The sequence below is a fragment of the Oryx dammah genome, unplaced genomic scaffold (genome assembly GCF_014754425.2).
Source record: "Oryx dammah isolate SB20612 unplaced genomic scaffold, SCBI_Odam_1.1 HiC_scaffold_23, whole genome shotgun sequence".
NCBI classification, from domain to species: Eukaryota; Metazoa; Chordata; class Mammalia; order Artiodactyla; family Bovidae; genus Oryx; species Oryx dammah.
In genome coordinates this window covers 86,949,705-87,093,883 of record NW_024070207.1, presented here as the reverse complement: position 1 = coordinate 87,093,883, position 144,179 = coordinate 86,949,705, and the positions used below count along the sequence as shown (strand labels likewise).

At 40.0% G+C, this 144,179-nt stretch overlaps 1 protein-coding gene and 1 long non-coding RNA gene across 4 annotated transcripts; both read right to left on the bottom strand.

Annotated features, from left to right (window-relative positions):
- Nucleotides 1–2,792: 2,792 nt before the first annotated feature.
- Nucleotides 2,793–14,365, bottom strand: LOC120882211. Its single transcript, XR_005725442.1, has 3 exons — nt 14,355–14,365; nt 4,906–4,910; nt 2,793–2,883 (listed from the first exon to the last, which is right to left on the bottom strand). It is a non-coding gene; the product is annotated as an uncharacterized LOC120882211 (long non-coding RNA).
- Nucleotides 14,366–51,363: 36,998 nt separating this feature from the next.
- Nucleotides 51,364–127,959, bottom strand: ZC4H2 (zinc finger C4H2-type containing). Of its 3 annotated transcripts, none has more exons than XM_040266111.1 (5): nt 127,785–127,959; nt 77,466–77,637; nt 75,458–75,630; nt 74,475–74,637; nt 51,364–52,809 (listed from the first exon to the last, which is right to left on the bottom strand). In XM_040266111.1, the coding sequence occupies exons 1-5, from the start codon at nt 127,835–127,837 to the stop codon at nt 52,696–52,698; spliced, it is 675 nt and encodes a 224-aa protein (XP_040122045.1). In that variant the 5' UTR covers nt 127,838–127,959; the 3' UTR covers nt 51,364–52,695. The 3 variants fall into 3 exon arrangements, with proteins under 3 accessions (XP_040122045.1, XP_040122046.1, XP_040122047.1); XM_040266112.1 differs by lacking the exon at nt 127,785–127,959 and adding an exon at nt 82,112–82,228 and having other exon boundaries at nt 52,488–52,809; XM_040266113.1 differs by lacking the exon at nt 74,475–74,637 and having other exon boundaries at nt 52,677–52,809; nt 127,785–127,934.
- Between the last annotated feature and the right edge of the window lie 16,220 nt (nt 127,960–144,179).

Below are 144,179 nucleotides of genomic sequence, written 5' to 3'. Positions count from 1 at the left end.
AGAAGAGGATGACAGAGGATGAGATGGTTGGATGGCATCACTGACTCAACGGGCATGAATTTGAGTAAACTCTGGGAGTTGGTGATGGACAGGGAGGCCTGGTGTGCTGCAGCCCAAGGGGTTGCAAAGAGTCAGACACGACTGAGTGACTGAAATAAACTGAACTGATGTCGAGGTATGTTCCCTCCATGCCCACTTTCTGTAGAGTTTTTATAATAAATGAATGCTGAATTTTGTCAAAATCTTTTTCTGCCTCCATTGAGATGATCATATGTCTTCTATTCTTCCATTTGTTAATGTGATATATCACATTGATTGATTTGTGGATGTTGAAAAATCCTTGCGTCACTTGGATGAATCCCCCTTGATCATGGTATATGATCTTTTTAATGTATTGTTGGATACAGATTGCTAGTATTTTGTTGAAGGTTTTTGTGTCTATGTTCATCAGTATATTGGCCTGCAATTTTCTTTTTTTGTGGTACCTTTGTCTGGTTTTGGTATCTGGGTGATGTTGGCCTCATAAAATGAGTATCAAAGTTTTCCTTCCCCTGCAATTTTTTGGAACAGTTTCAGAAGGATTGGAGTTAACTCTTCTCTAAATGTTTAATAAAATTTGCCTGTGAAGCCATCAGGTTGAGGACTTTTGTTTGTTGGGAAGTTTTCAATCAGTTTCAATTTCAGTGCTTGTGATTGATCTGGTCATATTTTCTATTTCTTCCTGGTCCAGTCTAGGGAGACTGTACCTTTCTAAGAATTTGTCCATTTCTTCCAGATTGCCCATTAATGTCCAACAGTGGCATACAACTGTTCACAGTAGTCTCTTATGATCTTTTCTATTTCTATGGTGTCCATTGTAACTTCCCCTTTTTCATTTCTAATTTTATTGATTTGAGTCCTCTCCCTTTTTATCTTGATGAATCTGGCTAAAGGTTTATCAATTACGTCTACCTTTTCAAAGAAGCAGCTTTTACTTTCTTTGATCTTTGTGTTTGCTTTTTGTCTCTATTTCATCTCTTTCTGCTCTGACCTCTATGATTTCTTTCCATCTACTAACTTTAGGTTTGTTTGTTCTTCTTTCTCTAGTATTTTAAAGTGTAAGGTTAGGTTGTTTATTTGAGGGTTTTCTTGTTTCTTGAGGTAAGATTGTATTGCTATGTACTTCCCTCTTAGAACTTCTTTTGCTGCATCCATTAAGTTTTCAACCATTGTGGTCTTGTTTTCATTTGTCTGTAGGTATTCTTTAATTTCCTCTTTGACTTCTTTAGTGATCCATTTGTTGTTTTGTAGCATATTGTTTAGCCACATGTTTATGTTTTTTTAGAGTTTTTTCTTGTAATTTATTTATAATCTCATAGCGTTGTGATCAGAAAAGATGCTTGATATGATTTCAGTTCTCTTAAATTTACCAAGGTTCACCCAGCACGTGGTTAATCCTGGAGAATGTTCCGAGTGCACTTGAGAAGATTGTGTAGTCTGCTGCTTTTGAATGGAATATTCTATAAATATCAATTAAGACCAATTATTCTAAATTGTCATTTAAGGCCTTGTTTCCTTATTAATTTTCTGTTTGGATGATCTGTCCATTGATGAAAGTGCAGTGTTAAAGTCCACTACTATTTTTTTGTTACTGTCAGTTTCTCTGTTTATGGTTGTTAGTATTTGCCTTATATATTGAGGTGCTCATATGTTGAGTGCATATATATTTATAGTTGTTATATCTTCTTGGATTGAACCCTTGATCATTATGTAGTACCTTTCTTTGTCTCTTATAATACTCTTTGTTTTAAAGTCTATTTTGTCTCATAGGAGTATTGCTACTCCAGCTTTCTTTTGATTTCCATTTGCATGGAATATCTTCTCCCATCCCCTTACTTTCAGTCTATAAGTATCCCTAGGTCTGATGTGGGTCTCCTGTAGAAAGTATATATATTGGTCTTGTTTTTGTATCCACCCAGATGACAGAGGATGAGCTAGTTGGATGAAATCACTGACTCGATGGACATGAGATTGAGCAAGCTCTGGGAGTTGGTGATGGACAGGGAAGCCTGGCATGCTGCAGTCCATGGGATCACAAAGAGTTGGACATGACTGAGTGACTGAACTGACGGAGCCAGTCTATGTCTTTTGGTTGATGCATTAAGTCCATTTACATTTAAAATAATTATCTATGTGTATTATCCTATTACCATTTATTTAATTGTACTGGATTTATTTATTTATTTATTTGTAGTTCTCTTCCTTTTCTTGTGTTTCCTGCCTAGAGAATTCCTTTAGCATTTGTTGTACAGCTGGATTGTTGGTGCTGAATTCTCTTAACTTTTGCTTGTCTGTAAAGCTTTTGATTTCTCCATCAAATCTGAAGGAAAGTTTTGCTGGGTAGAGTATTCTTGGCTGGTGGTTCTTCACTTTTATTCCCTTCTGGCTTGTAGAGTTTCTGTTGAGAAGTCAGCTGATAACCTTATAGGAGTTCCCTTGTATATTATTTGTCATTTTTCCCTTGTTGCTTTTAATATTTTATCTTTGTTTTTAATTTTTGTCAGTTGGGTTACTATGTGCCTCTGTGTGTTGCTCCTTGAGTTTATTGTGCCTAGGACTCTCTTTGCTTCTTGGACTTGGTTGACTATTTCCTTTCCCATTTTAGGGAATTTTTCAGCTATTATTTCTTACAATATTTTCTTGGGTCCTTTCTCTCTCTCTCCTCTTTCTGGGACCCCTATAATGCGAATGTTGGTGTGTTTAATGTTGTCCCAGAGGTCTCTTAGGCTGTCTTCATTTTTTTCATTCTTGTATCTATATTCTGTTCAGTGACAGCAATTTCCACCATTCTATCCTTCAGGACACTTATCTGTTCTTCCGCCTCAGTTATTCTGCTATTGATTCCTTCTAAGTATATTGTTCATCTCTGTTTGTTCTTTAGTTCTTCTAGCTGTTTGGTAAACATTTCTTGCATCTTCTCAATCTTTACCTCTATTATTTTTCTGAGATCCTGGATCATGTTCACTATCATTATTTTGAAATATTTTTCTGGAAGGTTGCCTGTCTCTACTTCATTTGGTTGTTTTGAGGTTTTATCATGTCCCTTCATCTGGGACAAAATCCTCTGCTTTTTTATCATGATTAACATTCTGTGATGTGGTTTTGGTTCTACCCACTGTGGGATTGTGGTTCTTTTTTCTTCTGTCTGCCTCCTGGGGGATGAGGTTGTATAAATTTAAGAGGCTTGTATAAACTTCCTGATGGGAGGGACTGGTGGTGGGAAAAACTGAGTCTTGCTCTGGTAGGCAGATCTGTGCTCAATAAAGCTTTAATCCAATTATCTGCTGATGGGTGCAGTTGAGCTCCCTCCTTGTTAGTTGTTTGGCCTGAGGCGACCCTGCATGCTGTCTATGGGTTCTGTGGTAGGGTTAAACGGTGACCTCCAAGAGGACTTATGCCAAAGGGCCCTTTCCAGGACTGCTGCTGCCAGTGCCCCAGTCCCAATGGTGAGCCACTGTCGACCCACACCTCCACAGGAGACCCTCCAACACTAGCAGGTAGGTCTGGCTCAGTCTCCTGTTGGGTCACTGGGTTTCACCTGGGTTTTGGCAAACACAGGATTTTGTTTGTGTCCTCCAAGACTGGAGTCTCTGTTTCCTCCAGTCCTGTGGAAGTCCTGTAATCAAATCCCACTAGCTTTCAAAGACAGGTTCCCTAGGGATTCCCAGTCCCTTTGCCTGATCCCCAGGCTGGGAAGACTGACATGAGGCTCAGAACCTTCACAACAGTGGGAGAACTTTTTTGGTATTATTATTCTTCAGATTGTGGCTCACCCATCCGGTGGATGTGGAATATAATTTTATTGTGTTTGCACCCCTCCTACCATCTCACTGTGGCTTCTTCTTTGTCTTTGGCCATGGGGTATCTTTTTTGGTGAGTTCCGGCATCCATCTGTTGATGGTTGTTCAACAGCTATTTGTGATTTTGGTGCTCTTGCAGGAGGAGATGAGCACACATCCTTCTATTCTACCATCTTGAAACACAAGCCCAGTAGACAATTTTTATAGTCTTAAGACAAGGAAAATTCCTTCTGGAAGTTTGGCATCAGGTAATTGGTTAGGGTGCTATGCTGCTATTGCTAAGTCATTTCAGTCATGTCTGACTCTGTGCGACCCCATAGACTGCAGCCCACCAGGCTCCCCAGTCCCTGGGATTCTCCAGGCAAGAACAATGAAGTGGGTTGCCATTTTCTTCTCCAGTGCATGAAAGTGAAAAGTGAAAGTGATGTCGCTCAGTTGTGTCCGACTCTTAGTGACCCTATGGACTGCAGCCTACCAGGCTCCTCCATCCATGGGATTTTCCAGGCAAGAGTACTGGAGTGCGGTGCCATTGCCTTCTCTGTAGGGTGCTATAGGGTGAGTAATAGGATGGGTATTTTTACCTAATATTGGACCAGGGAGCTGGCTGATTTAGATCAGGGTGGGGAGGGGAGCTCATGGCAACAGTTGCTGTGGTGCTCAGTCAGATCCGGGGCTTCCCTGGTGGCTCAGACGGTAAAGCATCTGCCTGCAATGCAGGAGACCTGGGTTCGATTCCTGGGTCAGGAAGATTCCGCTGGAGAAGGAAATGGCAATCCACTCCAGTACTCTTGCCTGGAAAATCCCATAGACGGAAGAGTCTGATAGGCTACAGTCCATGGGGTCCCAAAGAGTCAGACATGACTGAGCGACTTCACTTCACCTTCACTTTCAGTCAGTTCCAGAGATGACCTTGGTGTGTGGCTCCTCACCTGTGACCTTGGTACAAGGCCTTGCTCTTGTGACCTTGGTATAGGCCTCCACAAGTATCCTGCTTTTCCACATCCTGAGTTTCCTTGGGGCTTACCATAGGGAGTGACTGCAATCTGATGGCTGCTAGATGGCAGACTTTTCCTTTCTGAGTTTTCCCAGGCTCACCAGCTCATGATGGAGGGTGGCAATCATTGATGACTGTGACATCCTTGTCAACTGATATATTAAAGAAATATTCCGTTTATCATCTTCATATACAGATTGGGAAAGTTAAAGAAAGATAGTGAGTGGCAGATCTAGGTTACAGAAACAAGAGGTTTAATCCTAGAGCTCTAGTCTTCTTAACTATTGTACATACTGCCTCTCAGTATAAGGCAAGAGAGTGTTTTGGACTTGAGAGTTCATACCCCATGTAAAAGTCATCATGTTACTATTTTCTTTTAATGATGCTGGCAAAACAATCATAACTTGAAGCCATACAAATAACTATCACCAGTTTGCAACCCATTCTTTATCCTCCTTAACATATTCTGCCTGAAGTAACTCACACCAGGATAAATCCTGAGGCCAGGTTTTTCTTGGATGAATATCACCACCTACTAGCCCACTACTTTCCATTTAAGTTTCAGCCAGTCAGGGGATGCAGCAACCATAACTTTATCCTACTTGTCACTTTCACGTGGCCATTAGGAGTATAAAGTTTAAGCTCTGAATTTCTCTCTCCTCAAGAGAGTTACTGGCACCAAGTCTGTGGCAGGAAGATCTAATGTCTAATGGGGTTCCACGCATTATAAAGATCTGCTGTTCAGTTTCCTGTGACTAAACAAGCTCTAATACTGCAGGCCAGTAATAAAAATAGTCACATTTCTGCGTGTGGTCTGTGTTTTTCTTCCTCCTCCTCCTCACTACTTCCTTTAGTGTAACACCCTAGAACGTTGCAAGACTGAATTCGCTTTCCTCTGCTCTTTCCCACAAAACACCCTCCATAAAACAGGGCTTAATTCCCCTTTTTACCTGGTCCCCAAAGAGACAGAGATATAAGCACCTTCCTTCTTGGAAAGCTATTTGAGGAGAAAGCATTCTGTTCTTTTCACAGATCAAAAGTGACCCAAAGTTTGGGTGATTAAATGAAGAGCAAGCCAAACAACCCCTCAGTTTTGGAAATCTTCTCTGAGTCTCTGGTTCAGTTTAGAAAACAGGACTCTGAGGATTTCCTGCCTCAAGCAGCTCTTAGATTCTGTTTTAGTTTTGAATTGTAGTTGTGCTTAATTTAGTCAGAGCCCCTGATTCAACTTGAGACAAAGGCACTAAGTAGCTATAAGGAAAGTGAAGTCGCTCAGTCATGTCCAACTCTTTGCAACCCTGTGGACTGTAGCCCTCCAGGCTCCTCTGTCCATGGGATTTTCCAGGCAAAAATACTGGAGTGGGTTGCCATTTCCTTCTCCAGGGGATTTTCCTGACCCAGGGATCGAACCCACGTCTCCTGCATTGCAGGCAGACGCTTTAAACTCTGAGCCACCAGGGAAGCCCTGAAGTAGCTATGGAGTAGGCTATATACCTGAAGACTAAGGAGCAAACGGAAAGGCTAAGCTTAGAAGGTGAAAGCCCTGTGCAGGGTAAGACCTGGAGTCAAAACTGGCCATCGTCCAGAATTCATTCAACATACTCTACTTATATTCCATCAGTCTCCTATACTCACTTTTATTGATTCATTTTTTAACTCAATTTAGGTCAATAGCACTTATGTGATTTGGCTTCCCACTACTTCTTTGACCTTGTCTCCTAATACTGTCCTTCTTTTATGTTCTTATTTCAGGACATTTGCACATGCTGTTTCTATAATATAAAGCACTCTTTCTCCAGATATCCCTTTCTTGAGATTAAAAAAAAAATAAGAAAGTGTCTACCTTTCTTATTTTTCTTAAGATTTTTAATAAAATGTCACCTTTTCTCTGAGGTTTTCCCTGTCTATCCTATTCTTGTAACTCTATCCTTCTTACCATGCTTTACTTTAAAAATACCACTTATTACTAACATAGGATATACTTCTTTATTTATCTTCTGTATTGCATAATAGAATATAAGTACTGTGAGGATACAGATGTTTGATTGTTATTATTGTTATATCCCCAGTAAAACTAGCACAGTGCCTGGGACATAAAAGGTTCTCAATAAATATTTGTTGAAAGAGTAAATGAACAAATATTCACAAGGGACTAATATGCTGAAGATCCTGTGTTAGGCTATACTAAGAAGAGAGAGGGTGTTGGATATAGAGTCAAATCCACTCACATGTAACTCTCCTGAGGTAGAATGTGGTAGTTACTATAATGAGGGTCTATGGTCCACAATGCAATGTGAAGAGTGAAAGAACTTAACATAGAATGGAATAATTTCAGAACAATTTGGGAGAAGGTGAGACCTGAACTGTGTTTATGGAGTTGTGCAGAACTGTCAAAGGTGAGAAAAAGCAAAGGGAAGGGAATTTCAGGTATTGAGGACAGCTTGAACAAAAGCACAGAGAAGAAACAAGTGGCAGAAATGTTTGGATGGACAAGAGAAGTTTGTCTAGGGTGGCTGGCTGGAAATTATGGTGTATCAAAGTCAGTGGGAGAGGCAGATTAGGTTCAGGGTAGGAGACCTTTCGTTCTTTAGGGCAACTATGAAAACTAAGAAGCACCTGACAGAAATGAATAGCATTCACTTATGAAAGCAAGATGCAAGCATATTGGATTAACTTTATCTCAAAAAGAAACATGAACGTTCACTCAGAAAAGTCACTACAGGGGCACTAGTAGACTGAAAAATATACAGAATATTTTTCAGGCTCTTATATTGCTCTGAACCTACCTGCAAGCCTGATTTTAGATGTCCCCAAAAGTTTCACACTCAATTGTCACAGCTGGGACAAATTATTGCCATCAAAGACATCTGTTCTTTGTCAAATGGCTATCATCCAGGTAGTCTGAAAGAATTGCATGCTATGTATAAAAAATCATTTACACATCACTTAAAAAAAACCTCCCAAGCCCCTATTGCTGCTTCTAAGTGCTCTTACAATGTTGGCTATTTAGTGCACTCTACTCCATACTCATCATTGTTATTGTCATCATTCTCTACTTCTGAAAAAGTAAATTCTTAGAAAAGTACACCTTTCCAAACTGAAGCGAGAGAAAGATAAAATATAAACAGACCAATCAGAAGCATGGAACTCTAAACTATGATCAAAAACCTCCCAACAGAACTCCAGGGCCAGATCTGTCCATGTTGTTGCAAATGGCAAGATTTTATTTTTTTATGGCCAAGTAATATTCCATTATGTATGTATGTATGTGTGTGTGTATATATGTATGTATATACTATATCTCCATCTGTGTGCTTTTTAAACTTATTTTTTAATTGAAGGATAATTGCTTTACAGAATTTTGTTGCTTTCTGTAAAATATCAACAAAAATCAGCCATGTACGCTCCCTCCTAAACTTCCTTCCCAGCTCCCTCCCCACCCCACCTTTCTAAATTGTTACAGAACCCCTGTAATTCTATGTCTGGTTCTAACTGTTGCTTCTTGATTTGCATACAGTTTCCTCAGGGGGCAGATAAGGTGGTCTGATATTCCCATCTATTTAGAAAATTTCCACAGTTTGTTAACAATGAAATGATGATGAAAGCATAGCAACTAAAATTGAAACTTGTATAATATCATATAAGAAATGAATCTTCAGTCTAGGTTTGATGCAGGATACAGGATGCTTGGGGTTGGTGCACTGGGATAACCCAGAGGGATGGTATGGGGAGGGAGGTGGGAGGGGGGTTCAGGAGTGGGAACTTATGTACACCCATGGTGGATTCATGTTGATGTATGGCAAAACCAATACAGTATTGTAAAGTAAAAAAAAAAAAAAGTTATGGCATGCAGGAAAAGTGGTGCTAAGAGGGAAGTTTATAGCAATATGAGCCTACCTCAAGAAACAAGAGAAACATCAAATAAACAACCTATCCCCACACCTATAGCAACTACAAAGAAGAACAAACCCCCCACAAAGTTAGTAGAGGGAAAGAAATCATAAAGATTGGAGAAGAAATAAATGAAAAAAAGAAAGAGGACAAGAACAAAGATCAATAAAAGCAAAAGCTGGTTTTTTAAGAAGATAAACAAAATTGTCAAACCATTAGCCAGACTCATTAAGAAATAAGAGAAGACTCAAATCAATAAAATTAAAAATGAAAAAGGAAAAATTACATCAGACAATGCAGAAACACCAAGGATCATAAATGACTACTACAAGCAACTATATGCAAATAAAATGAACAACCCTGAAGAAGTAGATAAATTCTTAGAAAAGTACAACTTTCCGAACTGAACCGACAGAAATATAAAATATGAACAGGCCAATCAGAAGCATGGAAATCGAAACTGTAACCAAAAATCTCCCAACAGAACCCCAGGGACAGACAGCTTCACAGGTGAATTCTACCAAAAGTTTATAGAAGAGCAAAGTCCTATTCTGCTCAAAGTCTTCCAGAAAATCAAAGAGGAATGAAAAATCCCTAACTCATTCTATGGGGCCAGCATCACCCTGTTATTAAAACCAGACAAAATGCCATACACACAAAAAAGAAAATAACAAGCCAATATCACTGATGGATGTAAATCTAAAATTCCTCAACAAAATTCTAGTAAACAGAATCCAACACCACATTAAAAGATTCTTACACCATGATCAAGTGGGGTTTATCCCAGAGATGCAAGTATTTTTCAGTATAGGCCAATCAATCAATGTCATACATTATATTAATAAACTGAAAGGCAAAAAATATATGATCATCTCAATGGTGCAGAGAAAGCTTTTGAAAAAATCCAATACCTATTTATGATACAAACTCTTCAGAAAGCAGTTATAGAAGAAATGTATCTCAACATAATAAAGGCCATATGTGACAAACCAGAGCAAACATTATTCTCAGTGGTGACAATCTGAAAGCATTTCCTCTAAGATCAGGAACCAGAGAAGGGTGTCTACTTTCATGACTATTATTCAACATAGTATTTGATGCCCTAGCAATAGCAATCAGAGAAGAAAAAGAAATGAAAGGAATCCAGATTGGAAAAGAAGAAATAAAACTCTCAGTGTTTGTAGATGGCATGATACTATACATAGAAAACCCTTAATATGACACCAGAGAATTATTAGAGGTAATCAATGAAGTCACAGGATATAAAATTAATACCGAGAAATTGCTTGCCTTCCCATACACTAACAATGAAAATTCAGAAAAAAAATTTAGGAAACAACCCCATTAACCACTGCAACAAAAAGAATAAAATACCTATGAATAAACCTACCTAAAGGGAAGAAAGACTTGTATATAGAAAAGTATGACACACTGATGAAAAAAATTAAAGATCACACAAACAGATGGAGAGATATACCACGTTCTTGGATTTGGAGAATTAATATTATGAAAGTGACTATTTTTACCCAAAGCAATCTACCAATACAATGCAATCTCCATCAAACTGTAATACCAACAGTACATTTTGCAGAGCTAGAACAAAAAGTTTCACAATTTGTATGGAAACACAGATCATAAATAGCCAAAGAAATCATGAGAAAGAAAAAACAGAGCATGAGGAATCAATGATCCTATACTATACTACAAAGCTACAGTCATTAAGATGGTATGGTACTGGCACAAAAACAGAAATATAGACCAAGGGAACAAGACAGAAAGCCCAGAAGTAAACCTACACGCCTATAGGCACCTTATCTTTGACAAAGGAGGCAAGAATACACAAAGGAGAAAAGACAGTCTCTTCCATAAGTGGTGCTGGGAAAACTGAAGAGCTACATGTAAAAGAATGAAGCTGGAATATTTCATAATACCATATAGGAAAAGTAAACTCAAAATGTATTACAGACTTAAACCTAAGGCCAGAAACTATAAAGCTCTTAAAGGAAAACAAAGGCAGTATACTCCTTGACATAAATCACGGCAAGATTCTCTATGACCCACCTCCTAGAATAATGGAAATAAAAACAAAAATTAACAAATGGGAACTAATTAGATTTGAAAGCCTTTACACATCAAAGGAGACTATAAACAAGATGAAAAGACAACTCTCTGAATAGGAGAAAATATTTGCAAATGAAGCAACTGACAAAGGATTAATCACCAAAATATATGAGCAGCACATGCAGCTCAATATCAGAAAAACAAACAACCCAATTAAAAAATGGACCTAAACAGAAGACCTAAACAGACATTTCTGATAACACTATAATGGCAAAAACTGAAAAGGAGCTAAAGAGCCTCTTGATGAGGGTGAAACAGGAGAGTGAAAAGGCTGGCTTAAAACTCTTTAGTAAAAAAATAAGATTATGGAATCTGGTCCCATAACTTCGTTGGAAATAAAAAGGTAAAAAGTGGAAGCAGTGACAGATTTTATTTTCTTGGGCTCCAAAATAACTGTGGATGGTGACTGCAGCCATGAAATTAAGAGGCTTGTTCCTTGGAAGGAAAAATATGACAAACCTAGACAGTTCATTAAGAAGCAGACATCACTGCTAACAAAAATCCATATAGTCAATGCTATTGTTTTTCCAATAGGCATGTACAGATGTGAGAGTTGGACCATAAAGAAGGCTAAGCGCCAAAGAATTGATGGTTTCAAATTGTGGTGCTGGAGAAGAATCTTGAGAGTCCCTTGGACTGGGAATAATTCAAACCAGGCAATTCTAAAGGAAATAAACACTGAACAAGCATTGGAAGGACTGATGTTGAAGCTGAAGCTCCAATTCTTTGGCCACTTGATGCAAAGAGCCAACTCACTGGAAAAGACCCTAATGCTGGGAAAGATTGAGGGCAGGAGGAGAAGGGGGAAACAGAGGATGAGATGGTTAGATGGCATCATTGACTCAATGGACATGAATTGGAGCAAATTCTGGGAGATAGTGGAGGACAGAGGAGCCTAGCATGCTACAGTTCATGGGGTCTCAAAGATTCAGATATGACTTAGAGACTGAACAACAAGCATATATTTACATATCTATTAACAAATAAATGACTATAGAAGTGCAGACTTAAATTGAAGAGAGTAGGGAAAACCACTAGGCCTTTCAGGTATGATCTAAATCAGTGGTCATAATGGGTGGTTGCACATACAGTATGAATGGGTGGTATATTTTTGCTCATATACTATTGACAAAAATTTAGTTCCAGAGTCACATTTGGCTGAGAGACTAGGAAATATGATCTTTCATTGAATGACCATGTGCTTAGATAAAATTTCCACCTTTGTGGAAGAAGGAAAGAACAGTCTATAAAATGGAGAAAACTTTGAGAATAAACTTAGATGCCTTTATAGTTATTAGGGCATAGACTTGGATTACTGTGATAGTGAATGGTTTGCATTGGAAACGAACAGAGATCATTCTGTCGTTTTTGAGATTGCATCCAAGTACTGCACTTTGGACTCTTTTGTTGACTATGATGGCTACTCCCTTTCTTCTAAGGGATTCCTGCCCACAGTAGTAGATATAATGGTCATCTGAGTTAAATTCACCTATTCCAGTCCATTTTAGTTCGCTGATTCCTAGAATGTCGACGTTCACCCTTGCCATCTCTTGTTTGACCACTTCCAGTTTGCCTTGATTCATGGACCTATCATTCCACGTTCCTGTGCAATATTGCTTGTTACAGCATCGAACCTTGCTTCTGTCACCAGTCACATCCACAGCTGGGTATTGTGTTTGCTTTGGCTCCATCCCTTCATTCTTTTTGGAGTTATTTCTCCACTGATCTCCAGTAGCATATTGGGCACCTACCGACTTGGGGAGTTCCTCTTTCAGTACCCTATCATTTTGTCTTTTCATACTGTTCATGGGGTTCTCAAGGCAAGAATACTGAAGTGGTTTGCCATTCCCTTCTCCAGTGGACCACATTCTGTGAGGCCTCTCCACCATGACCCACCCATCTTGGGTGGCCGCACAGGACATGGCTTAGTTTCATTGAGTTAGACAAGGCTGTGGTCCTAGTGTGATTAGATTGACTCATTTTCTGTGATTATGGTTTCAGTGTGTCTGCCCTCTGAAGCCCTCTTGCAACACCTACCATCTTACTTGGGTTTCTCCTACCTTGGATGTGGGGTATCTCTTCACGCTGCTCCAGCAAAGGGCAGCCACTGCTCCTTACCTTCAATGAGGGGTATCTCCTCACCACTGCCCCTCCTGACCTTGAATGTGGAGTAGCTCCTTTAGACCCTCCTGTGCCCATGCAGCCTCCGCTCCTTGGATGTGGGGTTGCTCCTCTTGGCTGCCACCCCTGACCTCGGGCATGGGGTAGCTCCTTCTGGCCACTGCCCCTGGCCTCGGGGGGTGGGCTAGCTCCTCTTGGCCACTGCCTCTGACCTCGAACATGGGGTAACTCCTCCCGGCCACTGCCCCTGACCTCGGACGTGGGGTAGCTCCATTTGGCTGCACCATCACAGCTGCCCACACTTGTGTGACATTGCAGCTGCCCATGCTTATGCAGATGACACCACCCTTATGGCAGAAAGTGAAGAGGAACTAAAAAGCCTCTTGATGAGACTGAAAGAGGAGAGTGAAAAAGTTGGCTTAAAGCTCAACATTCAGAAAACGAAGATCATGACATCTGGTCCCATCACTTCATGGGAAATAGATGGGGAAACAGTGGAAACAGTGTCACACTTTATTTGGGGGGCTCCAAAATCACTGCAGATGGTGACTGCAGCCATGAAATTAAAAGACGCTTACTCCTTGGAAGAAAAGTTATGACCAACCTAGGTAGCATATTGAAAAGCAGAGACATTACTTTGCCAACAAAGGTCTGTCTAGTCAAGGCTATGTTTTTTCCTGTGGTCATGTATGGATGTGAGAGTTGGACTGTGAAGAAAGCTGAGCACTGAAGAATTGATGCTTTTGTACTGTGGTGTTGGAGAAGACTCTTGAGAGTCCCTTGGACTGCAAGGAGATCCAACCAGTCCATTTGGAAGGAGATCAGCCCTGGGATTTCTTTGGAAGGAATGATGCTTAAGCTGACACTCCAGTACTTTGGCCACCTCATGCGAAGAGTTGACTCACTGGAAAAGACTCTGATGCTGGGAGGGATTGGGGGCAGGAGGAGAAGGGGACGACAGAGGATGAGATGGCTGGATGGCATCACCAACTTGATGGATGTGAATTTGAGTGAACTCTGGGAGTTGGTGATGGACATGGAGGCCTGGCGTGCTGCGATTCATGAGGTTGCAGAGACACAATTGAGTGACTGAACTGAACTGAACTGATAGTATTTATTCTCCACTTCTTACTTACCAAACCTTATTTTATTCATGTAACCACTCTTCTCCCACATATCTCATATACCTTAGGCAAAGCTGATCCTATCTCTAACTTTAGGAGTAGCCTGATTATTATTCTCATTCCCCTCAAGCCAATAATCAGCTCAAGACTGACAATTTGAGCAAATGATGCTAAAAAAGTTTTGTTGGAATCTTCTAAGTGAAGTTCTTACTCATTCTTCTGGGATAAATTTTATAATCAACTTTCCATTTTTTCCCTCTGAACACTGTAGTATTTGTTTGTGAAGCCCAGACCTAATGTAGTAATTTTGCCTAAAGATAAAGCAAAAATACAAAAGAGGGTAAAACTGACAGAATTACAAAGGAGTGAAGATAGAGCCACTAGATTAAGTCAACCCTGAAGAATTTCTCTATTTCATTACATGAATAAAGTTTGGTTTTATTTTCTTGCAACCAAAACATCCTAATTGATAAAATGGCCAAGGTCTTAATAAGGATTCAAGTTCTCTTCTTCTGTGCCTACATTTTGTCTGAGCCAAATCTGGATTGCTCCTCCAGATTTCTATGCTGTCCTATGGTGGGGCTGAACCTATTATACAAAGATCCTTAAAATGAGTGAGCCATACAAAGCATGTACATACTTTTCATATAAGTTCCTGATGAATCAAAGTTAAGAGCCATGCACCTCTTTAGGAACAGGGGCTGTTTATCATAAAGGCATTGGGCCACTATCCAATGAAACACCACCTCTTATGATAATTATAGAAGGTATGCCTTTAAAGGTCAGCTTGTGATTATTTGCCTTTTGTTATTGGGATGAAAATAAAGCAAGTGTGAATATGCATATTGGAAATTTTCCCTTGCAGATATTTTTCTACCCTTGAAAAACACAAGCAAAGATTGTACTAATGGCTAGGAAGTGTAATTTTTTTTTGTAAATTAAATTATTTATTTTAATTGGAGGCTAATTACTTTACAATATTGTAGTGATTTTTGCCATACATTGACATGAATCAGCCATGAGTGTACATGTGTCCCTCATCATGAACCCCTCTTCCACCTCCCTCCCCATCCCATCCCTCAGGGTCATCCCAGTGCACCTGAACTGAGCGCCTTGTCTCATGCATTGAACCTGGACTGGTGATCTATTTCACATATGGTAATAAACATGTTTCAATGCTATTTCTCAAATCATCCCACTCTTGCCATCTCCCACAGAGTCCAAAAGTCTATTCTTTACATCTGTGTCTCTTTTACTGTCTCGCATATAGGATCATCATTACCATCTTTCTAAATTTCATAAGTATGTGTTAATATACTGTATTGGTGTTTTTCTTTCTGATTTACTTCACTATGTAAAATAGGCTCCAGATTCATCCACCTCATTAGAACTGATTCAAATGCATACTTTTTAATAGCTGGGTAATATTCCATTTTGTATATGTACCAGTGCATTCTTATCCAATCATCTGCCGATAGATATCTAGGCTGCTTTCATGTCCTAGCTTTTGTAAACCATGCTGCAATGAACATTAAGGTACACGTGTCTCTTTCAATTCTGGTTTCCTCAGTGTGTATGGCCAGCAGTGGGATTGTTGGGTCATATGGCAGTTCTACTTCCAGTTTTTTTTAGAGGAATTTCCACATTGTTCTCCAAAGCAGCTGTTCGAGTTTGCATTCCCACCAACAGTGTAAGAGGGTTTCCTTTTCTTTGCACCCTCTCCATCATTTATTGTTTGTAGACTTTTGGATAGTAGCCATTCTGACCAGTGTGAGATGGTACCTCATTGAGGATTTCATTTGCATTTCTCTAATAATGAGTGATGTTGAGCATCTTCTCATGTGTTTGTTAGCCATCTGTATGTCTTCTTTGGAGAAATGTCTCTTTAGTCCTTTGGCCCATTTTTTGATTAGGTTGTTTATTTTTCTAGAATTGAGCTGCATGAGCTGCTTGTATATTCTTGAGGTTAATTCCTTGTCAGTTGCTTCATTTGCTACTATTTTTCCCATTTTGAAGACTGTCTTTTCACCTTGCTTAGAGTTGAAAGGTTGTTGTTGAATCACGACGCCAGGATTCTTGGCCCCCAGAGGAGAAGAATTCAATCTGGGGCCAGAGACGAGGCTTGATCGCTCAGAGCTTTTGTGTAATAAAGTTTTATTAAAGTATAAAGGAGATAGAGAAAGCTTCTGACATAGGCATCAGAAGGGGGTAGAAAGAGTACCCGCTTGTTAGTGTTAGCAATGAAGTTATATACTCTCCAGTAAATCCAAAGAATGTCTGGAGGTTGTAAAGACCTCACCAGACCTACTCCCATAATTTACATTTTAAGATAACAGAATTAGCCAGAAGGTTTAATGCAGAGACTGTCCTCAGGCAGAATACATTGTTGTTATATAATCCTTGTAAAGAGCAGGTCTACTCCCATAATTTACAGAATTAGCCAGAAGGTTTAATCCAGAGACTGTCCTCAGGCATAATACATTGTTGTTATATAATCCTAAGGAATGTAGAGGAGGAAAAAAGTTTGTCCTTTCTACCTCCTTGAGAATTCCAGACCCCTCTCTCCTTGGGGACCCCTAGACTTCTTATCAACCTGCCTAGGAAATGACTCTCTCAGAGTTTCCTCCATTGTGCAAAAGCTTTTAAGTTTAATTAGGTCCCATTTGTTTATTTTTGCTTTTATTTCCATTACTCTGGAAGGTGGGTCGTAGAGGATCCTGCTGTGATTTATGTTGGAGAGTGTTTTGCCTATGTTCTCCTCTAGGAGTTTTATAGTTTCTGGTCTTAAATTTAGACCTTTAATCCATTTTGAGTTTATTTTTGTGTATGGTGTTAGAAAGTGTTCTAATTTCATTCTTTTACAAGTGATTGACCAGTTTTCCCAGCACCACTTGTTAAAGAGATTGTCTTTTCTCTATTGTATATTTTTGCCTCCCTTGTCAAAGATAAGGTGTCAATAGGTGCATGGATTTATCTCTGGGCTTTCTACTTTGTACTTTCTACTTTGATCTATATATTTGTCTTTGTGCCAGTACCATACTGTCTTGATGACAGTAGCTTTGTAGTATAGTCTGAAGTCAGGCAGATTGATTCCTCCAGTTCCATTCTTCTTTCTCAAGATTGCTTTGGCTATTCAAGGTTTATCGTATTTTCATACAAATTGTGAAATTATTTGTTCTAGTTCTCTGAAAATTATTGTTGGTAGCTTGACAAGGATTTCATTCAATCTATAGATTGCTTTGGGGTAGTATACTCTTTTTCATTATATTGATTTTTCCAATCCATGAACATGGTATATAGTGTCCTCTTTGATTTCTGTTATCAATGTTTTATAGTTTTCTGTATATATAGATTTTTTGTTTCTTTAGGTAGATTTATTCCTAAGTATTTATTCTTTTCATTGCAATGGTGAATGGGATTATTTCCTTAATTTCTCTTTCTGTTTTCTCATTGTTAGTGTATAGGAATGCAAAGGATTTCTCTGTGTTAATTTTACATCCTGCAACTTTATTATATTCATTAATTAGCTCTAGCAATTCTCTGGTGGAGTCTGTAAGGTTTTCTATGTAGAGGATCATGTCATCTGCAAACAGTGAGAATTTTACTTCTTTTCCAATCTGGATTATTTTTATTCCTTTTTCTTCTCTGATTGCTGTGGCTAAAACTTCCAAAACTATGTTGAATATAGTGGTGATAGTGGGCACCCTTGCCTTGTTCCTGACTTTAGGGGAAATGCTTTCAATTATTCACAATTGAGGAAAATGTTTGATGTGGGTTTATCATAAATGGCTTTTATTATGTTGAGATATGTTCCTCCTATTCCTGCTATCTAGAGAGTTTTTTTAATCATAAATGGATGTTGAACTGTGTCAAAGACTTTCATTGCCTCTATTGAGATAATCATATGGTTTTTATCTTTCAATTTGTTAATGTGGTGTGTTACATTGATTGACTTGCAAATATTGAAGAATCCTTGCATCCCAGGGATGAAGCCCACTTGGTCATGATGTATGATCATTTTAATATGTTGTTGGTTCCTGTTTGCTAGATTTTTGTTTAGGATTTTTGCGTCTATGTTCATCAGTGATATTGGCCTGTAGTTTTCTTTTCTTGTGGCATCTTTGTCTGGTTTTGGTATCAGGGTGATCATGGCCTCATAGAATGAGTTTGGAAGTTTACCTTCCTCTGCAAATTTCTGGGAGAGTTTGAGTAGGATAGGTGTTTGCTCTTCTCTAAATTTTTGGTAGAGTTCAGCTGTGAAGCCATCTGATCCTTGGCTTTTGTTTGTTGGAATATTTATCACAATTTCAATTTCTGTGCATGTGTAGAGTCTGTTAAGATTTCTATTTCTTCCTGGCTCACTTTGGGAAGGTTACACATTTCTAAGAATTCGTCCCTTACTTCCAAGTTGTCTGTTTTATTGGCATATAGTTGCTGATAGCAGTCTGTTATAATCCTTTGTATCTCTGTGTTATCTGTTGTGATTTCTCCATTTTCATTTCTAATTTTTTTGATTTGATTTTGCTCTTTTTTTATTCGTGATGAATCTGGCTAATGGTTTGTCTATTTTATTTATCTTCTCAAAGAACCAGCTTTTAGTTTTGTTGATGTTTACTATAGTCTCCCTTCTTTCTTTTTCATTTACTTCTGCCCTATTTTTTTATGGTTTCTTTCCTTCTACTAACCCTGGGGTTCTTCATTTATTCTTCTTCTAGTAGTTTTAGGTGTAAAGTTAGCTTATTTATTTGATTTTTGTCTTGTTTTTGAGGAAAGTTGTATTGCTATGAACCTTCTCCTTAGCACTGTTTTTACGGAATCCCATAGGTTTTGGGCTATCGTGTTTTCATTTTCATTCATTTCTATGCATATTTTGATTTCTTTTTGATTTCTTCTGTGATTTGTTGGTTATTTAGAAGCATGTTGTTTAGCCTCCATATGTTGGAATTTTTAATAGTTTTTTTTTCCCCTGTAGTTGCCATCTAATCTTACTGCACTCTGATCTGAAGAGATGCATGAAATGATTTCAATTTTTTTGAATTTACCAAGGCTAGATTTATGGCCCAGATGTGATCTATCCTGGAGAGGATTCCATGTGCCCTTGAGAAAGAGGTGTAATTCATTGTTTTGGGGTGAAATGTCCTATAGATATCAGTTAAGTCTTACTGGTCCTTTGTATCATTTCAAGTTTCTTTTTCCTTGCTAATTTTCTGTTTAGTTGATCTATTCATAGATGTGTGTGAGGAATTAAAGTCTCCCACTGTTATTGTGTTACTGTTAATTTCCCCTTTCATACTTCTTAGCCTTTGCCTTACATATAGCAGTGCTCCTATATTGGGTGCATATATATTTATAATTGCTATATCTTCTTTTTGGCTTGATGTTTTGGTTATTATTTAGTGTACTTTTTGTCTTTTAAAGGACTTTATTTCAAAGTCTATTTTATCTGTTATGAGTATTACTACTCCTGCTTTCCTTTGGTCTCCATTTGCTGGAAATATATTTTTCCATCCCTTCACTTTCAGTCTGTATGTGTCCCTTGTTTTGAGGTGGGTCTCTAGTAGACAGCATATATAGGGGTCTTGTTTGTATCCATTTAGCCACTCTTTGTCTTTTGGTTGGGGCATTCAACCCATTTACATTTCAGGTAATTATTGATAAGTATGATCCCGTTGCCATTTACTTTTTTGTTTTGGATTCAAGTTTATACACCTTTTCTGTGTTTCCTGTCTAGAGAAGATCCTTTAGGATTTGTTGAAGAGCTGGTTTGGTGGTGCTGAATTCTCTCAGCTTTTGCTTGTCTGTAAAGCTTTTGATTTCTCCATCATATTTGAATGAGATCCTTGCTGGGTACAGTAATCTGGGTTGTAGGTTTTTCTCTTTCATCACTTCAAGTATGTCTTGCCTTTCCCTTCTGGCCTGAAGAGTTTCTATTGAAAGATCAGCTATTATCTGTATGGAACCCCCTGGTGCATTATTTGTTGCTTTCCCTTCCTAATTTCAATACTTGCTGTTTGTGTTTGATCTTTGTTAATTTGATTAATAAGTGTCTTGGGATGTTTTGCTTTGGGTTTATCCTGTTTGGGACTCTGGGTTTCTTGGACTTAGGCGACTATTTCCTTCCCCATTTTATGTAAGTTTTCCACTATTATCTCCTGAAGTATTTTCACATGGCCTTTCTTTTTGTCTTCTTCTGGGCTTCTATGATTTGAATGTTGGGACGTTTAACATTGTCCCAGAAGTCTCTGAGGTTGTCCTCATTTCATTTAATTCTTTTTTCTTTTTTCCTCTCCACTTCATTTATTTCCACCATTCTATCTTCCACCTCACTTATCGTATCTTCTGCCTTAGTTATTCTACTGTTGGTTCCTTCGAGAGTGCTTTTGATCTCAGTTATTGCATTATTCATTATTGATTGACTCTTTTTTATTTATTCTTGATCCTTGTTAAACATTTCTTACATCACCTCAATCCTTGTCTCTATTCTATTTAGCTGTAACTCCATTTTGTTTTCAAGATTTTGGATCATTTTCACTATCACTATTCTGAATTTTTTTCAGGTAGACTCCCTATCTCCTCCTCTTTTGTTTGGTTTGATGGGAATTTATCATGTTCCTTTACCTGACGAATATTTATGTGCCTTTTTTGTTTTGTTTAGATTGCTGTGTTTTGGGTGGTCTTTCTGTATACTGGAATTTTGTGGTTCCTCTTTATTAAGGAGGTTACTCCCTGTGGTTGGGGTTCAACTAGTGGCTTGTCAAGGTTTCATGGTTAGGGAAGCTTGAGTCAGTGTTCTGGTGTGTGGAGCTTGATCTCTTCTCTCTGGAACACAGTGAATTGTCCAATAGTGAGTTTTGAGCTGTCTATGGGTTTGGTGTGACTTTGGGAAGCCTGTATTTTAATGCTTAGGGCTATGTTACTGCATTGCTGGAGAATTAGCATGGTATGTCTTGCTCTGGAACTTGTTGGCTCTTGGGTGGAACTTGGTTTCAGTGTAGGCATAGAGGCTTTTGGATGAGCACTTGTCAATTAATGTTCCCCAGAGTCAGGAGTTTTCTGGTTTTCTCATGTTTTGGATTTAAGCCTCCTGTCACTGGCTGTCAGTATTATTCTAATAATAGCTTCAAGACTTGTCCATCCATACAGCACAGATGATAAAACATCTATGTTAATGGTGAAAAGATTCTCCACAGTGATGGACACCCAGAGAGAGTCACAGAGTTACATCAAAACAGAAGTGGGAGGAGGGAGATAGAGGTGGCCAGGAGCAGAAGAGGGGGAATCAAAAGGGGAGAGAGCAATCTAGCCAGTAATCAATTCCCTATGTGCTCTCCACAGACTGAAACACACAGAGAGCTTCACAGAGTTACATGGAGAAGAGAAGAAGGAGGAGGGAGGTAGAAGTGACCAGGAGGAGAAGAGAGGGAATCAAAAGGGGAGAGACCAATCTAGCTAGCAGTCAGTTCCGTAAGTGTTCTCCAGAGCCCAGAACACCCAGAGCGATTCACAGAGTTAAGTAAAGAAGAGAAAGGAGAGGGAGGAGATAGAGGTGACCTGGGGGAGAAAAGGGAGAACCAAAAGGGAGAGAGCAATCAAGCCAGTAATCACACCCATGTACAGAAATGGGTACTGAAGATTAGATTCCTAAAGGTAAAAAAATGATAAGAAATACCAAAAATCAAAAATTAAAAATCTAGAGTAGAGGCTCAGTTCAGTTCAGTTCAGTTGCTCAGTCATGTCTGACTCTTCACGACCCCGTGGACCACGGCACACCAGGCCTCGCTGTCCATCACCAACTCCCGAAGACTACTCAAACTCATCCCCATTGAGTTGGTGATGCCATCCAAACAGCTCATCCTCCATCGTCCCCTTCTCTTCCTCCCTTCCGTCTTTCCCAGCATCAGCATCTTTTCAAATGAGTCAACTCTTCACATCAGGTAGCCAAAGTATTGGAGTTTCAGCTTCAACATCAGTCTTTCCAATGAACACTCAGGACCGATTTCATTTAGGATGGACTGGTTGGGTCTCCTTGCAACCCAAGGGACTCTCAAGAGTCTTTTCCAACACCATAGTTCAAAAGCACCAATTCTTCAGCGCTCAGCTTTCTTTATAGTGCTACTCTCACATCTATGCATGACCACCAGAGAAACCATAGCCTTGATGAGATGGACCATTGTTGTAATGTCTCTGCTTTTTAATATGCTGTCTAGGTTGATCATAACTTTCCTTCCAAGGAGTAAGCATCTTTTAATTTCACGGCTGCAATCACCATCTGCAGTGATTTTGGAGGCCCCCTCCCAAAATAAAGTCAGCCATTGGTTCCACTGTTTCCCCATCTATTTGCCATGAAATGATGAGACCAGAGTAGAAGTTAGACTCTGGAAAATACAATATTAAAAATACAAAACAAAATCAATCACAAAAATTTATATATATTTATATATGAAATTTGCTTTAAAATAGGGTCTTTTTTGCAAGGTAATAGTAGGTTATAAAAATGAAAATTAAAGGTGTAATAAAGAACTTAAAAATGTAAAAAAATAAACAATTTAATAATGGTAATAGTAAACGTACATCTAGGAATTTCTCTGGAACTGTTGAGGGAAGTGTGGGGCCAGTTCAATTTCAGATAGTTCCTTGTTCCAGCTTATACTTCTTCTCAAGGTCTATAGGCCCCTTCCAATGCTTAGTCAATGATAACTACAGGGTTTTAATCTGTTGCTCCTGTCACTTCTAGAGTAGTTCCCTCTTTTTTTGTTCATTGTGGCTTTCTCTGTTTGCAAGTCTTGTCAGTGTCTAATTTATACCCTGACACAAGGGAGCGAAGGTGGTCACTTATTTAGGCTCACTTGTTCAGTTGTGCTGTGGGGAGTGAGGAACACTGCAAACAAATATCACTGGTGTGTGTGGGGAGTGCTCGCAGTGTATGGACCACATTGGGTTTGCTCCAGCTCGTGGCATATGTGCTTTCCCAGTCTATACTACTCAGGCTCCAGGTTGCTCTGCAGGGGACCTGTCCACAGTGTGCCCTGGGTTTCATGCTCTTCCCCGGTCTAAGCTGCTCAGTTTGTTTCTTGGGTACTCCACAAAGGCACAGACTCGGTTGGGCATGCGTTTTGTGCCCTTCCCAGGTCCAAGCAGCTCAGGTGACCAGGTGTTTGCTGAGCACACTGTCCTAGGTGGGCTGTGCATCTTAATCACCTCCTTGGTCCCAGCCGCTGGGTTTCCTGGGTGTGCCACAAGAGCACCATCTCAGGTTTGCCGTGTGTCTCCTCTGGGGAGCTGATCTCAGGCTGCAACCTTCCTGGCAGATGTATACCATCCAGGATCCCAGGAAGACTTGGTTAGCAATGGGAGCCTGCTCACAGTTTGGTTGAGGATGTCGTCTCTGGAGCCAAGATTGCCTCTTGCTTTCAGGCTCTGGATGTCGCCTGCCTGCCTCTCTGCTTCTGGCAGGGGGATGGGCCAGTCCACAGCTGGCTACCTCTCCTTTGGTATTTGCTAAATCCTTTGTTCTGTGAGTGGGTTAGGCTGTTGCTTAGGTTAGAGCTTTTCATGGGAAAGTTCTCTCTCTCTCTCTCTCTCTCTCTCTTTTTTCTCTCTCTGGCTATCCCACAGTTTGGGTTGCTATCTCATGTTAGCTCCCTCAGATTGTCCTCAGGGCATGCAGGCCTGGTCCTTACCTTAAGCATGCAACTTGCACCTCCCTGTTTAGCCCCCACTCACTGGTGGCTGACATGAGCATCTGGGCTACTTCTCTGCTGGGAGTTGCAGTTAGGTGCGTAATATGTGTTTTTTCCTTCCCCCCTCCAGGTTTGCCCTATGAGATTTCAAAACTCCCCACAGATCTGCCAGTGAGAGGTTTCCTGATGTTTGGAAACTTCTCCTCCTTCACTACTCGCTCCCTGGGATGGGTCTCTATCCTTAACTTTTTTGTCTCTCTTTTTGTCTTTTATATTTTGTCCTACCTCCTTTCAAAGAGAATGGGCTGCTTTTCTGGGTGCTTGGTGTCCTCTGCCAGCGTTCAGAAGTTGTTTTGTGGAAGTTGCTCATCATTCAAATGATCTTTTGATGAATTTGTGGGGGAGAAATTGGTCTCCCCATTCTATTCCTCCACTATCTTCTCTTTTCCCCCTGGAAGTATTTTTGTTTTTGTTTTTTGCTCAGTATGAAACATGACTCAAATGATAACTTTGTACTGGGCAGCAAGACTCATCTAGACCTAGTTCTAATTTTCATTTATTAATCTAGTCTCCCTAGGTCAGAAAAAGTAAGTAAGCCAACATTGAGTCAATGATAAATAATAATTAATTCCTCTTGTCTTTTTCCTGGGTCTTAAGAGGGCGAGTCTTTTGAAATTGGATACAAAAGGGAGCAAAAACAATGAAAAAGGAGAGGAAGGGAAAAAAAGAAACTATGAAAAGGCAGTAGAGACTAGTCCCTGACTCTGGTGTCTCTACATTTTGAGCAAGATACCAGAGAGAGTCTAGTTTTGCTCTGATGAACAAGATCTGGGGTGGAGTTAAAATGCTTTAAAATGACCTGGAGACAGATTGGAGTGATGCCTTGAGACTCAGTCTCACTTCCTTGGCTATTTATAGGATAGGTAACGTGAAGGTCTATATCTGAGCTCTGGTCCAAAAGCAGGCATTAATACCAGACCAGTCACAGGCCACTTGTTCTGAGATGAAGAATGCTCAGATCCCTGGACAATTTGAATAATTTCTCCCCTTTTCTTTTTTTAAGCACATGGTTTTAAATGGGGCTTGGGAGACTCAAGACATGCAGGTTCAATCCCTGTGTCAGGAAAATCCCCTGGAGGAGGTAATGGAAACACACTCCAGTATTCTTGCACAGAAAATTCTATGGGCAGAGGAGCATGGTGGGCTACTGCTCATGGGGGTTATAAAGAGTCAGACTGTGCGACTGAGCACACACACACACACACACACACACACACACACACACACACACGTACAGTCTTTAAATGGGGCTTAATTGAGCTGTAGCTTGTGGATGGACAAGGAATAAATTAAAGGAAGAATATAAATTACTAAAGTCAGCCAATCTCAGTGAATTCTATAAATTTATAATCTGATTACCAAAGCTTGGAGCATCTGTAAACTCAGCCAACGTCAGATGCAGGACTTCCTAAGATTCTATGAGACACTTTTAATTAAGTCTTGCCCTTCAGTCCTGACTTTGATTTATCTATTATGCAATAAATTCACCAAGCTTACAGTCAAGCTCTGTACTAAAACCTTAGGTTAGAGAAATGAACTAGCTATAGCTATTATTATCTCTAATTTACAGACAAGGAAATAAGATCAGAAGGAATCACTTCTCTATCTCCACTCTCTTCTGCCAACACTCCATTCTGCCCACCTACCCCTTTTCACCATGATCCAGCCACACTGGCCTCCTTTTAGTTTCTCTAACAGCCTAACCCTCTTCTCATCCCAAGGCCTTTGTACTAACTGTTATTCTTCCTGAAATGCTCTTCTCCTGCTTCTCTGAGTAATTGGCTTCTTCTTTAAAAAATTCCTTCTTCAGGTTTCAGCTGAGAAAGTTTCCCTGACCACTCTGCTAGGTAGCCACTCCTTTTCCAGTTTTTACTCTCTAATATGTCATCCCATTCATTCCCTCAGAACATAACTTAACACAAGTATTATTTTTATTATTTATTCATATGCTTCATGTTTATCATGTGTCTTCTCCCTTGCCTGTCCCTCGTCACTACAATGTCAGCTCCTTATGGGTTAATTTTTGTCTTGTTCCATCCTCAGCAACAAGGACAGAATTTGTTATGAAGTGGGTACTTAACAGTATCTGTTGATTAATGGGCTGAAATGTGGTAAAACTGTGGGGTTTTTTATTTAATTAGCCTTAGCACAGTACCTGACACTTTAGTAGGTGCCCAGTTAATGTTTGTTGAATGGATGAGGGAATGAATTAATAAACTTGCCCAAGGATGATCAGTTACTAAGAGGACAAGTTAGAATTCTCTGAATCTTATAAACCTTGCACTCTTTACACTCTATTCCCTCCTCTCCAATTCCTCCAGTATCTTCTTTGCCTATTGATTTGAGTTAACAGTCTTTCTGCCAGCTGTGAAGCCTCTGTTTTCCTATCAAACAGTATGTGATTAGTATCACGAATCAGTAGTCACAAGTATATGTGTCAATCATTAAAGATAGCAAAGACCAACCTCCAACAAAGGAGACAGATAGTAATGCAGCCGCCATCACCCTCTCCCCCAACACACACAATAGGTAAGGCAGCTTATGACTTCAGGTCAGGAGTTACGTTGATAAAGAGGCCAGACCCAGAGAGCCACCTCTTTTGTTTCCTAATTCATAAGGCCTCCACCAACAGAGGGAGAACTCAAAAGAAAGGCACACCCTCATTCAGTGTCACCAAGCCTCTGGTTGTTTTTTTGGGAAATTGAAGACATGAGTGGCTGGTGGACTCCTGTTCACCTTTATCCAGTTGTTTGGTTTTAATCAGTGAACACTTAGAATTGACAGTATTAATAACAACCTTTCAAATCCACCCACAGTCTCTTACACATATCTGGCAAATGTTTAAGTGGTAACATACCTATTATGTCAGTTAAAAACCTCTGAATGTCGCCTATTTCCCTACCCAACTGCAGCTACTGCTAGGGAAAGAATTAACTTCTTTGATGGAGAAATCCTAACTCTGGTTACCAATATGCTGACAAAAGTCTTACTGGCATGTATTTTGATACTTTAAAAATTTAAATCTACCAGTCTACCTTCTTTTTCCTACCTTGAAATCATCTTGATTGTGGTGGATACCTTCAGGAAAATAAGGCATTTTTACCGCTGCCTCCACTCCACTCTCCAGCTTGCCAGCAGCCACAGGTATTTTGTTTTCCACAAGGATGTCCAGCCTCTGAGGATTTCGCAGCCACTCAGATAGAGACCAACTTTTGTTCCTTCTCAAGATCTTTCTATAACAGTTTTTCCATTCAAAGGCAATCAAGTGGAACCAAAAACCATATTTAAAAGACAGAATTACTTGGTTGAAATGAGTGACAGCCTTGGGTACTACCTTCTTAGTCATCACCTTCATCTTGAGGGCTAGACTTGAGGACACAATAGAACCATCTGGGGACTCTCAGAGCAGTTTAAAAACAATCACCTGATGTGAGTACAGAAGAATGTCAGATTCAGCATCGTTGGCTTTGAAGATGGAGGACGGGGGCCATAAACCAAGAATTATGGGCAGTCATAGAAGCTGGAAAGGACAAGGAAATGGATTATACCCTAGAGCCTCCAGAAAACAAACAAAACAAAACACAACAAAACAAAACTCTGCCAACACTTTTGTTTTGCCCCAGGGATACCCGTGTTGAACCTTTGATTTACAGAACCATAAGATAATAAATTTGTATTGTTTTAACCCATCAAGTTTGTAGTAATTTGTTAAAACAGAGAATTGAAAACCAATTCCTTCTCTTACTCTTTTTTCTCTTTTTCTATTTATTTCTTGGTGAAACTACATTTATCCTACCAAATCTCCTACATTCTGAATTTAGTTGATTTCATTCCTGTGGTGTCATTTAACACATTCCTCTATCACTTGTATATCCTGTAATCTGGTAATTACATTTAGAGACTTGATCAGATTCACATTCAACTCATCAGTGTAGCTACTTCATAAGCATTGAGTGTCCTCCTTTCTCAGATGATTTGAGGCATTCAATCCATGGACCAGCATTTGGAAACCATAGATCTTGTCTGACTTCTAGGAATATTGAAGCCCAGAGAGAAGATGGAACCCACACAAGATCACATAGGAAGTTAGGGGCAGAGATGAGACTATAATTCTGATTTGAAGTTCATTATACCACCAGGTCCTGGGGCTAGATGAATCTTCAAAAGATCACTGAGGCAGAGATCATATAATCAGCTTTTTAGATGGTTCAATATTTAGCTCATGGGATAGCCTCAATCTTAGAAAAAAGTTTCAAGTATTTCACTGTAAAGTGCTTGAGAATGGAAAAAAAAAAAAAGAAGAGTCAGGTTAACTGGACTGGCCCTTTCCAATCTTGTGGTTTGTTCTTCCTCAGAATGACATCCTAAGGAGGTCACCCTAATGTTGCTTCTCTCCACCTTCTCAATCAGGGTTCAAGAACATAGATAACCCTTGTGAGATAACACACACACACATGCATCTGTGCAACTAACATGAGTAGAATTTGTTATAATTTATAAGACCACTTTATCATCCATTATGCCATTTTACCCTCCCCAAAGTCCTGGAAGTGTACTAAGCAATAATATTACCCCTATTTTACACATGAGCAAACTGAGGCTCAGAAAGGTAAGGTGACTTACTCCAGGTCACAAAAATTTCAGATCTGTCTGAATCCAGACTCTACAACCTTGGGTCCTCCACCCATGTCTTCCCAAACTAAGCCCCTCATGTGCCCACCTGCAGGCTCAAGCCCATCACAGGCCCTGAACCAGTCCCTATCAGAGTAACAACTTGGTCAGCAGCTTCTTCTATTAAGCAACCAGACCTGGGTTTAAGATGTATGGCCAATCAGCGTGCTGCCCAGTTCACTATTTATTTATTAAACAGCCACCATTTATTAAGCACCTACCATCTGCAAAGTATTCTTCTAAGCCCTTAGGTAGATTCTCTACAACATTATTTTCCACACTTTACAGAAGAAGAAAACGAGGCTTAAGAGAGATTATTGACTTGCCCAAGATCAAACAACCAATAAGTGGAAGATACAAGGTTCAAATTTGAACCTGTCTAACTGTAAACTGGGCTTCCCTGGTGGTTCAGACTGTAAAGACTACTCAATCCTTGTGTTGGGGAGATCCCCTGGAGGAGGGCACACAACCCACTCCAGTATTCTTGCCTGGAGAATCCTGTGGACAGAGGAGCCTGGCGGGCTATGGTCCATAGGGTCACAAAGAGTCGGACATGACAAGTGACTTAGCACAACACAAAGCACAACTGTAAACTGCCCCTGTCCTCTACTCATGCTGCCATAACACACGCAATTCTGAGCTCCCATGTAGTATCTAGGTGGCAGCCCTTACTCATCTTCATTAAGGGAACAGGAAAGGATAGTGACTGGGGTCTAAATGCACAGTACTAAAGGCCCAGATGAGGTTAGGGACCATGAATGCTAAGCAGGATCAGGCTACTAGGGCTGGGAGTTGTTCCCAGCAGCACTTGGTTGCCTGGGACAACATTAGCAACAATCCTTGATTTGAGGTTCTTCAGATAAAATGGGCTTCCCTGGTGGCTCAGATGGTAAAGAATCTGCCTGCAATGCAGGAGAGCTGAGTTTGATCCCTGAATTGGGAAGATCCCCTAGAGGAGGGGATGGCAATCCACTCCAGTATTATTGCCTAGAAAATTGCTATAGACAGAGGAGCCTGGTGGGCTACAGTTCATGGGGTCACAAATAGTCAGACACAACTGAATGACTAAGCACAGCATAGATAAGATGGAGAAAGGATGGGGAAAAAGAGAGCTGAAGGTATTGGCAAATGAAATGCTGAAGCAATGGACCAGGAGGTCCAGGCTGGAAGAAGAAGACAGGATGGGGTAAATGGACCAGAAGAGGGCCCCAGGCCTGAGGTATTTTGGGGATCCAAGAATAGGTGGGCAGAAGGAACTGAGGGAAAGAGGACGGAGACTGGGAAACATGGTAGAGGTGTGAGGTGCAGAAAGAGGACATGGAATCATAAGGTTATAACATTTCAAAGGTCCACATCTTTTGGGTATGGACAGATCTTGGAATTGGAAGTTGACAAGATGCAGATATGAAAGTCCAACAAGCTTTGATTTGTAACTGGACGGAACCAATACCTTCCCTTGAGATGAGCTTCAAGCAGAAATGACCATCTAGTCCCTGGAAGGGGCTCAGCTTCAGTCTTTCTAGATGGTATATGGAGCTGAATTTTTCCCCAAACACAGTTGGCTTGTCCCGTTGAACTGAGCTCCTTTATACACTTTTTCCACCACCCCCTCACACCTCACTACCAAGCAGCAACAATGGCCAGAGACATCTTTGGTCTTTTTGAACACAGAACTATGTTGGGATGCCACAGAGAAGAGAGTATACAGTAGAAGAACATCTAGCTACTTTGATGAATCAGGACAAAGGTGGCATCAGCAACCTAGAATAGGCTGGAACTCAGGAGGAAACCTCAGTTCTAGCTCTTCCTCTGTAGTAGACTGATTTGTGACCTTGTGCCAGTCCCTTCCTTTCTGTGGGCTTAATGTACCCACTAGTATGAGGACGAGTTAGACTAAATGACTCTAAGTACCTTTCCACCTCTAGATTTCAAGGCTCAAATTTAATAAGGGATCATCTGTGTAAGGAATGGGAACTGTCAGGCAAGTTAAAGTTATTGAAGGGATTTGAAGGGATCACACAGGGGTTATTGAACTTGAACTTTTAGGGTGTGCTGGGGGTTTACTCCTCTGCTTAACTAGGAACAACTGCTGAGTTTCTTCATACTGAAGTTGATTGAGCTGGTTGGATAACAGAGTGCTGCTGCTAAGACACTTCAGTCATGTCCGACTCTGTGCGACCCCATAGACGGCAGCCCACCAGGCTCCCTTGTCCCTGGGATTCTCCATGCAAGAACACTGGAGTGAGTTGTCATTTCCTTCTCTAATGCATGAAAGTGAAATTTGAAAGTGAAGTCACTCAGTCGTGTCTGGCCCTCAGCGACCCCATGGACTGCAGCCTTCCAGGCTCCTCTGTCCATGGGATTTTCCAGGCAAGAGTACTAGAGTGGGATGCCTTTGCCTTCTCCGTGGATAACAGAGTAGAGGCTGCCTTATTAGAGCCCTAGGCTGATTGAATATCTATCATTATTTAGGCTCTGAGGCAAAACTGAAACTGGGTTTTCTCCTTTCCCTCCTTCAATCCCAAATTTAAGGAAGAGAATAAGTGTGTCTAAATTTACAATTATAAGATGGACTAAATAAATACATCAGGAAAGCTCATTAATCTTCCATCACCTGGTATTGCAGCATAGCCTTAAATCTTCCCATCTCACTCAACAATCTCATTTCCCCATGCTGCAGCTGATCATGGTGCATCCTGCCAAATGCTTTGGGGGAAATTGAAAAGGGAGTTTAGAAAGCTATTTGAGTTGCCTAGCAGAGAAGGCAATGGCAACCCACTCCAGCACTCTTACCTGGAAAATTCCATGGACAGAGGAGCTGGAAGGCTGCAGTCCATGGGGTTGCAAAGAGTTGGACAGGACTGAGAGACCTCACTTTCACTTTTCACTTTCATGCGTTGGAGAAGGAAATGGCAACCCACTCCTGTGTTCTTGCCTGGAGAATCCCAGGGACGGGGAAGGCTGGTGGGCTGCCTTCTATGGGGTTGCACAGAGTTGGACACGACTGAAGTGACTTAGCAACAGCAGCAGCAGCAGCAGAGTTGCCTATACGGAACAACATGGATGTTTACCAGCATCTATCACCCTGCTACTAATTACCACAAAAGAGAGAGTCAGAGAGGGGAAAGGAAGGGCTGAGAGATGCTGGGCAGAGTTCTACCATTTTCTGGCTGGGGCAGTGCTTAGCATGATGGGAGGCGGGCAGGGGAAGGGGAATGGAGCAGGTGTCTGATTACAATTGTCCTCATAAGACAGGGCCAGGACTGGATTCAGTTCAGTTCAGTAGCTCATTCCTGTCTGACTCTGTGACATCATGAATCACAGTACAACAGGCCTCCCTATCCATCACCAACTCCCGGAGTTCACTCAAACTTAGGTGCATCAAGTTGGTGATGCCATCAAGCCATCTCATCCTCTGTTGTCCCCTTCTCTTCCTGCCCCCAATCCCTCCCAGCATCAGAGTCTTTTCCAATGAGTCAACTCTTTGCATGAGGTGGCCAAACTATTGGAGTTTCAGCTTCAGCATTAGTCCCTCCAAACAACACCCAGGACTGATCTCCTTTAGGAAGGACTGGTTGGATCTCCTTGCAGTCCAAGGGATGCTCAAGAGTCTTCTCCAACATCACAGTTCAAAAGCATAAATTCTTCAGCACTCAGCTTTCTTCACAGTCCAACTCTCACATCCATACATGACCACTGGAAAAACCATAGCCTTGACTAGACGGACCTTTCTTGCCAAAGTAATGTCTCTGCTTTTGAATATGCTATCTAGGTTGGTCATAATTTTCCTTCCAAGGAGTAAGCGTCTTTTAATTTCATGGCTGAAATCACCATCTGCAATGATTTTTGGAGCCCCCCAAAATAAAGTCTGACACTGTTTCCACTGTTTCCCCATCTGCTTCCATGAAGTGATGGGACCAGATGCCATGATCTTAGTTTTCTGAATGTTGAGCTTTAAGCCAATTTTTTCACTCTCCTTTTTCACTTTCATCAAGAGGCTTTTTAGTTCCTCTTCACTTTCTGCCACAAGGGTGGTATCATCTAGATATCTGAGATTATTGATATTTCTCCTGGCTATCTTGATTCCAGCTTGTGCTTCTTCCACCCCAGGGTTTCTCATGATGTACTCTGCATAGAAGTTAAATAAGCAGGGTGACAATATACAGCCTTGACGTACTTCTTTTCCTATTGGAACCAGTCTGTTTGTTGTTCCATGTGTAGTTCTATCTGTTGCTTCCTGACCTGCATACAGGTTTCTCAAGAGGCAGGTCAGGTGGTCTGGTATTCCCATCTCTTTCATAACTCTCCAGTTTCTTGTGATCCACACAGTCAAAGGCTTTGGCATAGTCAATAAAGCAGAAATAGATGTTTTTGTGGAACTCTCTTGCTTTTTCGATGATCCAGCAGATGTTGGCATTTTGATCTCTGGTTCCTCTGCCCTTCTAAAACCAGCTTGAACATCTGGAAGTTCACGGTTTACATATTGCTGAAGCCTGGCTTGGAGAATTTTGAGCATTACTTTACTAGCGTGTGAGATGACTGCAATTGTGCAGTAGTTTGAGCATTCTTTGGCGTTGCCTTTCTTTGGGATTGGAATGAAAACAGATATTTTCCAGTCCTATGGCTACTGCTGAATTTTCAAATCTGCTGACATATTGAGTGCAGCACTTTCACAGCATCATCTTTCAGGATTTGAAATAGCTCACCTGGCATTCCATCACCTCCACTAGCTTTGTTCGTAGTGATGCTTTCTAAGGCCCAATTGACTTCACATTCCAGGATGTCTGGCTCTAGGTGAGTGGTCACACCATCGTGATTATCTGGGTCATGAAGCTCTTTTTTTTGTACTGTTCTTCTGTGTATTCTTGCCACTTCTTCTTAATATCTTCTGCTTCTGTTAGGTCCATACAATTTCTGTCCTTTATTAAGCCCATCTTTGCATGAAATGTTCCCTTGGTATCTCTAATTTTCTTGAAGACATCTCTAGTCTTTCCCACTCTGTTGTTTTCCTCTATTTCTTTTCATTGCTCGCTGAAGAAGGCTTTCTTATCTTTCCTTGCTGTTCTTTGGAACTCTGCATTCAGGTGCTTATGTCTTTCCTTTTCTCCTCTGCTTTTTGCTTCTCTTCTTTTCACAGCTATTTTTAAGGCCTCCTCAGACAGCCATTTTGCTTTTCTGCATTTCTTTTCCATGAGGATGGTCTTGATCCCTGTCTCCTGCACACTGTCATGAACCTCCATCCATAGTTCATCAGGCACTCTGTCTATCAGATCTAGTCCCTTAAATCTATTTCTCACTTCCACTGTATAATCATAAGGGATTTGATTTAGGTTATACCTGAATGGTCTAGTGGTTTTCCCTACTTGCTTCAATTTAAATCTGAATTTGGCAATAAGGAGCTCAGGATCTGAGCCACAGTCAGCTCCTGGTCTTGTTTTTGCTGACTGTATAGAGATTCTCCATCTTTGACTGCAAAGATTATAATCAATCTGATTTCAGTGTTGACCATCTGGTGATGTCCATGTGTAGAGTCTTCTCTTGTGTTTTTGGAAGAGAGTGTTTGCTATGACCAGTGCATTCTCTTGGCAAAACTCTGTTAGCCTTTGCCCTGCTTTATTCTGTATTCCAAGGCCAAATTTGCCTGTTACTCCAGGTGTTTCTTGACTTCCTACATTTGCATTTCAGTCCCTTATATTGAAAAGGACATCTTTTTTGTGTGTTAGTTCTAAAAGGTCTTTTAGGTCTTCATACAACCATTCAACTTCAGCTTCTTCAGCATTACTGGTTGGGGCATAGGCTTGGATTACTGTGATATTGAATGGTTTGCCTTGGAAACGAACAGAGATCATTCTGTCATTTTTGAGATTGCATCCAAGTACTGCACTTTGGACTCTTTTGTTGACCATGATGGCTACTCCATTTCTTCTAAGGGATTCCTGCCCGCAGTAGTAGATATAATGGTCATCTGAGTTACATTCACCCATTCCAGTCCATTTTAGTTTGCTGATTCCTAGAATGTTGACGTTCACTCTTGCCATCTCCTGTTTGACCACTTCCAATTTGCCTTGATTCATGGACCTGACATTCCAGGTTTCTATGCAATATTGCTGTTTAGAGCATCAGACCTTGCTTCTATCACCAGTCACATCCACAACAGGGTATTGTTTTTGCTTTGACTCCATCCCTTTATTCTCTCTGGAGTTATTTCTCCACTGATCTCCAGTAGCATATTGGGCATCTACTGACTTGGGGAGTTCCTCTTTCAGCATCCTTTCATTTTGCCTTTTCATACTGTTCATGGGGTTCTCAAGGCAAGTATACTGAAGTGGTTTGCCATGCCCTTCTCCAGTGGACCACGTTCTGTCAGACCTCTCCACCATGACCCTCCCATCTTGGGTGGCCCCACATGGTATGTGTTAGTTTCATTGAGTTAGACAATGCTGTGGTCCATGTGATTAGATGGCTAGTTTTCTGTGATTATGGTTTCAGTGCATCTACCCTCTGATGCCCTCTTGCAACACCTACCATCTTACTTAGGTTTCTCTTACCTTGGATGTGGGGCATCTCTTCTCGGCTGCTCCAGCAAAGCACAGCCACTGCTCCTTACCTTGGAGGAATGGCATATCCTCACAGCTACCCCTCCTGACCTTGAAGGTGGAGTAGCTCCTCTCATCCCTCCTGTGCCTGTGCAGTTGCCACTTGTTGGATGTGGGGTTGCTCCTCTTGGCCACCTCCCCTGACGTTGGGTGTGGGGTAGCTCCTCTCGGCCGCCACTGTGACCTCAGGCATATGGTCGCTCCTCCTGGATGCCACCCCTGACCTCCAGCATGGGGTAACTCCTCTCAGCTAGTCTGAAAGGTCTACTGACTGAGGTCAAAGTTGTATTCAGAGAGGCCACAACTAGAGCATAAAACCCCAAGACAGCATGCTAGTGGATGAGCCAAGGTACCAGTATTTCTCAATTACCCCAAACCCCAAGACCCAAGAAGGACCAGAGGTATAATCAAGGTCAAGAGTGTGTATTGCAGGGGGCAGTCCTAAGATGGCAGAGGAATAAGACAGCGAGACCACTTTCTCCACTACAAATTCATCAAAAGAACATTTGAACACTGAGCAAATTCCACAAAATTACTTCTGGACGCTGGCAGAGGACACCAGGCACCCAGAAAGGCAGCCCATTTCTTTGAAAAGAGGTAGGACAAAATATAGAAGATAAAAAGGGAGACAAAAGATTTAGGGACAGGGATCCATTCTGGGGAGGGAGTCATAAAAGAGGAGAAGCTTCCAAACACCAGGAAACCCTCTCACTGGCGGGTCTGTGGAGTTTTGGAATCTCAGGGGGAAACACAACTGGGAGGAAAAATAAATAAATAAATAAATAAATAAAACCCACAAATGATGTGCCTAATGGCAATTCCCAGCAGAGAAGTAGCCCAGATGCTCACATCCACCACCAGCAAGCGGGGGCTGAACAGGGAGGCACAGGTTGCATTGCTTAGGGTAAGGACTGCGACTGAATGCCCTGAGGGCAATCTGAGGGAGCTAACGTGAGATAGCAACCCAAACTGTGGGATAGCCAGAAAGTGAGAGAGAGAACTTCCCTGTGAAAAGCCCTAACCCAAGGCATTGCTGTGCGTGCTCACAGAATAAAGGACTGAGCGAATACCAGAGGAGAGCTAGCCAGCAGCCAACCAGCCCATTCCCCACCAGAGGCAGGGAGGCAGGCGGGCAGCAGCCAGAGCCTGAAAGGGGCAAACTCAGCCGCAGAGATGGCATCCTCCACCAAACTGCAAGCAGGCTCCCAGTTACCATCCAAGCCTTCCTGGGATCCTGAATGGATGACATCTGCTGGGAGGGTTGCAGCCAGAGATCAGCTCCCCAGAAGAGACACATAGCACACCTGAGACAGAGCACAGGGGAAACAGAGCAGCTGGGACAGGGGAGGTGATAAGATGCACCACACCTAAGGAGAGTGTGCTCGTCAAGCACCTGGTCGCCTGAGCTACTTGGACCTGGGAAGGGCACAAAACACAGGCTCAACCGAGTCTGTGCCTTTGTGGGGGACCCGAGAACCTGAACCTGAGTGGTGTAGACCTGGGAAGTGCATGCAACCCAGGGCCCACATTAGACAGTTTCCTGGCAGAGCAACCTGGAGCTTAAGCAGTGTAGACTGGGAAAGCACACACCCTGTTAGCGGGGACAAACGCAGTGTGGCCGAGACATTGAGAGCACTCCCCACACAGGCCAGTGATAGTTGTTTGCCGTGTTCCTTCCTCCCCACAACACGACTGAACAAGTGAGACTAAGTAAGTGACCACCTTCGCCCTCTTGTGTCAGGGCAGAAATTAGACATGGAAGAGACTTGCAAACAGAAGAAGCCAAAATAAACAGAGGGAACTGCTTTGGAAGTGACAGGTACAACAGATTAAAACCCTGTAGTTAGCATCAACTACATTGGAAGGGGCCTATAGATCTTGAGAAGTATAAGCTGGAACAAGGAACTATCTGAAACTGAACTGACCCCACACTGCCTACAAAAGCTCCAGAGAAATTCCTAGATATATTTCTACTATTATAATTTTTTAATTTAATTTTTTTTTAATTTTTAAGGCCTTTATTACTCCTTTAATTTTCATTTTCATAACCTACTGCTGCTGCTGCTAAGTCACGACAGTCATATCAGACTTCTGTGTGATCCCATGGACTGCAGCCCACCAGGCTCCTCCATCCATGGGATTTTCCAGGCAAGAGTACTGGACTGGGTTGCCATTACCTTCTCTGTTATAACCTACTATTACCTTGCAAAAAAAAAGACTCTATTTTTAAAGCAAACTTCATATATATTTTTTCATAATCTTTGTGATTTTGTTTTGTTTATTTTTTTAATATTGTATTTTTGAGAGTCTAATCTCACTTTAGATTTTTAATCTTTGCTTTTTGGCATTTGTTATTAATTTTGAACCTTTAAGAATCCAATCTTTAGTACCCGTTTTTACCTGGGAGTCTGATTACAGGCTTGATTGCCCTCTCCCCCTTTTGAATCTCCTTTTTCTTCCCTAAGTCACCTTTATATCCTCCCTCCCCCTTCTTTTCTTTACCCAACTCTGTGACTCTCTTTGGATATTCCAAGCTGTGAAGAACATTTAGGGAACTGGTTACTGGCTAGATCTGTCTCTCTCCTTTTGACCCCCACTTTTCTCCTCCTGGTCACCTCTATTTCCTTCTTCCCATTTCTTTTCTCTATGTAACTCTGTGAACCTCGCTAGGTGTTCCAGGCTGTGGAGAGCACATAGGCAATTGATTACTGGATATATTACTCTCTCCCCTTTTAATTCCCCCTCTTCTCCTCCTGGTCACCTCTATCTCGCTCCTCCCTCTTCTCTTCTCCATGTAACACAGCGAACCTTTCTGGGTGTCCCTCATTGTGGAAAATCTTTTCTCCATTAACCTAGATGTTTTATCATTGGTGCTGTATGGATGGAGAAGTCTTGAGGCTCTGTAAGAATAAGACTGAAAACCAGAGGCAGGAGGTTTAAGTCCAAAACCTGAAAACACCAGAGAACTCCTGACTCCAGGAAACATTAATTGATAAGAGTTCATCCAAAAGTCTCCACACCTACCCTGAAACCAAGCTCCACCCAAGATACAACAAGTTCCAGAGCAAGACATACCATGCATATTCTCCTGCAACACAGCAATATAGCCCTGAGCTTTAATATACAGGCTGCCCAAAGTCACATCAAACCTATAGACATCTCAAAACTCACTACTGGACATTCCATTGCACTCCAGAGAGAAGAAATCCAGCTCCAACCACTAGAACACCAACACAAGCTTCCCTAATCAGGAAACACTGACAAGCAACTGGTCCAACCCCACCCACAGGGAGGAACCTCCACAAAAAAGAGGAACCACAAACTGCCAGAATACAAAAAGGCCACCCCAAACACAGCAATCTAAACAAGATGAAAAGGCAGAGGAATATTCAGCAGGTAAAGGAACAGGATAAATGCCCACCAAACCAAACAAAAGAGGAGGAGATAGGGAGTCTACCTGAGAAAGAATTCAGAATAATGATAGTAAAAATGATCCAAAATCTTGAAAACAAATTGGAGTTACAGATTAATAGCCTGGAGACAAGGACTGAAAAGATGAAAGAAATGTTTAACAAGGACCGAGAAGAAATAAAAAAGAATCAGTTAATAATGAATAATGCAATAACTGAGATATTAAAAAAACACTCTAGAGGGAATGAACAGTAGAATAACAGAGGGAGAAGATAGGATAAGTGAGGTAGAAAATAGAATGGTGGAATTAAAAGAAGTAGAGAGGAAAAAAGAGAAGAATTAAAAGAAATGAACAACCTCAGAGACCTCTGGAAGAATGGCAAATGTCCCAACATTAGAATCATAGGAGTTCCAGAAGGAGAAGATAAAAAGAAAGGGCATGAGAAAATATTTGAAGAGAAAATAGTTGAAAACTTCCCTAAAATGGGGAAGGAAATAGTCACCCAACTCCCAGAAAACTAGAGAGTCCCAAACAGGAAAGACCCAAGGTGAAACACCCCAAGACACAAATTAATCATATTAGCAAAGATCAAACACAAAGAACAAATGTTAAAAGCAGCAAGGGAAAAACAATAAATAACACATCAGGGGATTCTCAAAAGGATAAGTACTGATCTTTCAATAGAAACTCTTCAGGCCAGAAGGGAATGGCAGGACATACTTAAAGTGATGAAAAGGAAAAACCTACAACCCTGATTACTGTACCCAGCAAGGATCTCATTCAAATATGAAGGAGAAATCAAAAGCTTTACAAAGCAAAAGCTGAGAGAATTCAGCACCATCAAACCAGCTCTTCAACAAATGCTAAAAGGTCTTCTCTAGAGAGGAAACACAGAAAAGGTGTATAAACTTGAACCGAAAATAACAAAGTAAATGGCAATGGGATCATACTTACAAATAATTACCTTAAATGTAAATGGGTTGAATGCCCCAACCAAAAGACACAGACTGGCTGAATGGATACAAAAACAGGACCCCTATATATGCTTTCTACAAGAGACCCACCTTAAAACAAGGGACACATACAGACTGAAAGTGAAGGGCTGGAAAAAGATATTTCACACAAATGGAGACCAAAAGAAAGCAGAAGTAGCAATACTCATATCATATCGAATAAAATAGACTTTGAAATAAAGACTGTGAAAAGAGACAAAGAAGGACACTACATAATGATCAAAGGATCAATCCAAGAATAAGATACAAAAATTATAAATATATATGCACCCAACATAGAAGCACCACAATATGTAAGGCAAATGCTAACAAATATGAAAGGGGAAATTAACAATAACACAATAAGAGTGGAAGACTTTAATACCCCACTCACACGTATGGATAGATCAACTAAACAGAAAATTAGCAAGGAAACACAAACTTTAAATGATACAATGGATCAGTTAGACCTCATTGATATATATAGGACATTTCACCCCCAAACAATGAATTTCGCCTTTTTCTCAAGTGCACACGGAACCTTCTCCAGGAAAGATCACATCCTAGGCCATAAATCTAGTCTTGGTAAAGTCAAAAATATTGAAATCATTCCAAGCTTCTTTTCTGATCACACTGCAGTAAGATTAGACATCAATTACAGGGAAAAAAATTAAAAATTCCAACATATGGAGGCTAAACAACACTCTTCTGAATAACCAACAAATCACAGAAGAAATAAAAAAGGAAATCAAAATATGCATAGAAACTAATGAAAATGAAAACACAACAACCCAAAAGCTATGGAATAGTGCAAAGGGGAAGGTTCATGCCAATACACAGCTTACCTCAAGAAACAAAAAGAACGTCAAATAAATAACCTACCTCTCCACTTAAAGAAACTAGAAAAGCAAGAAATGAAGAACCTCAAGGTTAGTAGAAGGAAAGAAATAATAAAAAATTAGGGCAGAAATAAATGCAAAAGAAACAAAAGAGACCATAGCAAAAATCAACAAAGCTAAAAGCTGGTTCTTTGAGAAGATAAATAAAATTGACAAACCATTAGCAAGACTCATCCAGAAAGGAAGGGAGAAGAATGAAATCAACAAAATTAGAAATGAAAATGGAGAAATCACAACAGACAACACAGAAATACAAAGGATCATAACAGACTACTATCAGCAACTATATGCCAATAAAATGGACAACTTGGAAGAAATGGACAAATTGTTAGAAAAGTATAACTTTCCAAAACTGAACCAAGAAGAAATAGAAAATCTTAACAGACCCATCACAAGCATGGAAATCGAAGCTGTAATCAGAAATCTTCCAACAAACAAAAGCCCAGGACCAGCCAGCTTCACAGCTGAATTCTACCAAAAATTTAGAGAAGAGCTAACGCCTATCCTACTCAAAGTCTTCCAGAAAATTGCAGAGGCAGGTAAACTGCCAAACTCATTCTATGAGGCCACCATCACCCTAATACTAAAGCCAGACAAAGATCCCACAAAAAAAGAAAACTACAGGCCAATATCACTGATGAACATAGATACAAAAATCCTTATAAAATCCTAGCAAACAGAATCCAACAACATATTAAAAGGATCATACATCATGACCAAGTGGGCCTTATCCCAGGGATGCAAGGATTCTTCAATATCCTCAATTCAATCAATATAATAACCACATTAACAAATTGAAAGATAAAAACAATATGATTATCTCAATAGATGCAGACAAAGCCTTTAACAAAATTCAACATCTATATATGATAAAAACTCTCCAGAAAGCAGGAATTGAAGGAACATACTTCAACATAATAAAATCTACATATGACAAACCCACAGCAAACATTATCCTCAATGGTGAAAAATTGAAAGTGTTTCCCCTAAAGTCAGGAACAAGGCAAGGGTGTCCACGCTCAGCACTACTATACAACATAGTTTTGCAAGTTTTAGCCACAGCAGCCAGAGAATAAAAAGGAATAAAAGGAATCCAGATTGGAAAAGAAGTAAAACTCTCACTGTTTGCAGATGACATGATCCTCTACATAGGAAACCCTACAGACTCCACCAGAAAATTACTAGAGTTACTCAATGAATACAATAAAGTTGCAGGATATAAAATTAACACACATAAATCCTTTGCATTCCTATATGCTAACAATGAGAAAACAAAAAGAGAAATTAAGGAAACAATCCCATTCACCTTTGCAAAGAAAAGAATAAAATAGGAATATATCTACCTAAAGAAACAAAAGACTTATATATAGAAAACTATAAAACATTGATGAAAGAAATCAAAGAGGACACAATTAGATGGAGAAATATACCATGTTCATGGACTGGAAGGATCAATATAGTGAAAATGAGTATACCACCTAAAGCAACGTATAGATTCAATGCAATCCCTAGCAATCTATCAACGGTATTTTTCAGAGAACTAGAACAAATAATTTCAAAATGTGTATGGAAATACAAAAAGCCTTGAATAGCCAAAGCAGTCTTGAGAAAGAAGAATGGGCCTGGAGGCATCAAGCTGCCTGACTTCAGGCTATATTACAAAGCTACAGTCCTCAAGACAGTATGGTACTGGCACAAAGACAGAAATATAGATCAATGGAACAAAATAGAAAGCTCATAGATAAATCCACGCACCTATGGACACCTTATCTTTGACAAAATAGGCAAGAATATACAATGGAAAAAAGGCAATCTCTTTAACAAGTGGTGTTGGGAAAAGTGGTCAACCGCTTGTAAAAGAATGAAACTAGAACACTTTCTAACACCCCACACAAAAATAAACTCAAAATAGATTAAAGATCTAAACATATGTCTACAAACTATAAAACTCCTAGAGGAAAACATAGGCAAAACACTCTCTGACATAAACCACAACAGGGTCCTCTATGACCCAACTTACAGAGTAATGGAAATAAAAACAAAAATAAGCAAATGGGACCTAATAAACTTAAAAGCTTTGCACAATGAAGGAAACTCTAAGCAATGTGAAAATACAGCCTTCAGAATGGGAGGAAATAATAGCAAACAAAGCAACTGATAAATAATTAATCTCAAAAATATACAAGCAACTCCTGCAGCTCAATTCCAGAAAAATAAATGACCCAATCAAAAAATGGGCCAAAGAACTAAACAGACATTTCTTCAAAGAAGACATACAGATGGCTAACAAACACATGAAAAGATGCTCAACATCACTCATTATTGTAGAAATGCAAATCAAAACCTCAATGAGGTACCATCTCATGCCACTCAGAATGGCTGCTATCCAAATGTCTGCAAACAATAAATGCTGGAGAGGATGTGGAGAAAAGGGAACCATCTTACACTGTTGGTGGGAATGTAAACTTGTTCAGCCACTATGGAGAACAGTTTGGAGATTCCTTAAAAAACTGGAAATAGAACTGCTGTATGACCCAGCAATCCCACTCCTGGGCATACACAACGAGGAAACTAGAATTGAAAGAGACACGTGTACCCCAATGTTCATCGCTGCTTGGTTTATAATAATCAGGACATGGAAGCAACCTAGATGTCCATCGGCAGACGGATGGATAAGAAAGCTCTGGTACATATACACAATGGAATATTATTTAGCTATTAAAAATAATGTATTTGAATCTGTTCTAATGAGGTGGATGAAAGTGGAGCCTATTATACAGAGTGAAGTAAGTCAGAATGAAAAACACCAATACAGTATACTAACGCATATATATGGAATTTAGAAAGATGGTAGCGATGACCCTATATGCAAGACAACAAAAGAAACACAGATGTATAGAACAGTCTTTTGGACTGTGTGGAAGAAGGCGAGGGTGGGATGATTTGAGAGAATAGCATTGAAACGTATATTATCATATGTCAATCAGATCACCAGTTCAGGTTTGATGCATGAGACAGGGTGCTCAGGGCTGGTCCACTGGGATGACCCTGAGGGATGGGATGTGGATGGAAGTGGGAGGGGGGTTCAGGATGGGGAACACATGTACACACATGGCTGATTCATGTCAATGTATGGCAAAACCCAGTACAATATTGTAAAGTAATTAGCCTCCAATTAAAATAAATAAATTAAAAAATAAAATAAATAAATAAGATAAATATGGGACAGCTGAATGTGTAACCTTAAAAAAAAGAGAGTGTTTATTGCAAAAGGAGGAAACTGGAGCAAATATATATCAGAAACAAGCAAGGGGGTGCCTCAGAAGCTTGTCATAAACAGCCTTGAGGCATTTATGAGGCACAGGGTGCCTACTTTGAGCATTTCTCTAGTTGACTTAAGTGGCCAGAGCAAAGATGGAATATCCCTATCTCCAACACATACATGCTATTCTTTGATAAGGGTTGGCCCTGGACTTTATTGCTGAAGGAATCTAACGAGTTCATGGGTATTCCTTAGATGGAAGGTGCTTTTTTACAACTATTTATCTAGCCCCTAACCTTTTACTGCACCAGAAATTGGGATTGACTATGGTGCTAGTGGAAGTTCAGACTGCCTCCATTCTGCTCTCCAGCTCTCCATCTCAACTAGCTGGGGCTGGACACAGGGCAGGAAGATGGGAAATGTGGTCCAGGCAGGCCAGGTGGAGCATGTCAGTAACAGAGAAGTGAATCTTCATAGATGTTGGCAACTGGAAACAAAATGTCATGGGCTTAGTTGTCTTAGTAACTGTTTTCAGATTTTTGTAAGTGAAAGGGTATAAAGATGACCTCTGTATGGAGATTGTCTTCTCTCGTGCTCAGGGATGAATACTGACTTCACATTATTCCTCTGTAAACTCCAGTGGGTCCTATAGACATTTTTGAAGCCGTGCTGCTCATGCAGGTGGCTGAGAGCTGCTGGTGATGTGCTGAAGGCTGGGGTAGTAGCAGGAGTAAATGCCACCACTGGGGGAAAATGGAGAACAGCAAGACAATTATTCAGCAATGGTGAATCTAAGCTTACTGTCAGCAAGAAGTACAATAGATTATGTACTCTCTCGCTATGCTCTGATTACTCCCAGGTGGGGCTTCCCTGGTGGCTCAGAGGTTAAAGCATCTGCCTGGAATGCCGGAGACCTGGGTTCGATCCCTGGGTTGGGAAGATCCCCTGAAGAAGGAAATGGCAACCCACTCCAGTACTCTTGCCTGGAGAATCCCATGGAGGCAGGAGCCTGGTAGGCTACAGTCCATGGGGTTGCAAAGAGTCAGACACGACTGAGCGACTTCACTTTTACTTGTGGTTCATAGGCTAAAAACGCAGAGATGGAAAAGGCACAGGACAATGCTTTAGGAGGACATTCATGTCAGTCAGTTCATGATGATTATGTCAAGGAGATCATACCTTGAAAACCAGATGGTGGATCTTATTGGGAGACTAGTTATTCACTTGAGTTTTCGTGTTTGATTTCTTAGGTTTGAGTCCCAGATTTGCAACTTACCTTGGGTAAGAAATTTAACCACTCGGTGCCTCAGGTTTTTTAATGTAGAGATAATAATAACACATATATTTTAGGACTTCTGTGAAGGTTAAATGTGAGCATTATATGCAGCACATATTTCAATGCCTCACTTGAGTTCAGTCACTTAGCCGTGTCTGACGCTTTGTGACCCCATGAATCACAGCACGCCAGGCCTCCCTGTCCATCACCAACTTCCGGAGTTCACTCAAACTTACTTACGTCCATCGAGTTGGTGATGCTATCCAGCCATCTCATCCTCTGTCGTCCCCTTCTCCTGCCCCCAATCCCTCCCAGCATCAGAGAATTTTCCAGTGAGTCAGCTCTTCGCATGAGGTGGGCAAAGTACTGGAGTTTCAGCTTTAGCAGCATTCCTTCCAAAGAACACCCAGGGCTGATCTCCTTTAGAATGGACTGGTTGGATCTCCTTGCAGTCCAAGGGACTCTCGAGTCTTCTCCAACACCACAGTTCAAAAGCATCAATTCTTTGGTGCTCAGCTTTTTCACAGTCCAACTCTCACAACCATACATGACCACTGGAAAAACCATAGCCTTGACTAGACGGACCTTTGTTGACAAAGTAATGTCTCTGCTTTTGAATATGCTATCTAGGTTGGTCATAACTTTCCTTCCAAGGAGTAAGCGTCTCTTAATTTCATGGCTGCAGTCACCATCTGCAGTGATTTTGGAGCCCAAAAAAATAAAGTCTGACACTGTTTCCACTGTTTCCCCATCTATTTATCATGAAGTGATGGGACCAGATGCCATGAGCTTCGTTTTCTGAATGTTGAGCTTTAAGCCAACTTTTTCACTCTCTTCTTTCACTTTCCTCAAGAGGCTTTTTAGTTCTTCTTCACTTTCTGCCATAAGGGTGGTGTCTTCTGCATATCTGAGGTTATTGATGTTTCTCCCAGCAATCTTGATTCCAGCTTGTGTTTCTTCCAGTCCAGCGTTTCTCAGGATGTACTCTGCATGTAAGTTAAGTAAGCAGGGTGACAATATACAGCCTTGACGTACTCCTTTTCCTATCTGGAATCAGTCTGCTGTTCCATGTCCAGATCTAACTGTTGCTTCCTGACATGCATACAGATTTCTCAAGAGGCAGGTCAGGTGGTCTGGTATTCCCATCTCTTGAAGAATTTTCCACAGTTTATTGTGATCCACACAGTCAAAGTCTTTGGCATAGTCAATAAAGCAGAAATACATGTTTTTCTGGAACTCTCTTGCTTTTTCCATGATCCAGCGGATGTTGGCAATTTGATCTCTGGTTCCTCTGTCCTTTCTAAAACCAGCTTGAACATCTAGAGGTTCACAGTTTACGTATTGCTGAAGCCTGGCTTGGAGAATTTTGAGCATTACTTTACTAGCATGTGAGATGAGTGCAATTGTGCGGTAGTTTGAGCATTCTTTGGCATTGCCTTTCTTTGGGATTGGAATGAAAACTGACCTTTTCCAGTCCTGTGGCCACTGCTGAGTTTTCCAAATTTGCTGGCATATTGAGTGCAGCACTTTGACAGCATCATCTTTCAGGATTTGAAATAGCTCAACTGGAATTTCATCACCTCCACTAGCTTTGTTCATAGTGATGCTTTCTAAGGCCCACTTGACTTCACATTCCAGGATGTCTGGCTCTAGGTGAGTGATCACACCATTGTGATTATCATGGTCTTGAAGATCTTTTTTGTATAGTTCTTCTGTGTATTCCTGCCACCTCTTCTTAATATCTTCTGCTTGTCTTACATTCATATAATTTCTGTTCTTTATTGAGCCCATCTTTGCATGAAATGTTCCCTTGGTATCCCTAATTTTCTTGAAGATCTCTCTAGTCTTTCCCATTCTGTTGTTTTCCTCTATTTCTTTGCATTGATCACTGAGGAAGGCTTTGTTATTTCTACTTGCTATTCTTTGGAAGTCTGCATTCAGATACTTATATCTTTCCTTTTCTCCTTTGCTTTTTGCTTCTCTTCTTTTCACAGCTATTTGTAAGGCTTCCCCAGACAGCCATTTGCATTTTTGCATTTTTTTTTCCATGGGGTTGTCTGGATCCCTGTCTCCTGTACAATATCACGAACCTCCGTGCATAGTTCATCAGGCACTCTATCTATCAGATCTAGTCCCTTAAATCTGTTTTTCACTTCCACTGTATAATCATAAGGGATTTTATTTAGGTCATACCTGAATGGTCTAGTGGTTTTCCCTACTTGCTTCACTTTAAATCTGAATTTGGCAATAAGGAGCTCATGATCTGAGCCACAGTCAGCTCCCCGTCTTGTTTTTGCTGACTGTATAGAGCTTCTCCATCTTTGACTGCAAAGATTATAATCAATCTGATTTCGGTGTTGACCATCTGGTGATGTAAATGTGTAGAGTCTTCTCTTGTATTGTTGGAAGAGGGTGTTAGCTATGACCAGTGCATTCTCTTGGCAAAACTGTATTAGCCTTTGCCCTGATTCATTCCACATTCCAAGGCCAAATTTGCCTGTTACTCCAGGTGTTTCTTGACTTCCTACTTTTGCATTCCTGTCTGCCATAATGAAAAGGACATCTTTTTTTGGTGTTAGTTCTAAAGGTCTTTTAGGTCTTCATAGAACTGTTCAACTTCAGCTTCTTCAGCCTTACTGGTTGGGGCATAGGCTTGGATTTCTGTTATTGAATGGTTTGCCTTGGAAACGAACAGAGATCATTCCATTGTTTTTGAGATTGCATCCAAGTACTTCATTTCGGACTCTTTTGTTGACCATGATGGCTACTCCATTTCTTCTAAGGGATTTCTGCCCGCAGTAGTAGATATAATGGTCATCTGAGTTAAATTCACCCATTCCAGTCCATTTTAGTTTGCTGATTCCTAGAATGTTGACGTTCACTCTTGCCATCTCCTGTTTGACCACTTCCAGTTTGCCTTGATTCATGGACCTGACATTCCAGGTTCCTATGCAATATTGCTGTTTAGAGCATCGGACCTTGCTTCTATCACCAGTCACATCCACAACTGGGTATTGTTTTTGCTTTGACTCCCTCCCTTCATTCTTTCTGAAGTTATTTCTCCACTGATCTCCAGTAGCATATTGGGCACCTACTGACCTGGGGAGTTCCTCTTTTGGTATCCTATCATTTTGCCTTTTCATACTGTTCATGGGATTCTCAAGGCAAGAATACTGAAGCGGTTTACCATTCCCTTCTCCAGTGGACCACATTCTGTCAGACCTCTCCACCATGACCCTCCCATCTTGGGTGGCCCCACAGGGCATGGCTTAGTTTCACTGAGTTAGACAAGGCTGTGGTCCTAGTGTGATTAAATTGACTAGTTTTCTGTGATTATGGTTTCAGTGTATCTGCCCTCTGATGCCCTCTTGCAATACCTACCGTCTTACTTGGGTTTCTGTTACCATGGACTTGGGGTATCTCTTCACGGCTGCTCCAGCAAAGTGCAGCCACTGCTCCTTACCTTGGAGGAATGATATCTCCTTACTGCCACCCCTCCTAACCTTGAACGTGGAGTAGCTCCTCTAGGCCCTCCTGTGCCCATGCAGCCACTGCTCCTTCTACATGGGGTTGCTAAGTTTCAATGCATTTCAAAATGAATTGTAGAGATTAGTTCACTCTTCTAAGCATTTTTATGGTGTAGTGGAGTCAGACAGACCCAAATTTGAAGACACTTGACTTCTACCAGCTTAAAGTTTTTCATCTCTAAGCTGATGACAGTGTTGGTAGGAAGATTTGGTTTGTTTACTTTATGAAACACTCAGATAATGCTTTTTATGTGCAACTCATAAGCACTGTCTTATCTAATCCTAGGAACAATCCAATAAGGAAAATTCTATTAATACCTCCATTGTAATTATGAAGTTTTAAGAAGTTAATGAGCTCACTGAAAGTCACACAGTCAGCAAATGGCTTTGCTAAGGGTTGAATCCAGACTCTCTGACTTTGGTGTCCATCCTGTTAGCCACTAGACTATGCTACCTCCCACAGTGACCAGTAAATTATGGACATACTGCAAATGGTGACCCTTGCCTCTCTCTGCAACCTCATACAGTAGGTATTGTCTCCAGTTTACAGATGAAGAAACTGGAGGTTGGAAAATTTGTTCTAGAATCCACTGCTAATAAATAAAACATTGGGGATTTGAACTCAGGAACAACTGGCTCCCGGGTCAGTGTCATTTGCCTGTACTCCACAGTACAGAAATCACTGAAGTGTATGCGAGCCTAGACTACTTAAGGGGAATTTTTGCTTAGGGATGGTCTTCCCTCTCAGTGATAGCAGCAAAGAATGTGGTGAAAAGTGGGGCTTCTGCCTAGTTCCCATGAAGGGCCTCTGTCTTTTTACAGCCATGGAAAGGGAGGCCAAATGAAGAAAGAAAGGAGTATAAAATACTATAAAGGGAGTTGGGATGCCCAGGCAGCCCACAGCTGTTTCAGCCACTACAACTGAGGCACCAGATATGAGGGGGCATACATCTTCATTCCTTCAGCCCCAGCCAAGCTGTCTGAGGTAACACCACATGGAATAGAAATAAACCATTCACAGCAAGTCCTGCTAAATTGCAGAATCACAAGCAAACAAATGATGGCTATTTTAAGTTGCTAAGTTTTGGGGTTGATTACTTTGCAACAATAGATAGATGAGCTAGAAAAATTAAATGAAATAGTAGCACCCCACCCAGTGGCTGGGAGACATAGGTGCTCAACATTTGATTATTCCCTTCTCATTCAGAAGTGTTCCCTGGGAAATGGCTGACCTGACTATTTGTGCTACAACTGAATTGACAGATCTGACCTCCAATGTGCCTAAGATGCAGAGCAATAACCACTTCTCCTATACTTTACAGGTCAATATAGGTTAAGGTGTACTTCAAGTCACACAGGCAAGTGTCCTCCATTTGCACAGAGTGAGTTTAAGCCACCTCAAAAGCAGCCTTGTAGCTGAACAAAATCTGAGATGTTGATGTCAGCTAAGACAAATGGTATTTCTGTTTTTTTCTTTTAAATTACTTTTATTTATTTATTTATTTATTTTTGGCTGCACTGGGACTTTGCTGCTGCACATGGGCTTTCTCTAATTGTGGAAAGCAGGGTTACTCTCTAGTTTTGATTTGTGGGCTTCTCATTGTAGGCGCTTCTCTTGTCACAGAGCACAGGCTCTAGGGTTCCTGGGCTTCACATGGACTTAGTTGCACCACGGCATGTGGAATCATTCTGGACCATGAATTGAATTCATGTCCCCTGCATTGACAAGCAGACACTAACTAGACCACCAGGGGAATCTAAAATATTATTTTTTTGTGTGGCCATCCAATCTACCTGATGCCAGAGATGCAAGGGAAAGAAGTACTTGCTTTATGCCTGGCATTGAGTGCTTACTCCATGCCTCACATTGCTCTCAACAATGCCAGAAATAGGTACTATTATTTTTTTCCATTTTTCCAGATGACAACAATGACCAGAGAAATTTCTGTCAACTGTTGGGTTTCTGGAAAGAACTGGGACAGTTTAATATACAGAATATTAACTAGGGTGCCCATGGGATCAACACTTATAAAAGAAAAGAAAAGAAGAAGGCAGGATTTGACAGAAGGAGCTATTGAACTGTTGTGTGTGTGCTTAGTTGCTCAGTCATGTCTGACTATTTGTGACCCCATGGACTGTAGCCCACCAGGCTCCTCTGTCCATGGGGATTCTCCTGTCAAGAATACTGGAGTGGGTTGCCATGCCCTCCTCCAGGGCATCTTCCCAACTGAGGGATCAAACCCAGGTCTCCCGCATTGCAGGTGGATTCTTTACCAGCTGAGTTACCAACTCAGTTTTAATGGAAACCACAGTCCACCCATGGGGAGCTCTGAAGCTGGGATGGCCCTTCAGAGGTGTTCCCTATTATATCCCCATAGGGGACCAGGCCTTTATACTCCTGCATCAGTCTGAATTCGTAGTCTCTGACTTCTAGTTCAGAGTTATTTCAACTACTCCTGTGATAAAGCCATCCCAAAAGGGAGAAAAGCTTTAAAAAATGACCATGGAGAAAAAGTAGGGGAAAAAATGGACTATGGAACCAGACAAATCTGAGTTCAAATCCTGAAATTTCTCTTACTAGCTGTCTGTTTAACTCTGTACAAGTTACTTCTCTGAGCTTCAGTTTACATTTTTGGAAAATGGCAATAAGAATACTTAGCTTGAGATGTTGTTTTGAAAATCAAATACAATCATTTATACAAAGCATCTTACATAGAGACCTGACACAGAGTAGGCACTGAATAAATGAAAATTATTATAAAATAGGGCAAATTATTATGCAGTGATACTCCTGATTTTCTTATTTATAGGGTAGAATAAAGAAGAGTGAAGAAGAGCTATCCAGAAGGGGAAAGGGCATTACATCTTTTCTATTACCTGGCACTAGTAAGCACTTAGTATTTATTCCAATGAACAAATGTTTATTTAAAAGAATTTGTACAGACATAATGCTCTTACTTTCAAAGAGCAGAGGAACCTTCTATATATTATGAACACACAGACACTGTGGTAACTTAAAAGTACAGTTAAGAAAGGAAGGAAAAATATCCTCCCCTACCCAGCCAGGGCCTGATACCTGAAGCCAACATTTTTTCAGTCAGTCCCCGTCCCATCCCTTAAGTTTAAGAGGAAGAGCTGTAGGGCTTAGGGGAAACTGGAATCTTTTCTTCTCAGAGGGAAAGTCACCTGCACAATTCACCGGAAAGGGAGTCGCCAAAAGCTGACCTGAGCTGAGGCTGCCTTAGAGAAGAGAGCCGATCTAAGAGAGGGAGGGATGACTGAAGTAGAGGTCTCACCTACCTGCATGGTAAAGTGACTGGCATTCACTTGAATCACAACCCGTTACTCTGAACTCTAAGATACACCATTGGAGTAAAGTGTTAAAAGGTTTTGAACAAAAAGTAACACAAATGTCATCCTGGAGTCTCTCCAGCCTAACACAGCCCCTATAGCAGAGCCCTCAGACTTAGGAAACGAATTAGGCAGGACTTGCAGAGTAGGTCTGGCTCCTTGATTTCACTATGGGGAACATCTACTACTAATTTTCGAAAGCTAGGGTTATTATTGGAGAAAAGTCCACAGATTTTAGTGTTCTCAGACACATAACCTGGTACCTGAGAACTTTAGTATATCTGGGAAACTGTCAGGGTAGGGGGTAATGGGGTGGTAAACTCTAATAAAACAGCTAGGCCTCCCAAATTAATACAAAAAGGAGAGCTTGTCCAAGCTGCCTCTGGGCCTTGAGGATGAGATGAGGGTGGGAGTGGGGGAGATATATGCACCAAACCTACTGGAAAGTCCAGAAAAAAGAATGTTGTCCCTTCAGAGCCTAAAGTAAAAGTACAGGGAGGGGAAACACTGGAACCTTCACCTGATAAAAGATATGGGACTACTCAGCCCTCAGGCCTTAGGCACTAGGCCTCAGAAGCAAGAGACAGAGAATCACATCTGGGATTTCTGCCCTTCTTTTGCCTCCTAACAAGGGCAGGGGTTAAAATGTGGGTGAGAGAGAAGGGATCTTCAGACACAACTGTCATTAGCACCTGAACAACATCTCTTCCTAAACCAGAAAGTCTGACAGCAGAAAGAAATAAAAGCGAAGTGAGAAGGGGGTTGTGCTTCTATCACATTAAATAGAAGTGGGGAAGGGTTCTTTCACATGGAGACATCAATCACTCTGGTCAAGGGGAGGGGTTTTGAGCTGCAGAGCTCTAAGTGTTCTCCCTCTCTTCATTCATCCTGCTTCCGTTTTGGCTTTTTGGGATTCCTGGACCGACTCTTGGCTTTGCACAGAGGGCATATAGGTGCATTCCGGTGAATTTGTTGATGACATGACAGGCAGGCCTGGTGAGAGACACAGACAAAGAAAGTTAGTGGTCAGATTCTTTCAGGCCATGGTTCATCCTTCTGATCTCCCAGGGCTCCAAAAGCAGTTATGATTTCCTGTTAGGAAGGAGCAGAAATCAATGAGTGAGACCCAAGTAGGGAGATCTGTGCTGGATGTGAGGGATGTAATGGATATAAGGGAGTGAGATTCAAAGAGGGCTATTTAGGAAGAATATCCAAAACTTGGCAATAAGGCAAAATGTGAACTGCATACCCATTAAGCATTATACTGGAGCATGGTCTATCAGGCCCACTCAAAGATTATTTAATTCTCTAGGACAGGTATCAGTAAACTTTTTTTGTAAAGGCCAAGATAATAAATATTTTAGACCTTTTCAGGTCATATGATTTTAATTGCAACTACTCAGCTCTGTTTCACATAAAAGAAGTTATAGACAACACATAAACAAACAGGCATGTGTGGGGGCCAATAAAATTTTATTTACAGAAACAGGAAACAGGTCACACTTGGCTTGTGGGTTCTGGTTTGCTGACCCTTGCTCCCTTTGAAGATTTACTACTTTTTTTTTTTAATGAAGTATAGTTGATTTGTAATGTGTTAATTTTTGGTATACAAAAAGTGATATATATATATATGCATATATATATATATGTGTGTGTATATATATATATGTGTGTGTTTCATGTTATTTTCCATTATGCTTTATTACAGCATATTGGATATAGTTCCCTGTGATATGGAGTAGGACTTTGTTGTTTACCTATTTTATATACAGTAGTTTGTGTCTGCTAATCCCAAACTCTTAATTTATCCCTGTCCCATCCCCTTTCCACTTTGGTAACCATGATTTTGTTTTCTATGTCTATGAGTCTGTTTCTGTTTTGAAAGTAAGTTCATTTGTTATCATATTTTAGATTACACATATAAGTGATATCATATGGTATTTGTCTTTGTCTGACTTCACTTAGTATGTTAATGTCTAGGTGCATCCATGTGGCTGCAAGTAGCATTCAGTTCAGTTCAGTTCAGTTGCTCAGTCATATCCAACTCTCTGCAACCCATGGACTGCAGCATGCCAGGCTTCCCTGTCCATCACCAGCTCCCAGAGCTTGCTCAAACTCATATCCATTGAGTCAGTGATACCATCCAACCATTTCATCCTCTGTCGCCCCCCTTTTCTTCCTGCCTTGAATCTTTCCCAGCATCAGGGTCTTTTCCAACGAGTCAGTTCTTTGTATCAGGTGGCCGAAGGATTGGAGTTTTAGCTTCAGCATTAGTCCTTCTAATGAATATTCAGGACTGATTTCCTTTAGGATTGACTGGTTTGATCTCCTTGAAGTCCAAGTAGCATTACTTCTGGCTGATAGCATTCCACTGTATACATGTACCACATCTTCTTTATCTATTCATCTGTCTATGGGCATCTAGGTTGCTTTCATGTCTTAGCTATTGTAAATAGTGCTGCCATTAACATTGTAGTGCATACATCTTTTCAAATTAGAGTTTTCTTTGAGTATATGTCCAGGAGTCATATTGCAGGATAATATGCCAGCAAATTTGGAAAACTCAGCAGTGGCCACAGGACTGGAAAAGGTCAGTTTTCATTCCAATCCCAAAGAAAGGCAATGCCAAAGAATGCTCAAACTACCACACAATTGCACTCATCTCACATGCTAGTAAAGTAATCCTCAAAATTCTTTAAGCCAGGCTTCAGCAATACATGAACTGTGAACTTCCTGATGTTCAAGCTGGTTTTAGAAAAGGCAGAGGAACCAGAGATCAAATTGCCAACATCTGCTGGATCGTCGAAAAAGCAAGAGAGTTCCAGAAAAACATCTATTTCTGCTTTATTGACTATGCCAAAGCCTTTGACTGTGTGGATCACAATAAACTGTGGAAAATTCTGAAAGAGATGAGAATACCAGACCATCTGACCTGCCTCTTGAGAATTCTGTATGCAGGTCAGGAAGCAACAGTTAGAACTGGACATGGAACAACAGACTGGTTCCAAATAGGAAAAGGAGTACGTCAAGACTGTATATTGTCACCCTGCTTATATAACTTCTATGCAGAGTACATCATGAGAAATGTTGGGCTGGAAGAAACACAAGCTGGAACCAAGATTGCCGGGAGAAATATCAATAACCTCAGATATGCAGAAGACACCACCCTTATGGCAGAAAGTGAAAAGGAACTAAAAAGCCTCTTGAGGAAAGTGAAAGAGGAGAGTGAAAAAGTTGGCTTAGAGCTAAAAATTCAGAAAACGAAGATCATGGCATCCGGTCCCATCACCTCATGGAAAATAGATGGGGAAACAGTGGAAACAGTGTCACACTTTATTTTGGGGGGCTCCAAAATCACTGCAGATGGTGACTGCAGCCATGAAATTAAAGGACGCTTACTCCTTGGAAGAAAAGTTATGATCAACCTAGATAGTATATTCAAAAGCAGAGACATTACTTTGCCGACTAAGGTCCGTCTAGTCAAGGCTATGGTTTTTCCAGTAGTCATGTATGGATGTGAGAGGTGGACTGTGAAGAAGGCTGAGAGCGGAAGAATTGATGCTTTTGTACTGTGGTGTTGGAGAAGACTCTTGAGAGTCCCTTGGACTGCAAGGAGATCCAACCAGTCCATTTGGAAGGAGATCAGCCCTGAGATTTCTTTGGAAGGAATGATGCTAAAGCTGAAACTCCAGTACTTTGGCCACCTCTTGCGAAGACTTGACTCATTGGAAAAGACTTTGATGCTGGGAGGGATTGGGGGCAGGAGGAGACGGGGACGACAGAGCATGAGATGGCTGGATGGCATCACTGACTCGATGGATGTGAGTCTGAGTGAACTCCGGGAGTTGGTGATGGACAGGGAGGCCTGGTGTGCTGCGATTCATGGGGTCGCAGAGTCGGACATGACTGAGCGACTGAACTGAACTGACCTGAACTGAACTGATGGTAACACAAATTTTAGTTTTTAAAGGGATTTCCATACTGTTCTACACAGAGGATGTGCCAATTTACATTCCCACCAATATTTCAGGAGGGTTCCCTTTTCTCCACACACTCTTGAGCATTTGCTATCTGTAGAATTTTTTAAATATTTTTTTTATTGAAGGATAATTGCTTTACAGAATCTTGTTTTCTGTCAAACCTCAACATGAATCAGCCATAGGTACACATATATCCACTCCCTTTTGAATCTCCCTCCCATCTCCCGCCTCATCCCACAGCTCTAGATTGATACAGAGCCCGTGTTTGGGTTTCCTGAGCCATACAGCAAATTCCCGTTGCCTATCTATTTTACATATGGTAATGTAAGTTTCCAGGTAACTCTTTCCACACATCTCACTCTCTCTTCCCCTCTCCCCAAATCCATAAGTCTATTCTCGATGTCTGTTTCTCCACTGTTGCCCAGAAAATAAATTCTTCAGTGCCATTGTTTCTAGATTCCATATATATGTGTTAGAATACAGAATTTATCTTTCTCTTTCTGACATACTTCACTCTGTATAATAGGTTCTAGGTTCATCCACCTCATCAGAACTTACTCAAATGTGTTCATTGTTATGGCTGGGTATTGTGTATATATACCACAACTTATTTATCCATTCATCTATCGATGGACATCTAGGTTGCTTCCATATTCTAGCTACCGCAAATAATGCTACAGTGAAAAATGGTATACATGTGTCTTTTTCAATTTTGGTCTCATCAGGGCATATGCCTAGGAGTGGGATTGCTGGGTCATATGGTGGTTTTATTCCTAATTTTTAAAGGAATCTCCATACGGTCTTCCATAGTGCCTGTATCAATTTACATTCCCACCAACAGTGCAAGAGCATTCCCTTTTCTCCACACACTCTCCAGCATTTATTGTTTGTAGACTTTTTGATGATGGCTGTTCTGACCGGTGTGAGGTGATATCTCATTGTAGTTTCGATTTGCATTTCTCTAATAATGAGCAATGTTGAGCATCTTTTCATGTGTTTGTTAGCCATTGGTATGTCTTCTTTGGAGAAATGTCTGTTTAGGTATTTTTCTCACTTTTTGATTGGGTTGTTTGTTTTTCTGGCATTCAGTTGTATGACCTGTTTGTATATTTTGAAAATTAATCTTTTGTCAGTTGTTTCATTTGCTATTATTTTCTCTGATTCTGAGGGCTGTCTTTTCACCTTGCTTATAGTTTCATTTTCTGTGAAAAGATTTTAAGTTTAATCAGGTCCCACTTGTTTACTTTTGTTTTTCTTTCCATTACTCTAAGAGGTGGTTTTTAGAGTAATGGAATCTCTTGAGAAACCTGTATGCAGGTCAGGAAGCAACAGTTAGAACTGGACATGGAACAACAGACTGGTTTCAAATAGGAAAAGGAGTACGTCAAGGCTGTATATTGTCACCTTGCTTATTTAACTTATATGCAGTGTATATCACGAGAAATGCTGGGCTGGAGGAAGCACAAGCTGGAATCAAGATTGCCAGAAGAAATATCAATAACCTCAGATATACAGATGACACCACCTTTATGGCAGAAAGTGAAGAACTAAAGAGCCTCTTGATGAAAGTGAAAGAGGAGAGTGAAAAAGTTGGCTTAAAGCTCAGCATTCAGAAAACTAAGATCATGGCATCCTTTCCCATCACTTCATGGCAAATAGATGGGGAAACAGTGGAAACAGTGGCTGACTTTATTTTTGTGGGCTCCCAAATCACTGCAGATGGTGATTGCAGCCATGAAATTAAAAGATGCTTGTTCCTTGGAAGGAAAGTTATGACCAACCTAGACAGCATATGGAAAAGCAGAGACATTACTTTGCCAACAAAGGTCCATCTAGTAAAGGCTATGGTTTTTCCAGTGGTCATGTATGGATGTGAAAGTTGGACTATAAAGAAAGCTGAGTGTCAAGGAATTGATGCTTTTGAACTGTGGTGTTGGAGAAGACTCTTGAGAGTCCCTTGGACTGAAAGGAGATCTAACCAGTCTATCCTAAAGGAGATCAGTTTTGGGTATTCATTGGAGGGACTGATGTTGAAGCTGAAGCCCCAATACTTTGACCACCTGATACAGAGAGCTGACTCATTGGAAAAGACTCTGATGCTGAGAAAGATTGAGGGCAGGAGGAGAAGGGGATGACAGAGGATGAGATGGTTTGATGGCATCAGTGACACAATGGACATAAGTTTGGGTGTATTCTGGGAGTTGGTGATGGACAGGGAGGCCTGGTGTGCTGTGGTTCATGGGGTCGCCAAGAGTTGGGCATGACTGAACTGAACGGAAGAGGTGGTTCATAGAGGATCTTACCTTGATTTATGTCATCGAGTGTTCTGCCTATGTTTTCCTCTAGGAGTTTTATAGTTTCTGGTCTTACACTTAGGTCTTTAATCCATTTTGAGTTTATCTTTGTGTATGGTGTTATTAAGTGTTCTAATTTAATTCTTTTACATGTAGCTGTCCAGTTTTCCAAGCACCATTTATTGAAGGGGTTATCTTTGCCCCATTGTGTTTTCTTGCCTCCTTTGTAAAAAAATAAGGTACCCATATGTGCATGGGTTTATTTCTGGGCTTTCAATCTTATTCCATTGGTCTGTATTTCTCTTTTTGTGCCAGTATCATACTGTCTTGATGACCATAGCTTTGTAGTATAATCTGAAGTCAGGAAGGTTGATTCCCCCAGCTCCATTCTTCTTTCTTAAGACTAATTTGTCTATTCGGGGTCTTTTGTGTTTCCATATGAATTTTGAAATATTTTGTTCTAGTTCTGTGAAAAATGCCATTGGTCATTTGAGAGGGGAAACACTGAATCTGTAGATTGCATTTGGTAGTATAGTCATTTTTACAATATTGATTCTTCCTACCCAGGAAAATGTAATATCTCTCTGTTTATGTCATCTTTGATTTCTTTCCTTAGTGTCTTATAATTTTCTGTGTACAGTTCTTTTGTCTCCATAGATAAGTTTATTCCTAGATATTTAATTCTTTTTGTTGCAATGGTGAATGGGATTGATTCCTTAGTTTCTATTTCTGGTTTTCCATTATTAGTATATAGAAATGCAAGTGATTTCTGTGTATTGATTTCATATCCTGCACCTTTCTAAATTCAGTGATTAGCTCTAGTAATTTTCTGATACTATCTTTAGAGTTTTCTATGTACAGTATCATGTCATCTGCATACAGTGAGAGCTTTAATTCTTCTTTTCTGATCTGGATTCCTTTTATTTCTTTTTCTTCTCTGATTGCTGTAGCTAGGTCTTCCAGAACTATGTTGACCAGTAGTGTTGGAGTGGACACCCTTGTCTTGTTCCTGATCTAAGGGAAATGCTTTCAGTTATTCACCATTGAGAATAATGCTTGCAGTAGGCTTATCATAAATGGCATTTACTGTGTTGAGGTAGGTTCCTTCTATGCCCAGCTTTTGAGGACTTTTAATCACAAATGTATGCTGAATTTTTTTCAGAGGCTTTTTTTTTCATCTATTGAGATTATCGTACAGTTTTTATCTCTCAATTTGTTCATATAGAATATCACACTGTTTACATATATTGAAGAATCCTTGCATTCCAGAAATAAACCCAACTTGATCATGGTTTTTTAAATTTTGATATGCTGCTGAATTGTTTGCTAAAATTTTGTTGAGAATTTTTGCATCTATGTTCATCAGTGATATTGGCCTGTAGTTTTCTCTTTTTGTGGCATCTTTGTCTGGTTTTGGTATCAGGGTGATGATGACCTCTTAAAATGAGTTTGGAAGTGTCCCTTCCTCTGCAATTTTTTGAAAGAGCTTTAGAAGGATAGGCATTAGCTTTTCTCTAAATGTTTGATAGAATTCTCCTGTGAAGCCATCTGGTCCTGGGCTTTCATTTTCTGGGAGATTTTTTTTTTTTAATCACAGCTTCATTTTCAGTGCTTGTAATTGGGTTATTCATAATTTCTCTTTATTCCTGGTTCAGTCTTGGAAGATGAACTTTTCTAAGAATCTGTGCATTTCTTCCAGGTTACCCATTTTATTGCCATATAGTTGTTCATAGTAGTCTCTTATAATTTTTGGATTTCTGCATGGTCTATTGTAACGTCTCCTTTTTCAATTCTATTTTTGTTGATTTGATTATTCTCTCTTTTTTTCTTGATGAATCTTGCTAAAGTCTTGGCAATTTTGTTTTTCTTCTCAAAGAACCAGCTTTTAGTTTTATTAATCCTTACTATTGTTTTTTTAAATTTCTTTGTCATTTATTTCTGCTTGGATCTTTATGATTTCTTTCCTTCTAATATTTTTTTTTCCAGTTGTTTTAGGTGTAAAGTTATGTTGTCTATTCAATGTTTTTTTTTTTGTTTGTTTGTTTCTTGAGGTAGGATTGTATTGCTATAAACTTTACTCTTAGAATTCCTTTTGCTGCATCCCATGGGTTTTGAATTGTGTGTTTGCATTGTCATTTGCTTCTAGAAATTTTTTGATTTCCCTTTTGATTTCTTCAGTAAACTGCTGGTTATTTAGAAACGTGTTGCTTAATCTCCATGTGTTTGTGTTTCTTACAGTTTTTTTTCTTGTAATTGATATCCAGTCTCATAGCATTGTGGTCAGAGAAGATGCTTGATATGATTTCATTTTCCTTATTTGCTGAGGCTTGATTTGTGACTAAAGATGTGGTCCATTCTGGAGAATGTTCCATGTGCACTTGAGAAGAAGTTGTATTCTTTTGCATTTGGATGAAATGTCCTGAAGATATCAATGAGATCTATCTCATCTAATATGTCATATAAGACTTGAGTTTCCTTATTACTTTTCTGTTTTCATGATCTGCCCATTGGTGTGAGTGGGGTGTTAAAATCTCCTATTATTGTGTCACTGTCAGTTTCTCCTTTTGTGTCTGTTAGCGTTTAATTTTTTTATGTATTGAGGTGCTCCTATTTTGGATGCATGCTGCTGCTGCTGCTTCTGCTAAGTCACTTCAGTCGTGTCCGACTCTGTGCGACTCCATAGATGGCAGCCCACCAGGTTCCCCCATCCCTGGGATTCTCCAGGCAAGAACACTGGAGTGGATTGCCATTTCCTTCTCCAATGCATGTAACTGAAAAGTGAAAGTGAAGTCACTCAGTCGTGTCTGATTCTTTGCGACCCCATGGACTGCAGCCTACCAGGCTCCTCTATCCGTGGGATTTTCCAGGCAACAGTACTGGAGTGGGGTGCCATCACCTTCTCTGTTTGGATCCATAGATATTTACAATTGTTTTGTCTTCCTTTTGGATTGATCCCTTGATCATTATGTAGTGTCCTTACTTAATTCCTGTAATCTTCTTTATTTTAAGGTCTATTTTGTCTGATATGAGGATGGCTACTCCAACTTTCTTTTGCTTCCCATTTGCATGAAATATATTTTCCCATCATCTCACTTTCAGTCTATATGTGTCTTTAGGTCTCAAGTGGGTTTCTTGTAGACAGTATATATATGGGTCTTTTTAAAAATCCATTCAGCCAGTCTGTGTCTTTGGTTGAAGCATTTAATCTATTTACATTTGAAGTAATTATTGATATATATGTTCCCATTGCCATTTTCTTAATTGTTTGGGGTCGATTTTGTAGATGTTTCTACTTCCCGTGTATTTCTTGGCTATATAATTCCCTTTAACATTTGTTGTAAACCTGGTTTGGTGGTACTGAATTCTCATAACTTTTGCTTGTGTGAAAACCTTTTTATTTCTCCATCAATTTTTAAAAATTAATTAATTAATTTTAATTGGATGATAATTACTTTAAAATATTGTAGCAGTTTTTGCCATACATTGACATGAATCAGCCATGGGTGTACATTTGTTCCCCATCCTAAACTCCCTCCCACTTCCCTCCCCATCCCATCCCTTAGGGTCATCCCAGTGCACCAGCCCTGAGTACCCTGTCTTATGCATTGAACCTGGACAGGATATCTATTTCACATATGATAATATACATGTTTCAGTGCTATTCTCTCAAATCATCCCACCCTCGCCTTCTCCCACAGAGTCCAAAAGACTGTTCTTTATATCTGAGTCTCTTTTGCTGTCTTAAATATAGGGTCATCATTACCATCTTTCTAAATTCCATATATATGCATTAATATACTGTATTGATGTTTTTCTTTTGGACTTACTTCACTATATATGTCAGACTTCCCTGGTGGCTCAGATGGTAAAAGAATCTGCCTACAATGCAGGAGACCTGGGTTCGATTCCTGGGCTGGGAAGATCCCTTGGAGAAGGAAATCGCAACCCACTCAATTATTCTTGTCTGGAAAATCCCTTGGACAGAGGAAGCTGGTAGGCTACAGTGCATGGGGTTGCAGAGTCTGACACAACTGAGTGACTTCACTCACTATGTATAAGAGGCTCCAGTTTCATCCACCTCATTAGAACTGATTCAAATGCATTCTTTTTTAATAGCTTAATAATATTCCATTACTGGTAAGCTGGCAGCTTGCTCTCCACCACTGTGCTCCTGCGACCAAGCCTCCCCTGATCCTCTATCCCTGGGATGGCAGCACCCTAAGGAGTCAGCATAGGTGAGGGGGCTAAGGTTGTGGAGCCCCAGCCCTGGCTGCCCAACAGAGACCAAGCTGGAACCGCTGCCGCCCCGGATAGCCATAGCAAAAGTGAGCAGTGGCTGCGTGGGTACAAGAGTGCCAAGAGGAGTTACTCCACATTCAAGGTTAGGAGGGGCTGATGTGAGGAGATACACTTCGTCCAAGGTAAGGAGCAGTGGCTCTGCTTTGCTGGAGCAGCCATGAAGAGATACCCCATGTTCAAGGTAAGAGAAACCCAAGTAAGACGGTAGGTGTTGCGAGAGGGCATCAGAGGGCAGACACTCAAATCATAATCACAGAAAACTAGTCAGTCTGATCACATGGAACACAGCCTTGTCTAACTCAGTGAAACTAAGCCATGCCCTGTGGGGCCACCCAAGACGGGAGGGTCATGGTGGAGAGGTCTGACAGAATGTGGTCCACTGGAGAAGGGAATGGCAAACCACTTCAGTATACTTGCCTTGAGAACCCCATGAACAGTATGAAAAGGCAAAATGAAAGGATGCTGAAAGAAGAACTCCCCAGGTCAGTAGGTGCCCAATATGCTACTGGAGATCAGCGGAGAAATAACTCCAGAAAGAATGAAGGGAGGGAGTCAAAGCAAAAACAATACCCGGTTGTGGATGTGTCTGGTGATAGAAGCAAGGTCCAATGCTGTAAACAGCAATATTGCATAGGAACCTGGAATGTTACGTCCATGTACCAAGGAAAATTGGAAGTGGTCAAACAGGAGATGGCAAGAGTGAACATCGACATTCTAAGAATCAGTGAACTAAAATGGACTGGAATGGGTGAATTTAACTCAGATGACCATTATATCTACTGCTGCGGGCAGGAATCCCTTAGAAGAAATGGAGTAGCCATCATGGTCAGCAAAAGAGTCTGAAATGCAGTACTTGGATGCAATCTCAAAAATGACAGAATTGTCTCTGTTCATTTCCAAGGCAAACCATTCAATATCACAGTAATCGAAGCCTTTCCAGTCATTAATGCTGAAGAAGCTGAATTTGAACAGTTCTATGAAGACCTACAAGACCTTTTAGAACTAACACCCCCCAAAAGATGTCCTTTTCATTATAGCAGACTGGAATGCAAAAGTAGGAAGTCAAAAAACACCTGGAGTACCAGGAAATTTGGCCTTGCAATATGGAATGAAGCAGGGCAAAGGCTAACAGAGTTTTGCCAAGAGAAGGCACTGGTCATAGCAAACAGCCTCTTCCAACAACACAAGAGAAGACTCTACACATGGACATCACAAGATGGTCAACACCAAACTCAGACTGATTATATTCTTTGCAGCCAAGATGGAAAAGCTCTATACAGTCAGCAAAAACAAGACTGGGAGCTGACTGTGGCTCAGATCATGAGTTCCTTATGGCCAAATTCATACTTAAAGTAGAAGCAAGTAGGGAAAACCACTAGATCATTCAGGTATGATCTAAATCAAACTGCTTATGATTATACAGTGGAAGTGAGAAATAGATTTAAGGAAATAGATCTGATAGATAGAGTGCCTGATGAACTATGGATGGAGGTTCGTGATATTGTACAGGAGACAGGGATCCAGACAACCCCATGGAAAAAAAATGCAAAAAAGCAAATGGCTGTCTGGGGAGGCCTTACAAATAGCTGTGAAAAGAAGAGAGGTGAAAAACAAAGGAGAAAAGGAAAGATATAAGTATCTGAATGCAGACTTCCAAAGAATAGCAAGAAGAGATAAGAAAGCCTTCCTCAGTGATCAATGCAAAAAATAGAGGAAAACAATATAATGGGAAAGACTAGAAGTCTCTTCAAGAAAATTAGAGACACCACGGGAATATTTTATGCAAAGATAGGCTCGATAAAGGACAGAAATGGTATGGACCTAACAGAAGCAGAAGATATTAAGAAGAGGTGGCAAGAAAACACAAAAGAACTGTACAAAAAAGATCTTCATGACCCAGATAATCATGATGGTGTGATCACTCACCTAGAGCCAGACATCCTGGAATGTGAAGTCAAGTGGGCCTTAGAAAGCATCACTATGAACAAAGCTAGTGGAGGTGATGGAATTCCGGGTGACCTATTTCAAATCCTGCAAGATGATGCTGTCAAAGTGCTGCACTCAATATGCCAGCAGATTTGGAAAACTCAGCAGTGGCCACAGGACTGGAAAAGGTCAGTTTTCATTCCAATCCCAAAGAAAGGCAATGCCAAAGAATGCTCAAACTACCACACAATTGCACTCATCTCACACGCTAGTAAAGTAATCCTCAAAATTCTCCAAGCCAGGTTTCAGCAATAAGTGAACCACGAACTTCCAGATCTTCAAGCTGGTTTTAGAAAGGGCAGAGGAATCAGAGATCAAATTGCCAACATTTGCTGGATCATGAAAAAATGGAAGAGAGTTCCAGAAAAACATGTGTTTCTGTTTTATTGACTATGCCAAAGCCTTTGATTGTGTGGATTACACTAAACTGTGGAGAGTTATGAAAGAGATGGGAATACCAGACCACCTGATCTGCCTCTTGGGAAACCTGTATGCAGGTCAGGAAGCAACAGTCAGAACTGGACATGGAAAAACTGACTGGTTCCAAATAGGAAAAGGAGTACGTCAAGGCTGTATATTGTCACCCTGATTATTTAACTTATGTGCAGAATATATCATAAGAAATGCTGGGCTGGAAGAAGCACAAGCTGGAATCAAGACTGCCAGGAGAAATATCAATCACCTCAGATGTGCAGATGATGCCACCCTTATGGCAGAAAGTGAAGAAGAATTAAATAGCCTCTTGATGAAAGTGAAATGAGAGTGAAAAAGTTGGCTTAAAGCTCAACATTCAGAAAACGAAGATCATGGCATCTGGTCCCATCACTTCATGGGAAATAGATGGGGAAACAGTGGAAACAGTATCAGACTTATTTTGAAAGTGAAACTGATGTCGCTCAGTCGTGTCCGACTCTTTGCGACCCCATGCATTGTAGCCTACCAGGCTCCTCAGTCCATGGAATTTTCCAGGCAAGAGTACTGGAGTGGGTTGCCATTTCCTTCTCCAGGGGATCTTCCCAACCTAGGGATTGAACCCAGGTCTCCTGCACTGCAGGCAGATGCTTTACCATCTGAGCCACCAGGGAAGTCCGGGAGCTCTAAAATCACTGCAGATGGTGATTGCAGCCATGAAATTAAAAGATGCTTACTCCTTGGAAGGAAAGTTATGACCAACCTAGATAGCATATTCAAAAGCAGAGACATTACTTTGCTAACAATTGTCCATCTAGTCAAGGGTATGATTTTTCCAGTGGTCATGTATAGATGTGAGAGTTGGACTATGAAGAAAGCTGCGCACCAAAGAATTGATGCTTTTGAACTGTGGTGTTGGAGAAGACTCTTGAGAGTCCCTTGGACTGCAAGGAGATCCAACTAGTCCATTCTAAAGGAGATCAGCCCTAGGTGTTCTTTGGAAGGACTGATGCTAAAACTGAAACTTCAATACTTTGACCACCACATGCGAAGCATAGACTCATTCGAAAGAGACTCTGACACTGGGAGGGATTGGGGGCAAGAAGAGAAGGGGACAACAGAGGATGAGATGGCTGGATGGCATCACCGACTCGATGGACATGAGTTTGGGTGAACTCTGGGAGTTGGTTTAGGACAAGGAGGCCTGGTGTGCTGCAATTCATGGGGTCGCAAAGAATCAGACATGACTGAGCGACTGAACTGAACTGAATATTCCATTGTGTTTATGTATCACAGCTTTCTTATCCATTTGTCTGCTGATGGATATCTAGGTTGCTTCCATGTCCTGACTGTTGAAAACAGTGTTGTGATGAACATTGGGGAACACGTGCCTCTTTTAATTCTGATTTCCCCAGTTTGTATGCCCAGCAGTGGGATTGCTGGGTAGTATGGCAGTTCTACTTCTAGTTTTTTCAGGAACCTCCACACTGTTCTCCATAGTGGCTGTACTAGTTTGCATTCCCAACAACAGTGTAAGAGGGTTCCCTTTCCTCCACACCCTCTCCAACATTTATTTTTTGGAGGCTTTTTGATAGCAGCCATTCTGACCAGCCTGACATGGTACCTCATTGAGGTTTTGATTTGCATTTCTCTAATAATGAGTGATGTTGAGCATCTTTTCATGTGTTGTTTGTCATCTATAGGTCTTCTTTGGAGAAATGTCTGTTAAGTTCTTTCGTCCATTTTTGATTGGGTCATTTATTTTGTGGAATTGAGCTTCAGGAGTTTCTTGTATATTTTTGAGATTAATTTGTCAGTTGCTTCATTTACTATTATTTTCTCCCATTCTGAAGGCTGTCTTTTCACCTTGCATATAGTTTCCTTCATTTTGCAAAAGTTTTTTAAGTTTAATTAGGTCCCAGTTGTATATTTTTGCTTTTATTTCCATTACTCTGGGAGGTTGGTCATAGAAGATCCTGCTGTGATTTATGTGAGAGAGTGTTTTGCCTATGTTTTCCTCTGGAGTTTTATAGTTTCTGGTCTTACATTTAGATCTTTAATCCTTTTTGAGTTTATTTTTGTGTATGGTGTTAGAAAGTGTTCTAGTTTCATTCTTTTACAAATGGTTGACCACTTTTCCCAGCACCACTTGTTAAGAGATTGTTGTTTCTCCATTGTATATTCTTGCCTCCTTTGTCGAAGATAAGGTGTCCATACATGCGTGGATTTATCTCTGGGCTTTCTATTTTGTTCCATTGATGGATATTTCTGTCTTTGTGCCAGTACCATACTGTCTTGTTGACTCCAGCTTTGTAGGTTAGTCTGAAGTCAGGCAAGTTGATTCCTCCAGTTTCACTCTTCTCTGTCAAGATTGCTTTGGGCATTTGAGGTTTTTTGTATTTCTGTACAAATTGTGAAATTGTTAGTTTTAGTTCTCTGAAAAATATCGTTGGTAGCTTGACAGAGATTCCACTGAATCTATAGATTGCTTTGGGTAGTATACTCATTTTCACTATATTGATTCTTTCAATCCATGAACATGGTATATTTCTCCATCTATTTGTGTCCTCTATTTCAGCAGTGTTTTATAGTTTTTTATATATAGGTGTTTTGTTTCTTTAGGTAGATTTATTTCTAGGTATTTTATTCTTTTCGTTGCAATGATGAATGGAATTGTTTCCTTAATTTCTGTTTCTGTTATCTCATTGTTAGTATAGAAGAATGCAAGTGATTTATGTGTATTAATTTTACATCCTCCACCTTTACTATATTCATTAATTAGCTCTAGTAATTATCTGGTGGAGTCTTTAGGGGTTTCTATATAGAGGATCATATCATCTGCAAATAGTGAGTGTTTTACTTCTTCTTTTCCAATCTGGATTCCTTTTATTTCTTTTTCTTCTCTGATTCCTGTGGCTAAAACTTCCAAAACTATGTTGAATAGTAGTGCTGAGAGTGGGCACCCTTGTCTTGTTTCTGACTTTAGGGGAAATGCTTTTAACTTTTCACCATTGAGGATAATGTTTGCTGTGGGTTTATCATATATGGCTTTTATTATGTTAAGGTATGTTCCTTCTATTCCTGCTTTCTTGAGGGTTTTTTCTTTTTATCATAAATGGATATTGAATTTTGCCAAAGGCTTTCTCTGCATCTATTGAGATAATCATATGGTTTTTAATCATTCAATTTGTTAATGTGGTGTATCACATTGATTGATTTGCAAATATTGAAGAATCCTTGCATCACAGGGATGAAACCTATTTGGTCATGATGTATGATCTTTCTTATATGTTGTTGGATACTGTTTGCTAGACTTTTGTTAGGGATTTTTGCATCTATGTTCATCAGTGATATTGGCCTGTAGTTTTCTTTTTTTGTGGCATCTTTGTCAGGTTTTGGTATGAGGGTGATGGTGGCCTTATAGAATGAGTTTGGAAGTTTACCTTCCTCTGTAACTTTCTGGAAGACTTTGAGTAGGATAGGTGTTAGAAAGTGTAAGTGAAAATGAAATTGAAGTCGCTTAGTCATATCCGACTCTTTGCGACCCCATGCGCTGTAGCCTACCAGGCTCCTCAGTCCATGGAATTTTCCAGGCGAGAGTTAGCTCTTCTCTAAATTTTTGGTAGAATTCAGCTGTGAAGCTGTCTGGTCCTGGGCTTTTGTTTGTTAGAAGATTTCTGATTACAGTTTTGATTTCTGTGCTTGTGATGAGTCTAAGATTTTCTATTTCTTCCTGGTTCAGTTTTGGAAAGTTATACTTTTCTAAGAATTTGTCAGTTTCTTCAAAGTTGTCCATTTTATTGGCATACAGTTGCTGATAGTAGTCTCTTATGATCTGTTGCATTTCTATGTTGTCTGTTGTGATTTCTCCATTTTTCTTTCTAAGTTTGTTGCTTTGATTCTTCTTCCTTGTTTTCTGGATAAGTCTGGCTAATGGTTTGCCAATTTTACTTATCTTCTTAAAGAACCAGCTTTTGCCTTTGTTTTTTGCTATGGTCTCCTTTTTTCTTTTTCATTTATTTCTGCCCTCATTTTTATTATTTCTTTCCTTCTAGTAACCCTGGGGTTCTTCATTTCTTCTTTTTATAGTTGATTTAGGTGTAGAATTAGGTTATTTATATGATTTTTATCTTGTTCCTTGAGGTAAGCTTGTATTGCTCTGAATCTTCCCCTTAGCACTGCTTTTTACTGAATCCCATAGGTTTTGGATTGTCGTGTTTTCATTTTCATTTATTTCAATGCATAGTTTGATTTCTTTTTTGATTTCTTCTGTGATTTGTTGGTTATTCAGAAGCATGTTGTTTAGCCTCCATATGTTTGTAAATAGTTTTTTTTTTTTTTCATGTAGTTGACATCTAATCTTACCACATTGTGATCAGAAAAGAGGCTGGAAATGATTTCTGTTTTTTTTAAATTTATGAAGACTAGATTTATGGCCCATGATGTGATCTATCCTGGTGAATGTTCCATTTGCACGTGAGAAAAAGGTGAAATCCATTGTTTTGGGGTTGAAATTTCCTATAGATATCAATTAGGTCTAAGTGGTTCATTGTATAGCTTAAAGTTTGTGTTTTCTTGTTAATTTTCTGTTTAGTCGATCTATCTGTACATGTGAGTGGGGTATTAAAGTCTTCCACTACTATTGTGTTACTGTTATTTTCCCCTTTCCCGTGTTAGCATTTGCCTTTCATATTGCAGTGCTCCTATGTTGGGTATGTATATATTTATAAATTTTATATCTTCTTCCTAGAGTGATCCTTTGATCATCATGTAGTGTCCTTTGTCTCTTTTCACAGCCTTTATTTCAAAGTATATTTTATCTGATATGAGTATTGTTACTCCTGCTTTCTTTTGGCCTCCATTTGTGTGAAACATCTTTTCCCAGGCCTTCACTTTCAGTCTGTATGTGTCCCTAGGTTTGAGGTCAGTCTCTTGTAGACAGCATATATAGGGGTCTTGTTTTTGTATCCTTTCAGCCAATCTTTGTCTTTTGGTTGGGGCATTCAACCCATTTACATTTAAGGTAATTATTGATAAGTATAATCCCATTGCCATTTACTTTGTTGTTTGGGGTTCGAGTTTATACACCTTTTCTGTGTTTTCTGTCTAGAGAAGATCCTTTAGCATTTGTTGAAGAGCTGGTTTGGTGGTGCTGAATTTTCTCAGCTTTTTGCACTTTTGCTTGTCTCTAAAGCTTTTGATTTCTCTTCATATTTGAATGAGATCCTTGCTGGGTACAGTAATCTGGGTTGTAGGTTCTTCTCTTTCATCACATTAAGTATGTCCTGCCATTCCCTTCTAGCCTGGAGTTTCTATTGAAAGATCAGCTGTTATCCTTATGGGAATCCCTTGGTGTGTTATTTGTTGCTTTTCCCTTGCTGCTTTTAATAGTTGCTGTTTGTGTTTCATCTTTTTAAATTTTATTAATAAATTTCTTTGGTGTTTTGCTTTGGGTTTATCCTGTTTGGGACTCTCTGGGTTTCTTGGGCTTGGGTGGCTTCTTGCTTCTCCATTTTAGGGAAGTTTTCAACTATTTTCTCCTCAAGTAGTTTCTCATGGCCTGTCTTTTTGTCTTCTCCTGGGACTCCTATGATTCAAATTTTGGGACGTTTAACATTGTCCCAGAAATCTCTCAGGTTGTCTTCATTTCTTTTTATTCTTTTTTCCTCTGTGCTTCATTTATTTCCACCATTCTATCTTCCACCTCACTTATCCTATCTTCTGCCTCAGTTATTCTGTTGTTTCCCTCCAGAGTGCTTTTGATTTCAGTTATTGTGTTATTCATTATTTATTGACTCTTTTATTTCTTCTAGGTCCTTATTAAACATTTCTTGCATCTTCTAAATCCTTGTTTTCAGACTATTTATCTGTAACTCCATTTCGTTTTGAAGATTTTGGATCATTTTTATTATCATTATTCTTAATTGTTTTTCAGGGAGACTCACTATCTCCTCCTCTTTTGTTTGGTTTATTGGGCATTTGTCATGTTTCTTTACCTGCTGAATATTTCTCTGTCTTTTCATCTTGTTTAGATTGCTGTGTTTGGGGTGGCCTTTCTGTATGCTGGAAGTCTGTGGTTCCTCTTTATTGTGGAGGTTACTTCCTGTGAGTGGGGTTGGACGAGTGGCTTGCCAAGTTTTCCTGGTTAGGGGAGACTGCATCGGTGTTCTGGTGGGTGGAGCTGAATCTCTTCTCTATGGAGTGCAGTGAAGTGTCCACTAGTGAGTTTTTATGTGTCTATGGGTTTGGTGTGTCTTTTGGCTGCCTGTATTTTAATATTGAGAGTTATGTTCCCGGATTGTTGGAGAATTAGCTTGGTATGTCTTGCTCTGAAACTCGTTGGCTCTTGGGTGTAGCTTGGTTCCAGTGTAAGTATGAGGCTTTTGGATTAGCTCTTGTTGATTCCCTGGTGTCTGGAGTTTTCTGGTGTTCTCAAGTTTTTGATTTAAGCCTCCTGCCTCTGGCTTTCAGTCTTATTCTTAGAGTAGCCTCTAGACTTCTCCATCCATACAGCACTGATGATAAAACATCTCCTTTAGAAGAGAATGGGCTGCCTTTCTGGGTGCCTGTTGTCCTTTGCCAGCATTCAGAAGTGGTTTTGTGGAATTCGCTCAGGGTTCATATGATCTTTTGATGATTTTGTGGGAGAGAAAGTGATCTCCCCATCCTATTCCTCTGCCATCTTAGGACTGCCCCTGGATGGGATCCATAGCACAATGGAGATGACAAAGGGAAGATTAGTGAACTTGAAAATAGAGTAATAGAGACTATATATAATCCAACCTTTGGGGCTTCCTTGGTAGCTCAGCTGGAAAAGAATCCGCCTGCAATGCTGGAGACCCTGGTTCGATTCCTGTGTCAGGAAGATCTGCCAGAAAAGGGATAGGCTAACCACTCCAGTATTCTTGGGCTTCCCTGGTGGCTCAACTGGTAAAGAATATGCCTGTAATGAGGGAGATCTGCCTGGGAGGGAGAGGATCAGCTCTTCCCAGCCACGCCCACTGGTGCTGCAGCCTGGAGCCTTTCCATCAATTTTGAATGAGATCCTTGCCAGGTACTATAATCTTGGTTGTATACTTTTCCATTTCAATACTTTAAATATATCCTGCCATTCCCTTCTGGCCTGCAAAGTTTCTCTTGAAAGACCAGCTATTAAGCATATGGGGTTTCCCTTGTATGTTACTTGTTGTTTCTCCCTTGCTGCATTTAATATTCTGTGTGTTTAGTCTTTGTCAGTTTGACTAATATGTGTTTTGGCATGTTTCTCCTTGGGTTTATCCTGTATGGGACCCTTTGTGCCTCTTTGACTTAATTGACTATTTTCTTTTCTATGTTGGGGAAATTTTCAACTATAATCTCTTCAAAAATTTTCTCATACCATTTCTTCTTCTGGGATCCCTATAATTCTAATGTTGGTATTTGATATTGTCCCAGAAATTTCTGAGACTATCCTCAGATCTTTTCATTCTTTTTACTTTATTCTGCTTTTCAGAGGTTATTTCCACCATTTTGTCTTCGAGCTCATCGATTCATTTTTCTGCTTCAGATATTCTGCTATTGATTCCTTATATTTTTAATTTCCGTAGTATTGTTTTTTGTCTCTGTGTGTTTATTCTTTAATTCGTCTAGGTCTTTATTAATTGATTCTTGCATTTTCTCCATTCTGTCTTCAAGGTTTTTGATCATCTTTACTACCATTATTCTGAATTATGTTTCAGGTAGTTTGCCTATTTCCTCTTCATTTATTTGGACTTCTGTGTTTCTAGTTTGTTCCTTCATTGTGTAGTATTTCTCTGCCTTTTCATTATTATTTTTTTTTAACTTATTGTGTTTGAGGTCTCCTTTTCCCAGGCTTTGGGATTGATTTCTTTCTTCCTTTTTGTTTCTGTCCTCCTAAGGTTGGTCCAGTGGTTTGTGTAAGCTTCATATAGGGTGATATTGTGCTGAATTTTTGTTTGTATTTTTTTCCTGTGATGGACAAGGCTGAGTGAGGTGGTAATACTGTTTGCTGCTGATTGGGTTTGTATTTTTATTTTGTTATTTAGATGAGGCATCCTGCACAGGGTGCTACTGCTGGTGGAGTGATTCTTGGTCTTGTATTCAAGTGGTTTCCTTTGTGTGAGTTCTCACTATTTGATACTCCCTCGTGTTAGTTCTCTGGTAGTCTAGGGTCTTGGAGTCAGTGCTCCCACTCCCAAAGTTCAGGGCTTGATCTCTCTCCAAAGACCAGCCTATGTCCAATCTACCAAGAGGAATTTCACCTGAAATGAAAGGGCCTTTACTTGAGTTCCAAAAGCCAGTGTGCAAGAACACAATGGAGATATGTGACTCAGTGGAACCTTGGTATTGCCTGCCATGTGGACAGGCCTCCTTGGATTGCAACAGATGATTAGAAGGTCTGTCCTTGGCAGTGGTCAGCAGAACTCTTATAGAATTTTTAGTGATGGCATTCTGGCCAGTGTGTGGTGATGCCTCATTGTAGTTTTTATTTGCATTTCTCTAATAATTAGTGATGTTGAGCATCTTTTCATGTGTCCATTGGCCTATGTGCCTATTGGTATATTTTCTTTGGAGAAATGTCTATTGAGGTCTTCTGTTTTTTGATGGGATTGCTTGTTGTTTTGTTATTGATTGTATGAGCTATTTTTATATTTTGAGTATTAAGCCTTTGTCCCATCATTTGCAGATATTTCCTTCTAGTTCACATTTTGGCTTTTCATTTTTGTTTATGGTTTCCTTTGTGGTGCAAAAGCTTATAAGTTTGATTAGGTCCCATTTGTTTATTTTTGCTTTTACTTCTATTGCCTTGGGAGACTGACCTAAGAAAACAATGGTATGACTTATGTCAGAGAATTTTTTGCCTATCTTCTCATCTAGGAGTTGTATGGTATCATGACCTGTATCTAAGTCTTTAAGCCATTTTGAGTTTACTTTTGTGTGTAGTGTGAGGGAGTATTCTAATTTCATTCTTTTACATGTAGCTGTCCAGCTTTTCCAGCACCACTTGCTGAAGAGACTGTCTTTTCTCCATTGTGTAGTCTTTCCTCCTTGTTGAAGACGTTGAACGTAAGTATGAGGGTTTACTTCTGGGCTCTCTATTCTATTCCATTGAGTATAAATACTGTTCCATTACATACCATACTATTTGACTATTTACTATTGATCAAGGTCCAGATTCTGTGACTTAATGTTAACAAGGCACAAATGGTTTTTGCCAAGTATAGATGCAAATTATGTGTGTTCAAAGAAAAGGTAATCACAAAGATTACAGTTTTATTGCTCTATAGGACACTAACCATTTCTGGATTTAACACTGCAAACTTATTTCAGCATTCCTTTCCTTTCCTGACTATATAATTATCTGTTCCTCTAGTGCTTCTGGAACCAGATTTGTAATGCTGCTTGTTCCCTTGTTAATGATATACACTCACTATATATTTTCTGTGTCATGTTTCTAGCTTTTTAAAAGTTATACTTTAGCAGAGCCCACTGACATTCCTGCATTCTAACTCTTCTGAGAAGGCAAGACCAGTGGGTCTCCTCTAGCACACACGACCCTTTCTTCTGTGTCCCAAACAAAAGCTGTTTTAGGAAGACCCCAAATAAGACCAAAGCCCCAGACCCAACCTTCTGTGGGGCTGCTTGAGGATACCTTGCTTCCTCCACAGTCAATACACAGCTCACTCACCTTCATAGGTGGGGGCTGCTGCCTGAAGGTGGCTGTCTGTCGAGTGTCCTGCTTCCTAGCCACTTGGAGTTGTTGGGCGGCAGCGGCTGCAGCGGCCAAGGATTCAGGGATCGGGGGCTCCTGAGGCTCTGTCTGCCACTCTGCTTTCTGTTTCTCAAAGTAACTTTGGAGAAAAGAAACACTAGCTGGATCATTCTGAAAGCAAGGATAATCTTACCCCTCTTAAGGACTCCATGCTACAGAATAAAGAGGGTTGGGCTGTGGCTCACTGTAAAAAGTTCCTGCACCCTCTCCAGCACAAGGTTCTTCTCCATGCATACTAGGCCCACTGTCTGTTGGGAAAGGTAATCTTCCTGCTCCCTGGCTCTGACAGACTCAGGAAAATCAAGAAATCACAGGGCTATCTAAGTTCTCAAAGGGCATTTGCCTACCCTCCATCCCAAGTTCCTCTGCAGCATTCCTATTAAGTGTCCTCAGGCCTCTGCTGACATACCTGTAGGAATAAGAAGCTCATCACTTCCACAGGCAACCTGCTCTACCTTAAGGAAGTTTGCTTCCTTCTACTGAATTGAACTCTATGTCTCTTTAAAGTAAGCCTAATTCTTAACTCTGAATCTTAAGATAAAATTCTAAGCTAGTCACTGGAGGCCAGGAAAGCTCACCCTTCTGTATTTTCAAAGGTTTCTGGACACCTCTTATAGACCTTGACTTGACTTCTAGATCTTAAGAGTCACAGACACACAGACACATAAAGTCATAGACATAGTCCTATATTCTCAAAACTGCACAAAGAACTTTGAATGCCATCTTGTAATTCTAGTTTAATCATCTAACAGCCCAACACAGAGACTTACCCAAGGTAATGCAATAAGTCAGCCACTGACTGGCCTGGGGCTATGACAGGCTTTATGTGTCTATATATACATATGTGCATGTGCACGCACATGTGTGTGTGTTGCAGGGACAGGAAGCAGGCAGCTTACTCCAAGGAGAGCTTCTCCTCCTCTTCACATAGGTCAGGGAGCCTCTGCAAGCCCAGAGTCATGCGCAGGGCATCCACATGTTCCTTCAGTGGCTTATACTCATCATGTAGCCGCCGGGTAGACTCTAGCAGCTTGTTTAGGTCATTCTCAGACTGTTTGATAGTGTTTTCCATCTGGAACACAGAATGAGGTGGGCACACAGAAAAAACTCCAAGATTCTCAGTGAGACTCTACAGCTGAGTGGTTAAAAGCACAGGCTCCAGAGCCAGACCAATCTATGATCAACTCCTCAACCCACCACATATTATTTGTGACTCTTGTCAAGCTTCAGTTTCTTCATCTATGTAATGGTGATAATAATAGTACCTACCTCATATAATTTTGGTGAAGATTAAATGACTGAATTAATATAAGTTCTAAGTATAGGGGCTATCACAGAGTAAAGGCTCAGTTTTGTTTGTTGGTGTTTAGTTGCTATGTCGTGTCCAACTCTTTGCTACCCTATGGACTGTAGCCCACCAGGCTCCTCTGTCCATGGGATTTCCCAGGCAAAAATACTGGAGTGGGTTGCCATTTCCTTCTCCAGAGGATCTTCCTGACCCTGGGATCATACCCACACCTCCTGCATTGGCAGGCAGATTCTTTACTGCTGAGACACCAGGGAAGCCCCCGAAAGCTCAATAAAATGATAATTATTATTCAAATATAGGATGTTAAAGGTGGAATGCTCATTACACACACCACCACCATTTTACAGGTCAGAGAACTGAGACTCAGAGAGAAGGAACTTCCTCAGAGAAATGCTTCTTAGGAACAAAGTCTAGAAAAAGCCTCAGGGCTTCTGTCTCCTAGGCCAGTGGCCCTTCTTCTAGATCAGTGTTTCCCAAAATGCAGTTACCAGATAAGCAGCATCAGGTGGGAACTCATTAGGAATGCAAGTTCTCAGGTACCATCCCCAGATAAAAGCAATCAGAGATTCTGGGGTGGGGTCCAACAATCTGTGTTTTAATAGAACCTCTAGATGACTTATGAGGCATGTTCAAGTTTGAGATCCACTGGTCCAGATTTTCAGCCCCTTTGTGACTCATATCTTGTTTTTTCTCTATCCTTGGTTAGCTGGTAGCAGAACTACCAAATCTTAATAAGACTCTCATATCCTGTGATCTCGTGACACAGAAAATCCCAAGTAACTATTATCCAAATTGCATTCATATTTTCTTTAAGATCCTAGGCCTGGCAATATCAGGAAATAAATATTGCCAGATAAATGAGTTTCCGAAGTATGGAAACTTAGCTCCTTCAAATGTAATTTAAAAACAAAACTATTTCTCATTATCATAGGCTCTAAGAGTTGGAAAGAGCCTTACCGATCAGCACCTCCAATCTCCCTCCTGGTGAAGAAATCACCAATACCATTGCCCAGATAGGTGATCATCCAGACTGTGCTTTAATAACTCTAAAAAGTGGGAAACCTATCACCTTAGCAGGCATTTCATTCCCCACATTCTAAGAGTCTCCATAAAAGAGACTCAAATGAGGGAGCCCCAGCTTGATAGGCTGGCAAAGATGATTTGTTTGGCATAGTTGAAAGCTTTGGAGCCCTAAATTTAAGTTAGACCCCAGAGGCATCTGCGTGCTCAGTCCCCCCACCCAACCCCATCACCAGAGGCATCTGCCTGCTCTGCTTTTCCCCAAGGCTAGCTCTCAACTCCCAGAATCAGAGCACATCAGAGCTGAATAAGACCTCAGAAGTGGCTGAATCCCTCTCATGGCACAGAGAGGGAAAATGAGGCCCAGAGAGAAGGAACTTATCCAGTGATACATAGTCAATCAGTGACAGAACCAGGGCTGGATCTCAGAACTCCTAGATTCTTCCATTTCACCATAGCCTGATGTCTACTCCCCTAAGCTGGCCACAGACACATCTTGAGGAGAGGTCACAGCACTCACTACAGCCTATTCCTCTGCAAAGTGCCCAAAAATAGGCTTCAGGCAGCCAGCCACATACCACATTGATATCAGCGTGGATGAGTCGGAGTTCCTCCACATGGGCCATCTTCTCCTGTAGCAGGAGGTCCATCTCCTGCTTGTATTCCTTCAGGTGCCTCTCCTCTGATTCAAGGGCCTCAAACTCAGCCTTCAAACGGGTTTTGATCTTTTCCATCTGCAGGGTCTTGTTTCTGCAGTCCCCCAAATGGAGGAAACAGATCAGCAGGAGGAGGAAGGAAAGGGGGAATGGAGTACAGAGTTAGGCCCTGAGCCAGGGCTATCTTGTTAAGTCATCTTTCTAAGTTTCCCTCTCTTTAGGCAGAAGCAACCTGAAGATATGCCCACAAAGGTAGGGGGATTCTTCTAACATAAAAGCTCAGTGAGTCTCAAATGTGGGTAATTGAGTTCCTTGATGGAACATTTGCAATTGTGGGTCAGGTTTTAGCTGTTAGATTGATTCAAGGGAGAGTACCACTAGCATTTAGTGGACATGAGACAGAAATGCTAAACAGTCCCAATGAACAATAAAGTCTCATAACACATATCCAGAAAAAAAAAAACCCTCTAGATAAGCACTACCCAATACATTTTCTACGATGGAGGAAATCTTCTGTACCTATGCTTTATAAGACAGTAGACACCAGGCACATGTAGCTTTGTTATTGTTCAGTCCCTTGGCCATGCCTGACACCTTATGTATGACCCCATGGACTGCAGGATGCCAGGTTTCCATCTTCTTCACTATTTCCCGGAGATTGCTCAAACTCATGTCTATTGAATCAGTGATGCCATCCAACCATCTCATCCTCTCTTGTCCCCTTCTCCTCCTGCCTTCAATCTTTACCAGCATCAGGGTCTTTTCCAAAGAGTAAGATTGCATTAGGTGGCCACAGTATTGGAGCTTCAGCTTCACCATCAGTCCTTGCAATGAATATTCAAGGTTGATTTCCTTTAGGATTGACTGGTTTAATCTCCTTGCAGTCAAAGTAATGCTCAAGAGTCTTCTCCAACACCACAGTTCAAAAGCATCAATTCTTCAGTGCTCAGCTTTCTTTATATTCCAAATCTCACATCCATACATGACTACTGGAAAACCATAGCTTTGACTATATGGATACTTGCTGGCAAAGTAATGTCTCTACTTTTTAATACACTGACTAGGTTTGTCATAGCTTTCCTTCTAAAAGGCAAGTGTCATTTAATTTCATGGCTCCAGTCACCATCCACAGTGATTTTGGAGCCCAAGTAAATAAAACCTGCCACTGCTTCCACTTCTCTCCCTTCTATATGCTATGAAGTGGCAGATGCCATGACCTTAGTTTTATGAATGTTGAGTTTTTAGCCAGCATTTTCATTTTCCTCTTTCACTTTCAGCAAGAAGCTCTTTAGTTCTTCTTTGCTTTCTGCCATTAGGGTGGTGTCATCTGCATATCTGAGGTTGTTGGTATTTCTCCTGGAAATCTTGACTCCAGCTTGAGCTTCATTCAATCTGGCATCTCCCATGACATAATCTGCATGTGAGTTAAATAAGCAGGGTGACAACATACAGCCTTGACCTACTCCTTGCCCAATCTGGAACCAGTCCATTGTTCCATGTCCAGTTCTAACTGTTGTCTCTTCTCCTCACACAGGTTTCTCAGGAGGCAGGTAAGGTGGCCTAGTATTCCCATCCTTTTAAGGATTTTCCACAGTTTCTTGTGATCTACACGGTCAAAGACTTTAGCATAGTCAATGAAGCAAATGTAGATGTTATTTTCTGGAATTACCCTGCTTTTTCTATGGCCCATCAGATGTTGGTAAGTTGATCTCTGGTTCCTCTGCCTTTTCTAAATTCAGCTTGTACATCTGGAAGTTCTTTGTTGATGTACTGTTGAAAGGATTTTGAACATTGCCTTGCTAGCATGTGAAATGAGTGCAATTGTGCAGTCATTTGAACATTCTTTGGGATTGCCTTTCTTTGGTTTTGGAATGAAAAGTGACCTTTTCCAGTCCTGTGGCCACTGCTGAGTTTTGCAAATTTGCTGGCATATTGAATGCAGCACTTTCACAGCAGCATTTTTTAGGATTTGAAATAGCTCAGCTGGAATTCCATAACTTCCACTTACTTTTTCTGTAGTAATGCTTCCTCAGGCCCACTTGACTTCACACTCCAAGTTGTCTGGCTCTAGGTAAGTGATCACACCATCATAGTTATCTGGGTCATTAAGATCTTTTCTGTATCATTTGCCTGTGTATTCTTGCCATGTCTTCTTAATGTCTTCTGTTTCATGTAGCTACTGAGCATTCTAAATATGGCTAATGCAAGTGATAAATTGAATTTTGAATTTTGTTTAATTTTAAAATTAAGTTTTAACAGTCACATGGGAATAATGGCTCTCATATTGGAGCACACAACTCTATAGGGTCTCCTCATCAGTTCCAGAAGAGGCAGGGGACGGGAAGAATTGCAGTTCATTTCTTTCCTTAGAAAAATAAAGCCCATTTCTGGTTGTTAATTCACAGATGCATATCATTGTACTTAGTAATCCCACTTTATTCTAAGGAAATAAGTTAAGGAAGCAAAAAATTAATACACATGGGTATGTTTTCTGGGCTACATGTGAAATTGGACTGTTTGGCAGATACTAAAAGGAATCATTATGAAGACTTGTGACACAGAAAATTTTGAAGATACTCAGTAAAAAATAAAAAGGTATATATACTAAGATGCATTTTCAAAATACACATGCATGTGACTCAAAAAAATTGGCAAGAGTACAATTTCAAGGCTCTTTGGGACCACTGAAGCCTGCCTAAGTGAAAGAGCCTTAAAATTTTGGAAGGAAGCCACTCTAGTGCACACTGTTGTCCTCCAACTTGCTCTCTACTTTCTGGTTCTCAAGTTCTGTCTAACCATTATCTATTACTCAGATTAGGTATCTCATTTATTCTACCTCTTTAGCTGGCTTTCTCATCTTCCTCAGTCCATCCATCCCATGGTTATTCTTGATCCACACCCTGGCCTCTGACCTCAGCCTGTTTCTGTCTTCATTCTCTCTCCTTTATTAACACTGCCTGTGGCTCCTGCCTCAAAAAGTGACCCTCAATGGCACAGAACCACAGAAAGAATTATGTTAGGTGGGTAGCTGATGATAGGCGAATTTTTTTCTTTCATTATTCAAAATTTCTTTTCAAGTTATTATATTGCTTTTACCTTAGGAAAGCTTAAAAGGATGGGTATTACTATCCCATTTGTAAAAAAGGAAATTGGGGGTTCGGGATAGTAAGTTGCCCAAGACAAGAGAGCTAGTAAATGGGATGTTGGCATTTGAACTCAGGGCTCTCTAATGCCACCCGCTACTCCAAATGGCCTGATGGGAATTACCAGGCTAAAGGGCATAATAAACATATTGAGTGTTCTTGGGGTATCTGCTCAACTACCTTACAGAGGGATGATAATGGTTTTTACTGGTCAATTAATCCACTGTTTGGAGCCTCTCACATCTAGACTTCTATTTTCTTCCTCTAGATTACTCAGGGCTCCCTAGAGTCCCAGTCCCTTTGCTGGAAATCCAGGTTGGGGAATCTGTTGTGGGCCCTACAACTTTTGCAACAGTTTGAGAACTTCTTTGATACAATTGTTTTCCAGTTTGTGGGCCATCTCCTTGGTGGCTCTATGATGGGGCTAAAGGCAACCTTCTTCAAGCAGAGTTATGCCACATGCAGCACCTTCTAAGTTTGCTGCAGCCAGAGCCCCTGTCCCCATTGTGGCCACTGCTGATCCATGCCTCTGCAGGAGAGACTCAATTAAAGACAGCTTGGCCTTGGAGTACAAAATGAAACAGGATAGAGGCTAACAGAGTTTGGACAAGAGAATGCACTGGTCATAGCAAACACTCTCTTCCAACAATACAAGAGACAACTCAACAAATGGACATTACCAGATGGTCAACACTCAAATCAGATTGATTATATTCTTTGCATCCAAAGATGGAGAAACTCTATACAGTCAGCAAAAACAAGACTGGGTGCTGACTGTGACTCAGATAATGAATTCCTTATTGCAAAATTCAGAATTAAATTGAAGAAAGTAGGGAAAACCACTACACCATTCAGGAATGACCTAAATCAAATCCCTTATGATTATACAGTAGAAGTGACACATAGATTCCAGGGATATAATTTGATAGAGTGCCTGAAGAACTATGGATGGAGGTTCATAACACTTTACAGAAGGCTGTGGTCAAAACCATCCCCAAGAAAGAGAAACGCAAAAAGGTTGTCTGAGAAGGCCCTACAAATTGTCAAAAGAGAGAGAGAGAGAGAGAGAGAGAGAGAGAGAGAGAGAGAGAAGAGAAGAGAAGCAAAAGGCAAAGGAGAAAAAGAAAGATATATCCATCTGAATGCAGAGTTCCAAAGAATAGCAAGGAGAGATAAGAAAGCCTTCCTCAGTGATCAATGCAAAGAAATAGAGGAAAACAACAGAAGGGGAAAGACTAGAGATCTCTTCTAGAAAATTAGAGATACCAAGGGAACATTTTATGCAAAGATGGGCATAATAAAGGACAGAAATGGTATGGACCTAACAGAAGCAGAAGAAATTAAGAAAAGGTGGCAAGAACACACAGAAAACTATACAAAAAATATTTTAGTGACCCAGATAATCACGATGGTGTGATCACTTACCTAGAGCCAGACTCCTTGAGTGTGAAGTTAAGTGGGCCTGAGGAAGCATCACTATGAACAAAGGCAGTGGAGGTGACGGAATTCCAGCTGAGCTATTTCAAATCCTAAAAGAGGATGCTGAGAAAGTGCTACACTCAATATGCCAGCAAATTTGGAAAACTCAGCAGTTTCCACAGGACTGGAAAAGGTCAGTTTTCATTCCAATCCCAAAGAAAGGCAATGCCAAAGAATGTTCAGACTACTGCACAATTGCAATCATCTCACGTACTAGCAAAGTAATACTCAAAATTCTCCAAGCAAGGCTTCAATAGTACGTGAACCAAGTATTTCCAGATGTACAAGCCAGATTTATAAATGGCAGAGGAACCAGAGATCAAATAGCCAATATCCACTGGATCATAGAAAAAGCAAAAGAATTCTGAAAAAGACAAAAACAATTTACTTTTGCTGCATTGACTACACTAAAGCCTTTGGCTATGTGGATCACAACAAACTGAAATATTCTTTAAGAGATGGAAATACCAGACCACCTTTCTTGCCTCCTGAGAAACCTGTATGCAGATCAAGAAATAACAGTTAGAGCCAGATATGCAGCAATGGACTGCTTCCAAATTGGGAAAGGAGTACGTCAAGGCTGTATATTGTTACTCTGCTTATTTAAGTTATATGCAGAGTACATCATGCAAAATGCCAGACTGAGGAAGCACAAGCTGGAATCAGGATTGCTGGGAGAAATATCAATAACCTCAGATATGTAGATGACTCCACCCTTTTGTCAGAAAGCAAAGAGGAACTAAAGAGCCTCTTGATGAAAGTGAAAGAGGAGTATGAGAAAGCTGGCTTAAAATTCAACATTCAAAACATAAAGATCATGGCATCTGGCCCCAACACTTCATGGCAATAGATTGGGAAATAATGGAAACAGTGACAGACTTTATTTTCTTAGGTTCCAAAATCACTGCAGATGGTGACTGCAGCCATGAGATTAAAAGGTGCTTGCTCCTTGGAAGAAAAGCTATGACAAACCTAGACTGCATATTAAAATGTGGAGACATTACTTTGTCAACAAAGGTCTGTCTAGTCAAAGCTATAGTTTTTCCAGTAGTCACGTATGAAGTGAGAGTTGGTCCATAAAGAAAGCTGAATGCCAAAGAATCGATGCTTTTGAATTGTAGTATTGGAGAAGACTCTTGAGAGTCCCTTGGGCTTCAAGGAGATCAAACCAGTCAATCCTGAAGGAAATCAATCTTGAATGTTCATTGGAAGAACAGAAGCTGAAGCTACAAATCTTTGGCCACCTGATACAAAGAATTGACTCGTGGAAAAGCCCCTGATTCTGGGAAAGATTGAAGGCAGGAGGAAAAGGGGACCACAGAAGATGAGATGGTTGGATGTCATCACTGACTCGAGAAACATGTTTGAGCAAACTCCAGGAGCTGGTGATGGACAGGGAAGCCTGGTGTGCTGTAGTCCATTGGGTCGCAAAGTGTCGGACATGACTGAGCGACTGAACTGAACTGAGATGATATATAGAGCAGTCTATATTTCACTTATCCCTACCTCAACTTACGAAAGGGATAACTGAGATTCAGAGTGATACAGTGCCTCACTCTGATTCATACAGCCAGTCTGTGGCAGTGCTGGGCCTAGAACCCACTTGTGCAGAACCATATTATGAAAGGAACATTGGCTTTAGATTCAGATAGAGAATAATTCCTAATTCTGCCTCTGACTAGCTATTTGCCCTTAGACAAAATGAATAACAACTATATCTATAGTTTAATTGTATTCATTGTGCACTGATTCTGTACCAATTATAGAGGGCTTAATGATACATTCATTCAACAAATACTTATGCAACATCTATCACATGCCAGCCACTGTACTAGCTGCTAGAGATAGAGCAGAGAACAGGACAGTCTGTGGAGAAGAAGCTTCCTCTAATGAGGAAAATAGACTCTGAACACGTGTAAAAAAAAGTGATGAATAATATGGATGAGATGCAGATTGGAATGGAAGGACACACCAAAGGGTTCCAACAAATCCTGAGGTGTACCATAGTCAAGGGGGCAGTCAGGGCAAGCTCCCTTGAGAACTTGAGAATGTGACATCTAAGCTAAGACCTGGAGAATATGTAGGAGGTAGCCGGTGGGTAACAGACAGACACTGAGTAGAGCATTTCAGGCAGAGAGAGTACTATTAGCAATGGCCCTGGAAGTGAAAAGGATATGACACATTAGAGGAACTGAAAAAAGGTCAGTCTATCTGGAACATCTACTGCAAGAGGTGTGTGTATAGGGGAAGAAGGTGTCTGAGATGAAAGTAGGGAAGTTGCCAGAATACAGCCTGGGGACAGAGATAAGGAGTTAGTACATTTATCTTCCAGAGAAGGGGCAATTGTTATAGAACTTTAAGCAGCAGGAGAGTGACATAATCTGATTATCTCATTTCACTTCTCTTAACCCTGGTCTCCTCATAGGTAAAACAGGAATAATAATAGCACTTACGTTTCACAGCTTGCATGGTAAGGGTTAAATGAGCTAAGACAGGAAAAGTCCCCAAGCAGAGTATATGGCACATGGTGGGCACTCAACAAATAGTACCTCTCCCTGCCCACACTGCCCATCTCTTCTGTTATGGTTATCTCCTTTACTATAGTGGTTTAAACTTTGTTATAAAGAGCCTACAGTGGGTAAAATGTATTCATAATGTATGTGTATGCATGTGCACACATGTACTAGCATGAGCAGCAAAGTTTAATGCCACTTACTGCCTGGTGGCCCAGATGGTAAAGTGTCTGCCTACAATGTGGGAGACCTGGGTTCAATCCCTGGGTCAGGAAGATCCCCTGGAGAAGAAAATGGCAACCCACTCCAGTACTCTTGCCTGGAGAATCCCATGGATGGAGGAGCCTGGTGGGCTGTAGTCCATGGGGTTGCAAAGAGTCGGACACGACTGAGCGACTTCACTTCACTAAGATTATAATAATCATTAGCATAAGAATAATGGCATTTTATAGGGCTGGCTCAAGCCTTCCTAATTTGTAATCTATTCAGTTAAGATACTAGCAATTAGTACTAAAATCAGGGGTGAGAAATCAGGGGTGAGAGGTCTCTCTCATTGATACTTTGTATAAATCAACATAGTATACATTTCCCTGCTTGGGTGAGTGCCTTTTATCTAATCCTCCCTCCCCCATCCATGTCTTCCATACATGTCCAATATTGCTTATAGACAACCCCAAATTGTTGGGCAGGATACACTGCAATACGAGATTAAATAAAAATAAACCAAAGGTTTTCACCTGGTGGGGTCACAGTTAAAGTGCTGCCTGGATATGGAAAATCAAAGGCACAAAGGTTTCCTCAAAGCACCATGGTATTTTCTCTCCTTGGGGAGAAGGACTGTCACCAGCAAAATGGCAACTTTATCCTTTGGGTATGAGGCCAGGGAAGCCACAGTCCAAGGTATTTGGAGCCTTTTTCTATTGTCCACTGTGGCAAAAATGCCAAGGGCTGCAGACACCAACTAAGGAGCAGAAGGGCTGACTTCCTGTTATGAGAGGGAAGCAGAGACATTTACTGCTATTTCTAAAGTTATTTTCTTGGGGTTGAGGGGCGGGGAGACTGGCCCATCCTTTAGTGGAGGGACAGCTGTATTATTGCAGCCTTTGATGGTACTACAGTTACCCCTTAGCAGTGGTCTATCCTGCTTATGGAAATGCAATGGCTTCAGCACCGTTTTTTTGTAAAGACTGTCCTTCCTTTGTTGGATTACTTTTTCACCTGTCAAAAATCACTTGGCTATACTTCTATGGGTCAATTTCTGGCTTCTCAATTTTGTTCCAATTATCTATATGTCTGTCCCTTTGCTGATATCACCCAGTTTTAATCACTGTAGCTATGTAATACGTTTTGAAATCAGGAAGTGTGATTTCTACCACTTTATTTTTATATCTCAAGATTCTTTTGGCTATTCTAGTTCTTTTGCCTTGCCATATAAATTTTAGAATAATTTTGTCTATATCGACCAAAAATCTTTCTAGGATTTTGATGGGAATTTTGTTAAATTTGTATATTGATTTGGGAGGATTGGTGTCTTTATTATATTAACTCATCTTCTAAACCCTGGATACAGTGTCCTTCTATTCAGATCTCCTTTGATTTCTTTTATTAGCATTTTGTAGTTTTCAGCAAAAAGTGCTATACAGTTTTTTGTTAAATCTTTGTCACACTTAGGAATTTCATGCTTCTGAATACTTGTAAGTTGTTTCATACTTTGTAAACATAGTTTCCACATGCACATTGCTATGTATAATGCTGATCTTAATTCTGCAATCTTGTTGACTCACTTATTTGACTTAGGAGTTTGTTTGTTTTGTTTTTGACTTATCAGGATTTCCTACATGACAAATCCTGTTATCTGAAAACAAGAACAGTTTTACTTCTCTTTCCATCTTGTATGTCTTTTATTTACTTTCTCGTCTAACCTCTAGAGCTATATTGACTAGCAGTGCTGAGAGTGGACATCCTTGCTTTGCTCATGATCTAAGTGGGACAGCATTCATTTTTTCAGAAGTGTAATATTAGCTAACCAAAGGCTATTCACAGATGTATTTTATCAAGTTGAGAAAGTATTCCCACCTCTGCTCATAGTTTTTAAAGAGATTTTATCATAAATATGTGCTGAATTTTGTCAAGTGTTTTATCTGTATTTCTGGACATAATCATATTTTTCTTCCTTAGCCTTTTAATATGATATGTAACATTGATTGATTTTTGAATAACAAACTAGCCTTGCATCTCTAGAATAAATCTCTTTTGGTCATGGGGTCAATTCTTTTTATATATAGTTGAATTCTGTTTGTTAATACTTTGATGATGATTTTTACATCTATAACCATGAAAGATTTTAGTTTGTAATTTCTTTGTACTCTCTTTACCTGAAATTGGTATCAGGACATTAAGACATAAAATTAAGATGTAAAAGACATAAAATTAAGACATAAAATAAATAGAAAAGTGTTCTTTCCAATCCTGCTTTCTGGAGAGACTGTTAAGAGTTGAGGTTAATTCTGTTTAACCATTTAGTAGAATTCTCCAGTGAAAGAAAATGGGCATGGAAGTTCTCGTTTGGGGAGTTTTAAAATTAAATTTAAAAAAAAATTTAATTTTCTTAATAGTTTCAGGGTTATTCAAGTTATTTATTCTATATTGGATGAGTTGTGGTAGTGTTTTTTTGAGAATTTGCCCATTTCATGTAACTTGTTTAATTTACACAACTAGAGTTGTTCAGAGTATTCCCTTGCTATTCTTTTGAAGTCTGTGGGTTTAATAGTGATAGCTTCTGTTTTATTCCTGATGTCCATAATTTGTGCCTTCTCTCTTTTCTGTTAGTTTTGCTAGAGGTTTTTCAATTTTACATATTTTTCAAATGATCAGCTTTCTGTTTAATTGATTTCCCTATTGTTTTCTTCCTGTTTTGAATCATTGATATCTGCTCTTATTTGTATTATTTCCTATATTCTGCCTGCCATACGTTTGTTTTGCTCTTCTTTTCTAGTTATTTGAAGCAGGAGTTAAGATTGTTAATTAGAAGTATTTCCTCTGTTCTAATTCGGAGAAGGTGATGGCACCCCACTCCAGTATTCTTGCCTGGAAAATCCCATGGATGGAGGAGCCTGGTGGGCTGCAGTCCATGGGGTCACGAAGAGTCAGACACGACTGAGCAACTTCACTTTCACTTTTCACTTTCATGCATTGGAGAAGGAAATGGCAACCCACTCCAGTGTTCTTGCCTGGAGAATCCCGGGAATGGGGGAGCCTGGTGGGCTGCCATCTATGGGGTCTCACAGAGTCGGACACAACTGAAGCGACTTAAGCAGCAAGCAGCAATGTAAGTATTTGGAGCTCAAATTTCCCTCTCACCACTGCTTTTGTGGGATCCCACACATTTTGATATGTTTCACTTTCATTTTCACTCAGTTCCATGTATTTTTAGTTCCCTTGAGACTTCATCTTTAAAACATGCATTATTTTAGAAGTGTTTTTTATATAATTCAAATATTAATAGATTTCCTTGGTACTTTTTTCTGATTTCTATTTTGAATTTATTAATGTCAGAGAAAACACTCTGTATTTCCATTCTTTAAATTTGTTAATTTTTTTATATCCCAGAATATCATCTATCTATATTGGTATATGTTCCATGAACACTTGAAAAGTATGCATATCCTGTTCTTGAGTGGAGTGTTCTATAAACGTTAATTAGATTCTGTCATTGATGATGTTGTAAGAGCTCTATACCCTTGCTGATTTTCTGTCTAGTTCTGTCAAGTGAGAGACGTACGTTAAAGGCTTCAGCTATAACTGTGGCTTTGTCTCTCTCCTCTTTTGGTTCTAACAGATTTGTCTCACACATTTTACAGTTCTATTGATTGTGTATACCCATTTAGGACTGCTAGGTCTTCCTGGCAGATAGGCACTTTTGTCATTATCTAATGTACCTCTTCACATGCTAGCAAAATAATGTGCAAAATTCTCCAAGTGAGGCTTCAACAGTACATGAACCAAGAACTTCCAGATGTTCAAGCTGGATTTAGAAAAGGCAGAGGAACCAAGACCAAATTGCCAACATCCATTGGATCATAGAAAGCAAGAGAATTCCAGAAAAAGTATCTACTTTTGCTTCATTGACTATACTAAAGCCTTTGACTGTGTGAATCACAACAAACTGTGGAAAATTCTTCAAGTGATGGGAGTACCAGAACATCTTACTTGCCTCCTGAGAAAACTGTAGGCAGGAGAAGGAGCAACAGAACCAGATATGGAACAGTGGAGTGCTTCCAGATTAGGAGAGGAGTATGTCAAGGCTGTATATTGTCACCCCACTTATTTAACTTATATCCAGAGTACATCAAGTGAAATGCTGGGTTGGATGAAGCACAAGCTGGAATTGAGATTGCTGGGAGAAATATCAATAACTTCAGATATGCAGATGACACCCCCTTATGGCAGAAAGAGAAGAGGAACTAAAGATCTCTGGATGAAGGTGAAAAAGGAAAGTGAAAAAGCTGGCTTAAAACTCAAAATAAGATAGGGCCCCTCTTGAGTTCTTCCAGTCTGGCAGAACTTCGTCTGCACCTTATCAGGACCTTCTGTTGAGAGACAACTTGTGCAGACGGTTACTATTGTGCCTGATTGGGTTTGAACAAGACACATCTGTGAGCTCTGTGCAGGCTTGGCATCTGGCACTTAGGGACCTCTGATATACATGATGTGAGAAGAGGGAATGTCAAGTTCTTATCTGCCCAGATGGCTCGAAGCTGTTAGGATGAACCCTGCAGCTAGATGAAGGTCACTTCCATCTCTTCCCTCCACCTTCTCTTCTCTACCCAACACTGTGAATCTCAGTATTCTGGGCTGTGGAGAACACTTAGGGAACTGATTACTGGTAGATCTGTCTCTCTCCTTTTGACTCCCTATCTTCTCCTCTTGGTCATCTCTATCACCTTCCTTCCTCTTCTTGTCTCTATGTAACTTTGTGAACCTCTCTGGGTGCCCCAGGCAGTGGAGAGCACATAGGGAATTGATTACTGGCTAGATTGCGCTCTCCCCTTTTGACGCCCTCTCTTCTCCTCCTGGTCACCTCTATCTCGCTCCTCCCTCTTCTCTTCTCCATGTAACACAGCGAACCTCTCTGGGTGTCCCTCATTGTGGAGAATCTTTTCTCAATTAACCTAGATGCTTTATCATCGGTGTGGTATGGATGGAGAAGTCTTGAGGCTACTGTAAGAATAAGACTGAAAACCAGAGGCAGGAGGCTTAAATCCAAAACTTGAGAACACCAGAAAGCTCTTGACTCCAGGGAACATTAATTAACAAGAGCTCATCCAAAAGCCTCCATACCAACACTGAAACAAAGCTCCACCCAAGAGCCAACAAGTTCCAGAGCAAGACATACCATGCTAATTGTCCAGCAATGAAGGAACATAAACCTGAGCATTAATGCACAGGCTGCTCAAAGTCACACCAAACCCAAAGACACCTCAAAACTCATTACTGGACACTTCATTGCACTCCAGAGAGAAGACATCCAGCTCCACCCACCAGAACACCGACACAAGCTTCCCTAACCAGGAAACCTTGACAATCCACATGTCTAACCCCATCCACAGGGAGGAACCTCCACAATAAAGAGGAACCACAAACTTCCAGCATACAGAAAGCCCACCCCAAAACACATCAATCTAAATAGATGAAAAGGGACAGGAATATCCATCAGGTAAAGAAACATGGTAAATACCCACCAAACCAAACAAAATAGGAGGAGATAGGGAGTCTATCTGAAAAAGAATTCAAAATAATGATAGTAAAAATGATCCAAAATCTTGAAAACACAATGGAGTTACAGATAAATAGTCTGGAGACAAGGATTGAGAAGATGCAAGACATGTTTAACAAGGACCTAGAAGAAATAAAAAAGAGTCAATCAATAATGAATATGTAATAACTGAGATAAAAAACACTCTGGAGGGAACAAATAGTAGAATAACTGAGGCAGAAGATAGGATAAGTGAGGTGGAAGATAGAATGTTGGAAATAAATGAAGCAGAGAGGAAAAAAGGAAAAGAATTAAAAGAAATGAGGACAACCTCAGAGATCTCTGGGACAGTGTCAAACGTTCCAACATTCGAATCATAGGAGTCCCAGAAGAAGAAGAAGACAAAAAGAAAGGCCATGAAAAAATACTTGAGTTGATGATAGTGGGAAAATTCCATAAAATGGGGAAGGAAATAGCCCCCCAAGTCCAAGAAACCCAGAGAGTCCCAAACAGGATAAACCCAAGGCAAAACACCCCAAGAAACATATTAATCAAATTAACAAATATCAAACACAAAGAGCAAATATTAAAAGCAGCAAGCGAAAGGCAACAAATAACACACCAGGGGATTCCCATAAGGATAACAGCAGATCTTTCAATAGAAACTCTTCAGGCTAGAAGGGAATGGCAGGATATACTAAAAGTGATGAAAGAGAAAAACCTACAACCCAGATTACTGTACCCAGCAAGGATCTCATTCAAATATGAAGGAGAAATCAAAAGCTTTACAGACAAGCAAAAGCTGAGAGAATTCAGCACCACCAAACCAGCTCTCCAATAAATGCTAAAGGATCCTCTCTAGACAGGAAATACAGAAAAGGTGTATAAACTTGAACCCCAAATAACAAAGTAAATGGCAATGGGATCATACTTATCAATAATTACCTTAAATGTAAATGGGTTCAATGCCCCGACCAAAAGACAGACTGGCTGAATGGATACAAAAACAAGACCCCTATATATGCTGTCTACAAGAGACCCACCTCAAAATAAAGGACAGAAACAGAATGAAAGTGAAGGTTTGGGAAAAGATAATTCACACAAAACGAGATCAAAAGGAAGCAGGAGTAGCAATACTCATATCAGATAAAATAGACTTTGAAATAAAGGCCGTGAAAAAGAGACAAAGAAGGACACTACATAATGATCAAGGATCAATCCAAGAGGAAGATATAACAATTATAAATATATATGCACCGAACATAGGAGTACCACAATATGTAAGGCAAATGCTAACAAGTATGAAAGGGGAAATTAATGGTAACAGTAATAGTGGGAGACGTTAATAACCCATTCACATGTATGGATAAATCAACTAAACAGAAAATTAGCAAGGAAACACAAACTTTAAATGATACAATGGACCAGTCAGACATAATTGATATCTATAGGATATTTAACCCCAAAACAATGTATTTCACCTTTTTCTCAAGTGCAAATGGAATCTTCTCCAGGATAGACCACATCCTGGGCCATAAATCTAGCCTTGGTAAATTCAAGAAAACTGAAATCATTCCAAGCCTCTTTTCTGATCACAGTGTGGTAAGATTAGATGTCAACCACAGAGGGGGGGAAAAAGGTAGTAAAAATACAAACTTATGGAGGCTAAACAACACACCTCTGAATAACAAATCACAGAAGAAATAAAAAAAGAAATCAAAATGTGCATAAAAATGAATGAAAATGAAAACACAACCCAAAACTTACAGGACGCTGTAAAAGCAGTGCTAAGGGGAAGGATCATAGGAATACAGGCTTAACTCAAGAAACAAGAAAAAAGTCAAATAAATAACCTAACTCACAGCTCAGTTGGTAAAGAATCTGCCTGCAATGCAGGAGACCTGGGTTCGATTCCTGGGTTGGGAAGATCCCCTGGAGAAGGAAATGGCAATCCACTCCAGTACTCTTGCCTGGAAAGTCCCATGGACAGAGGAGCCTGGTGGGCTACAGCCCATGGGGTCGCAAGAGTCGGACACAACTTAGTGACTAAACCACCAAAACCACCACACCTAAATCAAATAGAAAAGGAAGAAATGAAGAACCTATGATACTGGATGCTTGGGGCTGGTGCACTGAGACGACCCAGAGGTATGGTACAGGGAGGGAGGAGGGAGGGGGGTTCAGGATGGGGAACACGTGTGTACCTGTGGCAGATTCATGTTGATGTATGGCAAAACCAATACAATATTGTAAAGTAATTAACCTCCAATTAAAACAAATAAGTTTATATTTAAAAAAAGAACCTCAGGGTTAGTAGAAGGAAAGAAATCACAAAAATTAGGGCAGAAATAAATGCAAAAAAATAAAAGAGACCATAGCAAAAATCAACAAAGCTAAAAGCTGGTTCTTTGAGAAGATAAATAAACTTCCCAAACCATTAGCCAGACTCATCAAGCAACAAAGGGAGAAGAATCGAGTCAACAAAATTAGAAATGAAAATGGAGAAATCACAACAAACAGAGAAATACAAAGGATCATAAGAGACTATGATCAGCAACTATATGCCAATAAAATGGACAACTTAGAAGAAATAGAGAAATTCTTAGAAAAGTATAACTTTCCAAAACTGAACCAGGAAGAAATAGAAAATCTTAACAGACCCATCACAAGCACAGAAATCAAAACTGTAATCAGAAATCTAACATCAAAAAAAGCCCAGGACCAGATAGCGTCACAGCTGAATTCTACCAAAAATTGAGAGAAGAGCTAACACCTATCCTAATCAAACTCTTCCAGAAAATTGCAGAGGAAGGTCAACTTCCAAACTCATTCTATGAGGCCACCATCACCCTAATACCAAAACTTGACAAAAATGCCACAAAAAACGAAAACTACAGGCCAATATCACTGATATTGGTGCAAAAATAAGTGCAAAATAGGTGCAAAAATCCTTAACAAAAGTCTAGCAAACAGAATCCGACAACATATTAAAAGATCATACATCATGTCCAAATGGACTTTATCCCAGGGATGCAAGGATTCTTAAATATATGCAAATCAATCAATGTAATACACCACATTAACAAACTGAAATATAAAAACCATTATCTCAATAGATGCAGAGAAAACCTTTAACAAATTTCAACATCCATTTTTGATAAAAAAAAAAAAACCCTCCAGAAAGCAGGAATAAAAGGAACATACCTCAATTTAATAAAAGCTATATATGACAAACCCACAGCAAACATTATCCTCAATAGTGAAAAACTGAAAACGTTTCCCCTAAAGTCAGGAACAAGACAAGGGTGCCCACGCTCAGTACTACTACTCAACATAGTTTTGCAAGTTTTAGCCACAGCAATCAGAGAATAAAAAGAAATAAAAGGAATCCAGATTGGAAAACAAGAAGTAAAACTCTCACTGTTTGCAGATGACAGGATCCTCTACATAGAAAACCCTACAGACTCCACCAGAAAATTACTAGAGCTACTCAAAGAATACAGTAAAGTTGCAGGATATAAAATTAACACACATAAATCCCTTGCATTCCTATATACTAACCATGAGAAAACACAAAGAGAAATTAAGGAAACAATTCCATGCACCATTGCAATGAAAAGTATAAAATACTCAGGAATAAATCTACCTACAGAAACAAAAGCCCTATATATAGAAAACTACAAATACCAATGAAAGAAATCAAAGAGGATGCAAATAAATGGAGAAATAGACCATGTTCATGTACTGGAATAATCAATATAGTGAAAATGAGTTTACTACCCAAAGCAATCTATAGATTCAATGCAATCCCTATCAAGCTACCAATGGTATTTTTCAGAGACCTAGAACAAATAATTTCACAATTTGTATGGAAATACAAAAAACCTTGAATAGCCAAAGCAATCTTGAGAAAGAAGAATGGACATGAAGGAATCAAGCTGCCTGACTTCAGGGTATACTACAAAGGTACAGTCATCAAGACAGATCATACTGGCACAAAGACAGAAATATAGATCAACAGAACAAAATAGAAAGCCCAGAGATAAATCCACCACCTATGGACACCTTATCTTTGACAAAGGAGGCAAGAATATACAATGGAGAAACTACAATCTCTTTAACAAGTGGTGCTGGGAAAAGTGGTCAACCACTTGTAAAAGAATGAAACTAGAACACTTTCTAATGCCATACACAAAAATAAACTCCAATTGCATTAAAGATCTAAACATAAGACCAGAAACTGTAAAACTCCTAGAGAACATAGGCAAAACACTCTCTGACATAAATCACAGCAGGATCCTCTATGATCCACCTCTCCAAGTAATGGAAATAAAGGCAAAAATAAGCAAATGGGACCTAATTAAACTTAAAAGCTTTTGCACAATGAAGGGAACTATAAGCAAGGTGAAAAGACAGCCTTCAGAATGGGAGAAAATAATAGCAAACAAAGCAACTGACAAAGAATTAATCTCAAAAATATACAGGCATGTCATGCAGCTCAATTCCAGAAAAATAAACAACCCAATCAAAAAATGGGCCAAAGAACTAAACAAACATTTCTCCAAAGAAGATAAACAGATGGCTAACAAACACATGAAAAAAATGCTCAACATCACTCATTATCAGAGAAATGCAAATCAAAACCACAGTGAGGTACCATCTCAGGCCAGTCAGAATGGCTGCTTTCAAAAAGTCTACAAATAATAAATGCTGGAGAGGGTGTGGAGAAAAGGGAACCCTCTTACACTGTTGGTGGGAATGCAAACTAGTACAGCCACTATGGAGAACCGTGTGGCGATTCCTTAAAGAACTGGAAATAGAACTGCCATATGACACAGCAATCCCACTGCTGGGCATACACACAGAGGAAACCAGAATTGAAAGAGACATGTGTAGCCTAATGTTCATTGCAGTACTATTTACAATAGCCAGGACATCGAAGCTTTCTAGACGTCCATCGGCAGATGAATGGATAAGAAAAGTTTTGTATATAAACACAAAGGAATATTACTCAGCCATTAAAAAGAATACATTTGAATCAGTTCTAATGAGGTGGATGAAACTGGAGCATATTATACAGATTGAAGTAAGTCTGAAAGAAAACCATCAATACAGTATACTAACGCATATCAATGGAATTCAGAAAGATGGTAACAATGACCCTATATGCGAGACAGCAAAAGAGACACAGATGTAAATAACAGTCTTTTGGACTCTGTGGGAGAAGGTGATGGCGGGATGATTTGAGAGAATAGCATTGAAACATGCATATTATCATATGTGAAACAGATCACCAGTCCAGGTTCAATGCATGAGACAGCGTGCTCAGGGCTGATGCACTGGAATGACCCTAAGGGATGGGATGGGGATGGAGGTGCTAGGGGGGTTCAGGATGGGGAACACATGTATACCCATGGGTGATTTATATCAATGTATGGCAAAAATCACTATAATATTGTAAAGTCATTAGCCTTCAGTTAAAATAAATAAATTAATATTAAAAAAAAAACACACAAAAATCTAAGAACATGGCATCTGATCTCATTACCTCATGGCAAATAGATGGAGAAACAGTGGAAACAGTGACAGACTTTATTTTCTTGGGCTCCAAAACCACCAGATTTTGACTGCAGTCATGAGATTAAAAGGCACTTGTTCCTTGGAAGAAAAGCTATGACAAACTTAGACATTGTTATTAAACAGCAGAGGCATTACTTTGCTGACAATGGTCCATTTAGTCAAAGCTATGGCTTTTCCAGTAGTCATGTATGGATGTGAAAATTGGACCATAAAACAGGCTGAGCAATGAAAGACTGATGCTTTTGAACTGTGACATTGAAGAAGACTCTTGAGAGTCCCTTGAATTGCAAGGAGATCAAACCAGTCAATTGTAAATGATATCAATCCTGAGTATTCTCTGGAAGGATCAATGATGAAGCTGAAGCCCCAGTAGTTTGGCTACCTGATGCAAAGCACTGACTCATTGGAAAAAAACCTGATGCTGGGAAAAATTTAAGGCAGAGGAGAAGAGGACAACAGGGTGAGACAGTTGGACGGCATCACCAACTCAATGGACATGAGTTTGAGCAAGCTCTGGGAGAGGGTGAAGTACAGGGAAGTCTGGCATGCTGCAGTCCATGGGGTTGCAAAGAGTCAGACATGACTGAGAGACTGAATAACAACAGTGTACCTCTTGTGTATACCTAGATGCTCAGATGGTGAAGAATCTATCTGCAATGCAGAAGACCTGTGTTTGATCCCTGGGTCAGGAAGAAACCCTGGAGAAGGGAATGGCTACCCACTCCAGTATTCTTGCCTGGACAAGAGGAGCCTGGTGGGCTACAGTCCATGGGGTCCCAAAAAATCAGACATGACTGAGTGATTAACACTTTCACTTTTCAATGTACCTCTCTGTACCTAGTAATTTTCTTTGCTCTAAAGCCTACTTTATCTGATATTAACATATCCATTCCTGCTTTCCTTGGATTAATGTTTGTACAGTATATCTTCTTCCACTCTTCCAACATACCTATATCTTTATATGTGAAGTGAGATCAGCATAGAAACTGCATATAGATGGGCCATATTTTTTAATCATCCTAAGTATTTGGATTGCATTATTTAGTCCATTATCTAGTGGCCTTATTAATAAGTTAGGACTTAAGTGTGTCATTTATTTTTGTTTACTGTTTTCTCTCTCTCATTTTAGTCTCTGTTTTTTTGTTATTGTTTTCTTATGTTTTACTGAACATTTTATGGAATTACATTTTATCTATACTGTTTTTAAGTATACGTCTTTCTATAGTATTTTAGTGGTTGGTCTAGGTATTACAGGCTTCCCAGGTGACTTAGAGGTAAAGAATCTGCCTGCCAATGCAGGAGCTACAGGAGATGTGTGTTCAATCCCTGGGTCAGGAAGATCCCCTGGAGAAGGAAATGGCAACACACTCCAGTATTCTTGTCTGTAGAATCCCATGGACAGAGGAGCCTGGTGGGGACCAGTCCATGGGGTCACAAAAAGTCAGACATGACTTAGCAACTTAACAATAACAACATCCTTTTCGAATCAGGGGGTGTATATCTCTTGACAGATATGGAGAGTCTTCAGCCATCATTGCAAATATTTTTTAGTTTCACCCTATTTTTCCTCTGTAGACAAGGCCTTTCTATTGTCTAATTCTTCTTCCTTCCTTCCTTCTAACTTCCTACATCATTTATACCCCAGATAGCAACTATTGAAAACTATTTAATACCTATTTGTTGTATTGCATGTGTTTTTCTAAAGTGTAAATTATCAATAAGGAGAGAACTGTCTGTTGATGGGTGGGGCTGTGCTCCCTCCCTCTTAGTTGTATGGCCTGAGAGTACCCAGTCCTGGAGTCTACAACTGCTATGGTAGGGCTACTTGGTGACCTCCAAAAGGGCTTACGTCAACACTCACCTCCCAGGACTGTGGCTGTTAGTGCCCTTGTCCCTGCAGCAGGACACTGCCAACCCATGCCTCCACAGGAGACCCTCAAACATTCACAGGCAGGTCTTGTTTAGTCTCCTGTAGAGTCACGGCTTCTTTCCCCTGCATCCTGGTGCACACAAGGTTTTTTTGTGCCCTGTAAGAGTCTCTGTTTCCCCCAGACCTGTGGAAGTTCTGTAATCAAATATCATTGTCCTTCAAGGTCAGATTAACTGGAAGTCCCAGTCCCTTTGCTGGATCCTCAGTTTGGGAAGGCTGATGTGGAGCCCAGAAACTTCAAAAGAGTAGGGGAACTTCTTTGGTCTTATTATTGTTCTCCAGTTTGTGGGTTGCCCACCTGGAGGGTATGGCATTTTATCTTGATTGTGTACCTCCTACTGTCTCGTTGAAGCTTCTCCTACAATCTTGCAAACTCCAGAATGAAAACCACCATCACAGAAAGCTAACCAAAATAATCACATGGACCTTAGGCTTGTGTAACTCACTTCAGTTCAGTCGCTCAGTCGTGTCCGACTGTTTGTGACCCCATGAATCGCAGCATGCCAGGCCTCCCTGTCCATCACCAACTCCTGGGGTTCACTCAGATTCACATCCATCGAGTCAGTGATGCCATCCAGCCATCTCATCCTCTGTCGTCCCATTCTCCTCCTGCCCCCAATCCCTCCCAGCATCAGAGTCTTTTCCAATGAGTCAACACTTTGCATGAGGTGGCCAAACTACTGGAGCTTCAGCTTTAGCATCATTCCTTCCAAAGAAATCTCAGGGCTGATCTCCTTCAGAATGGACTGGTTGGATCTCCTTGCAGTCCAAGGGACTCTCAAGAGTCTTCTGCAACACCACAGTTCAAAAGCATCAATTCTTTGGTGCTCAGCTTTCTTCACAGTCAGACTCTCACATCCATACATGACTACTGGAAAAACAATAGCCTTGACTAGATGGACCTTAGTCAGCAAAGTAATGTTTCTGCTTTTGAATATACTGTCTAGGTTGGTCATAACTTTTCTTCCAAGGAGTAAGAGTCTTTTAATTTCATGGCTGCAGTCACCATCTGCAGTGATTTTGGAGCCCCCCAAAATAAAGTGTGACACTGTTTCCACTGTTTCCCCATCTATTTCCCATGAAGTGATGGGACTGGATGCCATGATCTTAGTTTTCTGAATGTTGAGCTTTAGGCCAACTTTTTCACTCTCCTCTTTCACTTTCCTCAAGAGGCTTTTTAGTTCCTCTTCACTTTCTGCCATAAGGGTGGTGTCATCTATCTGCACATCTGAGGTTACTGATATTTCGCCCAGCAATCTTGATTCCAGCTTGTGTTTTGAAGCTATAAGCCATGCCATGCTGGGCTATGTAAGACAGACAGGTCATGATGGAGAGTTCTGATAAAACATGGTCCATTGGAGAAGGGAATGGCATACCACTTCAGTATTCTTGCCTCAGGAATCCAATGAACAGTATGAAAAGGCAAAAAGATATGACACCAGAAGATAAGCCCTCAAGGTCAGTAGGTGTCCAGTATGCTACTAGGAGAGAATGGAGAAGAGGCTGGGCCAAAGTGGAAACAACGCTCAGCTGTGGATGTGTCTGGTGGTAAAAGTGAAGTCTAATTCTGTAAAGAACAATATTGCATAGGAACCTGGAATATTAGGTCCACGAATCAAGATAAATTAGATGTGGTCAAGCAGGAGATGGCAAGAATGAACATCGACATCTTAGGAATCAGTGAACTAAAATTGAAGGGAATGGGAAAATATAATTCAGTTAACCATTTTATCTATTAAAGTGGGCAAGAACCCTTTAGAAGAAATGGAGTAGTCCTCATAGTCAACAAGAGAGTCCAAAATCCAGAACTTTGGTGAAATCACAAAACCAACAGAATTATCTTTTTTTTTTTTCCAAAGCAAGACATTCAACATCACAGTAATTCAAGTCTATACCACAAACACTGATGCTGAAGAAGTAGAGGTTGGTTGGTTCTAGGAAGACCTATAACACTTTCTAAAACTAACATCAAGAAAAGATTCTTTTTCATCATAGGGGATTTGAAAGGAAAAGTAGGAAATCAAGAGGTACCTGGAATAACAGGCAAGTTTGGCTGTGGATCCAAAATGAAGTGTGGCAAAAGCTAACAGAATTTTGCCAAGAAAACACACTGCTCATAGCAAATACCCTCTTCACAAGATACAGCTCTACACATGGACATCACCACATGTCAAAATTGAAATGAGATCAATGATATTCTTTGCAATGAAAGATGGAGAAGCTCTATACAGTCAGAAAAAAAAAAAAAAAGACCTAAGGTGACTGGCTCAGATAATGAACTCTTTATTGCAAAACAGAAGCTTAAGTTGGAGAAAGTAGTGAAAACCACGAGACCATTCAGGTACTGCCTAAATGAAATCCCATGTGACTATACAGTGGAGGTAACAAATAGATTCAAAAGATTAGATCTGATAGACAGGGTGCCTGAAGAACTATGGATGGAGGTTCATAACACTGTACAGGAGGTGGTGACCAAAACCATCCCATGAAAAAGAAATGCAAGAAGGCAAAGTAGTTGTCTGAGGAGGTTATAAAAGTAGCTGAGAAATGATGAGGAGCTAAAAGGCAAAACAACAACAACAACAACAACTGAATGCAGAGTTCCAGAGAATAGCAAAGAGAGATAAGAAAGCCTTAAGTGAACAATGCAAAGAAACAGAAGAAAACAATAGAATGGGAAAGACTAGAGATGACTTCAAGAAAATTGGAGTTACCAAGGGAACATTTCATGTAAAGATGGGCACAATAAAGAACAGAAATGTCAAGTACCTAACAGAAGCAGAGGAGATTAAGAAGAGGTGGCAAGAATACACAGAAAATTATACAAGAAAGGTCTTAATGACCCAGTTAAACACAATGGTGTGGTCACTCACCTAGAGCCAGACATTCTGGAGTTTGAAGTCAAGTGGGCCTTAGAAAGCATCACTACGAACAAAGCTAGTGGAGGTGATAGAATTCCAGTTGAATTATTTCAAATCCTAAAGATGAGGCTGAGAAAGTGCTGCACTCAATATGCCAGAAAATTTGCAAAACTCAATAGTGGCCACAGGACTGGGAAAGATGAGTTGACATTCCAATCCCAAAGAAAGGAAATGTAAAAGAATATTTATACTATCATACAATTGTGCTCATTTCATATGCTAGCAAAGTAATATTCAAAATCCTTCAAGCTAGGCTTCAACAGTACATGAACCAAGAACTTCCAGATATATAAGCTGGATTTAGAAAAGGAAGAGGAACCAGAAATCAAATAGGATTGAATCATAGTGAAAGCCAGGGAATTCCAAAAAATATCTATTTCTGATTCATTGACTATGCTAAAGCCTTTGACTGTGTTCAGTTCAGTTCAGTTTAGTCTCTCAGTTGTGTCTGACTCCTTGTGATTCCATGCACTGCAGCACGCCAGGCTTCCCTGTCCATCACCAACTGGCAGAGCTTGCTCAAACTCATGTCCATTGAGTTGGTGATGCCATCCAACCATCTTGTCTTCTGTTGTCCCCTTCTCCTCCTGCCCTCAATCTTTCCTAGCATCAGGGTCTTTTCCAATGAGTCAGCTCTTCGTATCAGGTGGCCAAAATATTGGAGTTTCAGCATCAGTCCTTTCAGTGAGTATTCAGGACTGATTTCCTTTAGGATTGATTTGTTTGATCTCCTTGCAGTCCAAGGGACTCTCAAGAGTCTTCTCCAACACCACAGTTCAAAAGCATCAATTCTTCAGCACTCAGCTTTCTTTATAGTTCAACTCTCATGTCCATACATGACTATTGGAAAAACCATAGCTTTGACTAGATGGACCTTTGTCAGCAAAGTAATGTTTCTGCTTTTTAATATGCTATCAAGGTCTGTCATAGCTTTTCTTCCAAGGAGCAAGTGTCTTTTAATTTCATGGCTGCAGTCACCATCTGCAGTAATTTTGGAGCCCCCCCCAAATAAAGTCTGTCACTGTTTCCATTGTTTCCCCATCTATTTGCCATGAGGTGATGTGACCGGATGCCATGATCTCAGTTTTTTGAATGTTGAGTTTTAAGCCAGCTTTTTTACTCTCCTCTTTCACTTTCATTAAGAAGCTCTTTAGTTCTTCATTTTCTGCCAAAAAGGTGGTGTCATCTGCGTATCTGAGGTTATTGAAGTTTCTCCCGGCAATCTTGATTCCAGCTTGTGCTTTATCCAGCCTGGAATTTCATATGATGTACTCTGTATATAAGCCAAATAAGCAGGGGACAATAGGCAGCCTTGGTGTACTCCTTTCCCAATTTGGAACCAGTCTGTTGTTCCACATCCAGTTTTAACTGTTGCTTCTTGACCTGCATACAGATTTCTTAGGAGGCAGGTAAGGTGGTCTGTTATTCCCATTCTTGAAGAATTTTCCACAGTTTGTTGTGATCTACACATACAAAGTCTTTGACATAATCAATAAAGCAGAAGTAGATGTTTTTCTGGAACTATGTTGCTTTTCCTATGAGTCAGTGGATTTTGTAATTTTGATCTCTTGTTTCTCTGCCTTTTCTAAATCCAGGTTGATCATCTAAAAGTTCACAGTTCATGCACTGTTGAAGCCTAGAGCACATCCTTGACTGTGTGGATCACAACAAAATGTGGAATATTCTTACAGAGATGGGAATACCAAACCACCTTATCTGTCTGCTGAGAAATTTGTATGCAGGACAAAAAGCAACAGTTATAACTGGTCATCAACAGGACTGGTTAAAAATTAGGAAAGGACTATTTCTTGACTGTGTATCATCACCCTGCTTATTTAACTTCTATGGAGAGTACATCATCCAAAATGCTGTGCTGGATCAGATTGCCCAGAGAAATATCAACAACCTCAGATATGCAGACAATACCACTCTAATGGCAAAAAGCAATGAGTAACTAAAGAGCCTCTTGATGAGGGTGAAAGAGCAGAGTGAAAAAGCTGGCTTAGATTTCAACATTCAAAAACAAAGATGACACTCTGGTCCCATCCCTTCATGGCAAATAGTTTGGGAAAACGTGGAAACAGTGACAGACTTTATTTTCTTGGGTGCCAAAATCACTGCAGATGGTGACTGCAGCCACAAATTTTAAAAATGCTTGCTCCTTGGGAAGAAAAGCTATGATGAGCCTAGGTGGCATATTAAAAAGCAGAGACAACTGTTTGTTGACTAACATTTGAATAGTCAAAGCTTTGGTTTTCCAGTATTCATGTATGGATATGAGAGTTGGACCAAAAAGAAGTCTGATAAACTGATGCTTTTGAATTGTGGTGCTGGATAAGATTCTTGAGAGCCCCTTGGTCTGAAAGGAGATATAACCAGTTAATCCTAAAGGAAACCAACCCTGAATAATCATTTGAAGGTCTGATGCTGAAGCTGATGCTCCAATATTTTGGCCACCTGATCCAAAGAGGCAACTCATTGGAAAATGCTCTGTTGCTGGGGAAGATTGAGGGCAGGAAGAGAGGGGGACGACAGAGGATGAGATGTTTGGATAACATCACTGACTCAATGGACATGAGTTTGAGCAAACTCCGGGAGATAGTGAGGGACAGAGAAGCCTGGTGTGCTGCAGTCTATGGGGTTGCAGAGTCAGACATGACTTAGTGACTAAGCAGTGAACAATAGAGGGGAAAAAAGGAGAGGGAAAGATAAAATCTATCAGCCTATTTACCTGTAGAGATCTCTAGATATTGTGAGTGTTATGGACTAAATCTTGTTCTTCCAAAATCTTTACGTTGCAGCCCTAATCCCAAATGTGGGTCAAGTTTAGAGGGAGAGCTTTAGAGAGATAATTAAGGTTAAATGTAGTCATAAATGTGGGACCCTAATACTATTGGAGTGATGCCCAAGAAGAGGAAGATATATCAGAGGTTGCTTTCTCTCTCTCTCTACATGCACAGAAGAGAGACCATGTGAAGACACAGCAAAAACACAGCTGACTATAAGCCAGGAAGAGAGCCCTCACAGGAAAGCAAATTTGCTGGCACTTTGTCCATGGACTTCTAGCCTCCAGAACTATGAAAAAACAAATGTCTGTTGTTTAAAACACCCCATCTGTGACATTATGTCTTGGAAGACCAAGCAGATTAACACAGATTTCAGTACCATGAAGTGGGGTACTACTTTAATAAAAATCTAAAAATGTAGAAGTGGGTTTGGAACTAGGTGATGAGTAGAAGCTGAGAGAGCTTTGAGGTACATGCTAGAAAAAGACTATATTGCCTTTAAGTGACTGTTACAAACTGGAGAAAACTTCATCCTTATTATAAAGTGGTAAAGGATTCAGCTGAAATTTGCTCTGTTTTGTGAAGGAAGTAACCGTGCTCAATGAAATTAGATATTTAGTTGAGATTTTTAGGCAAAGTGTGCATGTGAAGAGCTGCTGCTTATAGTGAAATGCAAGAGGAGAGAGATAAATCAAAAGAATCATTAAACAAGAGGAACCAGAACTTGAATATTTGAAAAATTCTCATTCTATCCACATTGCCAGAAATATAAAGCATGTTCTGGAGTGAACACCAAGGATGTGCCTAGAAAACCACTCCCTGAGGAGATTACTCATGATTTTAATCAGGTATCTCAGCAGAAGTCAGGAATAGAGATGAGATTATGCAAACACAGACACTGTCAGCATGGACCAGGGGAGCAGAGAGAGGATGAAGTAAAGGGAAGAGTTTGGAATCTACAAGGCAGGACAATAGAGTTATTTAGCTGCAAACATGCTTCATTATTCAAGTAAAAAATGGCACCAAAGGTGATTTAGAGGTCATTAGGGCTGCAATTCCCACCATTGGATATAGACCTAACAGACCCTGGAGGGAAGGCTGTTGCCTCCTCAGTTTCAGTGGGCCAGGCTGTCTCCGACTAGTGCCTCAGGAGAAAAGTGACAGCAAAATGCTGTGAGGGTGGGGGTGATACTGCCCAAGGCATCCAGCCAAAGATTATTCTTCAGCCTGAAAAATCTAAAGAAATTTGCCTTGTTAGGTTTTGTACTTTCTTGAGATCTATCATTCCTCTCTTCTTTCTGATTTCTCCCTTTCAAAAGGGAATGTTTTTCCTATGCCTGTCCTACCATTATACTTGGGAAGCAGATCATTTGTCTAATTTCACAGCTGGAGAGGAATTTTGCCCTTTGGATGAATCAGACCTCAAGTCTCATTGAACCCTAAATTAGATGATATACAGATGAGTCTTTTGACTGGGCATATGTGCTGGAATGCATTAAGATATTTGGGGCTGTTGGGAAGGGATGAATGGATTTTGCATGTGAGAAGGACATGCATTTGGTAAAAGTCATAGGGAAAAATTTTATGGAATGTATTGAGCTCCCTGATATATGTATGTTCAAGCTCTAAACCCCAAAGTACTTCCAGGTACTTTGAGAGAAATTTTAGGGAGGTATAATGTTAACCTCCAAAATATTTGGAGAGAGAACTTTTAGGGAAGTATAAAGTTAAATGAGGTCACCAGAGTAGGGCCCTAATCTGGTAGTACTGACATCTTTTTAAGTGGAGATAGGGACACATGAGCTCTTTCAGGGAAGAAGCAGCCATTTACAAGGAAAGGAAGAGAGCCCTTACCACAAATCAAAATTTCTGGTGTCTATATCATGAATTTCTAGCCTCCAGAATTGAGAGAGAATAAAGGTCTGTTATTTAAGACACTCAGAATATCCTTTGTTTCTTTGTGGCAGACTAAGCTGACTAATTCTCTCACACACACAGAGTATAGACAAATGATACCATATAGGTTTCACATTGCACTCTGATATTAAGATCCAGGATTATTTGCTTCTAATGTGGCCACCTACCACGTTTTACCTGTCTACCCTTCCAAGGATAGACTCACTTTGCTTCCATTCGCCCCCTGTACAAGCAATGCTTTGATCAATATTTTTGTACTTGTCTGCATAAATTTGGGGGGGGGGTCTCTATCCAAGGAATGGGAAATCTGGTGCACAGTTAAGGTATATTCTTATTTTATCTAAGCAGTGCCAATTTGCTGTGCATGATGTCTACACCAGTTGTCACTCCTTGTAGTAGTGCATAAGGGCACCTGTACCTGTGCTTGCACTCAAAAAGGAGGAGCAGTGTGGAAGCTTGGTTGGAGATCTGTAACAGAATATATCCTGAGCCAGTCTCCTTCCTCTCTTAATCTCTGCCTGACTCAGCTAGCAGCTCTATCCCACCACCATCAAGATATGATTAAGAGCTGATTAACCAAATTATTGTGCTCTGCCTACCTTCATGCCCCATCCCTGATCTTTGTGGGTCAAATGGAAATTTATCTGAAGTTCTCTGTATCAGTTCAGTTAGTTCCATCACTCAGTCGTGTCTGATTATTTGTGACCCCATGAACTGCAGCATACCAGGCTCCCCTGCCCACCACCAACTTCCAGTGCTTGCTGAAACTCATGTCCATCGAGTCAGTAATGCCTCTCTGTATATATCTGGGCAATTGCAGTGAAGTCAAACACTTGGCACAGACAGCAGCCAAGTGATTCACATACAGCAAGTAGGATTCACAGACCAGTGTGGGTAGAACCTGAGCATATGTGAAGCCCCAGGCTGGGAAGGACCTTTGAAGGCATTTGTTGTCCCTTTCCCAACCACTGCTTAAGTTCTTTCTATAATAATTCACTTCCAGTGTTCAGTTAGGCTATTCTTGAACAACTTAGTCACAGATCTCTTCACTATTTCTCTAGACAATCCATTCCTTCTATAGGCAGTTCCAACAATTTGAAACCCTAGGGCCACACAGAACACAAATGCTCCTTGGCCCACGAAATTCATCCTCCCCTCCTTCCATAATAATAGAACCTCTTATTGTCATCTGGGTATGTGCCACCTGGACTAAGGTCTATATTTCTGTCTCTCCTTTGTAGCTTTTTCTGGCCACATGACAGTTTTCTGGCCAATGGAATGAACACACAAGCAATATATACAACGTCTAGGCTATGATCCAAAAGGGAAGGAGCATGTCATTCACTTCCCCTCTGCCCTCTTCCCATTGCCTAATATGTATATATACACAACATCAAGCCATCTTCAACCATGTAGATGAGGGCTACACCCTGTTCATGGTGATGCAATAAGATAAAAAGAGCTTGAGTCCCCAACATGGAATAACTACATGAAATACAGGCAGCTTGTTCCAAGGCTGATAATATGAGAAAGAAATGAATGAATTTCTGTCTTGTTTTAGCCACTGTTAATCTGGAACCACATTGGATTAGCTTTACTAATATATATCCTGGTTAATTGGCTACTGTATTTAATTGATTCTAAAATGCTGTTGGACATAAAGTACACATTATCTTATGGACTAGTAAAAGAGAGAAATGCTACCAATTATATTACAACAAAATGCTTGCTTTTAATTTTAATGTTCATTTAATAGTTGTTGAAAGAGCTCTGGTAGACTGATTTTGTTTATTATTTTTTTAATATAAATTTATTTATTTTTTTCAACTTAGCCACTTTATTATTATTATTATCATTTTTATGTTTACTTTACAATATTATATTGGTTTTGCCATACATCAACATGAATCTACCACGGGTGTACATGTGTTCCCCATCCTGAACACCCCTCCCACCTCCGTCCCCATACCATCCCTCTGGGTCATCCCAGTACACCAGCCCCGAGCATCCTGTATCATGCATCAAACCTGGACTGATGATTCGTTTCACATATTATATTATACATGTTTCAATGCCATTCTCCCAAAACATCCCACCCTCACCCTCTCTCACAGAGTCCATAAGACTGTTCTATATATCTGTGTCTCTTTTGCTGTCTCGCATACAGGGTTATGGTTACTATCTTTCTAAATTCCATATATATGCGTTAGTATACTGTATTGGTGTTTTTCTTTCTGGCTTACTTCACTCTGTATAATAGGCTCCAGTTTCACCCACCTCATCAGAACTGATTAAAATGTATTCTTTTTAATGGCTGAGTAATACTCCATTGTGTATGTGTACCACAGCTTTCTTATCCGGTCATCTGCTGATGGACATCTAGTTTGCTTCCACGTCCTGGCTATTGTAAACAGTGCTGTGATGAACATTGGGGTACACATGTCTCTTTCAATTATGGTTTCCTCGGTGTGTATGCCCAGCAGTGGAATTGCTGGGTCATTGGTAGACTGATTTAAAAAAATATATATTTAAATCAGACTTTTCCAGTCTGATTCATTTCTCATATACAATAACTTTTTAGTTCAAGGAAAAACCATGATAAAATCTTTTTAGATACTTTAATGGCAGTTAAACTCAACATACAGTCACAATCATATACATAATTCAATTATATGAAGGGATGATAATGTGAACAGCCATGATCAAGTTCACATGTGTTTATTCATGGAAAATAACACAATTCCCTCATGGCCAACAGCAATTATAAAGTAGAATTGTATTTAAGACACATCCTGACTATTTTTTTAATATAAAATAAGTTTAAAATTAATGGTAAAATCTGATTCTCTAAAACCAAATTTAAGGGATAGCCTTGACTTCCACTCTATTCATGATAGAGTAACAGGAACCAGATTTTCCATCTCACCCTTGAAAAACTAAAGCAAAACAAACAAAAACACCAAGACAAAAATATATGAAAAAGTGGGGTTCAAGATATTGGACATCAGGCAAGTAAGGTCAGTGATCTCTGAGAAGTGGAAAAGCTTAGATGAACCTGAAGATTGCCACATCCTACTGCCTAGAGAAATTCTCTAATCTGCAAGGCAGAGACAGGGAACTCAGGCAGAGCCTGGTTATCTCCCTCAACAGAGGAAATGGAGTTATGAGTCTGGGGATGCCAAGTCATCTGGAGTTTGCAGGAAGGAGTATTGGAGAGGGAAAACTTGTGTAGATAAGGAATGGTTACAATTTTCAGAGGATTCTCCCTCAAGTTCTCACTGAAATACTGATCAGCATGTGTGTGTAAGGAAACTAACTATCTGAAGACAAGGAAAAACTAATCTTCTTCAAAGATTAGAGGAAGCAGTGATCAGAGCCCACAAAGGCCTGAGAACAGTGACTGTTCCAAACAACCAAGGTAGAAAAAATTCACAATTTATAAAACATTAGAATACAAAGATAAGTTCTGAGGAAAATGAGCTCTACACTAAATGCTGCTATGTGCACGCGCATGCTAAGTCATACCAGTCGTGTCTGACTCTCTTCAACCCTAAGGGCTGAAGCCCACCAGGCTCCTCTGTCCATGGGATTATCCAGGTAAGAATACTGGAGTGGGTTGCCCTGCCCTCCTCCAGGAGATCTTCCTGATCCAGGGATTGAACTTGCATGTCTTATGTTACCTGCATTGCCATGTGGGTTCTTTACCAATAGTGCCACCTGGGAAGCCCTAAATGCTGCTATGGTCCCACTTAACTAAGCTGAAAAGCAAAGCCTGGAAGGATAAAACCGATTCCAAATGTTTTAATGACATGCCAGAACAAATCTCAAGAATATTTATAGGAATGCAAATATATGCAGACAAAAGGAAATTTCAAAATGTCTGACATCTAACCAAACTTTGCCAGGTGTGCAATTAAACATGAATAATGCAGTTCATAATGTTGAGAATAATGTTAAACTGACCAAGAAATAACACGGTTGATAGAATTAGTAGCTAAGAATACTAATAGTTATTATAAACGTATTTCATATATTCACAAAGCTTGAAGAAATACTAGCCACATTAAATAGAGATGAGGGAGAGATGAAAAAAATTTCAAATATAAAAATAAGATATTTAAATATGAAAACTACAATGATTGCAATGAAAACTATATTAGTCAATTTAGACAATAAAGCAGAAAAGATTAATGAACATGAAGGCATATCAATAGAAAGTTTCCCAAATGAAATATATAGGGGAAAAAAAGATTAAAAAAAATAAACAGCATCAGCAAACTGTGGGACAACTTCAAGTGGCTAAAAGTACATGTAACCAGAGATCAGGAAGGAGAGAGAAAATAAAAATATTTGAAGAATTGATAACCAAAAATATTTCAAATTTGATGAAAACAACACACGCACCAATCCAAAATGTTCAAGAAATCTCGAGCATAGGAAGCAGGAGAAAAACTACACCAAGTGATAACACAATGGAATTGTTCATAACCAGTGATAAACAGAAAAACTTTGCAGCAGCTTGAGGGAAAAAAAGGCATGTTAGCCACAGGGAAATGAATGATAGAAGCAAGATGGCATATTATTTTTAAAGTACTGGGGGGGGGAACCTCTGCCAATATACACTTTTTTACATGCTGAAAATAACTTAAAAACAAAGGTGAAATTAAAACTTTTAAAGACATAGAATACCTGAGCTGCTATATCATCAGCAAAGCTGCTCTATGATAAATGTTGAAAGATGTCCTTCAAACATAAGTAAAATGATAGCAGAAGAATATTGAGCACTGAACTTGAAAAAATATAATGATTCTTTTTCTTGTTATACAAATTAATTTAAAAAGATAATCAACAGTTTAAACCAAGAAGTGCATCAATGTAAAAGCACAGAGACCATAAAGGGAGAAACAAAAATACAACATTGCAAGTTTTTTTACACTATATCTGCAGCAGTATGAGATCACTTGAAGATAAACTGTGACAAATACTAAAACAATTTAAGAAAAAACAGAAAATATCTTAAAATCAAAAAAACAGATCAAATAAAATATAGTTAATCCAAAAGAAGGCAGAAAGGGAGGGAAAAGGGAACAAAAAACAGGTAAGATAAATGGAAAACAACAAGGTGGTAGATCTCATTCTAACCATATCAATAAACATGTTAAATATAAATGGTCTAAACACCCTCAATTAAAAAGGAGATCATCAGGTCGGAAAACAAACAGATAAACAAACCAAACTGTGGACTACCCATAAGATTCCTACTTTAAATATAAAGAAACAAATAAAGAGGAGAAGAAGATACACCATGCTAACACTATTCAAAAGAAAGCTGTCTGAATGCAGTGTGGTATCTTGGCAATGCTACCAAAGTCTCAGTGCAGACATATTTTGTAGAAATTGAGAAGTGGAATCTAAAACTTAAATGGAAATGCAAAGGGCCTAGAGTAGCCAAAACAATTCTCAAGAAAAATAGCAAAGTTGGAGAACTTATACTGCCTTAATTCAAGAATTATTTTAAAGCTGAAGTTTTCAAAACAGGTGAAGTATAGGCATAAAGGTACAAAAGTAGACCCGTGGAGCAGAATAGAGTCCTGAAGTAAACCCACAAATATATGGACAACTGTTTTTAATGATGATGCAAAGGCAGTTCTGTGGAGAAAAAATCACTTTCTCACCAAATGGTCCTGAAACAACTGGATATCTACATGCAAAGACAAACAAGCAAAGGGCTTCAAACTATACTTTGCATCACACACAGAAATTAAGTGAAAGTGGATTGTAGGCCTGTATGTAAAACCTAAAATTCCTGAAAGAAAACCTTTGTGACATTGGCTTAGGCAAAGATTTCTTTTATATGATACAAAAATCACAATTTGTCAAAGAAAGTACTGATGAGCAAGACTACTTTATCAATGTTACAAACTTCTGCAATTCAAAAGACACTCTTAAGAGGATCAAAAGACAAGCTGCAGACTGGGAGAACATTTTTGGAAGGCATGTATCTGATGAAAGCAAAGAATATACAAGATCCACAGTAAGTTAACAAATAACCCAACTGGAAAATGGGTTAAAGGTTAAACTGAAAAATGGCAAAACGTTTCAAGAGACACTTCACCAGAGAAGATAGATGGGTGGAAAAATAAATGTATGAAGAATATGCCCAACAGGATCAGAAACTGTAATCTTCACATTCTACTTCTAGGGATGGAAATTAACACAAACACTTTGGGAAACAGCTTTTTTGTTGTTCAGCCACTCTATGTCTGACTCTGTGATCCCCATGGACTACAGCATGCCAGGCTTCCCTGTCCTTCACTATCTCCCAGAGTTTTTTCAAACTCATGTCCATTGAGTCAGTGACGCCATTCAGCCATCTTGTCCTCTGTTGTCCCCTTCTCCTCGTGCCTTCAATCTTTGGGAGCATCAGGGTCTTTTCCAATGAATCAGCTCTTCACATCAGGTGGCCAAAGTATTGGAGTTTCAGCTTGAACATCAGTCCTTCCAGTGAATATTCAGGGTTGACTTCCTTTAGGATTGACTGGTTTGATCTTCTTGCTGTCCAAGGGACTCTCAAGAGTGTTCGTCAGTGTCACAGTTCAAGGGCGTCAATTCTTCAGCATTCAGCCTTTTTTATTGTCCAGCTCTCACATCCGTACGTGACTACTGGAGAAACCATAGCTTTGACCATACAGAACTTTGCAGGTAATGTGATGTGTCTGCTTTTTAATACACTGTCTAGGTTTGTCATAGCTTTTCTTCCAAGGAGCAAGCACCTTTTAATTTCATGGCTACAGTCACCATCCACTGTGATTTTAGAGCCCAAACAGATTTGTATTATCTTAAAAAGTTATAAAAAAAGACAAAGAAATTTCATGCTAGGATCTAACCAGGAGAAATGAAAGCACATTTCCACACAAAGGCTTATATGCAAAAGATCAGAACACCATTCATAAGAGCCAAAAGGTGGAAACAACCCCAATGTTCATGAACTGATGAAAGAATAAGCAAAACATGGTATAGCCATACAATGGAATACTGTTTGCCAATAAAAAAAGAAATAAATGCTGATACATGGTACAATGTACATGAGCCTTAGAAAACAATGTTTTAAGTTATGTGCAATGTCCTGAAAAGGCAAATATGTAGAGACAGAAAGTATATTACTAATTGCCTGGGCCTGAGGGTGGGAATAGAGATGGACTGAAATTTGACATAAAGGGATCTTTAGGGGATGCTGGGAATGCTCTAAAATTGTATTGTGGTGATAGTTTCACAACTCTGTAAATTGACTAAAAGTCGCTAAATTGTATACTTAAAATTATACACTTAAAATGGATGGTTTCTGTGGTATGTAAATCACAACTCAGTAGAGCTGTTAAATGTATATCCCCCAATGACTTCTTACCATACCCAGAATTAAGTCTAAACATTCAGCACTGCTGCTGCTGCTAAGTCACTTCAGTTGCGTCCAACTCTGTGTGACCCCATAGAGGGCAGCCCACCAGGCTCCCCCATCCCTGGGATTCTCCAGGCAAGAACACTGGAGTGGGTTGCCATTTCCTTCTCCAATGCATGAAAGTGAAAAGTGAAAGGGAAGTCGCTCAGTCGTGTCTGACTGTTTGCGACCCCATGGACTGCAGCCTACCAGGCTTCTCCATCCATGGGATTTTCTAGGCAAGAGTACTGGAGTGGGGTGCCATCACCCTCTCCGAAACATTCAGCACTACTTGAACCCAAATTCTAAGCTGTTTCTACTCTTCTGCTCCTGTTTTCCCAGGAGAATGAATGACTTGTCAAAAGGCTTCTATAGAGGAAACAGATTTTTACATGAATATTCACAACTGAGGAACCCAGGGGGAATGAGAAGTGGGTTAATGATGAAAAAAAAAAAATGAGGACTTGTTACCCTTGTGTTTGATTGCCTTTATCACGCCATTCAGGCTTAGGATCTAATGCCCAGCCTTCCCGGCTCTATCCAACAACTGAGCTAAGATTAAATTTAAGTAAAAGGTCATGAGTTACAAGCTGGAATCAAGATTGCTGGGAGAAATATCAACAACCTCAGATATGTGGATGATATCACTCTAACAGCAGAAAGCCAAGAGGAACTAAAGAACCTCTTGATGAGGATGAAGGAAGAGAATGAAAAAGCCAGCTTAAAATGCAATATTAAAAAAAAAAAAAAACTAAGATTATGGCATCTGGCCCCAACACTTTATGACAAATAGCAGGGGGAAAGGTGGAAGCAGTGACAGATTTCCTCTTCTTGGGCTCTAAAATCATCACAGATGGTGACTGCAGCCATGAAATTTGAAGATGATTGCTCCTTGGCAGGAAAGCTATGACAAACCTAGACAGTGTTTTAAAATGCAAAGACATCACTTTGCCAACAAAGGTCCATATAGTCAAGTCTATGGTCTTTCCAGTAGTCATGTATGATTGTGAGAGTTGGACCATAAAGAAGGCAGAATGCCAAGTTTTGGTATTAGGGTGATGGTGGCTTCATAGAATGAATTTGGAAGTTGACCTTCCTCTGCAATTTTCTGGAAGACTTTGAGTAGGATAGGTGTTAGCTCTTCTCTGAATTTTTGGTAGAATTCAGCTGTGAAGCTGTCTGGACCTGGGCTTTTGTTTGCTGGAAGATTTCTGATTACAGTTTCAATTTCCATGCTTGTGATGGTTCTGTTAAGATTTTCTATTTCTTTCTGTTTCAGTTTTGGAAAGTTGTACTTTTCTAAGAATTTGTCCATTTCTTCCACGTTGTCCATTTTATTGGCATATAATTGCTGATAGTAATCTCTTATGATCCTTTGTATTTCTGTGTTGTCTGTTGTGATCTTTCCATTTTCATTTCTAATTTTATTGATTTGATTTTTCTCCCTTTGTTTCTTGATGAGTCTGGCCAATGGTTTGTCAATTTTATTTATCCTTTCAAAGAACCAGCTTTTGGCTTTTTTAAATTTTTGCTATGGTCTCTTATGTTTTCTTGCATTTATTTCTGCCCTAATTTTTAAGGTTTCTTTCCTTCTACTAAGCCTGGGGTTCTTCATTTCTTCCTTTTTTAGTTGCTTTAGGTGTAGAGTTAGGTTATTTATTTGACTTTTTTTTGTTTCTTGAGGTATGCCTGTATTGCTATGAACTTTCCCCTTAGCACTGCTTTTATAGTGTCCCACAGGTTTTGGGTTGTTTTGTCTTCATTTTCATTCATTTCTATGCATATATTGATTTCTTTTTTGATTTCTTCTGTGATTTGTTGGTTATTCAACAGCATGTTGTTCAGCCTCCATATGTCAAAAGTTTTAATAGTTTTTGTCCTGTAATTGAGATCAAATCTTACTGCATTGTGGTCAGAAAAGATGCTTGGAATGATTTCATTTTTTTTTTAATTTACCAAGGCTAGACTTATGGCCCAGGATGTAATCTATCCTGGAGAAGGTTCTGTGTGCACTTGAGAAAAAGGTGAAATTTATTGTTTTGGGGTGAAATGTCCTATAGATATCAATTAGGTCTAACTGGTCTATTGTATCATTTAAAGTTTGTGTTTCCTTGTAAATTTTCTGTTTAGTTGATGTATCCATAGGTGTGAGTGGGGTATTAAAGTCTCCGACTATTATTGTGTTATTGTTAATTTCCCCTTTCATACTTGTTAGCACTTGTCTTACATATTGTGGTGCTCCTATGTTGGGTGCATTTATATTTATAATTGTTATATCTTCTTGGATTGATCCTTTGATCATTATGTAGCCTTCAGAATGGGAGAAAATAATAGCAAATGAAACAACTGAAAAACAACTAAACTCAAAAATATACAAGCAACTCCTATAGCTCAATTCCAGAAAAATAAACAACCCAATCAAAAAATAGGCCAAAGAACTAAACAGACGTTTCTCCAAAGAAGACATACAGATGGCTAACAAACACATGAAAAGATGCTCAACATCACTCATTATCAGAGAAATGCAAATCAAAACCACAATGAGGTACCATTTCACGCCAGTCAGAATGGCTACTACCCAAAAGTCTACAAGCAATAAATGCTGGAGAGGTTGTGAAGAAAAGGGAACCCTCTTACACTGTTGGTGGGAATGCAAACTAGTAGAGCCACTATGGAGAACAGTTTGGAGATTCCTTAACAAACTGGAAATAGAAGTGCCTTATGACCCAGCAATCCACTGCTGGGCATACACACCGAGGAAACCAGAATTGAAAGAGACATGTGTACCCCAATGTTCATCGCAGCACTGTTTACAATAGCCAGGACATGGAAGCAACCTAGATGCTCATCAGCAGATGACCGGATAAGAAAGCTGTGGTACATATACACAATGGAGTATTACTCAGCCATTAAAAAGGATACATTTGAATCAGTTCTAATGAGGTGGATGAAACTGGAGCGTATTATACAGAGTGAAGTAAGCCAGAAAGAAAAACACCAATACAGTATACTAATGCATATATATGGAATTTAGAAAGATGGTAACGATAACCCTCTATATGAGACAGCAAAAGAGACACAGATGTATAGAAGTCTTTTGGACTCTGTGGGATAGGGAGAGGGTGGGATGATTTGGGAGAATGGCATTGAAACATGTATAATATCATATATGAAATGAATCACCAGTCCAGGTTCGATGCATGATACTGGATGCTTGGGACTGGTGCACTGAGACGACTCAGAGAGATGGTACGGGGAGGGAGGAGGGAGGGGGGTTCAGGATGGGGGACACGTGTATACCTGTGGTGGAATCATGTTGATGTATGGCAAAACCAATACAAGATTGTAAAGTAATTAGCTTCCAATTAAAATAAATATTTATAAAAAACAAACAAACAAACAAAAAGGCAGAATGCTGAAGAACTGATGCTTTCAAATTGTGGTTCTGGATAAGACTCTTGAGAGTCCCTTGGACTACAAGGGGATGAATTTTAAAGGAAATCAACCCTGAATATTCATTGGAAGGACTGATGCTGACACTGAAGCTCCAATACTTTGGCCATCTGATGTGAACAGCCAACTCATTGGAAAAGACCCTGATGCTTGGAAAGATTGAAGGCAGAAGGAGAAGAGGGCAACATAGAATGAGATGGCTGGATGGCATCATCAATGCAATGGACATGGACTTGGGCAACCTCCGGGAGGTGGTGAGGGACAGGGAAGTCTGGTGTGCTATATTGCATGGGGTTGCAAAGAGTCAGGCATGACATGGTGCCTGAACAACAAGAGTCTTCTACAAATTGACACTATACCATATTTCTCTGTAAACCTCACATCATCTATCACACTGCTTTGGCCATGAGTAGGCTAAACAATTACACATTTGGAGTGACTGCAATGAATACAAATAGGTAGTATATCCAAGGTACTTATTGTAATTTCAGTAGTCTCAGAGAAAGATATTACTGTGGGTGAGGGGCTTTAATTCATTCAGTTAACATTTATTAAGAATCTATAAGCTCCAGGAACTGGGAAGGAATTTGGTGTTGAGAATGGTTTTATTTAATAAAAATAATTATCTATCATCTATCTATCTATTTATTGGGATCTATTGTGTTCTAGCAACTGTGCTAGGCACTTAATAGTCTATCTAATTTAATCCTCATCACAACCACAGAAATAGGTATGTTTAGCCTCATTTTTACAGATGAAGAATTTGAGGCTGAGAAAAGTACAGTGGCTTCCCAGGTTGCTCAGTGGTAAAGAATCCATCTGCCAATGCAGGTGATGCAGGAGACATGGGTTTGATCCCTGGGTCAGGATGATTCCCTGGAGTAGGAAATGACAACCCACTCTGGTAATCTTGCCTGGAAAATTCCATGGACAGAGGAGTATGGAGGGCTACAGTTGAAGTTGCAAAGAGTTGGACACAACTGAGTGACTGAACAGGCATGCATGCACACACGAAGTTCAGTGACCTGCCCAATATCACAGAGCCAGGAAGTGGAAAATTCAGTGTCACTTAGCCTAGTGACCTTTCCATCATACCCAGGAACTTTCCCCATGATATATTTCAAGCCATGAAAAGAAAGCCATTGGGGTGAATCCTGTTCTGGATAAGTCAGTCACTAATTTTAAGGGTGAAATAGGGCACATTATGGAACCTCTTGGAAGGTCTATCTTCATGAGAAGCAAGACTCAGTGTAGCCTTGCAGAGTTGTTGGATGACTCCATGAGATGGAATCTGTTGAATGTTTGGCCCTACAAGTGAGGAAAGCATCCAAGTCATAAAAGACTGGACTTTATGTGGAAAATTTCCTAATGAAGTCCTCCCAAGGGGAAAAGGTGCAGCTGCCGTGTCCATATAATCCCAAGAATTCAAAAAATACCTCCTTAGGGTTTCTCTCAATCACTAGTGCTACAGTCTCACTTAAATGCAGAACCAAAATTCCTGACTTCCCTAGGCCACAGCCTTTCCTGACAGAGTCCTAGGCCAAATGTTCAGTTTGGCTAACTTCTTTCAATGGTTCTTTGTTTATTAATGTAGAGAAGGAAGGGTAGAGAGCAGGAGAGGTTCTAGAGCAATGGATGATCCACTCCTGGGACAAACATGCCAGGTTCATCGGTCACCCAGCTTGACAGATGACTTAGCCCCAAGACTCACTCAACAAGCAGAGTAGAAAAGCTGAGACCTGTAAGACTTGAGGATGGGCAGACCAAGAGAAGACCCTGGCTAGCAGAGATGGATGGAAAACTGCTGATTTATTGATGAGATAAGGGAATGGTGGGAAGTGGACATATCCAGAGTTACATAGGTATAACCCACGAGGTCTAATTAGCACAGTGGTTTTTCCAAGTATGTTCCCTTTCAATGCAGCAACAGCATTGCTTGGGAACTTGCTCGAAATGCAGATTCTCAGGGCTTCTACTGAATCAGAGATTCTGGAGATGTGATCCAGCAACCTAGGTTTCAACCACCCTCCAGGTTTGGTAACCACTGTGTTAGTGTTTCAGATACACAGAGTCAGAGAGGGAAGAATAATTTCAGATTTAGCAATGGGGGATTACTTACTATTGATGGAGGAGACTAGGAAAGGAGACTGTTTGGGGGTGAGGATGGGGATAAAGTTGAGAGTTCTGTTGGGGTCTATTTGAGATGCCAGTGATATATCCTGTGGGATTGCTTAAGTGGGAAGCTGGATATGTGACTATAGAATTCAGGGGAGAGAGCAGAACTATTCACCTTAAGTTTAAGATTCTTTAGAACACATCTAATTCATCTTAGTGGTCTTCAGAGACTATCTCAACCCAGAACAGATGCTTGGTAAATATCACTGAATGAACAACAACAACACAAAAAAAGGAGCCAACAGGAAGCCTATTCTAGTCTGATGAAAACACTGCCTACATATTGAGTGTTTTTCCATTTAATATCTATTTGCTTATCTGGGAAAGCAGCTACTGTTGGAAAAGCAGTATTCTTAGAACAATTCATCTTGCAGACTTTCTTATAGCTCAACAGCAAATGTCAATTCCCGTGCATTCTCTCTCCTGTAGTGAAAACTGGCTTAACTTGCTTATCACTTAGTCCCAGAGTTCCCAGCTGTTTTGTGACATATTGTTAAGTGAGCATTGGGGCTGAAAGTGAGTTAGTTTTCAAGCCAGGTGACAGTGAAGCCTGCTGAAGATGCCATAGTAATGAGGGAGAGGAGGAAGGAAGGAGGGAAGGGAAGACAGGAGAAAGGGAGGCAGGCAGGGGAATACATATCAATTCAAAATTTTACCACAAGGTAGAATAACTTGAGTGCTATAATAAATCTCTCCACAGAAAACCAAAGGGGGTAGTGATTCCTTTGTATTAGGGAAATTGAGAAGGATTTGAACAAGAAGGTGGTGTTTGTTTTGGGTCTTCCTTGAAGAATAAGTAGGATTTACAGGCTTAGAATAGGGGAAGGGCATTAAGAATGAGGGATCCACATTAGCAAAGGCCTGGAATAATGGAAATGTATGAAACAGCGAGGAACGTCTGTGTGAATAAAGAATAAGGTGAATGAAAATGAGTGGTAGTAGATAAGACTGGAAAGGTGGGTATGGCCAGACTTGTTGGGGATAGGGACATGAATAATACAGCAACAATTACAGACAAATGTCTATGGACATGCAGTAAGAAATTATTTACACTGAGAAATGAATCTTATATTGTAACCCAATAAACAGAAACACCGATTGAAAACTGAAACAAATTTTCCACAGAAAATATCTACTATTTCTTATGCAATGTATACTGATATTTTCTATCTCATTTTTTTCACAAGTGCTTCTAGCAACTGATTCATTTCATGACAAATGGTTCATAATCTGTGTTTTGAAAAGTACTGCTACAGACAATGGGGAATCAGTAAATGTGTTTGAGGAATAACATAGCAAGTCCAGCACTTTAGGAAGATAGTTCTCACAGCAGTTGGATGGAATTAAAAATTGGGGGCAGAATGAAGATAGAAGCAATAGAAGCAATTCTATAGGTGGAAATGGATATAACACTGTAATTATCCAAGCTGGTCATGATGAATGCCTAAAACAGGACAGTGAGTGTGGAGATGGAGAGTAGGGTAAGAATCTGAGCCAGATGTTGAAGGTAGAAATAGTGGGACCTGCTAACTAATCAAAAGCGAGTTATAAAAAAGAAAGGGTAACCAGCATCAACATTCAGGTTTCAGTCTCAGGTAACTGTGCAGGAGAGTGATGGCATTAAACAAGGGGTTTAGTGGGAGGAGCTGGATTGGGGCAGATATAGACAAAGTCTAGAGAGTTGGTCAACTTCAGCTGTGTCTGTGGAAAAGTCAGGTGGACAAGCCCAGTACACTGTGATATATCAGGCCAAAACTTGGAAGGAAGACAGAAAGTAGAAATTGGAGATTTGGAGATAATATTTGAAGCCATAGGAGTACCAGAGGTAACTCATGAAAATGTGTAGAGAAAAAAGAAGACCCCTGGCAGGAACTTAGATTTAAGAGGATATACTTAACACTACAATATTTACTTCCAAAATTAGTTTTTCCCTTAAGTGAAGACAGTTTATTGTGTATGGATATGTGCGCATTTGGGGCATGGATATCTTCAATGTGTGTGTATAGGTGGCATGTGCATGTTAAGGACATATTAGTATGCATTGGGGGAGCTGGTGAAGGGCCCTGGTTGCTCTAGTGGTGGCTGCACTCACATTCTTTGCCTTGTGGCTTCTTCTTTCCTTCCCTGTTTTCCATCTCCCCTCTTTTGCCCTATTCTTCCCTTCCCCTTTCCACATATCCACATGCTCCTTCATCACCACTTGGAAGTCCAAGGAATTGATGGGCAAAATAGACCAGTGTGGGATTTGGGAGCTGAGATCTGGAACATAATGTTGAAGTGTGGTTTGGATTAAAAGGAAAGACAGGGCTGTGAGCATGGTGTCAGAAGCATTAGTGGGGAATGGTCTGTGGTGATATTCCCCACTTCAAATTCTGCCATCAGTGTGAGAATGTGTTTGTGTGTGTGACTACAAATATGTATGTGACTACAAGTGTGTATATTTATGTGACTGTGCCTGGAGGTGTGTATGGCTCTCAGCTTGACTTAATCAGATTATGGGGTGGTATTATCTTCATCACTGGGCTTCTGTAGTGGTTCAGATGGTAAAGAATCTGCCTGCAATACAGGAGACCTGGGTTCCATCCCTGGGTCGGGAAATCCCCTGTAGAAGGAAATGGCAACCCACTCCAATATCCTTGTCTGGAGAATTCCATGGACAGAAGAGCCTGGTGGACTACAGTCCATGGGGTCACAGAGTTGGACATAACTGAGCAACTAACACTTTTACTTTTCATCCTTATCACTACTACTTCAGCAAAGAAGCAAAAGTATGTTTTTAACAACAACAACAACAAAAAAAGACTGCTTTATTTATACCTTTAGGAAATTTAGGATTAGAGCAGCTAAAGAATTATGGATAATGGTTAATCAGATTATCAGCATTTGTTGAAATGCATATGCCAAGTGAATAGGAGGATATATTCGCTCTTCCTTTCCTAGTTGTGTGACCATAGATAGGTTACCTAACCTCCCTGAGCCTTAGTATCCTTTCTGTAAAGTGGGGATAATAATTTATACTACAGATTCCCATTAGCAAAATTGAGTATTAAATGAGCCAAGAGCTTTAAAACTAGTAGGTGTTCAACTATTGTTGGTTCTTTTCTCCAGTTCCTTCTATCCCTTCCTTCTATCCACTTATAATACATGTTTTACCTGTCCATATGTGAACATCAAGTATGTATTTGTAGTACTTTCCCCATTTTCAATTCTTAAACCAAGTGATATAACCTTTGCATATAACTGTAAAATTGTCAAAAGCAGGTTAATTTAAAACATGTTTGGTACATACATATCTAGAATTGTGTATTCTTTGTGAATTGACCCTTTCTCAAATAGTGTAGTCATGTCATTTAATTGCTGTATTTAGACCATTTATATTCAACATAATTATTGATATGTTAAGGCTAAGTCTGCCATTTTATCTTTTGTTACCTGTTTTTTCTCTCTGTTTTTATTTTGTTTCTTTTCTTTGTTCTGCATTTCTGTGGGTGACTTGAACATTTTTTTTTTTGAATTCCATTTAATGTATCTATATATTTTTTTAGTTATAGTTGATTTGCAATATTATATTAGGTTCAAGTGTACAACACAGTGATTCAATATTTTATATACTATGTACCATTCAAAGCTATTATAAAATATTGGCTATAATTCCCTGTGTTTTACAATCTATGTATAATATTTATTTTATACATAGTATTATATGTCTCTTATTCCCCTACCCCTTATCTTTCCCTTCCCCCACTTTCCTCTCCTACTGGTAACCACTAGTTTGTTCTCTATATTTGCGAGTCTGTTTCTATATTTTGCTATGTTCATTGGTTTGTTTTGTTAGAATCCACATATAATAGACAATATGCAGAATTTATATCCTCAAAAAGCTAAAAATAGAACTACCATATGATTCAGGAATTCCACTGTTGTGTATATAATCTAAAGAAAATGAAAACACTAATTCAAAAAGATACATGCACCCCTATATTTATAGCATCATAATTTACAATAGCTAAGATATGGAAGAAACCTTAGTGTCCATCAACAGATGAATGGATCAATAAGATGGAATTTTACCTCCCTTTTACATTCCTTTACACTCCCTGTTCATAATATAAATGTCTTAAATATTTCCTCTACACACATTCAGAACAACATGAGACAGTGTAATAAATTATGATCCAATCATCAAACAAGATTCATACAACTCAAGAGGAAAAGAAATTCTGTTGTATTTACCCAGGTTTTAGTCTACTATGTTCTTTCTTCCAAGTTTCCTCCTTTTACCATTTCTTTTCTGTTTTAAGATTTACTTTAGTCATGCTTATAAGATAGATATCCTACTGATAAATTCCCTGTTTCCTTTCATCTAAGAGTATCTTGATTATCCCTTTATTCCTGAAGGTTATTAGCACTGAACATAGTATTCTTGGTTGATGATCCTTTTTCCTTCAGCACTTGAAAAATGTGCTACTTCCTGCTAGGGCCTCATCACTTTCTGATCAGGAATCTGCTGACTTTCTTTTTTTTTTTTTTACCTGAAGGCTGTCAACCACAAGTTGGCACTTTCCATGGGTGCTTGCCATCTACTTCTACAAGGATTAAATCATGTGCTGCTGCAGAAACTGACCTACAACACCCCCTGAAGGACTTCAGGATGGAAAGCAGTAATCTTTGGATGAAGATCAGCTGCCCCACAACCTGCATACTGGAAAAGATACAATTTAAAGGACTATCTCCAACCTGGATGAAAGGACTTTTTATCAGGTACTCTTAATTATATAATGCACAATGAAAACTGAAGGGAAATTGACTCTTGGATTAATTCCCACTTCTAAAGGCCCCTACACTAGACTGTTCTATAGAGAGGACTGCTGATCTCAAATTCACCTTAAAACAATGTTCAAACACAGGACACTCACTAGGATGAGAAAAAGATATCAAAAGTAGACAGCTTACCCAAGATGCTAGACCTGATTCATATGATCATTTATAATGTTTTCTAGATTTCTTAGACCTCTGCATATAAATCAAATGTTTTTCTACCATGGACACAATCCTATGCTAATTTTAAAGGTCAATCCAATTGTTGGGTTGTGGCCAATTACCTGTGTCTAGTACTTCCAAATTACCTTGGTGAATTTCTCCACTCTAAGGCTCTAATTGGATGACCCTTAAAAAACTTTATTTCTATCCTGTTCAGGCTACTCTTGATATAGCTAGGTGGGATCTTCTCTATTGGCCAATTAATAATGCATGCTCTGAGCCTGGTCATTGCTCAAGCTCAATCAGAGCAACAAGCAAAAATTCAGCCAAAGAATAAAATTTCTCACAATTGTGGGATGGACTTATGTGGTTAACACCAGATTGTGGTCATTTAAGATTTAAACAATCCCCCCCACCCCGCTTTATCTTGAGAAAAATTAAATTATGCTAAGGATATGCAGCCTAGTGACACTAGGAAATTGGATTGGGAGCCATATGGACAGTGAAAATATATAATTTCCCTGAAAGATAAAGATTGGTACAGGATAAGAGTAAGTCAGAAGATCTGAGGATATAGGGGGCTGCACCTAATGGAAGTTACTGGCTTCTACTTATGACTTTAATAATATTGCTAGTTATGTTATTTGTACTTTGCCTGTTCTACAAGATTATTACCTCTTGTTTGACCAAATGTGTGACTGAACCTCCAGTGAAAATAATGATGACTAGGTAAATTGAAGCAGTTGATCAAATATTCTGTATGTGATCAACAATTATAATAATGTAACTATATGGGAAGATACAAAAAGGGGAAATTTTCCTGGACTGTAGCAGCTTAACTAAGACAAGTTAGTCCAGAGACCTTTGATTACTGTTGATAAGACGTAGTCCAGTAACAGCACATTGAGTGGCCTGCCTGAAAAGTCTTCTTGAGACCGGAGAATGAGCCTTCCTAGAAATGTGGGACAAAATAGTCATGAAATGCTTCCCAAAGTATGGCTGAATTTATAACCATGAAGGGGCCCTTTCAATTGCAAATTGGCCCTTGCTGTGGGTGCTTGCCATCTACCTCTACAAGGATTAAATCATGTGCTGCTGCAGCTGCTAACCTCCAACACCCTCTGAAGGAGTTCCGGGTAGAGAGCAGAAATGAGGCATTTTGTGTTCTAGGAAACTGGCTGGACAAGTCTTCAGATAGTTAGATACTCTCAGGAGCTGATTTTATGAGCCCAGTTCTTGTATCTCCTCATATTTAAAAAAAAGCCCAAAACTCCTTCATGGTGAACAACTGTTTCTCATGACTAGCAAAAGCTTCATGAGACCAGCAAAAACTTTCTACAAAAAATATGTCCTTGATTGCATGTACTCCCACTTTTCCCCCTACCTCTTTGGAGCAGTTTCTCAGAGCTATTTTCTGAGGTGCTGTCTCCTGGGGTGAAGTCATCATATTTCCCCCAAATAAAGCTTAACTCGTAACTCTCATGTTGTGCATTATTTTTAGTTGACAAGGTATAGGTAAAATATTATTTCTTTGGCTGCTTCCTAGATCTTTTCTCTGCTTTTGTTTTCAGAAAGTTGACTTGTTGAATGTGTCTTGGTATGAATTTCTTCGGGTCTTTCCTAATGATATTTGCTTAGTTTCTTGGGTCTGGAGGTTTATTTCCTTTGCTCAGTTTGGGAAGTTTTAAGCCACTACTTATTCAGGTACTTTTCTGGCCCTGTTTTATTTCTCTTCTCTGAGATTCTGTTGACATGAATGTTAGATCCTTTGTTATAATGCCACAGGTCTGGAGCTTCTGGCTCTGCTCAATTCCTTCTTTTCTTTCTTCTTCTTCTTTTTTTTTTTTTGGATTTAATTTCCCTCTGTTGTTCAGATTGGGTTATTTCTATTGTTTTATGTTTAAGTTATCTGATTCTTTCCTCTGTCTTCTCCATCTTGCTGTTAAGCCCCTTCATTGAGTTTTTAAGTCTTTTTTTTTTTTTCTAGTTTTCAAACTTCCATTGGTTTTCTTTGCACTTTACATACATTTCTTTGTTGAGATTTTCTATTTAAATACTGAGATTGTCTCTTTTATCATTTGTTGCAAGTGTGATGCATTTGCTCCCTGAAGCATTTTATGATGGCTACTTTAAAATACTTATCAGATAATTCTAACCTCTGTGCTATCTCAATCCTAGCATCTGTTTACTTTCTCTTGCCACTGAAATTGATAATCTTGGTATGTCAAGTGTTTTTTTTTTTTTTTTAACAATTAAATTGGACACTCTGGATCTTTGGTTTTTGCAGGCCTTCTCTGACGTGCTACTTTTGCTGGGAAGAGGGGCAGCATAAGTCCAGGTTATCCACTGGGTCTCTGATTGACATCCAATTTGAGGAGAGGCTCTTTGCTATTGCTGGTTGAGGATGAGAGTTCTGGCCTCTCTATGGGCCTCCTAGGATCCTATCCAGCTAGTAGTGGTAGGAATGCCAGGTTTACCACTGGTGAGGATGGAAGTCATGCCCCTCCATTTGGTCTCTACTAAGATGGGTCACTTCTCCTTGCTTCCAACTATTCCTTCTCTTGGGGTTGGGTAGGATTCCTTTAAAGTCTGTAAAAAATAAGTCTAGGCTCTTCACTTGCAAGCAAAAGTTTCTTATCAACTGCATTGTTATTATGACAGTTGACCTTTTCCTGCAACAAGGTGTCTCACTCCCTATATCTGGATCCTTTGGAAGAAAAGAAAATGCAACACATGTCCCCTCTCTACCTTTTACCAGACCCTCCATGGGATAGAGTGGGAAGCCCAGAGCCTCTGCACACAAACGGACTGGGTTTCTGTCAAAATCTGGTATTTTCAAATGGTTTGGTTCTGGAAAAGTTACTTAAATTTTCTGAGCTTCCATTTTCCCAGTTGTAAAGGAAGTGTAGGAAGTTGTCAGGATTCTTTCAGAATGAGCAATAGTAGGTCAATCAGCTTGGTAAATAATAGTTCCCTTCCTTTTACTCTCCAGAAGAGGTAGAGATATAATCCCTGCAAAGGACAAAAAAGCCAAAGTGCTTCCCCATGACCACCATCACGTGTGAATCTCGTCTAAGGCATTCACTCCAAGAGTTAAATCTCTTGATCAAAGCCTTATTTCTTAAAGGGACACACTTGATATTCTCCCCCATTTTTCTTCAGATTTCTAAAAAACACTAAAGAGAGACTGCCTGATCCAAGTCACCCTCAGAAGAAGGGTGGAAGCCGAAGTAGAGATGGGTAGGTGGGGGACAAGGGGTCTTGGCAGAGAAGGGCAGAGGAAGGAAGGCCTAATGTTGGCCCAGGCAGTTCACTCAACCAGTTATTATGTTCTGAGCAAGGACAGTATCATCCTCTAGCCAATGCCACTTCTGGAGAGAAGGGGGAGGGGATGTAGGCAACATCCACTTTGCCAACCTGCCCATCAGCCCATCACCTCTGGGTCCTGAGAGCAACTGCCAGTAGGTGGTAACTGCCTCCCCAGTCTCCACCACTCCCGCCCCTCTCCCCTCCCTGAGCACCTGGTAGAAGAGGAAGAAAGCGGTGAGTGAAAGCAAAAAATACACAAGAGCGAGTGCTCTCTGTCCTTAGTGCGGGCCTTGCATAAGATTCCTCCTTATCCCCAGCTGCTGCCACCAGCCCCTGATGCGTTAGACTCTGCTCTTAAAAGGCTCAGCCGAGCTCGAGGTCCTGAAGTTGAACAGAAGACTGAAAAGAATCTAGATTCATAAAGAGCAAGGAGCCAAATAAACCTTGGAGCCAATCAACACTTTAAAGAATAATGGATGGGAGTTAGGGGTAACTCCCACCCAAGAAGAATAAAGCTGTCTTGGGACTGATGCCACCGCCACCCTCGCCACACACACACACACACACACCGCACACACCCCCCCCCCCCCCAGTATGTCTCAATCTGGCTTTCTCAAACACATCTGACAAGAGATCCCTCTCGGTCAGTCTGTTTCTCTGCCTCTCTCTCTCTGCTAGTCTCAGTTCTGACTCTCCCCTGCCTCTTTCCCATCCTTGAATTCCATAGTGAATGGGATCCTTTCCCGTCCCTCTCCGCAAGTAGCCCAACAATAGATACTTTCCGTAGGTAATAGCCCTCTCCGGTAGTGAGGGATTTGTGGAGCTTCGGAGGGGGACTTGGGGGGCACTGCAATGTTGTACTTACCTGATCTCTTTAATGCTTTCCAATTTGCACATGATTTCCTGCTCATCTGCCATGCTTTTCACTCTCAACTTCACGTCCTGAGAAATACACAAACACAGAGACTCAGGGATACAATAGACACAATGTAACCACCTCCTCTCGGCAGGAGGCTCTGAGCCTGTGCGGTAGGGACGTGGAGAAGGCCTGGGAGCTGTAGTCCACAGCTCCAGGACCAGCCAGGCAGCCCAGGGGCCTGCAGGACTACAACTCCCAGAAGGCCAAGCGAGACATTCCTGTTTCTCTTCCGCAGCCGCACTTTAAGTCAATTTGTCACCGATAATTGTGTCAAACTTTGCCAGGAGTACAAAACAATAGTGATATTCGTTTGGGCGGTGCGCGGAAAAAAATGAGGAAGAAATTCCACAGAAGGCCACTGAACAGATGAGAGACATACTCACATCCCGCGGGGGCCCCTCACACCAACAAAAGCTTGCCAGGTGTCGCTCATTAGTGTACACTGGCGCTGTAGAGAAACTCTGCAGGTGACATTGCTTCTGAGAGATTGAGTGTTCTGGCAGCCGTCTGGAACTAGTGGATTTGGGATTCAGATGGAGATGGAGTGGAGGTAAAGAAGAGGCGAAGGAAGGAGGGAGCAGCTGCTATAGCTGAAGGATGGGGAAGGGGTGACCTCTTTCCTTCCTGCCCTCCATCCATTCTAGTTACTGAGTTCAGATTTTGCCAATCAACAAAGGAGGTACTGGGGACAGTACTGGGTGGATACTGGGATTGGCACCGGGGTGAAGCAACGGTAAATTTAAAAAGTCCTTGTCTTTGAGGAGCAAGAAAGTATGAAAAATAACCCATTAACTAAAGTGCATTGTGCTATAATAATACAGAAATGGATAAAGTGTAATCTGAGCAGAGAAGATGTAAACAGGTCTCAAAAGGTAACAGAATTTTCCAGTCCATTGAGGAGGACTGGCTTTCCAGGACAGGGCACAACACATACAGAAAGGAAAGGGCAAGTAAGCCAAGGTGTCTGAAGTGCAAGGTTAATATATGGAGTTCAGAGGAGGGAAAGAGAAATGGGGAGATGTACCTGGAAAAGATAGGTTGGAACCAGGTTGTGAAATGTTTGGATTTAATCATACAGGCACATATATGTCACACATTTATTAAGTGTGCTAAATAATACCAAGCTATTTTATGTTTCAAAGCACAGGTGTGGTAAAGTTGGAGGGATGTCTTATGTCTTAGGGAAGTGACTCTAGAGGCAAAGAGGTGAATGATTTTGGGGAGATGAGAGCATGTAACAAGAGGTAGTTGTTTAGAGAGCATGGACAGGCCCAGAGAGTTGGGTTTTGGACAAATAAAGGACTCTCACTCACTTCCAACTAAAAGTAAGCTGGAATTCTTTCCAATTGATCTTGCCCTTTCTTTATCTGGGCCTCAGTTTCCTCATCTGAAAAATGGACCTACGAAGCCACACCTCAAAAGCTTGTTGTGGGTACTCAATGAGATCATTCTCAGATGGTGCTAAATACAAGGCTTGCTATTTGGGGGAGCTGGAGAATAGTGGGACATGAGTCTCAGGACATTCTGGATATCCATACTGAGTTTAAGAGTTCTCTAGAGAATTGAATCCCTGATTTTCTTTGGATCCTAGACATAATAACTTTACACAGGAATTTTACAGAATTTTACACAGTAAATTCTCCCTGGTATCCAGCCTAAAAATTTCCTGGTGGTCTTGAGGATCCCTGTCTTGTAGTGTCACTAGAAAGCATCTGAAGACTATTAAGTTGGTTGCTCACAAAGACTGTGGATCTGAGCTACTGTACCTTATGAGTCCAAAGCCAAGGCTGCAACCCTGTTCTATAAGAGGAGGGGGGAGGGAACAAGGCCATGTAAGTTCCTGGAATGTATCTGATACTGTGCTAAGAGCTGTATGTATATCCCCTCATTTCATCCTCTCAATCACTGTGAAGGTGATGAATAGATTTATCCCTTTTTACAAGGAGAAAAACTGACTCTGGAAAACTGGCTTGGCCAAAGCCACAAAGTAAGTTATAAAGCTAGAGCCTGGGCACAGGTTGAACCAGGGGACTTTGGAATATCTATGAAAAAATATGAAGAACAAAAGTAAAATGGGATCTTAAATGTATATATTTATGTCAAAAATTGTTTTATAAGTTAACTCTGATTTGAAGAGAAATGGAGGATGTGTATAGGGGTGTTTGGGAAGTTATTTAGAAATGGCCTCTGAGGTTTTAAAATATTTCTCTCCTTCTGTCATCCACTTCCTTCTAGAATCGTTATCTCATGCTATTTTCACACGTCTGGTAAGGGTCTAGATATGGCTTTGTATCTGTTTCAATTAATGTGTTAATACCTTTACAATATGACTTTCAAAGAAATTTGGCCAGTTTCTTTCAAGTCTCACCAAAACCCTATTTCACAAATAAGGAACCAGGACAAGAGAGGCAATGTACTGATCCAGGGTAACCCAACCTGTCTGACACAGAAACATAAGCCTTGATTCAGGGACTTGCGCTCTTTCCATAGTCCCACACTGGCTGTATCAAGCTGCTGTGCCCCCATGGAATCCAAATGGCTCTGTTACTTCAGCTAGATAGTACACTTCAATACAGGGAGCCTGCAGAGGACCAAGTATGTTCCATCTTTGCAACCCAAGGACATCAAAGTTAGATGACAGTTAATCTAGGTAAAGGGGGCTTGAGCACTTGGAGCTTAGAAGAAGCTTTGTGTTATTTGTAATAGTTAAGGTATCCAACTAAGGAAAGGGTTCATAAGTGTTGTAACTGTCATGGACTTGTCTTGGTTTCTTAACCTCTTTATTAATGGGTGTCTCACCTGCTCCTTGCTGAGTGCTATGAAACCCAAGCTAGCTGTGAGACGAAGGAAAATGTTACAGATAAGGAGAAGGCAATAGAAAGAAACCTTACCTTCTGCTCTATCTTCTGAAGTAGCACTTAACACAGTATCTTCAAGACAATCTGGTAGCCTTATAGTAAGAAGTGTTCAATTACTGTTTAATTACTCTCAGTTGATTAGAAAGCTCTTTAATGGATGACAGAATATTCTAGAGCTGTGCTAGAAGTGAGTTATAATGTGTTATTTTCTTAGAAAATATTGGTTTGAGGTAGTAGAAATAAATGCCATAGTTCTATCAGGATCAACCTTGTCCTTATTTCTAAGAAACAGGTAAGGAGGCAGGATATGTTGGGATGAATATTATTAAAATACAAGGAATTAGCAAAGGAGAAGCCAGCCAGTTTCCTCTTAACCTGATATTTTCAGGGAACAGATCAAGATTTAAAGAGTGGAGGCCAGAATGTTTGAATTCATACATCTTTCCCTTTGTTTCAATAATGAACTAAGAGAGGAGGCAGAGGTGCAACAACAGCTTTCAATCTGAATTAATTTTCAAAAAGTGCTGCAAAAAAAAAAAATTGCAGAGGGAGGAACACTCTAATGCTCATTCTAGGAGGCCACCCTGATACCAAAACCACACAAAGATATGACAAAAAAGAAAATTATAGGCCAATATCACTGATGAACATAGATGCAAGACTCCTCAACAAAATGCAACAACATATTAAAAGAATAGTACACCATGATCGAGATATTTATCACAGGGATACAAGAATTCTTCTGTATACACGAATTAGTCAATGTGATATACCATATTAATAAACTGAAGAATAAAAACCATATAAGCATCTCAATAAATATAAGTGAAAGTCGCTCAGTTGTGTCAGACTCTCTGTGACTTCATGGAATTCTCCAGACCAGAATACTGGACTGGGTAACTTTTCCCTTTTCCAGGGGTGCTTCCCAACCCAGGGATGAAACCAAGGTCTCCTGCATTACAGGTGTATTCTTTACCAGCTGAGCCACAAGGGAAGCCAAAGGATACTGGAGTGGGTAGTGTATCCCTTCTCCAGCAGATCTTCCCAACCCAGGAATCAAACTGTGGTCTCTTCCATTGCAGGTGGAGACTCTTTACCAACTGAGCTGTCAGGGAAGCATCATCTCAACAGATGTAGAAAAATCTTTTGACAAAATTCAACACCCATTTCTCCCAGCAATCTTGATTCCAGCTTGTGCTTCCTCCAGCCCAGCATTTCTCATATGTACTCTGCATATAAGTTTAATATCGATAACCTCAGATATGCAGATGACACCACCATTATGACAGAAAGGGAAGAAGAACTAAAGAGCCTCATGATGAAAGTGAAAGAGAGCGAAAAAGTTTGCTTAAAGCTCAACATTCAGAAAACTAAGATCATGGAATCCAGTCCCATTACTTCATGGCAAATAAATAGGGAAATTGTGGAAACAGTGGCTGACTTTATTTTGGGGGGGCACCAAAATCACTGCAGGTGGTGATTGCAGCCATGAAATTAAAAGACGCTTATTCCTTGGAAGGAAAGTTATGACCAACCTAGACAGCATATTAAAAAGCAGAGACATTACTTTGTCAACAAAGGTCTGTCTAGACAAGGCTATGATTTTTCCTGTAGTCATGTATGGATGTGAAAGTTGGACTATAAAGAAAGCTGAGTGCTGAAGAATTGATGCTTTTGAACTATGGTGTTGGAGAAGACTCTTGAGAGTCCTTTGGACTGCAAGTAGATCTAAACAGTCCATCCTAAAGGAGATTAGTTCTGGGTGTTCATTGGAAGGACTGATGTTGAAGCTGAAACTTCAATACTTTGACCACTTGATGTGAAGAGCTGACTCATTTGAAAAGACCCTGATGCTGGGAAAGATTGACGGCAGGAGGAGAAGGGGACGGCAGAGGATGAGATGGTTGGATGGCATCACTGACTCTATGGACATGGGTTTGGGTAAACTCCGGGAATTGGTGATGGACAGGGAGGCCTAGCATGCTGCGGTTCATGGGGTCACAAAGAGTTGGACACGACTGAGTGACTGAACTGAACTGAACACCCATTTATAATAAAATCTCTCCAGAAAGTGGGCATAGAGGGAAACTAACTCAACATAATAAAAGCCATATATGACAAAACACACAGCAAACATCATTCTCAATGGTGAAAAACTGAAACCATTCCCTCTAAGATCATGAAGAACACAAGCATGTCTATTTTTGCCACTGTTATTCACCATAGTTTTGGATGTCTGAATCATGGCAATCAGAGAATAAAAAGAAATAAAAGGAATCCAAATTTGAAAAGAAGTAAAACTGTGACTGTTTGCAGTTTACATGAAAACTACATGTTTTCATAGAAAACATTACATAGAATGCTTCATAGAAACAAACATAGAAATATTCATAGAAAATGTTGCATAGAAAAGGTTCCCCTGGTGGCTCAGATGGTAAAGAATCAGCCTGCAATGTGGGAGACCTGGATTTAATCCATGGTTTGGGAAGATTCCCCTGAAGGAGGGCATGGCAACCCACTCTAGTATTCTTGCCTGGAGAATCCCAAGGATAGAGGAACCTGGTGGGTTACAGTCCATGGAGTCGCAAAGAGTTGGACACAACTGAGCAACTACACATACCGCATACATAGAAAATCTTTAAAAGACCACCAGAAAATGACTAGATCTTATCAATAAATTTGGCAAAGTTGTGGGATACAAAATTAATACAAAGAAATCTCTTTCATTCCTATATACCAATAATGAAAGATCTGAAAGAGAAATTAAGGAAAGAATTCCATTTACTATCACGCCAAAAAGAATAAAATACCATAGAATAAGCCTGCCTAAAAGACATGTTCTTAGAAAACTATAGGATAATGATGAAAGAAATAAAAGACAACACAAACAGATGGAGAGACATACTATGTTCTCGGATTGGAAGAATCAATATTTTGAAAATGACTATACTATGCAAAGGAGTTTACAGATTCAGTGCAGTCTCTATCAAGTTACTAATGGGATTTTTCACAGAATTAGAGCAAAAATTTTTACAATCTGTATGGAAACACAAAGACCCCAAATAGCCAAAGCAATCTTTTTTTTTGGGGGGGGGGGGGCTGTGCTAGTGTTCATTGCTATGCTGGCTTTTCTCTAGTTGCAGTGCATAGGCTTCTCATTACAATGGCTTCTTTTGTTGTGGAGCATGGGAGCATAGGCTCTAGGGGGTGTGGTTTTCAGTAGTCCTGGAACATGGGCTCAGTAGTTGTTACTCCTGAGTTCTAGAGCATAGGCTCAATAGTTGTGGTGCACAGGCTTAGTTGCTGCAAGGCATGAGGGATCATCCCAGACCAGGGATCAAATTCATGTCTCCTGCATTGACAGGTGGATTATTTACCACTGAGCCACCAAGAAAGGCCCAAAGCAACATAAGAAAGAAAAACAGAGGTGGAAAAATCAGGCTCCCTGGTTTCAGACTATACTACCAAGCTATGGTAATCAAGGCAGTATGGTACTGGCACAAAAGCAGAAACATACCAATGAGACAGGACAGAAAGTCCAGAGATAAACCCATGCACTTACAGTCACTTAATATCTGACAAAGGAGGCAAGAATATACAATGGAGAAAAGACAGTCTCTTCAATAAGTGGTGCAATGAAAACTGGAAAGCTATATGTAAAATAATGAAATTAGAAAACACCCTTACATGATACACAAAAATAAAATAAAAATGGATTACAGACCTAAATGTAAGACTGGACACTATAAAATTCTTCGAGGGAAATATAGACAGAATACTCATTAAATCATAGCAAAATCTTTTTTTGATCCATGTCATAGAGTAATCAACATAAAAACAAAAATAAGCAAATGGATTCTAAATAAACTTAAAAGCTTTTGCACAGCAAAAGAAGCCACAAACAAAATGAAAAAACAAACCTCACAATGGGAGAAAATATTTACAAATGAAGCAACTGACAAGGGATTAATCTGCAAAATATAGAAACAGTTCATGCAGCTCAATTTCAAAAAAAAAAAAAATACACAACCAAATGAAAAAAAAAATGGGTGGAAGACATAAATAGCCATTTCTCCAAAGAAGACATACAGATAGTTAAAAAGCACATGAAAGGATGCTCAATTTCACAAATTATAGTTGTTGTTCAGTCCCTAAGTTGTGTCCAATTCTTTGCAACCCCATGGGCTGTAGCATGTCAGGCTCCTCTGTCCTTTCTTATCTCTCAGAGTTTGCTCAAACTCATATCCATTGAGTCACTGATGCCATCCAACCATCTCATCCTCTATCATCCCCTTCTCCTCCTGCCCTCAATCCTTCTCATTATCAGGGTCTTTCCAAAAAGTTGGCTCTGTGTATCAGATGGCCAAAGTATTGGAGCTTCCACTTCAGAAACAGCCCTTCCAATGAATATTCAGTTGATATCCTTTGGATTGACTGTTTTGATCTTCTTGCAGTCCAAGGGACTCTCAAAAGTCTTCTTCAGCAGCCCGATTCCAAAACATCAATTCTTTTGCAATCAGACTTTGCTATAGTCCAACTTTCAGATGCATATATGAATACTGGAAAAACCATAGCTTTAACTATATGTACATTTGTCGGCAAAGTAATCTCTCTCCTTTTTAACACACTGTCTAGGACTGTCACAGCTTTATTTCCAAGGAGCAAGCGTCTTTTAATTCCATGGCTGCAGTCACCATCTGCAGTGATTTTGGAGCACAAGAAAATAAAATCTGTCACTGCTTCCACTTTTTCTCCTTCTATTTGCCATGAAGTGATGGGACTGGATGCCATGGTCTTGGTTTTTTGAATGCTGAGTTTTAAGCCAGCTTTTTCACTCTTTTCTTTCACTCTCATCAAGAGGCTCTTTAGTTTCCTTTGCTTACTGCCATTAAAGTGGTATCATCTGCATATTGAGATTCTTGATATTTCTCCCAGTAATCTGGATTCCAGCTTGTGATTCCTCCAGCGCAGCATTTTGCTTGATATACTCTGCATTTAAGTTAAATAAGCAGGGTGATAATATACAGATTTGATGTCCTCTTTTCCCAATTTTGAACTAATCCATTGTTCCATGTCCAGTTCTAACTGTTGTTCCTTGACCTCCATACAGGTTTCTCAGGAGGCAAGTGAGGGGATCTGGTATTCCCATCTTTAATTTTCCTCAGTTTGTTGTGATCCACATAGTCAAAAGCTTTAACATAGTCAATGAAATAGAAGTAGACATTTTTCTGGAATCCCTTTGCTTTCTCTATGATCCAACAAATGTTGGCAATTTGATCTCTCTTTTCTATGCCTTTTCTAAACCCAGCTTGAACATCTGGGAGTTCTCAGTTCATGTACTGTTGATACCTAGCTTGAAGGATTTTGAGCATTACCTTCCTAGCATGTAAAATGAGCACAATTGTATGGTAATTTTTTTAATTAATTAATTTATTTTTATTTTACTTTACAATTCTGTATTGGTTTGAACATTCTTTTGCATTGCCTTTTCTTTGGGGATTGGGATGAAAACTGACCTTGTCCAGTCCTGTGGCCACTGCTGAGTTTTCCAAATTTGCTGACATATTGAGTGCAGCACTTTAACAGCACCATCTTTCAGGATTGAAATAGCTCAGCTGGAATTCTATCACTTCCCCTAGCTTTGTTTATAGTGATGCTTCCTAAGGCCCACTTGACTTCACACTCCAGGATTTCTGGCTCTAGGTGAGTGACAACACCCTCATGGTTATCTGGGTCATTAAGACTTTTTTGTATAGTTCTTCTGTGTATTCTTGCCCTCTCTTCTTAATCTGTTCTGCTTCTGTTAGGTACTTACTTGCCATTTCTATCCTTTATCATGCCCATCCTTGCATTAAATGTTCCACTTTTCTTGAAGAGATCTCTAGTCTTTCCCATTCTGTTGTTTTACTCTATTTCTTTGCATTGTTCACTTAAGAAGTGAGAACAATGAGAGAAGTTTTAAAATCTCTCCTTGCTATTCTCTGGAAGCATTCAGTTGCATATATCTTTCCCTTTCTGCCTTGCCTTTCACTTCTCTTCTTTTCTAAGCTATTTGTAAAGGATCCTCAGACAATTACTTTGCCTTCTTGCATTTATTTTTCTTTGGGATGGTTTTGGTCACTGCCTCCTGTACAGTGTTAGGAAACTCCATACATAGTTCTTCAGGAACTTTATCAGATCTAATCTCTTGAATCTATTTGTAATCTCCACTGTATAATCATAAGGGATTCTATTTAGGTCATACCTGAATTTTCTAGTGATTTCCACTACTTTCTTCAATTTAAGCCTGAATTTTGCAATAAGGAACTTATAATCTGAGCCACATTCAGCTCCCAGTTTTGTTTTTGTTGTCTGGATAGAGCTTCTCCATCTTCAGCTGCAAAGAATGTAATCAGTCTAATTTTGATATTGACCATCTGGTGATGTCCATGTGTGGAGTTGTGTCTTGTGTTGTTGTAAAAGAGTGTTTGCTATCACCAGTGAGTTCTTTTGGCAAAATTCTGTTAGCATTTGCCGTACTCCATTTTGAACTCCAAGGCCAAACTTGCCTGTTACTCCAGATATCTCTTGACTTCTTACTTTTGCATTCCAATTCCCCATGATGAAAACGACCTCTTTTTGGTGTCAGTTCTAGAAGGTCTTGTACATTTTCATAGAACCATTCAACTTCAGCTTCTCAGCATTAGTGGCTGGGGCACGGACTTGGATTTCTGTGGTGTTGAATGATTTGCCTTATAAATGAATGGAGAGCATTATGTCATTTTTTAGATTGCACACAAATACTGCATTTCAGACTTTTTTTTTTGACTATGAGAACTATTTATTTCTTCTGAGTTTTTCTTTCCCACAGTAGTAAATATAATGATCACCTGAATTAAATTTGCCTGATGCTAAGTCTCTTCAGTCATGTCCAACTCTTTGTGACCCTGTGGACTCTTACCTGCCAGGCTCCTCTGTCCTTGGGATTCTCCAGGCAAGAATACTGGAGTAGGTTGCCATGCCCTCCTCCAGGGGATCTTCCCAACTCAGGGATTCAACTCGTGTCTCTTATATCTCCTGCCTTGGCAGGCCAGTTCTTTACCACTAGCACCAACTGGGAAACCCTATTCTGGTTTATTTTACTTTACTTTTCCTAAAACATCAATGTTCACTCTTACAATCTCCTGCTGTCCAATTTACTTTGATTCATAGACCTAGCATTCCAGGTTCTCATACAATATTGTGCTTTACAGCATCAGATTTTACTTTTACAAGGCATATCTCCAACTGAACATCATTTCCGTTTTGGCCCAGCCTCTTTATTCTTTCTGGAGCTCTTTCCAGGAGTATATTGGACACCTTGTGACCTGGAAGGCTCATTTTCTGGTGCCTTATCTTTTTTTCTTTTCACACTGTTCATGGGGTTCTCCAGGCAAGAATACTGAAGTAGTTTGTCATTCTCTTCTCCAGTGGACCTCATTTAGTCTGAACTCTCCCCTATGAGCAATTCATCTTGGGTGGCCCTGCTTAGCATGCCTTATAGCTTTACTGAGTTGTGTAGGCCCTTTATCATGACAAGGCTGTGATCCATGAAGAGGGCAAAGAACACAATCTATCTGATTTTGGTATTGACCATCTGGTGATATCCATATGTAGAGTCATCTCTTGTGTTGCTGGAAAAGGGTGTTTACAAACTCTGCTAGCCTTTGCTCTGCTTCATTTTCTTTTCTAAGGCCAAACTTGCCTGTTACTCTAGGTATCTCTTGAATTCCTACTTTTGCATTCCAATCCCCTATAATGAAAAGGACTTTTTTTTTTTTTGGTGTTAGTCCTAGAAGGTACTGTAGGTCTTCATAAGACCTGTCAACTTCAGCTTCTTCAGCATTAATGGTTGGGGCATAGGCTTGGATTACTGTGATGTCAAATGGTTTGCCCTGAAAACAAACTGGGATCATTACATCATTTTTGAGATTGCACCCAAGTACTGCATTTCAGAGCCTTTTGTTGATTATGAGGGCTAATCCATTTCTTCTAATGGATTCTTTCCCACAGTAGTAGATATAATGGTCATCTGGATTAAATTCATTCCTGTCCATTCATTTTAGTTCACCAATTCCTAAGATACTGATGGTCAATCTTGCCATCTCTTAAACTTGACCACGTCCAAATTACCCTGATTCATGGACCTAACATTCCAGGTTCCTATGCAACATTGTTCTTTACAGCACTGATCTTTACTTTCACCACCAGACACATCCATAGCTGAGTGTTGTTTCCACTTTGGCCCATGCATTGCATTCTTATTGAAGCTATTAGTAATTGCCCTCGGAGAAGGAAATGGCAAACCACTCCAGTACTCTTGCTTGGAAATTCCCATGGATGGAGGATCCTGGTAGGCTGCAGTCCATGGGGTCACTAAGGGTCAGACACCACTGAGTGACTTCACTTTCACTTTTCACTTTCATGCATTGGAGAAGGAAATGGCAACCCATTCGAGTGTTCTTGCCTGGAGAATCCCAGGGATGGGGGAGCCTGGTGGGCTGCCACCTGTGGGGTCGCACAGAGTCGGACACCACTGAAGCGACTTAGCAGCAGCAGAAATAATTGCCCTTCACTCTTCCCCATTAGCTTATTGGACACCTTCCAACCAGCAAGGCTCATCTTCTGGTGTCCTGCATTTTGCCTTTTCATACTATCCATGGGATACTCCAGGCAATACTAAACTAGAGTAGTTTTCCATTTCCTTCTCCATTGAATCATGTTTTGTCAGAACTCTTCACTATTACCCATCTGTCTTGGGTGGCACTGCATAGCATGGTCCATAGTTTCACTGCATTATACAAACCGCAGTGCCATGAAAAGGTTGTGATCCGTAGTGGGGTAACTAAATATTAGATAAATGCAAATCAAACTACAATGAGGTATCACTGTACACCAGTCAGAATGGCCATCATTTAAAAAAATCTACAAACAATAAATGCTAGGGAGGATGTAGAGGAAAGTGAATGTTGGTGGGTATGTAAATTGATGTAGCTAATATGCAGATCAGTATGGAGGTTCCTTATAAAACTAAAAATTGAATTATATGACCCTGCAATCTCACTCCTTGCCATATACCCTGTGAAAACCATAATTTGAAAAGACACATGCTCCCCAATGTTCATTGCAGCACCATTTACAATATCCAGGACATGGAATCAACCTAAACATCCATCAACATAGCAATGGATAAAGATGATGTGGTACATGTACATGATGAAATATAACTCAGCCATAAAATGGAATGAAATAATGCCATTTGCAGAGATGTGAACATACTTAGAGACTCCCCTGGTGGCTCAGACAGTAAAGCGTCTGCCTACAATGTGGGAGACCCAGGTTCAATCCCTGGGTCGGGAAGATCTGGAGAAGGAAATGGCAACCCACTCCAGTGTTCTTGCCTGGAAAATCCTATGGACAGAGAAGCCTGGTAGGCTATAGTCCATGGGGTCGCAAAGAGTCGGACATGATTGAGTGACTTCACTTTCTTTTCATACAGAGTGAAGAAAGCCAGAAAAAGCAAAATAAATATTGCATAATATCATTTATATATGGAATGTAGAAAAAATGGTTCGGATGAACTTACCTGAAAAGCAGAAATAGAGATGCAGACATAGAGAAATACTTATGGTTGTTTAGGGGGAAGGGGAGTGAGATGAATTGGGATATTGGGATTGACATATTACAGTACTACGTATAAATAGATAGCTAATGTGAACCTACCGTATAGCACAGAAAACTCTAATCAGTGCTCTGTGGTGATCTAAATGGGAAAGAAAATCTGAAAAAAAGGGTCTCTATGTATATGTATAACTGACTCACTTTGCTGAACAGCAGAAGCTAGTACAATATTGTAAAAAATATTATACTCCATAAAATTAACAAGAAAGTGCTGCAAAATACTGTTTCTCAAGTCATGTTTCTTAACATTTCTAAGAGAAAAATGAGTCATTTAGTCAAGAAATATTTATTGTGTAACTTTTGTGACAAGTATGATGCTAAGCAGCAGAAATCCCATAGCAGATATGACAGATATAGGTCCTTCTCTCACCAAATTTGAAGTTAAAGAGACTAGTTATTACAAAGATTGCACACGCACATAAGTGTACAGCTATATCCAGCAATTAGTGATTGGAAGAAGTCTCAGTTCTGTGAGTACACAAAATCAAAGAACCAACTTGGTCCTAGCAAGTAGGAAAGGGAACAGTCAGGGAAAACTTCCTGAAGGAAGAGTCCTGAGGGAAAACTAGACAGGAAATGAGAGAAGGAACAAGAGGCATCAAGGATTCTTTCATTCATTCAGTCATTAAGTATGTCTTGCCTGCTTGCTAAGTTGCTTCAGTTGTGTCTGACTCTTTGCAACCCACTGGACTGAAGCCCATCATGCTTCTCTGTCCATGGCATTTCTCAGGAAAGAATACTGGAATGGATTTCCATTTATTTCTCCAGAGGATCTTCCTGACCCAAAGATTGAACTGGCATCTCTTGTGTCTCCTGTAATGGCAGGGAGTTTCTTCACCACTAGTGCTACCTGGGAAGCCCAAGAACTTTTTAGGCATCTGCTATTTACCAGACATTCTTCTAGGTACTAGAGATATAGTTCTATGCATGTATTAATTCAGTTAGTCATTTCAGTCACCCTACCAAATATTAATATTACTGCCACCTTGTTATAGAAGAGGAAGCTGAGGCACAGAGAAATTATGTTCTCCAGAATCACTCAACTAATAGGTAGCAGAACTGGGATTTGAATTTAGACAGTATGGCTCCAGAAGTCATGCTCTTAGCCACTGTGTTCTATTGCTCTCCTCATGAAGCTTGCTTTATAGTGGGAGCTGCTAGACAATAATGGAAATACATATGGTGATTTTAGGTAAAGATAAGATTGGTAAATTAAAAGAAGATAATGGAGGAAAATGAACCCTTCCATACTCTTGGTGGGAAGGCAAACTGGCACAACCACTGTAGTATGGAGGTTCCTTAAAAAAACTGAACAGAATGGAGGTTCCTCAAAAGTCTGAAAATAGAGCTACCATATGTTCCAACAACCCCTCTCCTGGGCACATATCCAGAGAAAACCATAATTCAAAAATTTACATGCACCCCAATGTTAATTGCAGCACTATTCACAATAGCCATGGAAGAAACCTAAATGTCCATCAACAGAGGAATCAATAAATAAGATGTGGTACATATATACCCTGTAATATTACTCTGCCATAAAAAGAACAAAATAATGCCATTATCAGCAACATGGATGGACCTAGAGATTCTCATAGTGAGTGATGTAAGTCAGACAACGACAATCATCATATGACATCACTGATATGTGAAATCTAAAAAAAAAAGGCTACAAATGAGCTTATCTACAAAACCAAAATAGAGTTAGAGATGTAGAAAATAAACTTATAGTTACCAGGAGGTAAGGGGGGGGGGAGGATAAATTTAAAGACTGGGATTGAAATGTTCACACTTCTATGTATAAAATAGATAACTAATAAAAACCTCCTACTATATAGCACAAAGTACTCTGTTCAGTACTTTGTAATGGCCTATATGGGAAAAGAATCTAAAACAAGTGGATATATGTATTTGTATAACAAGTCCACTTGCTGTACATCTGAAACACAGCATTATAAATCAGTTACACTCCAATAACAATTTAAAAAATAACATTTTAAAAAGAAGATAATGGAATAGAATGGTGGTAGAAGGAGAAATGTTTAACACAGATTGATCAGAAAAGGGTTCTTTTCAGAGATGACACTGAAGTAGAGACCTGAGAAGTAGTCAGTCACGCGGTGATCTGGAGAAAGTGTTCCAGGCAGAGGGAACCAATAAAGTGGTTCTAAAGCAGGAACATGCTTGGCCTATGAGAGAAAGTAGTCAGAAACCTGAGGGGAACAGTAGTATATTGAGGAGTATATTGAGGGGAACAGTAGTATATTGAGGAGATAGGCAAAGACAAACGGTATCTTGTAAATCATGATGAGGAGTATGGTTTTTATTCTAATTATGATAGGCAGCAGTTGAGAGTTTTAAATAGGGGAGAAACATTCAGTTCAGTTGAGTTACTCAGTTGTGTCTGACTCTTTGCGACCCCGTGAACTGAAGCACACCAGGCTTCCTTATCCATCACCAACTCCCAGAGCTTGTTCAAACTCATGTCCAATGAGTTGGTGATGCCATCCAACCATCTCATTCTCTGTGGTCCCCTTCTTCTCCCACCTTCAATCTTTCCCAGCATCAGGGTCTTTTCCAATGAGTCAGTTCCTCACATCAGGTGGCCAAATTATTGGAGTTTCAGCTTTAGCATCAGTCTTTCCAGTGAATATTCAGGACTGATTTGCTTTATGGTTGACTGGTTTGATCTCCTTGCAGTCCAAGGGTCTCTCAAGAGACTTCTTCAACACCACAGTTTAAAAGCATCAATTCTTTGGCCCTCAGCTTTTTTACGGTCCAATTCTCATATATAACCACTGGAAAAACCAGAGCTTTGACTAGACAGAGGGTGGCATAAGCCCTCTTGGAGGAGGTTACCATTAGCCCCACCATAGAGCCACTGAGCAGACGACACACAAACTGGAGAGTAAAATTACCAAGTTTTTAAAGATCATTTTGACTGCTATGAAAATAAGTTGTACTGGGACAACAATGGAGGCAGCCAGCCAGGAGATTATGGCAAGTATCCGGGAAATAGATGATGGTGACATGGATTGGAGTATAATAGTGGGCATGAAGAAAAATAGACTGATGGGAAACATATTATTGGATGTATAAACTGATATGAATAGGACATGGGTGGGATGAGGAAGTACGAAGGTAAAAATAGGGACATCTAAAATGACTCCTGGATATTTAGCCTGTGTAATAGTGTAGTACGGTAGGTTCACATTAGCTATCTATTTATACATAGTAATGTAATATGTCAATCCCAATATCCCAATTCACTGAGAAAAGAAAGACTGGAAGATAACCATAGGATGTCAGAATTGGAAGGGACATGTTGCACATGGAAAAACTAAAGAGCAAAAATTTTAATTGATCTACCTGGGGTCAACCAGTGAGTTAAGGGCAGAGATAGATGATCACATTTTCACACTCTTCCAGAAACTTATATGTCCTTCATCCCTTCAATTAAACTAGCCTAATAATTCATATAATGGGAGGTGGGGGAGAGTAATTGAACCCTTAACCAAGATTGCCTTTGTAGATGAGAACTGTGGGTGATTAGCATACAATTTGCATCTGCTTACCTGGATTTTGCTAGGTATTTTCAAGCAATGTTTCAATTGAAATTCTTGATATATTTTTCTGATTTACAATTCCTTCTTTACTATATTTTTAATTGGAGGATGATTGCTTTACAATATTGTGTTAGCTTCTGCCACTGATCAAAATTCAGCCATAGGAATACATATGTCCCGTCTACTTGAATCTCCATCCCAACTCCCACCCCATTCCA

Coding starts and splice junctions, on each gene's coding strand:
- ZC4H2 (XM_040266111.1), bottom strand. CDS start 127,837: ATGGCAGATGAGCAGGAAATCATGTGCAAATTGGAAAGCATTAAAGAG. Junction 77,638..127,784: donor GAAAGCATTAAAGAGATCAG/GTAAGTACAACA, acceptor GGGGGACTGCAG/AAACAAGACCCTGCAGATGG. Junction 75,631..77,465: donor TCCACGCTGATATCAATGTG/GTATGTGGCTGG, acceptor TCTGTGTTCCAG/ATGGAAAACACTATCAAACA.